Raw genomic sequence first — 104207 nt, 5'->3', positions numbered from 1 at the left:
CCCAGTAGGCACGATGTTCTAATTCCACAGGTAGATGGCACGGCTTTCCATACACTAGACGATAGGGGGACATGCCAATTGGTGTCTTATAAGCTGTTCTATAGGCCCACAAAGCATCATTCTTATGACCAATCTTTCCTGGACGGGTTGACCGTCTTCTCCAGAATGTGCTTAATTTCCCTATTAGACACTTCCACTTGTCCACGTCTGAGGGTGGTACGGAGTAGCAACCTTGTGAGTTATGCCATACTTGCGTACTAAAGACTCAAAGTACTTGTTACGAAAATGTGAACCGCCGTCACTGATGATAGCTCTAGGGGTACCAAAACGTGCAAATATGTTTTCCTTTAGAAATGAAAGTACCACCTTGTGGTCATTTGTTCTGGTTGCTATGGCTTCTACCCACTTAGAAACGTAATCAACTGCGACTAGGATGTACAACTTGCTGTCAGACATGGGAAATGGACCCATGAAGTCTATCCCCCAAACATCAAAAATCTCCACAATCAAAATGGGGTTCAATGGCATCATGTTTCTCCTCGAAATGCTTCCTAGCTTTTGACAGCGTTCACAAGCAACACAATAATCATGGCAATCCTTGAACAATGATGGCCAATAGAATCCACACTGCAAGATCTTTGCAGCGGTTTTCTTGGCACTGAAATGGCCTCCACATGCTTGGTCATGACAGAAAGATATCACATCTTTCTGTTCAGTGTTGGGGACACATCTCCTAATGATTTGGTCTGGGCAGTACTTAAACAAATATGGGTCATCCCAAAGGAAATGTTTGACTTCAGCCAGGAATTTAGAGCGGTCTTGTCTCGACCAACGTGAGGGCATCCTACCTGAGCGAGCGAGGTAGTTAACAATATCAGCAAACCAAGGAAGGTCTGAGATAGACATCAGCTGTTCATCTGGGAATGATTCTCTAATCAGCTCAATTCATCAATAGACTCTAAAGTTAATCTAGACAAATGATCAGCAACCACATTCTCACAACCTTTCTTATCACGGATTTCGAGATCGAATTCCTGTAATAAGAGTATCCATCGAATAAGGCGAGCTTTAGCATCCTTCTTGGAAAGAAGATACTTCAAAGCCGCATGGTCTGTGTATATGATGATCTTAGACCCTATCAGATAAGATCTAAACTTGTCTAATGCGAAAACGACGGCAAGCAATTCCTTCTCGGTAGTTGAATAATTGAGTTGGGCATCATTAAGGGTTTTGCTAGCATAGTATATCACATATGGTAGTCTATCAACTCGCTGTCCTAAAACAGCACCAACAGCATAATCAGAGGCATCACACATAAGTTCGAACGGAAGCTTCCAATCGGGTGGTCGGACTATAGGAGCGGTGGTGAGAAGGGTTTTTAATTCCTCCCATGCCTTCACACAAGCAGCATCGAAATTGAAGGCAACATCTTTGGAGAGAAGACTGCACAGAGGTCTGGAGATTTTGCTGAAATCTTTGATGAATCGCCGGTAAAAACCAGCATGACCTAGAAATGATCTGATCTCCTTCACAGAGAGGTTGTGGTAGATGTTGAATGAGGTCAACTTTAGCTTTATCCACTTCAATTCCTTTTTCTGAGATTGTGTCCTAGAACTATTCCTGAATTCACCATAAAATGGCATTTTTCCCAATTTAGAACAAGGTTCTTTTCTTTACATCTGGATATCACGAGGGCAAGATGCTTCAAACATTCGTCAAACGAGGAACCAAAAACAGAGAAATCATCCATAAAGATCTCGAGAAAACTATCTATCATGTCAGAAAAAATGCTCATCATGCAACGCTGAAAAGTAGCAGGTGCATTACACAACCCGAAGGGCATACGTCTATAAGCAAACGTCCCAAATGGACACGTGAATGTAGTTTTTTCCTGATCTTCTGGAGCAATGTGAATTTGGTTATAACCGGAAAAGCCATCTAGAAAACAGTAGTGACTGTGTCCAGACACACGTTCTAGCATTTGGTCAATGAAAGGGAGCGGGAAGTGATCCTTCCTTGTTACTGTGTTCAACTTCCTGTAGTCGATGCATACTCGCCATCCTGTGGTTGTACGAGTAGGGACTAATTCATTCTTGTCGTTCTGAACTACAGTAATGCCTGACTTCTTAGGCACAACTTGAATGGGACTAACCCATTTGCTATCGGGAATTGGGTATATGATACCCGCATCAAGTAGTTTCAGGATCTCTCCTTTGACTACATCTCTCATGTTAGGATTAAGTCTCCTTTGCATTTCCCTCGATGGTTTGGCATTCTCTTCAAGGTTAATGTGGTGCATGCAAATGGTGGGACTAATTCCTTTGAGATCTGAGATGGTCCATCCTAAGGCCTCTTTGTGTTCCTTAAGTACTTCTAAAAGCTTACTTTCCTGTTCCGTGTCTAAACATGATGAAATAATGACAGGTAAAGTATCAGAAGAACCTAGGAATGCGTACTTCAACGTACTAGGCAATGTTTTCAATTCAAGCTTGGGTGGCTCAACAATGGATGGAATAAGCTTGGAATCAGAGAGTAGGGGTGGTTCCACTTCATATTTCCTTTCAGTGACGTCCATTTGAGGTACAGATTCGAGCTAGAGATAGGACGTCACTACAGTATGCATCATCATAGGAATCAGGGTTAAAGTTCTCCATACATGCTTGAAAGGGGTCGACGGATAGAATGTTAGTCAACGAATCTTGCATTAATCCTTCAATCATATTAACTTCATGCACATCATCATCATCAAGATTCACAGGTTGTTGACTAATATCGAACACATTCAATTCTACCGTCATGTTACCAAAAGACAGTTTAACACTCCATTACGACATTAATGATCGCGTTGGACGTAGCCAAGAAAGGACGTCCTAAGATGACAGGAATGTGACAGTCTGGGTTTTGTACAGGTTGAGTGTCTAAGACAATGAAGTCTACGGGAAAATAGAATTTGTCAACCTTGATCAAAACGTCTTCGACCACTCCACGAGGAATCTTGACAGATCGGTCTGCCAGTTGTAGAGTGATAGATGTTGGTTTCAACTCCCCAAGACCTAACTGCTCATAAACAGAATATGGCAGTAGGTTAACACTTGCACCTAGGTCTAATAACGCTTTATTGACCGTGTGTTCTCCTATAGTGCAAGAAATTGTTGGACATCCTGGATCCCTAAACTTGGGTGGAGTTTTGTTCAGAATGATGGAACTCACCTGCTCAGCTAAGAAAGCACGTTTTTGCACATTGAGCTTGCGCTTTTGAGTACACAAGTCTTTGAGGAATTTGGCATAAGCAGGGATTTGCTTGATTGCTTCAAGAAAAGGAATGTTGATGTTGACTCTCTTGAACAGATCTAACATCTCATTGTAATGGGTACTTTTCTGTTGATAGATCAATCTTTGAGGAAATGGGGCAACAGGAGAATGAGTTGGCAAAGGGACATTCACAGTAGAATTGTCAGATTTTCCAACTTGCTCAGTTCTTTGGTTTTCTGGGGTTGTGGAGACAGCGTGGAATTTGTATCAGATTCATTAGGTTCGCCCACGTTGTTCTCGATGACTTTACCACTTCGGAGGGTGGTAATGGCATGGATTTGATCGGGTGAGGTTTCAGTGCAGGATGTTGTGCCTGTTTGAAATATCCTCTTTGGATTTTGTTGGGGTTGGCTCGGAAGTTTACCCTTTTCTCTCTCACACATTTGATCCATCTTTTGATCTAGATTTTTCTGACTTTGCATCAAACTCTGGAACATTTCCTCTAGGGTGGATAATCTCTTGTCGGTATTGTGTTGAGGATATGATTGTTGTTGAGAGTTTGATTGTTGTTGAGGGTTTCTCGGGTGTTGATAACCTTGATTGTTCTGATATCCCTGATTGTTTTGATAGCTCTGATTGGGTTGAGATGGTCCTCCCTGAGTGGGTCCTTTTGACCATGAAAAGTTAGGGTGGTTTCTCCATCCTGGATTGTAGGTCTGTGAATAAGGGTTATGCTCTGGTTTTTGAAACATGGCATGTGCCTGTTCAAGCCTAGATTCCTGGACTGCAAGCAAATCGGGACAATTTTGGAATTGATGGTTGGGGTCGTTACAAGCAGCACAAACAGACGAAGCGACATGTTCTCGGAGAGTAGTGGTGGAAGGTTTTGAATTTTTATGTAGTTCTAACTCTTCTAATCTCCTAACTATTGATGCCATGTTTGCTCTTCCCTCAAAATCCGCTTCAATCCTAAAAGCCTTTGCTTCGGATGTAGTCTTTCTGGTTTCACGGATGGATTCCCACTGTTGCGTCTTTTCAGCTACTTCAATCAAGAAGTCCCAAGACGCATCAGCAGTTTGTCTACGAATAGACCATTACACATCGACTCAACCGTTGTTCGGGTGGACACATCTAGACCTTCATACAAAATTTGCACAAGTCTCCATTTTTCAAAACCATGATGGGGACATTGGAGCAATAATTCATTGAATCTCTCCAGGTATCTAGCTAAGGTCTCACCTTCTAATTGCACAAAGCTATTCAGACTTTGACGAATTGTCGCAGTCTTGTGGTTCGGGAAAAACTTTTTGAAAAACTCCTTTATGAGGTCATCCCATGTCATGATGGATTGAGGCTGTAAAGCATAGAGCCAGGCCTTTGCCTTATCTTTCAGGGAGAAAGGAAAAAGCCTTAACTTCAGGGTTTCGTCGGACATTTGAGTGAAACGCAGAGTTCCACAAATTTCCTCGAATTCTCTCACGTGGTGGTACGGGTTTTCATTCTCAACACCTCTAAAAATAGGAAGCATCTGTATTGTGCTTGATTTCAGCTCATAATGGCCATTAGCCTCGGGTAGCACAATACAAGAAGGTTGACTGGCTCTAGTTGGGTACATATAATCCTTGAGGGTACGGGGTTCTCCCATTGTTTCTGGTTGATCTGGACTGTCTCCCTCAGAACTTAGAATTTCGATAGGTTCGTCTGGGTTAATTCTAACAAGTCTGTTTGTCTGGTCTCTGTAGGTCACAATCATGTCCTAGTAGGTACCTTAACTAACATGTTGGTCAGACAGAGCAATCGGAAACAATTTGGCCCACAAGGGTTATGAAGATTTGGTTTTGAATGGGTTGGCTAACAAGGGATTTTGTTTTTGGTTTAAAATTGGGCTTTGGAAAATTTTGAACTAAACCTAGCATAAATTAGCACAACTCATAAAAGAAAATAAAAACAATAATAATAATTAAGACAAGCCCATAAAAAAAAAGAAAAATAAAGAAAAAAAAAAAACAAAAAAAAAACAAAAAAAATAATTACAGTCCCAAATATAAAAAAAGAAAAGAAAAAGAAAATAAATAAAAATTATTACAATCCCAAATAAATAATTAAATTAATTATTACAAGCCCGAATTTGAATTTAAATGAGGCCCAAGTGGGTTAACTCATGGGTTAGGCTTACTTGTTTTTTGGAGGGAAGCCCAAAAATAGGCTTTTAGTCCCCTTTTAGTTGCACAACCCAGTTGGGCTTTAGGATCGTCCTAAGCAGCGCACGCTCAAGCCCAGCAGCAGAAGTTGCAAGCCCAGCGAGATTGAGGTTACTAAGCCCAGCTCAGTTGGTTCAAGCCCAGCAGCAAAGGTTGCACAAGCCCGGCAGCAACAGAAATAGGCGAGCCCAGTTGACAGCTTCAGTTGGCAGCCCAGTTGGCTTGGCAGCAGCAGCAGCAACAGCAGCAGCAGGCTTTGGCTTGGCAGCAACAGCACAGCACAGCTTGGCAGAGAAAACACCAGCAGCAGCAGCAACAGAGAAAGCACCAGCAGCAGCAACAGCAGCAGCAACAGCAGCAGCAGCAGCTCAGGTAACAGCAGATGGCATTGCCACTCCCCGGCAGCGGCGCCAAAAACTTGGTGTGCCAATGGAAAACACACAGAAACTTGCAAGTATACAAGGCCAAGTTTATAGAATAGAAGGAAAGCAGGGGAAAGTCCACAGGGAGTGGGAGCACTATAAGAGAAACCTAAGCTAACAATGAAGACAGTGAGCAAGACAAAGCAATATGGCATACAAAGTGGCAGAAGTAAAGAACCAAAGCAGCAAGGTAAAGCAAAGCAACAAAGAAAACAGCTAAGAACCAAGGCTTGGAAGCCAAGGGCAGAGGTGAGTTTGTGCACTGACTTCAGTGCACAATAGGCTTCAAAATGCAAGAACTAAGCAAAACAGTAAAGGAATGTAACTAAGCAGTGAATAAAAGCAGAGCAGGAATTGTAAATGACTGAAGAAAGAAATTGTGGCTAAGCTAAGGCTTAGATTCCACCTTGTGTCCTAATCAAATAGCATATTCCTAGGTTGAGTTGAGTCCTATGCATACAATAGAAAGGAAAGAAAAACAGCTTGCTAACAGAAATACCCCTAGTATTGACTGTCTTTTGACAGCACAATCAATCACAAGCAATCATAGCACTGCTTTCTTCCCAATGCACAAGAAAAACAAGCATATGGCATTCTATCCTAGCAATTTACCATTTGACAGTGCACCAAGGCTTCATCAAAGCCTTAGCTTGTTGCTAATTAGCTCATACTACACATGATAATAACAATAACATTCATAATATAAGATAAATTAAACACAATAATCAACATTCAAAATAAATCAAAACAAGCACAACTTTCACTGTTAACTGCATAGATGAACTGAAATTTGGAATTGCATGAATTTTGTTTCAAGTTTCTACTGGCTAGTCCAGAGAACATCCCCTCCTCACATACATCCCCTATTTATACATATAAGAAAAATCCCCAAAACAGGACCACATCAGTCCAATTAGGGGTTGGTAAAAATACAAAATAAATCAAAAAAAAGATCCTACCTAACTATGATAACAACCCTAATAGACTAACCCATGCTTCAATTAGACGTACAATCAATTTCCCCAAAAAGTTCCCAAATCAGAAAAATTAGGGTTTACCAAATATCCAAAATTGACTCACCTAATCTCTGACAACTGCTCCAAAGTGTCGACCCATGCCTCCAATCCTTCTCCTGATGCTTCTCTTGTTCTTCCCATGCCCTAATTGCTTTTCTAGCTCATCTATTTCATCAACCTCTAACCTAGGGTTCCTGTGAGAGGAAAAGATCGAGGAATTGATGTTATAGAAAGCTAGAGGAGTAGGGGAATTATGGCTCGAATGGTGTTGGATGAGTGATTTGGGGAGAAGATGGTGGAGTGATTTGGGGAGAAGATGGTGGTACTGTTGCAGAGAGGGGGGGAAGAGAAGATGGAGTCGATGGTTTTAGGGTTAAGGCATGTTTGGCTAATGGGTATAGAATGGGGTATTAGGGTGTTGAGCGGGTTCAGCGAGGTTTGATGATCTGCGACAAGGAGCGATGGATGGGAAGATGGTAGGTGGATCCAACGGCGATACGGAGGTAAGCGTGGAGCGACCGTCGGATGAAGGGATGTAGCAAAACGGACGACCCAAGATGGAGATGGGCGTTGTGATGTAAAGCGGGGGCTTCGGAGTTTGATGTGCGATGATGGAGCGACCGTAGGATGCTGAAATGCTTCGATCTGACGGCTGAAATCCGAGACGGGCTTGGATATAGAAAATGGGTTTGGGTAAGGGTTTTGGGCCTTGGGTATGCCAAGCCCATATCTTCTTTAAGAACAATTCTTCCTCTTCAAGCCCACTTCTAGCCTTTTGGTCTTGTGCGCACCATTCTTTGCGGCTTCCTTGCGTAATTCCTCCCGGCTTTTCACTACTTTTCTGCTCTATTCCGCTCCGCGATTCATCCAGACTTTATTTATTACCTAAAAATGCAAAATTAAGTAAGAAAAATATTTATTCTTGAAAACAATGAAAATACAGAATATGGGATAAAATGTAGAATTAATGCACAAAAGATGAGTTAAAATGCCAACAAAAAGGGATAAATATATACAATATTAGGCACTCATCAATCACTTGAAAACCCGGTTTTCAATGAATGTTGCATGTTCGTCTAACACTTTGGGTTGGAATTTTAACACATTTGTCATAAATTTTCATGGCATGTTGCTACCTCAAGCTTCAAAGTTCATTCCAATTGATCTTTCCACACAAGACCAACTTCTTTTAGTCTCCATACTAGTGAAACCCAAACAATTATTCACTGAATTTGACAAACAAACCAACTTGAGTAAAAGAGAGAAAAATCAAGAACTGTGTCCCCAAACACGGCTCTGATACCTGCTGTCACATGCCCATTTAATCACCTAAAATTTTCAAGGGACATGGCCGGCAATACTATGTGGTTCAGTGAATCAACTTCACCCACAAGTACTCAGCTTTGCATACTTGCATCAAAGTTGCCTTCACTCTTAAAGCTTTATGCAACGCAAGTCTTCATCTTCTCTCTCTCTCTCTAACTCTTTATGCTCCCATAAGCATAAGATGTTTGCCATGCATCAAACTAATTGATCAACTCACAAAATCAGCTACACAATAAACACAAAGACATGACACAATTAACCCGATTTATTGTATCAAAGGAAGATTACAAATTTCTGTCCAACCAATGGACTAAACAGGCCATCACCCTCTTGGTGATGCCTTATTCTATCAAGTATGAGACTACATGTCTACAAAACTCTCTCTATGTGAACCTACTGATTTTCTAATGTCTCTACACTATTTATACAGTGGTTACAAGGGCCAAAAACCGTGCACAACACTTGCACACACATGGAACAGCCATGTGTCCCATAGGGTAGTTTCCATAACCGCCAATCTGTTTTTCAACTGCCACCTTTTGTGTTGTCATGCAGATTGAAGCCACACTTGTCTTGAACGGTTAGGGACACTCTACTAAGGTTATAAACTCATTCCATAACTCTTCCAACTTGTCTCGCACCTTTGGCACGCTTGTTGTGACGGATCAGAAAATTTCCGCTCCCAACGGGTCGGGTTATGACTCGCTTGGCAAGCTCCAACCTCCCGATACGCCACTCGGAAAGAAAACATACTTCCAAATTTCGCTACCGTAAATGGTTTCATAATTCGGGTCACCGAAACCAACCAATGATCTTCATCATTTACTGTGAGGATACAATATCTCTTGCCAGAGTAGTCCGATACCAGCCACCGTTATCAAACAAACGGTCTTCCGGGTTGCCACCCGTAGATGGGGTGCCAATTAAGGCCTGACATGACGCGCCGTTATCAAACAAACAGTAATCAAATGCCAGGGTAGTCCGATACCAGCCACCGTTATCAAACAAACGGTCTTCCGGGTTGCCACCCGTAGATGGGGTGCCAATTAAGGCCTGACATGACGCGCCGTTATCAAACAAACAGTAATCAAATGCCAGGATAGTCCGATACCAGCCACCGTTACCAAACAAACGGTCTTCCGGGTTGCCACCCGTAGATGGGGTGCCAATTAAGGCCTGACATGACGCGCCGTTATCAAACAAACAGTAATCAAATGCCAGGGTAGTCCGATACCAGCCACCGTTATCAAACAAACGGTCTTCCGGGTTGCCACCCGTAGATGGGGTGCCATTTCTGGCCTGGCAATTCACTGTATTCTCTCAAGCTCAGCCGACTGTCTTTCTCAAATGATATGAACTTCTCAAAGAATTAGCAATCATCTCTAAGTCGATGGTATGAACTGTCATTATATGCAGCAACCATCCCTCTCATGTCATATGAGTTACCTCTCAGACAATAACCATTGCTTAACTCACAAGCCTAGACAGATGATATGAATTACCTCGACCAGTAATAATCATCTCTTGTCTTATAGGTTGTACAGTTATCAGATGGTATGAATTATCTCGGAGAGACAATTATCACCCCTTCACTAGGTAGTATGAACAACCAGCATTGTAACTACCTCTTACTAATGATGTATATATTGTCAAGTTCGCAATCATCTCTGAATGTATGGTATGAACTGCCAACAACAACCAACCCTTTCCAGATGATATGAACAACCTTGCAGAGATGTGCTGAACCGCATAGAGGCTGCCTACGTACCCTCTCCGTTGCTCAAAGGGATCAAGCACGACCGTAGTTCGTCATCTTTGTTTAGATAGTATGAACTACCTTCAATGATAGCAACTACCTCTCACAGTGGATAGGATAGTATGAATTGCATAGCAACAACTATCCCTATCTTGCCGCATCACCAAAGGTGTGATAATAGTTACTACTAATGGGAGATAATTACCAACACTGGCTAGAACTAGTACACGAAATACTGCATTTAAATGGTCACAAAGATTGTATTTTTTCACATTTAATTAAATACAGGAACATATATTCTAGCAAGTTTAAGTATATCTATGCATTAAGAAAGGACACATCCCACTGCTAAACTCCATCCATGAATCCCGAAATTAGAATGCTGCCAGCAAACTCAAGACTAACTAAAAGACTTCATGCATTCAAATGGAAGGAGCTGGACGTCCATCAGTATTTAACTTTCATAAACAAATCAACTGGCTGTTGGAAGTATCAGAAAAGGTTACAAACAACTACACTAGATTAGACATTCATTTCAATACTTAAACAGCCATCATCTCATTTAGCCATCATTCAACCAAGGATCTCAAAGAGACCAACTCTACCAACTAATTTGCAACAAAATAGAATAATTTAAATAATCGCCAAGTCTCAAGAAGTGGCCAACACTTGGTACAAACAGTGAGTGGGTAGAGTAACTTATACAAAAAGGAAAATGTAAGGTTACTAAGAACCAAGTGAAGTGGAGGGCCTGGGAAGGGAAATCAGAACCCAATAAATCTAACAAAACTAGTTGAATTAGATACTACAGTTTGAAAGCAAAACAAGTTCTCATAAAAATGTTTGCACACTTTGAAAGCTTAGTCTAGTGCACATACTAAATTTGGTTTAGTTCGTTCCAAAAGAATGACACAACTTAATATTATAAAAATATAAATCCAAAAGAGATTGGATTTATGAGAAACCTGCTGCAGTACACTTAAACGAGAACCATTCGAAGTCCATACCAGCCATCTACTGGCATACATAAATCAAGTCATCATGCAAAATGTCCAAACTCAAATTGCCTGTAAAGTTGCTACAGAGTTATTATTTCACTTTGTATACAGATAAAGACACCCAAAATGACTATCATTTTATATTACCCAAAGATAATAATTAAATGGACAGAAGACTCCATATATGTGTGAAATTGGTATGAAGTACCAAACGAAGATTTATGAACATGCTAACCATACCATGGTGGACTACACGACATGTTTGTCAAAGGTGCAAAACAGTACCCTTAGCCATACCATAAAGAAAAGCGCAATATATGTTGGTACTAGTCTTACCAGGCTCATGACAAATGATGACCTAATCATTTCATTCATTAGCCACAAGATAAATGAACCATAAACTCCAAATTTGAATTTCCACTATTTACCAAGTATGTACTATTATTAACTTCTTCTTGAGATTAATCTCTCAAGGACGATCCAAGAGCAAAGCATTTGTACATAGCGCTAATCAACACGACTACATTTTATCAATTTAACCTTGCATGAGAAATACTACAAGTGGAGCATATGCACTATGGGTATCAGCCCGCGCAAGAACGATGTGCATTCATATAAATTTATCAACTGTCAATTAAGAAAATAATCTAAAAATAAGTGTATCAAGATATAAATGATTGTAGAGAATGAGAGATGGTTATACACTCTTCCATGCATCAATAGGTACAACACAGCAGCTGCACATACCAAGGGTGACTAGATGGATATACATTCTCACTATCTGGTCCATACGGACTCTGCAAGCATCTAGCGGGAAATGAAATTAAAATTATCATCATCCTTTGTCATACATCTATTTCTAGCTACCTTAAATTTTGAACATCAAAATTTGGCCAAATCAGCTAATTTTTACCTGTCCGTATCGGACAGTAACGATTTCCTTTACCCTCTCCAGATACATGCAAACTGAAACACCCGAAAGGAATTATAATCATTAGCTACTAGTACCTAGTAAAACTGTAAACAAGCATGTATCCAAGAGAAAATCAAACACTTTCTACAGGTCACAAGGAATTACTCCAAACTCGTCAATGGTCTTTAGTCTGTACGTGGTAATTTCCTAAACCAAATTCTGAAATTTAATTATACAACCCATGCAAAGTACCGAGGAAAAATACCCATTTCATGGTTTGAAATACTCCAATATCCTCCTCATGCATAAAATCCAATCACATAATTATCAATTCGTTTAAACTTTTTCACAAACAGGTTGTAAGCTACAAATGAAAACAAATTTACACATTTTCACAAATAGGTTCTTTCTTCGACAAATTTACTTAAAAATCATTTTCAAGTGAACAAACTCATGAGAAGAAGTTTCCGTACCTCTATATCTAAACATCTCTACCAACATCATCTTGATGCAAAAACCCAAGCTCTCTGTCTTATTAACTCACTTGAGGTTCATCTCTTCTTTGCTTTAAGCAAATTCTTCAGCACATAATTCCAACAAGAACCCAAGCTTCCTAATCACATCCGGAATCTAATTAACCACCGGAAGTTGCTCAGTTTCCTCTATATATGTTGCTGATTTTTCCAACCCTAGCTTAACTAAAAACTCACCATAAATTATATTCCTTAAAGTTTGTATATATGATGAGTCATGGGTTAAATCTCTAGTTCAGATACAACAACTCCTCAAAGAATTACAAAAAAAATGAACACTCGATTTCAGAGTACCACAATTTCACCGGAGAAAATAAAAGAGAAAGGTAAAGAAGATGTACCCTATGTTCTTCTCTCTGTTCCTTTTAATTTGGTTTTTGGATAAAATTTACAAAGGTGCCCTTGACTGGATACTAATGCAACATGTGCACATCATGCATATAGGCCTATTAAGAAACTCAAAAGGTTCGAACTAGCGCTGAATTTTCTTTCTAGCATCAACGTTTATCATTGAGGCAACCTAAAATGTTAAAGAAAACACTCGAGTATTAGAGACGGGCACTCTTAGAGTAAAATTTAATTAACGGGTTTAGTTAAATTTGAGAGAAAAAAGTTTGACTCTCACACTTTGGAAGCCAATAACCAACTTATAACCGCCACTTGAACCGTATTGCATAACTGTTGCGCTTTACTGAATTCGGCCTTGATCCAATGCTCAGCCATCTTGGTCATGACTCTCGTAAACTGCAGTTAAAAATAGCTGTATAAAGTTCAAGTACTTTTATGAGTTTATCAGGCTATTCACATGAGCAGAACACTAGATAATTACTTCTTAGCCCACTAGGAAAAGAAATAACTGATAAAAGATCCTTATCTTTCTTAATGGCTCGATTTATCTTTAGGAGTTGTTTTTCTCCTTGATATTGTTGTATGCATTTTTTATCAGGAGTTGTTTTTCTTCTTAATATTGTTGTATGCATTTTTTAACTCTTTTTTGTATCTTCTGGTCATCTCATTTTGTCAGTTGCTAACTGCTTTTGTGATTCTCAGGCATATGAGAGATGCTTCCAGAATCTTCATTATGTAGAGCGACACGAGGAGCACACGATTACGCATGCAGTGCAAACCGAGTATAAGAAAACAAAGGTTCGCGTACAGGCGTATTTCTCCCCTCTCATTCTCTCTCTCCTCGCATTCCTAACTTCGAAATAACTTGTTTATTCACCCCTAATTTCCTAAAATGCTGGACTGGGACTTGTTTCTTTTCCTATATATATTTATGGCCCTCCCCTACCACAACAGGGAGTAAAGCTGGAAAAACTGATGAACTCGTCCTAAATCTAGCCTGTTTCAAAAATGTCAAGTCAAAGGTAAATAACCATCAAATAGAGGACCTTGTGCGACTCTTAACGCATCTTTTTTCACAATTTGGTGGTCATCCCTGATGTTCGATGTTTCGAGTAGGTTGTGGGATCAAGGAACTCCCATAACACAGTTAAAGCACTTTTTAATGCTCTAAATGCGGTAAGTGGTAGATTATAAGACAAGTTCATCAAAATAGTTAAATCACTGACAATTCTTTGACAAATTCATTTGCAATCTGTACTATGGAATATGATTTTTCTGTTAAACTTTCTTTGTTCATATTGAAACTCCCAAAGATGTTCAAGAAAAGTTTGGGCGAGCTGTTGTTGAGTCACATCTGCTATAAGAAGAGGTATTTTTACCATTTTCTTCTTTAGTTCCTCAGTAACTGGAAGAGATAACTCTGTCGAAAGTAGGAACTAGGAACAAGAAAGTTATTGAGTTACATAAAGAATTTGCACATTATTTTTGTTGTTCATTGTTTCTCGTTATGTTTTCTGTTGGCATGATGCATACTGTAATAAAGATATGCTTCATAAGTGAACTGGTTTCCAGATATCTTTTGTCGGTAATGAATGAGAAAATATACATGCATTGACGAGAAAGTGAAAAGAAGTGCCGGGGATTGTTGAAGTTTTCAATACTGTAATGATTTTTATTTCTTCTTGGTGAAATACTCTTTGCTGGGAACTGAATTAAAAAGGAAAGGGAAAGAACAAATTTCAGTTAAGTTGTTAGAGCTTTTATCATTTGGGTCCCAATGTTGTGTAGGTTTGGTTTTGGGGTTTGATGTTACAACTCGAGTACTGTCTCTCACCTTCAACTTTAAGGGTGTATATTGTTTTGTTCTTTTAAAATACTTGAATTTGTTTGGAGATAAAGTTTCACATGGTGATGCAGAGCTTGTGTTATTTTACTGTCTTACTTCAAAGAAACCCATTACATGGTGTTTGTTGTTGATGGAAGGTGTTTGGTAGTAGGTTGTCCTTATTTATGTGGAACTGAGCTCCACAAATCAGGGTTAAGCAGAGGGTAAGAAATAAGTTTGATAATCTACTCCACGAACGATACTCCGAGTTATCTTCATCTCATGAAAATATTATCATCCATATAAATGATTTTAGATTTCAGGATTCATCTCCATTAAGGTAATTGTGTGTGTATGCCTTTGTCTCGAGAATTTAAAGAGGTTGACTTCATAATACTAGCGTGTGTAGAGCGGAAAGTCCTATGCAACGAGTCTAAAGGGTTTTAGAAGTTTACATAAGATGTTAAGATTGCTTCTGGAAAAAGAATGTGTTTTAGTCTAGCTTTTGAGAAGCCACTTCTGCTACTCAGAGCAGTTTTCTGCTTCCTCTTTTTTATGTAGAAATACTTGAACATGATGTGTATACGGCACAATTTCACTCTCACTGGCACAGCTGACAAAATGAAATTTAAACTCACTGCCAATACCGAACTAGAGTTCTAGTGGGTAACAAAGACATACACTTCGCTTTCAAAACTTTTTCTTTGGGGATGCACTGGCACATGGACACTTATAGCAGGTATACTGGACGCGTGTACTGTGTTTTTGGACAAGAAATTATATACCGTGTACTTGCTTGGTGGTAGTTGTAGATGAAGAGCATTATCAGGGGAGCGAGAAGAGCAGTTAAATTAACCCGTCACCCGTTGGATTGATTTTACCAACGGTACGGGAGAAGTGCTCTCCCGTACCGTTTTGCAGGAGAGCTAAATAAGCAAGCACATTTGGAGCCGTTAGATTAACCCATCACCCGTTGGATTGATTTTATCTTTACTTTTCTAGTTGTATCCAGCTAGCGAACTTAGCAAATTACAGGGTGGTCAATATTTTCTTTTTCTTACAATTTTATTGTTCGAGTGTTGCTCTGTAAACCATTTTTAAAGTTAGAAGAAACCCTTTGCTGTGATTGCCATGCAGTGCTAATACGGAATATGTGCATGTAGTTTATGATGAGATTAGATGGGGCAAAGGATCTTTTCACTGTCAAGCTTAATTCAATTCAATGTTCCCTCAAATTTTTGGTTTTTAAAATATCCCCCTGCTAACCCTGGAATATTTTCATTTTCGCGATGTGAAATTCTTTGACTTGTAATCTGTCTTTTATAAGCAAAACCCTGTTAAAGCCGTTTTCTTGTTTTGGATCTGTAAAAAACTCGGCTCAAACAGTTAATTGTATTTAGAACAAAAAAAAAACAAGTACAGATTAGTTATTCAAGGCTATCAGATTAGTACAGCAGACAGTTCTTCAAGGCTATCGGATCTTTGTAAAAATGGTGATGGAGACGAACAGAATGCAGGAAACACAAAACCTTCGTATAACTCATTTAATATTATTCAGTTTCAGGTACAATTATACAAGGTGCTATCTCATTCTCTATATGAACTAGATATTACAGCTGACTTGCCGCGGGATAGTAGAGAATATCTACAAAAAATTGTGCTCGAGGAGAACACGGTATTAAACGAACCAGAGAAGGCTCCTCATCTAATAATTCCTAGTGTCCTGTACTCACAAACAGAGAAGGCTGTAGAAGACAAGTGGAATGAAGGCGTTATCGAGTTGTGCTGTGTACGCCTCTAATAACCCACTCGCAGTCACAGCTATGAGGAGGGAGATCCAGTGCTGCATTATTAGAACATTCAACAACGATTAGGGAAAACAAATGACTTGGTCGAAGTCCTAAATTCCACAAAAATTGAGGAAAATGATTGCTTTGTTTGTAAAGGTCCAGTAAGGCAAAAAAGTAATTGAATTACATACAGCGATGTTCACAGTAAGGCGTACTGTAATCATTTTCAGCCAGAAGTTTTTGATAGAAATGCATGATGTTAAGGGTCAAGGCACTAGTTTAACTGCTAATTATGATCAACGGGTTTCTATTTTCAAAGTTAAACCAAGTCTTGAGATTGATGTTCACAAGCTACTTGGATACAGACTTGTCCACTGAAGCATCATAATAACCTGTGTTCCTCAAAGTTGACTGTAGCTGGAATAACTAACATGCATATTTGATAATACCACCCAAATAAGATTCGATGTTTCATTACCTGGGAGATTATAAAACCAGTTGATGCTAGAAGTGGAAGGAGAACAGAGCAAGCTGCAAGAACAGATGTTATACCCGCTGCAGTACCTTCAATGGTTTTCTCTGACAAGAAAAAGAGCAGAATATCCTTATTACTATTAAGTAACACAAAATAGCAGGTCTAAACCGTCAATGCTGCTAATAGGTACCGATGACTGAACTTCAAAGATCACAAAGTTACTCACTGCCTGTTTTGCTACACCTGAGAACCCCATACTTGTATCCGACCATTGATGCCTGAAGACAAAACAAAAGCAAACCCAATAGAAACTAAATAACTTTGGAAGGGGAAATGTTCCATATATCTCAAGCTAGTTCCTATTTTAACTAGTTCCTATTTAATGCAAAGTAACGGTAACAGAGAAAGTAAATTCACCATTGTATCTCCAATTCCTAAGCTCAAGATTCCAGCGAAAGGGGCAAGCGGGCGATCGTTGAAATCAGTCGACAACCATTTAGGAAGTGCACATCCCAGCAAGAGTGAAAAATGGCTGCGGTAAGAAACTGACATAAGTAAGACCCAAAAATATTGAAAAACAACAATAACGCAGAATTAGACCACTCGCCATCTGAAGACAAATCTGTAATACCTGACAATAAGGAACTCAGAGTCGCGATGGTCTGTAAACGCATTCATGAACTGGTTAATATGCTTCCCCAAAGGCCATATTTTCCATACCTGCCTACACAAGTTGTGGTTATGCAAGGGTTCACCAAAGAACTGCAACAAAAGTGTAACAACAGTAAAATAGAAAGAAGTAGCTTATCAAACATTAAATCTCTTGAGAATACTTACTCGAACAATTTCTAATATCAAGAAAACAGCCAGAGCAGCACCAAATGCTAAATCAAGGAAACTGGACTGGAAAATGCAAACAAATTTAACCAATGAGAAATACTGCTATACATGGAGTTATGAACTAATGCAATATATAATTACAGAACAATCATCAATCTTTTCTTAAATCACCTGGAATATAAGAGCTGGTGAAAACATTAGAACAGCCACAAGATGGTAGTATTTCCGAAGAAGAATCCTCTCAATTTTGCTACTTTTTGAAATATTATAAAAGCGCAAAACTGATGCACATATCACAGAGACCCAATATATACATAGTGCAAGCCTTTTCAGTGGCTCTTCGAACACAAAATTCAATATCCTGCCAAAAACCAAGTATTTGCAAAATTAGTCATATTGACAGATACCCTAGTCTTCCCCACAAAGTGCAGAGCTGTTTGATTTAAACATCCAGTGCTAAAATTGAGCCAACTTAATTTCCTAAATCACCAAATTGACGAAAAACACCGAAAAGACTTTTTACCATAATAAAGGATGATGGTGAAACCCCTGAACAAACTGCATCCAGGCTGGGGCATTCATGACTAATGTCACTATCAAAGAAGCATAAAAAAGAAGAGACCTCTCAATCACTTTGGAATCTGTCTCTTCAGCTGCACGAGTTTGAGGACTAATCCAACCTGACAGCTGGTGATAAATTCGTAGAAAAAAACCATAGAACACAGGAAATACGAGAAGGCTGATCAGGAATCCCTGCAGGAAAGAACAATTAATGCCACAGTTACAGGAATTATACTCATCCAAATATTTCATCCAAATCCATTTCTTCGATAGAAAGTTACCTGAATAATGGTAATAATCTCACTTCTTTTAAAACCATACAGTTCAGAAAGTAACTCTCGCGAAATGAGAAATGTGTTGAGCTGTGAAAACAAGGAAACTTCCGATTAGGAATGAATTATACAGAGGAGTGAATATAAGTAAAATAAATATACTGACAAACCACAAACCTTGGCAAGAGTGTAAGCTGTCATGTCACCAAAATAGAGAACAAGGCCAGAAGTCACCAGAAGTGCTTCACCTATGAAGTCATACAAATTGTTAACTTAAGGTATACAAAACCAAGAACCATCTAGGTTCAAAAATAGTGACCAGTATTTTTCCAACTATAATTGTCTTTTTCATTTGTAGATCATCTTAATTCTGTCATTGCGAAGGACTTCAAAATGATTAGATATTTTAATTATCAATATTTCTAAATGGGTCATCTTGTTTGTTACCCAAGTCCCAACCAATCCCATTTTCCATTTAAGGATGAGATGCCTGCTCGATTCTATGTTTTTCAATCACCTAAACAAATTCTATGATCTACTCAAAAGAGTGTTCAATTAAAACTAGAACGTAGCCACTGTACTCCTGTAATATGCAACCTCGCAACAATGTGACTACTGAAGAAACTGACAAAAACCAATAAATACCTATGGAAGCGCATGATGGGAAAGCGTGAAGAAAATGCTGAATTAACTTCACAGCTGCTAATCCATGACAGAACACCCAAAATAATTTCATCGCTAAATGCGAACCTGCAAAGAAACAGGAACATAGTGTTGGCTAAGTCGTATCCAATCTATAGAACTTCAGAAACCGAAGGCAATTTACTTCAGCACTTAACTGGAACTGTCTATTTGAAGAAATTAAACAATTAGACATTCCACATAGATCTACAGCAAGTTTCATTCTTCTCGATCAAATCTCACCCATTAAGACATCAGTGTAATAAACTGGTTAGTGTTAACAGATGCAAACTTACCAAAATCAGATTGCCGTGCAAGAGAGAAACAGCAAACTGCCACATAAACAGACATGTACAATAAGCTAATCTCTGTGCCATGAGAGCTCCGAAACCTCAAAAGACTTGTTGCGTTGGTCGAATGTCGAATTAAGCAACAAAGGAAAAGAAGCACCCCGAAACAGGTTGCAGATACAGCCCAATATTGAACAATCAAATAATCGAGCTCTGTCCACCAAACAAAACAATATCATCAGACACAATAACACACAAATTGAAAAGCAACATCACGATTCAAATTCTACCTTGAGGTCCAATATCTTTCGATTCCACCGCTCTCGAGAGCTGTATCAACCGAGAAAGCATAACAGATGGTAAAGTAACTGCTCCCAGTAGTATCCCAGAAGAAGCACCTGGCCTAAACAACAACAACAACAACAAAAACCCAATTAAGGCAAAATTTTAAACACAAATCCCTAAATTCTTCTCATTTCATTAAATGCAATTAAAATTTCTAATTATTAATTATTTACAAACCTAGGTTTGAATTGATTCAAGGATGATGAATTTTCAGCGGAGATCTCAATAAACAAACCAGCAAAAGCTAATAAACATAGACCTAAACTTTCATAATAAAGAGATTTTGGTATACAGAAAAGAATACGAGTAAGGAATAGAACAACAACTGTTCTCTCCCCATTGAAGAGAGATACAGCAGAAGTCGCCATTAGAGAGAAGAAGAAGAAGAAGACGAGAAATCCAGGTGAGCGCCTAGACCCAGACTTGGAAATCAAGAGGCGCGCCGAGACTTGTTTTTTCTTGGGTCTTTGTTTTGAATAACGCGGGTTTGTTTGGTCACCTAATAATCATCATCAACAAGAATAATAATCAAACATGAATAACCTTAGCAGTAGATAAAGGGTTTCATCTTAACCCTAGCAAAAGAGATTAGAACATGATGAAGATGATTAAAACACAATGATATTAAACTTAAGAGTTGATCCATAAGAGTTGATCCAGGTAGAATTGGATGATTATAACACACCACAGCAAGCCCTATTTATACATAAAATTCTCTCAATCCACCTTCAATTCGACAACTAACAGTGACCCACTTACCCAATACGCGTTTTCTGACAATTTTTATCTTCAATTCTTCTCTGCAAATCCCTTAATTGGATGCTTTTCCATCTGTAATACATAACCCTAACTCTATCTCTCTCAAATAGGGCTGTTAATGGAACCTATCGAAACGGTAACTAGCTCATCCATTACCGTTACCGATATTTCCTACCGGAATTCCGATACCGATAATTTCCGGCGGAATTTTAAAAATCTAAACCACTACAGTTCCATTAAGTTACCGGATATCGGCAATTTTACCGATAAATACCGGTATGTGACAACATTATACATAACCTAATTCTCTGCCTGTGTGACATTATTTGCCTAATTTGAACAAAACAAATAATAACTGAATCAGAATCTTGCTGACATTAGTGGCCTAATCTTGCTGACAAGTAACAAGTGCACATAGGTACAATGAACTTCTAAATAACAGGGAAACAATAGCACTTAGTGCCCAAACTATTGGCCACAAACAGGCTAGTGGTAAACAATTCAATACTCCGACATTCCTAACAGCACCTAAAGCATTAAACAAAATCAAACATTATTGGCTAAATCCACATGTCAGCAACTTTAAGCGCAATTCATACATAATCTGGACTTAGGAGGTACAAATATGTCCGGGTTTGTATCAGCGGAATCTTGCAGGAAAAAAAGAAAAAAAAAAGTCCCAGCAATAGATATCATGAAACATCATATTCACCTTATCCAATGACCAAAAAAGGTTTAATGTGGCTCCATTCTAAAATCACGAAATGTTGCAGGCGAAAACAAATTACATATGTTTGACAAAAGCAGCAGAGAATAACAAAAAAAAGCATTCATATATGTCCCAGTGACTAAAATCATAAAGGTTCAGCAAACAAACACATACCAGGACAAGCATCTTTCCCCTAATTTAATTTCGATTTGGTAAAACAAACCCTAATTTTGAAATTCCCAATTTCAGATACTAAGAAACCCTGATTTCATAAGGCCTAATTTCAGAAACACTAATATAATGAATCAACCATACCAACCATGTCAAATTCAATTATAATGAACAACAAACTGACTGCAGGAATCGATTTTAACAAAAATAAACAAATTAGGGAAATCTTACTTGTTAGTTGAATGAAAACTAGGGAAATCTTCTCTCCAAATGAAAACTAGTTAGAATCTAACTCATGATTCACTGCTCATGATCTCTCTCTCGATCTCTTTCCCTCGATCTCTCTCTCTAGTTTATCAGTGAACTGAGTAGTTTTTCTTTTCCTTTTGTTTCGAATAGAAGAAGATTAGGAGAATAGTGAAGATAAGAGACAGGGCAATCCTAACACGTACAATATACACGTGTGACAATAGTTACCGTACCGATAATAAACGGAACGGTAAGTGTCTAAACCGATACCGTTCCGGTAAGGCAAAAATTACCGATAATTTTTCATTACCGATTTCCGATTGCCGTTAGAAATATTTCCTATAGGAACTCGGATTATCGATTACGGAATCCGGAACTCGATATTCTATTAACAGCCGGTCTAATTCATTAGACGGATAATTCCATAAATAATATACCATCACAAACCATCAAATTTATCAAGGACAAGATTAGTGCACACGTTGGTGTGATTCACTTGGGGCTTACTCCTGGCAGTAACCGCCATGATTTGGTCTCTTTTTTTGGACCAAAAAGCCTCTCCGTGTTTTCTTTCCTTAGCCTGCCTATCCGTCTGATTTTGGTAGATTCTGAAAACTCTAAGGGCAAATATGACTCGGTCGTTTTCCTCCCTCGCCAAAACCAGCGAAATACATTTAGCCTACATTTAGCCATCAAAGGTGATGACACCCAAAATGACTATCATTTTATATTACCCAAAGATAATAATTAAATGGACAGAAGACTCCATATATGTGTGAAATTGGTATGAGGTACCAAACGAAGATTTATGAACATGCTAACCATACCATGGTGGACTACACGACATGTTTGTCAAAGGTGCAAAACAGTACCCTTAGCCACACCATAAAGAGAAGCGTAATATATGTTGGTACTAGTCTTACCAGACTCATGACAAATGGTGACCTAATCATTTCATTCATTAGCCACAAGATAAATGAACCATAAACTCCAAATTTGAATTTCCACTATTTACCAAGTATGTACTAGGGCTGCACATGGGTCTGTTTGGGTCGGTTTTGGTCTCATCCACCACCCAACCCACTGATGGCGGGTAATAGAAGTTGTCATCCGCAATCAACCCAGCATTACAACGGGTCGGTTTTTACCCGACCCACACTACGGAGGGTTGGGTCGGGTGGGTAGCGGGTATACCCGTCCTAATTGTTCCTAAAGAAATTTGGCATGACTTTTTTAACTAACATTCAATCATCTTAAAATCTAAATTCAAACATTTAAAATTTTACAACAAATTCAAGTTTTAATACTGCAAGTATGCAACTGAAACTGAAATCCTGTAAGTTCTAACACTGCAAGTGTCTCCCATAATTGTAGCAACACCTTCACAAAAAAACTCATTTAATCTCCATCATCAGAATTAACAGCATCATCTCATCTCCTTGATTCCATAATCATTTCAACTCAGCTACTGCCTACTACCAATAATCAGCCATTAATTAAACCCTTGATTATCCTCCACCATTTCTCAAATCAACAACAACATCTACAATTTCTTCTTGTAACAACCGACATTTCATTCTCAGATGCAACGTTTCATCTTCAATTCCCATCTGCAATTGCCTCAATTCATTTATCACCAATTCTTCTCTGATTAAGAACCTTAATTTCACCATCTTATTACCAACAACATCAATCAACCACAGACACATCTTGTCTCGAATTCATCTTCTTCTTTCGCCAGAACTCATCTACACCCACAAATCATCATACATAAATACTGGAACCTAAAAAATCAACATACCCACAAATCAAAACCTAGAAAATCATCATACCCTGATAAAAAAATAATCCCAAATATAAAAAAAATCTACTTCCTTATCAACATATTAGTTATTTTCAACCTTTTAAAAGAAACAAATACAGAAAAAAAAAACATGCAAATGAATTAAAGAACAAATACAAACCCAATACATCAAATGAAAAACAAATTTCAATCAAAGTATCAAACAAAGAGATTCAAAACAAAAGAACATAAACTCTAATAATAAAACAATTCAAATCAAAGAACATCAACTCTAACATTCAATTGAATCATGTAATGAAATTACCTTTCTGGAATTTGACGGTGGTATCGAACTGAATTGGAGGTGATTTCGATTTAGTGGTGAAGAAGGAAGACTGCAGAAGAGAGGAAAGATAAAAAGAAACGGAGAGAAAAAGGCGGTTAGGGCTAGTTAGGTTAGATTTTTGACTTATATATGAGAATTGACGGCTAGGATTAATAGTTGGAAGATCTGGGGTTAAGGTAGGCGGGTGGGCGGGTTGGTTCGGGTGACATAAGCTGCTACTCACAACCGACCCAACATATGGTGGGTTCAGATGTTATCACCCATAGTCGAACCGCGTCTAGGTGGATTGGGTTGGGTGCTGGTATTTTTCGGCGAGTGTGGGTTGGGTCGGCGGATAGGGTCGGTTTTGTGCAGCCCTACTATGCACTATTATTAACTTCTTCTTGAGATTAATCTCTCAAGGACGATCCAAGAGCAAAGCATTTGTACATAGCGCTAATCAACACGACTACATTTTATCAATTTAACCTTGCATGAGAAATACTACAAGTGGAGCATATGCACCTGTCCGTATCGGACAGTAACAATTTCCTTTACCCTCTCCAGATACATGCAAACTGAAACACCCGAAAGGAATTATAATCATTAGCTACTAGTACCTAGTAAAACTGTAAACAAGCATGTATCCAAAAGAAAATCAAACACTTTCTACAGGTCACAAGGAATTACTCCAAACTCGTCAATGGTCTTTAGTCTGTACGTGGTAATTTCCTAAACCAAATTCTGAAATTTAATTATACAACCCATGCAAAGTACCGAGGAAAAATACCCATTTCATGGTTTGAAATACTCCAATATCCTCCTCATGCATAAAATCCAATCACATAATTATCAATTCGTTTAACATTTAGCCATCTTGCTGGCATTTCTCATGTTAACATTGTGACTTCACTTAGACATTTAGCCAGAAGATGCCAGCATTTGGTGATCGTTTACATACCATCGCGCCATTGGCACATGCCTCAACCTAGAGCAAAACCTTTAGCATTTGGTGCTGCTCTGCCAAAATGCCAGAACATGGCTGTTTTCTCATGTTCAAGTACTTCTACATAAAAAAGAGGAAGCAGAAAACTGTTATGAGTAGCAGAAGTGACTTCTCAAAAGCTAGACTAAAACGCATTCTTTTTCCAGAAGCAATCTTAACATCTTATGTAAACTTCTAAAACCCGCTAGACTTGTTGCATAAGAATTGCCGCTCTACACACGTTAGTATTATGAAGTCCATCTCTTTAAATTCTCGAGACAAAGGCACACACACACAATTAGTTTAATGGAGATGAATCCTAAAATCTAAAATCATTTATATGGATGATAATATTTTCATGAGATTAAGATAACTCGGAGTTTCGCTCGTGGAGTAGATTATCAAACTTATTTCTTATCCTCTGCTTAATCCTGATTTTTGGAGCTCAGTTCCATATAAATAAGGACGACATACTACCAAACACCTTCCATGAACAACAAACACCATGTAATGGTTTTCTTTGAAGTAAGACAGTAAAATAGCACAAGCTCTGCATCACCATGTGAAGCTTTATCTCCAAACAAACTCAAGTATTTTAAAAGAACAAAACAATGTAAACCCTTAAATTTGAAGGTGAGAGACAATACTCAAGTTGTAACATCAAACCCCAAACCAAACGTACACAACATTGGGACCCAAATGATAAAAGCTCTGACAGCTTAACTCAAATTTGTTCTTTCCTTTCCTTTTTTATTCAGTTTCCACCAAAGAGTATTTCACCAAGAAGAAATAAAAATCATTACAGTAATGAAAACTTCAACAATCCCTGACACTTCTTTTCACTTTCTCATCAATGTATGTATATTTTCTCATTCATTGCCGACAAAAGATATCTGGCAACCAGTTCACTTATGAAGCATATCTTTATTACGGTATGCATCATGCCAACAGAAAACATAACGAGAAACAATGACCAACAAAAATAATGTGCAAATTCTTTATGTTACTCAATAAATTTCTTTTTCCTAGTTCCTACTTTCGATACAATTATCTCTTCCAGTTCACTGAGGAAGTAAATAAGAAAATGGTAAAAATACCTCTTCTTACAACAAATGTGACTCAACAACAGCTCTCCCAAACTTTTCTTGAACATCTTTGGGAATTTCAATCTGAACAAAGAAAGTTTAACAGAAAAATCATATTCCATAGTACAGATTGCAAATTAATTTTTCAAAGAATTGTCAGTGATTTAACTCGTTTGATGCAACTTGTCTTATAGTTTACCACTTACCGCATTTAGAGCTTCAAAAAGTGCTTTAACTGTGTTATGGGGGTTCCTTGATCCCACAACCTACACGAAACATCGAACATCAGGGATGAACACCAAATTGTGAAAAAAGATGCATTAAGAGTCGGACAAGGTCATATATTTGATGGTTATTTACCTTTGACTTGACATTATTGAAACCTGCTAGATTTAGGACGAGTTCAACAGTTTTGCCAGCTTTAATCCCTGTCGTGGTAAGGGCGGGCCATAAATATATCTAGGAAAAGAAACAAGTCCCAGTCCAGCATTTTAGGAAATCAGGGGAGAATAAATAAGTTATTTCTAAGTTAGGAATGCGAGGAGAGGGAGAGGGGAGAAATACGCCTGTACGCGAACCTTTGTTTTCTTATACTCGGTTTGCACTGCATGTGTAATCGTGTGCTCCTCGTGTCGCTCTACATAATGAAGATTATGGAAGCATCTCTCATATGCCTGAGAATCACAAAAGCAGTTAGCAACTGACAAAATGAGATGACCAGAAGATATAAAAAAGAGTTAAAAAATGCATACAACAATATTAAGAAGAAAAACAACTCCTGATAAAAAATGCATACAACAATATCAAGGTGAAAAACAACTCCTAAAAATAAATCGAGCCATTAAGAAAGATAGGGATCTTTTATCAGTTATTTCTTTTCATAGAGGGTTAAGAAGTAATTATCTAGTGTTCTGCTCATGTGAATAACCTGATAAACTCATAAAAGTACCTGAACTTTATGCAACTATTTTTAACTGCAGTTTACGAGAGTAGTGTTCTGATAATGTGACATGTGTCTGTGTTAGAAGTTAAGCAGAAAGAGTAATAGGGCAGTACTTGTGCCATGAAAATGTCTAACCCTATATGAGATGGTGTTAGAGCATTGCTCGGTCGAACTCGCATGTGTTGCTATCTCAAGCATGTTTGTCAATGTTAGTGATTAAAACTATAAGTCTTGATTTCTAGTCTACTATAGCTAAGTCTTGGACTAGGATAGAAAGTGTAGTTGAGCTCAAGAACTCCATGGAAATCATCATACAAGACGAAGGACTACTCAAGGAACTGGTGGAACTTCATCGACTAAAAGGTATGTGGAGACTTGAACTTATCTATCACTCAAAAGTCTATCTACTTTATCTCCTATTTTGAGACAAAAGTCGTTTTGCTATATAGACTTTGATTATACACATTTGCTATTTCGAGCCGAGTTTATCTCGCCTATCTATTTCTCGAAATATGTGTTGGTAAGCTTTTGCTTTGGCCAAGTTCATCTTTACCCAGTGACGAAAGTCATGATACGTTTCAATCACTTTGAAAATTGCTTACTTTGACGAAATGTCCTCTAAGAATGTTTCAATGATTGAAATGAGAGTTTAGATTATATAACTAATGATGGATATAAGCATTGTGTGGCAACACATATATGTATAAGTCTTTTTTACCTGAATCGAAGTTTGCGAACTTTGTTGATCAAGAGAACCGTAACAAGAGCCGTGAACTCAGTCCGCGAACTGGCGGAAGTTCTCGACCCGATAAAATCTGCTGGAATTTGAGAACTCCTTCCGGGAACTTAAGTCCGCGAACTAAGTCTGCGAACTTAAGCTGGTTATATCTAAAGACGATTGTTTGTGAACTTATTTATATTAACTAAGGAATGCAAAATGCAAACCGTGGCTATATAGTTCATGAACCGATTCGAGTGAATCAAATCGTTTTTGCTTCGATTGTGTCTTGTGTAGTTACATAAGATTTCCTTGCAATTGAACAACTCTCTAACTAGTTCAATTGAGTCATTTGGACTAGTTATGGTGAAGAAGAATATGGTTGATATGAAAGTGCTCATATGGATAACCATTTGGTTAACTATTGTTGAACCAACAAATGTACATGTTTGGGTACGGTTACACAAAACTAAAATCGTGCATTTCATTTGTGTGTAACAAGATAAGTTTTCGATCCAACGGTTGAAAGATATTAGCTTGAATCTAATAAGGTTTTCATCTGACGGTGAATATTGAATGCTTTGTTACCAAGCTAACATTGATTGCAAACCCTGATTTGAAAGACTATATAAGGGAGAACTCTAGCAACTGGGAAACCTAATCCCCACACCTTCCGTGTGATACTAGTTGTATTAGATAGAGTCTATTCTCCTTTAACCTTAGGTTTCTTCTTGAAAACCAGGTTAACGACTTAAAGACTTCATTGGATTGTGAAGCCAGACTGATACTACTTTCTCGTAGTTGTGTGATCTGATCTTGCCGATTCTATCGTTTTGAGTGCAATCGTAACGATTGTCTTGAGATTTATATCTCCGATAGGCAAGATGGAAAAGTAGTCACAAACATCTTCGTCTCATCGTTTGTGATTCTACAATATCTTCCTTTTCCGCGTCGATTAAGATTATTGTGAGGTGATTGATAATACTAGGCCGTTCTTCGGGAATATAAGTCTGGTTACCAATTGGTTCTTGTTCACCTTGATTTATCAAAAGACGGAACAAAACTTGTAGGTTTTTCCGTGGGAGATAGACTTATCTATTCTTGTAGACTTTTCTGCGTGATACAGATTTGTTTATTAAAGTTTTCGACTTTGGGTCGTACCAACTCTTAGTGGTGGGTGAGATCAGCTAAGGGAATCAAGTGCGTAGTATCCTGTTGGGATCAGAGACGTAAGGAGCACAACTGTACCTTGAATCAGTGTGAGATTGATTTGGGTTCAACTACAGTTCAGACCGAAGTTAGTTTGTAGTAGGCTAGTGTTTGTAGCGGCTTAATACAATGTGGTGTTCAATCTGGACTAGGTCCCGGGGTTTTTCTGCATTTGCGGTTTTCTCGTTAACAAAATTCTGGTGTCTGTGTTATTTCTATTCCACATTATATTTGAAAAAGCGGGGGTCTAACAACACCACCCAATATTTCGCTTAGCAATCTGTATGGACAAACTCCAATATACTTTTTATGAGAATCAACTAGACAGTTAGACTCAATCAATAAAAAGATATATCAAAGAGTTTATATCTCAATCTCTCGATTTGATCTTTACTCAAGCAAATGGAAATCTGCGAGTCTTTATCAAAGAGAGATAACTTGGACGGTACCAAAGACCAATGTCCAAAGATCAATCAATATCAATCAACAACCAAAGGTTGGATTTCCAATTGATGATCTTTAACGCACAACCTGTATTATTTCAATTATATAAAAAATATAATGCGGAAAAGAAATAACACAGACACCAGAGTTTTATTAACGAGGAAACTGCAAATGCAGAAAAACCCCGGGAACTAGTCCAGATTGAATACACATTGTATTAAGCCGCTACAGACACTAGCCTACTCCAAGCTAACTTCGGACTGGACTATAATTGAACCCCAATCAGTCTCCCACTAATTCAAGGTACAGTTGTACTCCTACGCCTCTGATCCCAGCAGGATACTGCGCACTTGATTCCCTTAGCTGATCTCACCCACAACTAAGAGTTGTTGCAACCCAAAATCGCAGACTTGATAATAAACAAATCTGTCTCACACAGAAAAGTCTATCAAAGGATAAATCTGTCTCCCACAAAAAAATCCTAGGTTTTTGTTCTGTCTTAAGATATAAAATCAAGGTGAACATGAACCAATTGATAATCCGGTCTTATATTCCCGAAGAACAACCTAAATTAATCAATCACCTCTCAACAATCTTTCTTGACTACACAAGCGGTTTGTCGAGGAATCACAAACAGTGAGACGAAGATGTTTGTGCCTTCTTTATATTGTCTATCGGAGAACTCTCACGATATCAATCCAATCAATAGATTGTACTCGTACGGTAGAAGATGCAAGATCAGATCACACAACTACGATAAAAGTATTATCGGTCTGGCTTCACAATCCTAATGAAGTCTTTAAGTCGTTAACCTGGTTTTAGAGAAGAAAACCAAAGGTTAAAGGAGAGTCGACTTTAGCGAGTGCACTAGTATCACACAGACATATGGGGATTAGTTTTGCACAATGCTAGATGTCTCCTTTATATAGCCTTCAAATCAGGGTTTTGCCTTAGTTACAAAGCAATCCATATTCACCGTTATATGAAAAGATGATTTAGATTCAAGTTAATATTTCTCAACCGTTAGATCGAAAACTTAGCTTGTCACACACACTTGGGTAGACGTTTACTGGGTTTGTGAAAACCATGCCAAAACGTGTACGTGTATGTTGGTTCAACATAGTAACCCAAAAGGTTAACCATATGAGCAATTCATATTAACCTAGTTCTTCTCCACCATAACTAGTTCAATTGACTCAAATGAACTAGTTAGAGAGTTGTTAAATTGTTATGAGATCTTATGTAACTACACAAGACACAATTGAAACAAAGATGATTCGATTAGATGAATCGGCTCATGAACTTTATATCCATGGTTTGCATAAAGCATTCCTTATTAATTTAAGTTTCATGTTCAGAGCACATCTTTAGATCATAACCACTTAAGTTCACAAACAAGTTCGCGGACTTAAGGAAACCGGTAGAGTTTTCCAAACTCAACAAAAAATCTCGGCAAAGAGACTTCCGCCAGTTCGCGGACTAGGTTCGCGGAATGAGTTCGCGGACTAAACACGCAAACGAGTTTTTGGAAAATCCCAGCAGAAATTCTCGGCAAGAGAACTTCCGTCAGTTCGCGGACTTGGCAAAGCCAATTCCTCCGGTTTCTCTCAATCAACAAAGTTCGAAAACTTCTGATTAAGGAATACATGGTTATGTAATCTAAACTCTCATTCCAATCATTGAGACATTCTCAGAGGACGTTATATAGCCGTTATTCACAGACTGTTTCACGTCAGACCAATTCTCAAAGTAATTGAAACTTTTCATGACTTTCGTCACTAGGTGAAGATAAACTTGATCAAAGCGAAACGCTTTACCAACACTAGGTGAAGATAAACTTGATCAAATCTTTATTTCGAGAAAAAGATAAGTAGTGAATACTCAGCTCGAAATGTCAAATGTGTATGATCTAGTCTATATAGCATACGACTTTTTGTCTCATAAGAAGCAGGAGATAGAATAGATAGACTTTTGAGTGATAGATAAGTTCAAGTTTCCACATACCTTTTTGTTGATGAAGTTTCACGGTTTATTGAGTAGATCTTCGTCGTTGTATGATGAATCTCCATGAAGTCCTTGAGCTCAACTACACTTTTCTATCCTAGTACGAGACTTGGCTATAATAGAATAGAAATCAAGACTCATAGTTTTGATCACTAACATTGACAAACATGCTTGATATACCAACGCATGCGAGGTCGACCGAGATATGCTCTAATAATCTCCCCCTTTGTCAATTTTAGTGACAAAAACTATTAATACATATGGAATACAAAAAAGATAAACTTTAGTGGCTCCTATTCCATAGTCTAATCTTCAACGTTCCTTGAAATCTTCGTCCTTCCAAGTACTCCAATGATCCCAAAGGTTGTAAGTTTAGCACCACCGTTGTTGAAGATCCGTAGCTATAACAATGAGAGAAATCGATATTCTCGATCATTATTATACAGTGTCATAGTATCATTATGTAACATCAAAGTCCAATTGCATCACGACTTTAACAACAATATTATGGTGATATGTATCACTCCCCCTTAGTCAATACTCCATCTCGATCATGGAAACCACTCCCCCTTACACAATGATCCGAAAACCATATGTATTTGTAGTGTGAACTACATTATTTCTCCCCCTTTTTGTCTATAAAATTGGCAAAGGTAAAAGAACGGGATCATAATGAAATTTCCACAAGAGACATTTCATAGACTAAAAGAAAAAATACATACCAACTTAATTTAGATGCAATCATAAAGCCGAAGCTAAATGCATTCATCAAGGAGTTTTAAGATACAAGATAACCCCTATAAAATTCCACAGCCGCACACCCCGCAAGATATTACCATTAAGCACAAGTTCAAAAGAACTCTCCCCCATTTGATGTCATTCCCGAAAGAACAACAAGAGCGACCTTAATTTCGAAAGAAAATAAGGATTTTTTAATTGGACACCAAAAACCATGGAAATGATTTTTTTTATATCCAAAACTCAACCAAATTAATCACAAGTAAACCCATGATTAATTTAATCGGAATACGCAACTAAATCAAACCACAAAAGTGATCAATTTAATTGATTGTGTTCAACATAAGAAAACTTACGGAGCTACGACTAAGATAACTACACGAAGATGACTACCTTAATCGTTTAAATACTCAATATAAGGAAAACCTTACGGAATATACGACTACATCGACCAATAGAACATGATTAGTATAGCCGTTCATATACTCAACACAAGAATTTGTGGAATATATGAGAAACTCAACTAGATTAATTACAAGAAAACCTATAATAAATCTAATTGGAATACACAACCAAACTAATCACCGAAGCAATCAATTTAATTGTCAAAAGATTTTGCTCGACAAAAGAAGACTTTCGGAGCAAATAACTAAATAACCAATCAAGATGATTAATTTAGTTCAAGAATGCTCAACATATAACATCTCATGGAACAACCAACAAGGCCAATATTAATCGACATAGTTGTAAGGTGCTCAACATAAGATACACAATGGAGCCTTCACGGTAAAACATAACAAAATGGATCAATGAAGATCAATACCGTGGATAACATACAATGATCTATTCTATTTTCCATCACTATTTGCATAACGACATAATAGACTTTATCCTTGTCAAACAAAAGATTTCATCATATTTTCCATCAAATAAATGACTGCATAGGCATAACTTTTATAATTGTCAAAAGTCCATTCGTCCTTTCATCAATACGAATATCAATTTATGAACGACTTTACTTTTGACACAATATGAGACCTTCAAGTTCACGGACGCAAACAATACATATCCCATAAGAATATTGCAATACTTCAAAACAAATTAATACTGGAATAATATCATCCTCCAAATATTTTTAGAATTTAAAAACCAATTGTTTATGAGTGAAAATCGTTTATGCCGATTTTGGTAATTTCGGTAGGTGAGTGAGAAACAAATCTAAACCCTAAACAAATATACTGCACGGGAGTACTTTAGATTCGAGAGATAAATATGTACAACTCTGGCCTAAACCAAGAAATGGTCGTTCAGGATTTGCTTCGGTCACAAAGAGGAGGAGAAGGGCTGGTTTAGGGAGGGAAGCGAAGAGAGTGTTGAGACCAGAACAGTTCTGGAAGAGTAGTACTTGACTTGTATCAGAAGGTGAAAGCTTTGGGAAAGCTAGTAAAGTTTCCTTTCTGAGTGTTGTATTTCTCCTTGACCAAAAACTTGTCGTCTTGGTGGAAATAGGTAAGACCTATTTATACAAGTCTAAGTGAAACGTACTCTGGCCTCGTAAGAAAAAGAAACGGATGAGTTAAATGGGAAGAGGTGGTAACGCCTGGTATTGATGGAATTTGATGGAATTGATGTTCCATAATGAAAGAGCGTTTCACCATTACTTCCTGCATTTACTAACCGTTTTATTCTTAATACACTGTCTTGAAACGGGCATTTGTGTATGCCGCACGTTGTAAACCGCCAAACCAAAACCCTAAAGAGCATCCCCCAGTTTGTGACATGTATTGATGTCTCGAGTGTTTTCGTGGAAAACGTGTAGCATGTCGTTAGTGTTTGATAAGTTGAGCTTGAGAGATGTGCCGACTCATTGGCGACCTTCGACAGTCGAGATTTTGCATCTTGAGAGGAATCGTGGCCTTTGATGTAGGCGTGGCATGCCAAAGTGAAAGGGTTGCATGGCATGTGCCAATGGCTTGTGTGGAATGCCTTGGCTGTAGGTTGCGCATCGGGTGAAGGTGTTAATGCCAAAATGCAAGTGTTGCATGGCATGTGCCAATGGCGCGCGTAGCGGCTTTGGCCCTACGTTTGCACGACTTGGCATGCTAGGTTGCAAGGGTCGCTTGGCATGTGCCAATGGCGCGTGTGGCGGCTTGGCACTAGGTTTGCACGGCTTAGCATGCTAGGTTGCAAGCGTCGCTTAGCATGTGCCAATAGGGCGTGTGGAGGCTTGGCACTAGGTTTTCACGGCTTGGCATGCTAGGTTGCAAGCGTCGCTTGGCATGTGCCAATAGCGCGTGTGGCGGCTCGGCGTGCTAGGTCGCAAGCATCGCTTGGCATGTGCTAATGGCGCGTGTGGCGGCTTGGCCCTAGGTTTGCACGGCTTGGCATGCTAGGTCGCAAGCGTCGCTTGGCATGTGCCAATGGCGCGTGTGGCGGCTTGGCCCTAGGTTTGCACGGCTTGGCATGCTAGGTCGCAAGCGTCGCTTGGCATGTGCCAATGGCGCGTGTGGCAGCTTGGCCCTAGGTTCGCACGGCTTCGCATGCTAGGTCGCAAGCGTCGCTTGGCATGTGCCAATGGCGCGTGTGGCGGCTTGGCCCTAGGTTTGCACAGCTTGGCATGCTAGGTCGCAAGCGTCGCTTGGCATGTGCCAATGGCGCGTGTGGAGGCTTGGCCCTAGGTTTGCACGGCTTGGCATGCTAGGTCGCAAGCGTCGCTTGGCATGTGTCAATGGCGCGTGTGGCGCAATGATTGTGCAGCTCGAATTTGGCACGGTTGACGTGAAGCGCAATGATTGTGCGGCTTGGTTTTGGCATGGTTGACATGATGCGCAGCGATTGTGCGGCTTTGGTTTTGGCATAATTGCCATGATGCGCAGTGATTGTGCGGATTTGGTTTTGGCATAGTTGCCATGATGCGCAGCGATTGTGCGGCTTTGGTTTTGGCATAGTTGTCATGATGCGCAGCGATTGTGCGGCTTAGGGTTTTGTGTGTTGAAATCCTAGTTTAGCATTTGAAAAAAGATACCCTGATAATTTTTTACATAAGTGCATTAAATGTTCTAATAAATGTGTTTAGCATCACCGGTGACGTCATGCTATGCATAAGGTTTTACGATTTTACCCCTTGTCTAAAAACCACCATCAACATTAAGTCCCCTGCTTAGCTTGGAACAGGGGCCTTGTTGCAAGGTAAGCATAAGATGGTGACAGACGAGGATAGAACTGAGACAGGAAGTCGTGAAAGAGGGCTAAGGAGACTTGTCTGACCTTTTTCGAGACGTAAGTAGAATTCGCAATCCTTGCATCTGGTAGCTTTGCACAAATCCCAGTGTGACCAGGTGCCTTCGGGGCCTGGCTTTGGAACGCGAGGCGGAGATGCTAGCATGGACTTGGCATGAAGGGGACCCATTAGCACTGACGGGCATGGAACGGGTGTGGGCCGCTCTGTAAAGCGCTTGGCAAGGCATGACGCTGGTAAGGGAAGCGCTTGCAAGGGAAGCGCTTGCGGTTTAGGGTTTGACACGCCGAAACCCTAATTAGCTCCCTTTACCAGAATCTCTGTAGAATCCGCGTACGGACTCGGATTTTGACGGTCTGCACCTTCATCGGACACGAAACAGAATTATCTATCTCCCCACTTGGGAATATTTAGGTTTCGAACTCGCTTAGGAGGTTAAAACGGCCCGACAGTGAAAATCAGGAGGGATGTTGCGGGGCCGGGGTGGCATAGTCGCGCGCCAGTCACCTGTTCCCGTTCATGGAGCAAGAAGGAATCTTCATTCTGTTCAAGCTCTAAAAACTCTATCCGCATGAAAAGAGGTATCGACCCTCTTATGTTTTTCTGTTGTTCGTCTGGATCCGTGTTTCCGTCTTCAGTGTCTCTCCAGTGGATTCCAAAAGTTTACCAAAACTCCGCTGTATTCTTGGGACGGATGGATGAAATATATGCTCGGAAACGATCACGTCAGGGATAATCTTGGAGATTGTAGTTGCGTCATCGGTCCATCCTCGACCTTAGGTTGTTCAGTGGACCTTTTGATCGTGATGATGATGTGTTGTGAATGCTTGCATGGTCGAAAACTTCTGGTGCCACTGGATGAAATAGGGAGACGTTCCGTTGCTGATGTGCTGCTATCAAGTCTCCCGGGACTTTGTTCCAAGCTACATCCTTCGAACCATCTTCTGAATCTTGGATTATCATACGGAATGGGATGCGGTGAGAAGTCCCCAGTTATACTTCGGTTTGATATGATGGCATGGATGAATATGTTAATGTAACCTTCTATCATGCTTTTGGAGTCTTCGGTGCACATGTACGACTTCATGTTGAGAAATTCCCGCGGCTCGTAAAACCTCTACAGTGATGATGTTGAAATCAGTAATAACCTGGTTAAGAGGAGTGAAAGCATCTCATGCTGGTAGTCCCCATGCGTAACCTACTTTCACTACATCGCCTTGAATCCCCGTCCACGGGATTCGATATAAGCCTATCGTACTCTTCTGGATGTGACACTGGAATGCTCAGAAATTACATGATGAAATATTCTGGATAGTGCAGGCTTGGGATCCTCCGTGGCCTCGTAAAGTGTTGAAGTCGTCTTCTAGACAGAGAGGTGATGATATTCTTACGTTGCACCCTTGAAGAGTAGATGACCTTGTTGTGGGTACGGCTTTTGATTGACTGTGTCTTCTGAGCTTTGACAGTGAAGGGATTCCGTGTATATCCTCAGTCCTCAAGTATGGTTTACATGTTTCCATCTTTGTAGTAATTGCTGCAGTGGTGAAGCTCTGGCTGGTATCAACGAATGAGTGACAACGGTTCTTGGTAGGAGATGTAATCAGAAAAGACTACATTGTCGTGGTAACAAAGTAAGTTGGCTGGAATTGTATGGGCTTCCGTGGAAGTAAAAGGATTGGCTGGTTGTGACCATGATCCTTGACATGGGGAGCGTGGTGGTACGACCCTTTGCAGGAAGAAGCGGCGTTGAAGCAGCTTTGGCTCTTAAAGAGGAAATCGAAACTTAAGAAGCCAAACGCTAAATCTTCGGCTTCGGATCCTAGAGCAGCTTATGGAGAGAACGCCGAAGCGGAGCGGCTGTTGGAGCGAGCGTTGAAGCGAAGCAGCTGTCGGGTGAACGTTGAAGCGGAACGGCTGCATTAATCAGTGGGTTGTCAAGTTCGACACCCTTCAGGCGAACAATGGTGGAGTCCCCAGTTCCATCTATCAATCGTGCTTTCCAGGAGAGGTTGGGGTTTGGGAACGACTTCTCTGGTTGGAAACGGCTGCTTCCCTGGTGCGGTGCGATTGAGGGCTGCGAATATGTCTTGACGTTGTGCCTTGGGGAAACATAGAATCTCACATAAATGTTTCATCATGGACTGCACGGTTTTGTGGGGCGAAGTCCCCAGAAATCATGCGTCTCTTGACAAGAAGAGAATCTTCGTGAACCCAGGGGGTTTGCTGATTTTCCTTGCTTCGATTTTGGAGAAGTCGTTCCTGATCTTTACGTGTGATGAAATCGGATTGCTGATTCCCTACGAGGCGTTCAAATGCAACGCTAGAAGGATGCAAGCTGCCAGCGCTGGGAGGATACAAGTTGTTGTAAAGATGCAAGCCGTTGTAAAGATGCAAGCTGTCGGCGTTGGAAAGATGTAAGTTGCCGGTATTGGAAGGACGCAAGCTGTCAGCGCTGGAAGACGCAAGTTGCCGGTGCTGAAAGGACGTAAGCTGTCGGCGTGCTGGAAAAGATGCAAGCTGCCGGTATCGGAAGGACGCAAGCTGTCAGCATTGGAAGACGCAAGTTTCCGGTGCTGGAAGGACGCAAGCTGTCGGCGCGTTGGAAAAGATGCAAGCTGCCGGTATCGGAAGGACGCAAGCTGTCAGCGCTGGATCTTGTTGGAACGAGCGATGGCTTGGCGTGGGCGATGGTTCAGGCGTGGGCGCTGTCTTGGCGTGGCGTGATAGCAGTAAAGTGGGCCAGCATATTCCAGGTATGTACTCCAGTGTTTCTTGTGTTGGTGCAAACCCTAGCCATAGGTATTCCTTCCATAAATCTGTAGAAATATTGTTCTTCTCTTCGAATATTACCGTGGTAGCGTCAGCTACCTCATGAATAGTGACTGGTAATCGTTATGATGCAAGGTAGGTACACATGGGCATGCAACTGATTCCACGAAGACTGGGCGTTAGGGTTTCTCTGAGATACAAGGTTGCAGGCCAAGGTAACCGAAAGTCCTTCTGCAGACGTGGTCAAACAACAAGTGGCGGAGGTTGGAAGGCTGTACAAAGATTTGGATCTGAAACAGGCGGTCCTCCAAATGACGAAGGACGTTTTCTTCGAGAAGGGAAAACCACCGTTGAATGGCTTCCTTTGGATGCAATTATGTCTTCTGAAATTCTTCTGTGTTTTTTTCGAAAGGCAAATGAAACACCTGGCTTATGGTTTTGATTTTCTGGATTTCTGGGTTGATAGACAAGTGTTACTTATGAGGGTTTTGGGTTATTATTCGGGGTGAACCGTTTTAGGATGATGTCATTTTTTGGTTATGATTGTAAGTGATATGATCATCCCAGGGAAGATATGGAATCGTGAATGTTGCGTGTTGGTAGATGACATGGGATGAAACATAACATGGCTATCGGTTTTATCATTCCCGTGAAAACTTTAAATTGTAAACCATATATTCTGTTTAGGAAAGACTTACTCGGTTTCCGGGATCTCCTGATGAAAAAGGGATCCTCCGTGTGTTAGATCGAGTTTTGTGGGAAGCACCGCCGCGATTGTGGAAACTCCCCAGTCGCTTTGGAGCTTCCTGTGAAGTCCCCAACCATCTCTTTGCGGATCACGGCTGGTAACCAGGTTGTCTGGTAATCGAGTTATAGATCCCAGAACAAATCGCTTGTTTTCGCCGTCCTGAGGTCTGGATCGAAGTATGAGATCGAGGATTGAAAACTGGCATTGTAACCGAAAGATCAATCTCCCACCGTGGTCGCCAATTGTTTATGGGTGAAAATCGTTTCTGCCGATTTTGGTCATTTCGGTAGGTGAGTGAGAAACAAATCTAAACCCTAAACAAATGTACTGCACGGGAGTACTTTAGATTCGAGAGATCAATCTGTACAACTCCGGCCTAAACCAAGAAATTTTCGTTCCGGATTTGCTTCGGTCACAAAGAGGAGGAGAAGGGCTGGTTTTGGGAGGGAAGCGAAGAGAGTGTTGAGACCAGAACAGTTCTGGAAGAGTAGTACTTGACTTGTATCAGAAGGTGAAAGCTTTGGGAAAGCTAGCAAAGTTGCCTTTATGAGTGTTGTATTTCTCCTTGACCAAAAACTTGTCGTCTTGGTGGGAATAGGTAAGACCTATTTATACAAGTCTAAGTGAAACGTACTCTGGCCTCGTAAGAAAAAGAAATAGATGAGTTAAATGGGAAGAGGTGGTAACGCCTGGTATTGATGGAATTGATGTTCCATAATGAAAGAGCGTTTCACCATTACTTCCTGCATTTACTAACCGTTTTATTCTTAATACACTGTCTTGAAACGGGCATTTGTGTATGTCGCACGTTGTAAACCGCCAAACCAAAACCCTAAAGAGCATCCCCCAGTTTGTGACATGTATTGATGTATCGAGTGTTTTCGTGGAAAACGTGTAGCATGTCGCTGGTGTTTGATAAGTTGAGCTTGAGAGATGTGTCGGCTCAGTGGCGACCTTCGACAGTCGAGATTTTGCATCTTGAGAGGAATTGTGGCCTTTGATGTAGGCGCGACATGCCAAAGTGCAATGGGTGCATGGCATGTGCCAATGGCTTGTGTGGAATTCCTTGGTTGTAGGTTGCGCATCGGGTGCAGGTGGTAATGCCAAAACGCAAGTGTTGCATGGCATGTGCCAATGGCGCGCGTAGCGGCTTTGGCCCTAGGTTTGCACGGCTTGGCATGCTAGGTTGCAAGGGTCGCTTGGCATGTGCCAATGGCGCGTGTGCCGGCTTGGCACTAGGTTTGCACGGCTTGGCATGCTAAGTTGCAAGCGTCGCTTAACATGTGCCAATAGCGCGTGTGGCGGCTTGGCACTAGGTTTGCACGACTCGGCATGCTAGGTTGCAATCGTCGCTTGGCATGTGCTAATATCGCGTGTGGGGTCTTGGCCCTAGGTTTGCACGGCTTAGCATGCTAGGTCGCAAGCGTCGCTTGGCATGTGCCAATGGCGCATGTGGCGGCTTGGCCCTAGGTTTGCACGACTTGGCATGCTAGGTCGCAAGCGTCGCTTGGCATGTGCCAATGGCGCGTGTGGAGGCTTGGCCCTAGGTTTGCACGGCTTGGCATGCTAGGTCGTAAGCGTCGCTTGGCATGTGCCAATGGCGCGTGTGGCGGATTGGCCCTAGGTTTGAACGGCTTGGCATGCTAGGTCGCAAGCGTCGCTTGGCATGTGCCAATGGCGCGTGTGGCGGCTTAGCCCTAGGTTTGCACGACTTGGAATGCTAGGTCGCAAGCGTCGCTTGGCATTGGCGCAATGATTGTGCATCTCGAATTTTGCACAGTTGCCGTGAAGCGCAATGATTGTGCGGCTTGGTTTTGGCATGGTTGTCTTGATGCGCAGCGATTGTGCGGCTTTGGTTTTGGCATAGTTACCATGATGCGCAGTGATTGTGCGGCTTTGGTTTTGGCATAGTTGCCATGATGCGCAACGATTGTGTGGCTTTGGTTTTGGCATAGTTACCATGATGCGCAGCGATTGTGCGGCTTTGGTTTTGGCATAGTTGCCATGATGCGCAGCGATTGTGCGGCTTAGGGTTTTGTTTGTCGAAACCCTAGTTTAGCATCTGAAAAAAGATACCATGGTAATTTTTTACATAAGTTCATTAAATGTTCTAATAAATGTGTTTAGCGTCACCGGTGACGTTATGCTATGCGTAAGGTTTTACGATTTTACCCCTTGTCTAAAAACCACCATCAACACCAATAAACCTAAAAAATAACATAAGAAGATGAAAACAAAAATAGCTATGTGTAGTCACAATCTTCGCTATTCAAAACGCTAGTTATTCTTTCAACTAATCCAAAAAGAAGACATACTAGGCAACAAAAAGACAAGTTAGATAGAGTTAGACTCCATCGTTTCCCTGACAGCGAATAGGGATATGGGCAGTACAGGATCCTCACAAGACATGGAGTCTTCAGGCTTGTGAACGCCAGCCTTCTCTGATTCATCAGAGAGATGATTCTCTTTACGAAGATCATTGATTTGAGATTTTATGAGACCAGGGTCAGACACAACCTTTTCCAACTCAGTTTTCACCTTATCAAGACCTTTTAAAGTATCAACAAGTTGTTGTTTTGCTTCCCCAAACTACTTAAGAAACTCATGAACAACTTTAGCAGAGATCATATCATCCTTCTCAACATCTTCATGAGAATAATCAAAGAAGCATGAAGCATTGGGATGATCTTCATCTACAAGTGTTCTCTTCCTCCTGGAATCAACCTCAACACTTTTGTCAAGAAATCCTTTTCCGAAACCACCATAGCAAGAAGAGGAGGAAGACATCCTTTGAAAATCCAAAAACCACTAGAGGTACACGTACGTGACTTTTAGCCCTAAGAGTTTGGATATTTTATCCTTGGGGACAATAATTTAGGGTTTCAAATAAACTGTTGACTCGGGCCAGAACGGAATCCGTTCGAGTACAACAAATACCCATTGAAAATAAAGTATTTAAGGCATTTGAAAACATGACCTAAACACAAATTTTAAGACTCTATGCAACAAAATCTTTTGACTTAATCAATACTTATTCTTGGCGGATCTGTCAACATAAGTTTTGCTATGGACGATAAGAAAATAGCCTAACTTATCAGATACAAGCAACAAGTATACTTGTTTTTAACACAAACTTACTCAACATGTTTTTTTTTATGAGTAAGCTCTCGAACCTTGTGATTAATTAACACAAGTACGAGCCATAGGCTCATTAAGAGTTTTGTGTTTTTGGTTAAGTTTGTTTTTCCTCTTAGTCTTAGAGAGGGATCCTGTCTGACATGAGAAATTATCATAAAATTTACTGTCATCAAAATAAGAGACATAGTTAGAATTCTTACCAGAAGTGTCTTGACATGAGGAAGAATATAATCTGTTGACAAGCTCTTTGTATCTTACAATTATCTCTTTAATGTCTTTTCTCATCTTATCGATTTTCCTTTCTTCTGGGATGACTTTCTCAACAGGAACAAGGTTGCTTTTAGAGACAGGGCGTTGAACCTCCTTAGGACGATGTTTATTAAGACGTCTATTTTTCCCTTGAACATTAGAGGAACTCACTATACTGACTTTCCGAGTAGCATACAAAGGATATGTACGAAAGCCAATTGGCTCAATCATACGGATGTCAGTCACACCTTTGAGAATCAAATCTAGGGTGTGTTGCAGTTGAACTAAGGAGCCTTTCTTCAACTTAGAGTTTCTCTTTTGTCTAACAGAACTCTTGGTCTCACAGACCAGACACACCTTTTGATCATAAGAATGATTTGAGGATGTTGTCTTAATATTATCATCAGAAGATTTGTCTCTTTTACAGAATGTCCCAAGTTTGGCGGTAACATTAGGAACACCTGTTTTTACTTCCGATAGTAAAGCATCATAAGTTCTTGATATGTTAGATTGCTTTGAACACCCTTGAACAGAGAGTTTATTCAAACGACGTTCAATATCCAAGGCATATTTTTCGAGGCAAGCCTCAAGAATTAAGCATGAAGATTGATCTTCAGCATCGCCATGGACTTTGCAATTTCTTACAATACCAAGGAGAACATTGACATGGTGTTTTAACTGATCCAATCTGACAGCTTGAATTCTAACAAGGTTTAGAATCAAATTACTCTCTTCAGTTGTATCCCATTCATTAGAAGAGAAGGTCTCTTTCGAAGGGAGATCAAAAACACACATGCCATTGTTTATCTGTCTCGTCGAACCACAAGGTTTTTCTATATTCGAGATTGAATAGCTTTTCTCTTTAATAGAATTAGACGAGAGAGAACCTTTATTACTGGTGACGCGTTTATCAGAGATAGTACTCTTGTCCATAGAGTCAGATTGCTACAAACACAGACTGATGAGGTCTTTAATGCGTTTGCCTGCTCTGATACCAATTGAAAAAGCGGGGGTCTAACAACACCACCCAATATTTCGCTTAACAATCTGTATGGACAAACTCCAATATACTTTTTATGATAATCAACTAGACAGTTAGACTCAATCAATAAAAATATATCTCAAAGAGTTTATATCTCAATATCTCGATTTGATCTTTACAAATGGAAATCTGCGAGTCTTTATCAAAGAGAGATAACTTGGACGGTACCAAAGACCAGTGTCCAAGGATCAATCAATATCAATCAACAACCAAAGGGTGGATTTCCAATTGATGATCATTAACGCACAACCTGTATTATTTCAATTATATAAAAAATATAATGCGGAAAAGAAATAACACAGACACCAGAAGTTTTGTTAACGAGGAAACCGCAAATGCAGAAAAACCCCAGGACCTAGTCCAGATTGAATACACACTATATTAAGCCGCTACAGACACTAGTCTACTCCAAGCTAACTTCGGACTGGACTATAGTTGAACCCCAATCAGTCTCCCATTAATTCAAGGTACAGTTGTACTCCTACGCCTCTGATCCCAGCAGGATACTGCGCACTTGATTCCCTTAGCTGATCTCACCCACAACTAAGAGTTGCTGCAACCCAAAATCGCAGACTTGATAATAAACATATCTGTCTCACACAGAAAAGTCTATCAAAGGAAAAATCTCTCCCCCACAAAAAAACCCTAGGTTTTTGTTCCGTCTTCAGATATAAAATCAAGGTGAACATGAACCAATTGATAATCCGGTCTTATATTCCTGAAGAACAGCCTAGATTAATCAATCACCTCTCAAAAATCCTTCTTGACTACACAAGCGGTTTGTCGAGGAATCACAAACAGTGAGGCAAAGATGTTTGTGACTTCTTTATCTTGCCTATCGGATAACTCTCATGATCTCAAGCCAATCAATAGATTGTACTCGGACGATGGAAGATGGAAGATCAGATCACACAACTACGATAAAAGTAGTATCGGTCTGTCTTCACAATCCCAATGAAGTCTTTAAGTCGTTAACCTGGTTTTAGAGAAGAAAACCAAAGGTTAAAGGAGAATCGACTCTAGCGAGCGCACTAGTATCACACAGACGTGTGGGGATTAGTTTTGCACAATGCTAGATGTCTCCTTTATATAGCCTTCAAATCAGGGTTTTGCCTTAGTTACAAAGCAATCCATATTCACCGTTAGATGAAAACCTGATTTAGATTCAAGCTAATATTTCTCAACCGTTAGATCGAAAACTTAGCTTGTCACACACACTTGGGTAGACGTTTACTGGGTTTGTGAAAACCATGCCCAAACGTGTACGTGTATGTTGGTTCAACATAGTAACCCAAAAGGTTTACCATATGAGCAATTCATATTAACCTAGTTCTTCTCCACCATAACTAGTTTAATTGACTCAAATGAAATAGTTAGAGAGTTGTTCAATTGCTATGAGATCTTATGTAACTACACAAGACACAATTGAAACAAAGATGATTCGATTCGATGAATCGCCTCATGAACTTTATAGCCACGGTTTGCATAAAGCATTCCTTAGTAATTTAAGTTTCATGTTCAGAGCACATCTTTATATCATAACCACTTAAGCTCACAAACAAGTCGCGGACTTAAGGCAACCGGCAGAGTTTTCCAAACTCAGCAGAAAATCTCGGCAAAGAGACTTCCGCCAGTTCGAGAACTAAACGCGCAAACGAGTTTTTGGAAAATCCCAGCAGAAATTCTCGGCAAGAGAACTTCCGTCAGTTCGCGGACTTGGCAAAGCCAATTCCTCCGGTTTCTCTCAATCAACAAAGTACGAGAACTTCGGATTAAGGAATACATGGTTATGTAATCTAAACTCTCATTCCAATCATTGAGACATTCTCAGAGGACGTTATATAGCCGTTATTCACAGACAGTTTCACGTCAGATCAATTCTCAAAGTAATTGAAACTTTTCATGACTTTCGTCACTAGGAGAAGATAACCTTGATCAAAGCGAAACGATTTACCAACACATGATTTCGAGAAAAAGATAAATAGTGAATACTCAGCTCGAAATGTCAAATGTGTATGATCCAGTCTATATAGCATACGACTTTTTGTCTTATAAGAAGTAGGATATAGAATAGATAGACTTTTGAGTGATAGATAAGTTCAAGTCTCCACATACCTTTTTGTTGATGAAGTTCCACGGTTCCTTGAGTAGATCTTCGTCATTGTATGATGAATCGCCATGAAGTCCTTGAGCTCAACTACACTTTTCTATCCTAGTCCGAGACTTAGCTATAATAGACTAGAAATCAAGACTCATAATTTTGATCACTGACATTGACAAACATGCTTGATTTAGAAACGCATGCGAGGTCGACCGAGCTATGCTCTAACAATATTTTGTTATATAATTGAAATATCAGAAGTTGTGTGTTTGAATCTATCAATTGGAAATCCGACCTTTAATTTGGTTGTTGATTGAAATTGATTGATCCTTGAACATTGGTCTTTAGTACCGTTCAAGTGTTTTCTCTTGTATTCAATTAGACTCGCAGATTTCTACTTGCTTGAGAAAGAATTGAATCAAGAAAGAGGGATATAACTCTTTGATATACTTTATTAAGATTGAGTCTAGTTGATTCTCTTGAAAGTATATTGGAGTTTGTCCATACAGATTGCTAATCGAAATATTGGGTGACGTTGTTGTACCCCCGCTTTTTCAGATGGTATCGACCCTACTTGAGGTACCGAAACGAATTTAAAGAAGCTTGTTAGAGCATTTCTCGGTCGAACTCGCATGCGTTGCTATCTCAAGCATGTTTTTCAATGTTAGTGATCAAAACTATATGTCTTGATTTCTAGTATACTTATGACTAAGTCTCGGTCTAGGATTGTTAGGAATAGTTGAGCTCCAGACTCCATGGTGATTATCTTGCAAAGACGAAGAACTACTTAAGGAACCGGTGAAACTTCATCCGACCAAAAGGTATGTGGAGACTTGAACTCATCTTGTCACTTAAAAGTATATCTACTATATCTCCTAATCTTGAGACAAAAATCGTATAAGTATGATAGTTTTCATACATACACATTTGCTATTCGAGCCGAGTTTACTCGCCTATCTGTTTCATGAAATACGTGTTGGTAAGATTTTGCTTTAACCATCTTCATCTTTACCCGTGACGAAAGTCATGATGACGTTTCAATCTTGAAAATAGCTTTGATGACGATAGTCGAATCTTTATGTCTAACGACTGCTATAACATTATAGAAGAATGTTTCAATGATTGAAATGTAGAGTTGACAATACGTAACCACCTATGGATGTAAGCGTATAGTGTGTTCGCACATTAGTGTATAAATCCATGTGTCGGAAACCAAGTGCGTGCATATGTGTGCATGCGGTATTGGCGAAGGAGACAGGTTGGGTATGCGTACCCGTACGCGTACTGGCGGAAATTCACGTCCGTAAAATTCTGCTGAGTTTGAAGTTTACGAACTCAAAAACCAGTCACCTTAGGTACGCGTACCCGTACGCGTACTGGCGGAACTTTTTCACCCGAAAAAGTCTGCTGAGTTTGGAAACTAAAACCAACTCAAAATCCGGTAGCTAAGGTACACATACCCGTACGTGTACCCAAGCTAGTTATTTCTCAAATCGGTAGTTCATGGACTTAAAAAAATAAGTTTTAAGGAATGCAATCTTTGCAAACCGTGGGTATATTGTTCATGAATTGATTCAAATGAATCAAACCGATTTTGTTTCAATTGTGTCTATGTATAAAGACCTAAGCAATTGAACAACTCTTGAACTAGTTCTTATGAGTCATTTGAACTAGTTATGAGAAAGATAAATACGATTAATATGAAAACACTCATATGGCTAACCATTGGTCAACGATTTGTGAACCAACCAATGTACACGTTTAGGTACAATTACTCAAACATAAATTAATAGATTTCATTTGTGTGTGACAAGCTAAGTTTCGATCTAACGGTTGAAAGATATTAGCTTGGATAAATCAGGTTTTTAATCTAACAGTGAATATTAAATGCTTTGTTACCAAGGTAACTTAGATTGCAAACCCTGATTTGAAAACTATATAAGGAGGCGTCTAGCAACTGTGCAAAACTAATCCCCACACCTCCTGTGTGATACTAGTTGGTTTGCTAGAGTCGATTCTCCTTTAATCGTAGGTTTCTTCTCGAGACCCTGTCGATTAACGACTTAAAGACTTCTTTGAGATTGTGAAGCCATACGAAACTACTTCTCTTGTAGTTGAGCGATCTGATCTTGCCATTTTTTATCGTACGAGTTCAATTGAATAATTGACTTGAGATTATATCTCTGATAGGGCAAGATAAAAAGAAATCACAAACATATTCGTCTCATCGTTTGTGATTCCACAATATCTAGTTTCGGTACCATACGATTTAGATTATTATGAGGTAATTGATAATACTAGGCTGTTCTTCGGGAATATAAGTCTGGTTTATCAATTGGTTCTTATTCATCTTGATTTTTATCAAAAGACAGAACAAAACTTTTAGGTTTATCTGTGGGAGACGGATTTATCTATCCTTGTAGACTTTTCTGTGTGATACAGATTTGTTTACTAAAGTCTTCGAATTTGGGTCGTAGCAACTCTTGGTTGTGGGTGAGATCAGCTAAGGGAATCAAGTGCGTAGTATCCTGCTGGGATCAGAGACGTAAGGAGCGCAACTATACCTTGAATCAGTGTGAGACTGATTAGGGTTCAACTACAGTCCAGATCGAAGTTAGTTTGTAGTAGGCTAGTGTCTATAACGGCTTAATACAGTGTGGTGTTCAATCTGGACTAGGTCCCGGGGTTTTTCTGCATTTGCGGTTTCCTCGTTAACAAAACTTCTGGTGTCTGTGTTATTTTTATTCTGCATTATATTTTGTTATATAATTGAAATATCACAGGTTGTGCGTTGTATCGATCAATAGTGAAATCCAACCTTTGGTTGTTGATTGGATAATTGATTGATCCTTGGATATTGGTCTTTGGTACCATCCAAGTTTATCTCTCTTGTATTTAATCGAGACTCCAAATTGTTTGAGTAAGATTTAAATTAAGAGATAGAGATATTAACTCGTTGATATACTTTTTATTAAGATTGATTCTGACTGTCTAGTTGATTCTCTTAAAAGTATATTAGAGTTAGTCCATACAGATTGTTAATCGAAATATTGGGTGAGGTTGTTAGCCCCCGCATTTTCAATTAGTATCAGAGCAGGCAAACACGTTCAAGACCTCAAAAGTCTGTGTTTGTAGCGATCTGTCTCTATGGAAAGTTGTGATATCTCTGACCTCGCAAAACCAGAACATGATCCTCTTGATGATATTCAGAGTTCTGAGACCTCAAAGAAATCTATCATTACTTCCCCTCTCTCTGAGACTGATACCAGCTGGGAAACTCGTCTAGAAGATCAACTAGATGAACTTTCAGATTAAAGTGACTCAGAAGAGGAACCAAGTATTGATGAAGAAGTCTCACAGTACATTATACTCTTTGACGATATCATAAGGAAAAAAGGATCAACTGCCTACCTGGCAAAATATCTGTTTCCTCTCTGTCGTGAAAATAAGAAACTTAAAAAACTCTTTAAAGGATATGACAGTGGTTACAAACTTTTACAATCTATCCTTAAAGATCGTGATGAAGAAGTCCATTCAAAGATTGCTGAATGTGAAAACCTTCAGAAGAATTTATGTGTGTTGAAAGAAAGACTTGCTGAATCTGAGGCAATGTATGACTCTCAACATAAATACTATAATGACAGAGAATGACTTTTTCTTTCCAAAGAAAAGCAATTGAAGAATGATCTATCTACAGCTGTCAACAAGGCAAAATCGCTAGAAGAGAATCTGAGAAGATTCAACACTAGCTCTACAAAATTATCTTCCATGTTAGGAGCATGTAAAGAACATCGTGATACACGTGGTCTGGGCTATAAAGGAATAGACGCTCCAAACACTGGGAAGATCAATTTTGTCTGTCCTAAGAACAACTTGCAATGTGAAGAAATACCTGTCACAACTGATGTTCCGGTTAACAAAGATTTCCATTCTTCAAAGACAAGGTTTGGGAGAGCCGTTAAAAACACTACCTTCAACTGTTACTATTGTGGAAACAAAGGTCATGTTGAACGGAAATGTTGTTTTCGGATTAAGAATGAAAAACTTCATAACATTCTCATCTGGATGTCAAAGGAAGTAATCAAACATGTTTCTCCCTGGGAAAATAACATTACAACCTCAAATCCCAAAGAGTATTGTGATAAGTACCTCTCTATTTGTACATACGATACTAACTCCTTCTATAATCATAGGGCAAAGAATGTTAAATGGACAACTAAGACATCTGATGCTCTAGTAAAGAGAAAAAGATGTCGAAAAGGGAAGGATCCTTCAGATAAGAAATGAATATCACCAAATGGCAAGGATCATACTGTATCCAGAGTATTAAACTTTGATCACATTCACATCAACAATCGTGCTTCAGAATTAAGAACCAATATAAATAATCTCAAGCGGAAAATAAAAATATTAAGGAAGAAAGCATCTTCAGGTATGCCTTGTTCTCCCTGTAGTAATTCTTTTGAGATTAATGCCAATTCTTTATGTAATTCAGAGAAGGAAAACGATGATGAGCTACATGCTCTGTCTACAACTTGACCAGTTTTCACCGTGCATTCTCGTTCCAATCTTATGAGGATGCACATAAAATTCAAGATGCAACTCCTCTTGACAAAAATGGTTGTTGTATTTGTCCGTTGGTTCCTTAAAAAAATAAAAATAATTCCTTTTAAGTAGAATTCTACTATAGCTTTCTCTTCATAATAAAGCTTTGTTGATACATAAGAACTCTTGAGAAAACCATGACTTGTTAAGACACTGAACCCTTCATTGCTCCTTCTTCTGATCTAAATATCCGTGTCAAAGTCTTTCATAAGACCCCCTTTGCCTAGACGGTCCGTGAACCTGGTTCATACCCATGATTGTTTGCGTACATGGCCCATTACCGACTTTTGTTCGTGAACTCTTAGGGTTTTCCTATGTGTATATATATTATGAAGTTTTTCTTGGTATGTATTAGTTCAGTAATGAAAATAGTCTCTAGTGATAATGGTGCAAACTATGGAAGGGTGCAAGAATGAAGTTCAGATCGAAAGAAACAAGTTTGCTTAGTTTTATGAGAACCATGTTCTTATAAATTGCTATCATGCAATTGATCACGTAGACAAGCAACCAGTTCAATTGTCACAACAACTGGTTGGAAATCTTCTCCAAGATTTTAAGGTCCTAAAAGGTCAGTTCGTGATTGCTAAAAAGAATCTCGAGTTCGTGAGGATCAAGCTGAAAGAATCCAATGAGGAACTTGTCTGTGTTCGAAATCTTATAGCACGACTTGGATAGTTGTTTCTTGTCTATCTAGAAAACTTCTTATTTTTTCTGTTTTATTTAAGAAGGATTACTAGAGTTTGGAATAACCATTATTGTGAGTACACATAGTTATGTCCATCGTTTTTTCATCTTTATATTTTAGGTTTATTTATTTAAATTCTAAAAATTGTTTGGAAGATGATTTTTTAGTATTAATCTTTATGGTTTTATATATTGCAAAATGTTATGGGATATGTATGTTTGCGTCCGTGAACTATTATTGTCCCATATGATGTCAAAAGTTATCTCTTTTATATGTCGATATGCAAGTATTGATACAAGATCGATGAACTTTTGACAAACAAAAGTTAAGCCTATTATGTCAATTATTGATGGAAGATAGGTTAAAATCTTTTGTTTACAAGGATTATGTCTATTGTATGTCATTGTGCAAATAGTGATGGAAAATAAAATGAATCCTTGTATATGCCGCAGTATTGATCATTCCCTGATCCATATTTTATGTGTATACTGCAATGCTCCATAAGTTTTTCTTGTGATTGAGCATAAGAAGATTGAGTTAATCATTCTTTTATGATGAACTTAGTCGTAGCTCCGTAAGCTCTCTTATGTCGAGCATTTCCAACTAGATTAATCATAGATTCGTTTGTGGTTATTTTGGTTGTGTATTCCGATTAAATTAATCATGGGTTCTCTTGTGGTTAGTTTAATTGAGAATTTTGGATATAGAAAATCATTTCTTTATGGTTTTTGGTGTCCAATAAAATCCTTATTTTCTTGTAAAAGTAAGGTCGCTCTTGTTGTTCTCTTGGGAATGACATCGAATGGGGGAGAGTTCTTTTGAACTTGCGCTTAATTTCCATATATTTGTGGGGAATGCCGTTGTGGAATTATTTAGGGGTTATCTTGTATCTTTATAAACTCCTTGATGAATGCATTTATCTTCGGCTTTATGATTGCATCTAAACAAGTTGATATGTACTTTTCTTTGGTCTTGAAGCGTCTTCGTGAAAATTTCATTAGGATACCGTTTTCGTACCTTTGCCAATTTTATTGACAAAAAGGGGGAGAATTAATGTGTAGTTCACACTATAAATATATATGATTTACGTGCTTTACGGGTCGTTATGTAAGGGGGAGTGGTTTTCATGTTGAGACGAAAGTATTGACTAAGGGGGAGTGATACATATCACCATAGTATTGTTGTCGAAGTTGTGATATGAGAACTTTGATGATGTGTAATAATACTATGACACTGTATAACAATGATCGAGAACTTTTGTTTTCTCATTGTTATGGCTACGGAATTTCAACAACTATGATGCTGAATTGAACATCTATGGAATCATGGGAGTACTTGGAAAAGACGAAGTTTTCAAGTAACGTTGAAGCACCAAGGAGATCAAGCATGTGGACGAGAAGCTACAAAGTGTTATTTATTTTGTAATCCATGATAGTTTTTTCACTAACATTGACAAAGGGGGAGATTGTTACAGCATTTCTCGGTCGAACTCGCATGCGTTGCTATCTCAAGCATGTTTGTCAATGTTAATGATCAAAACTATATGTCTTGATTTCTAGTATACTTATGACTAAGTCTCGGTCTAGGATAGTTAGGAATAGTTGAGCTCCAGACTCCATGGAGATTATCTTGCAAAGACGAAGAACTACTCAAGGAACCGGTGGAACTTCATCCGACCAAAAGGTATGTGGAGACTTGAACTCATCTTGTCACTCAAAAGTGTATCTACTCTATTTCCTACTCTTGAGACAAAAATCGTATAAGTATGAAAGTTTTCATACATACACATTTGCTATTTCGAGCTGAGTTTACTCGCTTATCTTTTTCTCGAAATACGTGTTGGTAAGCTTTTGCTTTAACCATCTTCATCTTTACCCGTGACGAAAGTCATGATGACGTTTCAATCTTGAAAATAGCTTTGATGACGATAGTCGATTCTTTATGTCTAACAACTGTTATAACATTATAGAAGAATGTTTCAATGATTGAAATGTAGAGTTGACAATACGTAACCACCTACGGATGTAAGCATATAGTGTGTTCAAACATTAATGTATAAATCTATGTGCCGGAAACCAAGTGCGTGCATATGTGTGCATGCGGTATTGGTGAAGGAGACAGGTTCGGTATGCGTACCCATACGCGTACTGGCGGAACTTCACGTCCGTGAAATTCTGCTGAGTTTGAAGTTTACGAACTCAAAAACCAGTCACCTTAGGTGCGGGTACCCGTACGCGTACTGGCGGAACTTTTTCACCCGAAAAAGTCTGCTGAGTTTGGAAACTAAAACCAACTCAAAATTCGGTAGCTAAGGTACACATACCCGTACGCGTACCGAAGCTAGTTATTTCTCAAATCGGTAGTTCATGGACTTAAAACAATAAATTATAAGGAATGCAATCTTTGCAAACCGTGGGTATATTGTTCATGAATTGATTCAAATGAATCAAACCGATTTTGTTTCAATTGTGTCTATGTATAAAGACCTAAGCAATTGAATAACTCTTGAACTAGTTATTATGAGTCATTTGAACTAGTTATGAGAAAGATGAATACGGTTAATATGAAAACACTCATATGGCTAACCATTGATCAACCATTTGTGAACCAACCAATGTACACGTTTAGGTACGGTTACTCAAACCTAAATGAATACATTTCATTTGTGTGTGACAAGCTAAGTTTCGATCTAACGGTTGAAAGATATTAGCTTGGATAAATCAGGTTTTTCATCTAACGATGAATATTGAATGCTTTGTTACCAAGGTAACTTAGATTGCAAACCATGATTTGAAAACTATATAAGGAGACGTCTAGCAACTGTGCAAAACTAATCCCCAAACTTCCTGTGTGATACTAGTTGGTTTGCTAGAGTCGATTCTCCTTTAATCGTAGGTTTCTCCTTTAATACCTTTTGAAGTGCAATGGGAGCCGCTGGACCTTTTCCCTTTGCAAAACCAATGACTCCATTGTAGTTCCCACGAACAAAAATAGGTGTGTACATGAAAATTTGTCCACCCTAGAACACAGAGGACGACAGAACAATTATCGGTAAAATAACCAATACAAAACGCGAATAATTTGACAAAATATAGCTTTCATACCTTAGTTACTTTACATGTTCGGTTCATATCAACTAATCGCGTATCAAGACCCTGACATAATAGAAAAACATTAGCAGGGAAGAAATACAGATAGACATCAAGAAATTGGGAATGCAGTATCAAGCGTTGCAAAATGTATATGCATAAAGTTCCCATTACAGGTTTCAGAAAGAAAAACGTAATTATGATAACAACAGTGACACAATATCGGCTAGGCAGACTTCCGTCAAATGCCATATAGACTTTATCGATAAAAAAAGGCACATATATGCAGCATTAGACCAGAAAAATTCAATTTAAGCTTTGCGAGCCTAAACTTGAACCAAAGCAGAATGCCAAAATACTTCCAAAAGACAACCAATGACTAGAAGTAAGATAGCCAGGACCATAAATCAAAATGAAACGAATATGTTTCAGACTCTTGATTTCTTGAGAAAAACCTACAGAACCTACCATTGTTTAGCTTCAATTCCAGAAATGGTAATTGACTCTAACTAACTTATTAATTCTTATGGTTGCATGTCTAGCGTATACATATGCAACTTCGATATAATAATCAAATAAAATGGATGAAATGTGCAAGGGAAAGGCTAGGTGCATCATTTTCCATCCTACGGTCGAATGAAAATATCTGCATACTTGCCGGTGCAACAAACGATTGCACAACGGAATTCGGAAATGAGTTAACCCCTATTAACCATTGGATATTAGAGCATTCTTTATCTAATTCTAATAATCATTATCAGATTTTTTGAATGGAATTTAAAAGTGACCTTATATGAATACATACAGAGACATACAAACATACTTTTCTGTAAAGTAACCTTCTTTTCTCCTCAGTTAAACAATTTCTCTCCTCTGCGAGTTCTTTAATCTCCTCCTCCAAAACCCTCCCCTTCTTTCCAAACGTATGATCCAGTGCTGCTAACTTTTCTTCAAGCTTGCTGTCAATGGCATTGATCTTCTCCATCAATATATCATCCTTATCATCAATGAAATCTTGATCCTCATCATCATCCCCAAACCCTTTAATCAATTTCCTTTCTTTGTCAAATCCTCCTGAATGCTCTACAGAAACATCCGCATTGCCTCTTCCTTTATCGTGCTGAATAAATTCAGAATTCTTAGGATTATTAGGATCATAAGTCTCTTTCCACTGTACCATTCTCATGGCTCTATTCAGTTTCTAAAGAATGATAAACCTCTCCTTCCCAGTCGTGTCTTTCAAACGGTTCATCGGCTCTCCTATAACCATATACTCGGATGGAAGCTGCAGATGCTTTTGCTCAAAGTGGTCAATTTTATGCATCCAGTTGTGAGCTTCGTCAAGGGTGTCTGAAAAGAAAATAAAAGGCATAAATGATTGATAATGAAGCACTTCACATACTGATACTCCCAACACCATAGATATACTAGAAACTCAATTATTTGAACCATTCAGTTTCTTCCAAAACAAACCAAAATGTGTTAAAAGATATTCAACTGTAACCCATGAATACGTGAAGCCGCCAAGTTCAGCTGGAAGGAAAGTGGAGTGCATCCCCCTTGCCATGCCTCTCCACCGAGGAGTTGGTTCACACCTTCTCCTCAAGCCGAAAAACGAACACAAAGAATGCCATTTTAATCAGGTCATAAACATTCGACTAATAAAATTCTCAAGCTCTCTAATATAACAAAACAATCCAAATGTACCTCATCTAAAGAAATATCTTATAACATATGACTAAGTAACTAGAAAAGAGACAAATTTTACCAGAATGAGCAAAGTTGGTGAGTAACTCAGCATGACAGTTACATTTCTTTTCAAATTCATCGGATCGTTTCTGAACAGCATCAGGTTCCCATCTCTCATCAACTTCACTTTTTGAATCAGTTGGTTCTTCATGTTGCCCAAGTGGCCCTTTCTCTTTAGTATTTTGCATTTCAAGTTTCTCAATCATTGGACCAACGCTCATATAATCTTCTTCTTCTTCTTCTGCATCATCATTATCATCAAGCAAACCAACTTTTCTTTTCTCATCTTTCTCTTTTTGTTGCGCCGCCTCCGCCTCCTCTAGAAGTTTTTGGATTACTCTATCGCTAGAAGGGGCAAAAGATGAACTGAATCTGTAATGAGATAATGATAGATTTGATTTAGACATTCGGAAATGATGAATTTGGGGGCTAGAATTTGAGATTTTTCTGCATAGATTTTTGTGAGAGCTAGGGTTTTTTGAGGATGATAAATTTAGGAGTATCCGTGACCATGTTCCTCTCGATTTGCTTATTGATGAGTCCATTTTTGTGTCGAGGAGATGTCTCACTGCACCATTTGACTGAGAAGGAAAGAAACAGAAGTATAAATCTCGTAAAACCCTTGAGAGGAGAAAATTGAGGGTCTAACTCGGTGTCAAATTTGCAACTCAGACAAAGAATACACAACTCTTGCAAACTCTCCATTATAGGGATAGAAACGGGGCGGGTATGGGGCGGGACCGTAAAATATTTGTGGTTTCCTTTTTCCTCTACATCTATTATCCCGCGGCAAGTCAGCTGTAATATGTAGTTCATATAGAGAATGAGATAGCACCTTGTATAATTGTACCTGAAACTGAATAATATTAAATGAGTTATACGAAGGTTTTGTGTTTCCTGCATTCTGTTCGTCTCCATCACCATTTTTACAAAGATATGATAGCCTTGAATAATTGTTTGTTGTACTAATCTGATAGCCTTGAATAACTGGTTGTTGTACTAATCTGATAGCCTTGAATAACTAATCTGTACTTGTTTTTTTTTGTTCAAAATACAATTAACTGTTTGAGCCGAGCTTTCTACAGATCCAAAAAAAGAAAACTGTTTGAACAGGGTTTTGCATATAAAACCTAGATTACAAGTCAAAGAATTTCACATCGTGAAAATGAAAATATTCTAGGGTTAGAAGAGGGGATATTTTAGAAACCAAAAATTTGAGGGAACATTGAATTGAATTAATATTGACAGTGAAAACATCCTTTGCCCCATCTAATCTCATCATAAACTACATGCACATATTCCGTATTAGCACTGCATGGCAATCACAGCAAAGGGTTTCCTCGAACTTTAAGAATGGTTTACAGAGCAACACTCGAACAATAAAATTGTAAGAAAAGGAAAATATTGACCACCCTGTAATTTGCTAAGTTCGCCATATGGATACAACGAGAAAATTAAAGGTAAAATCAATCCAACGGGTTATGGGTTAATCTAACGGCCCCAAATGTGCTTGCTTATTTAGCTCTCCCGCAAAACGGTGCGGGAGAGCACTGCTCTTCTCGCTCCCCTGATAATACTCTTCATCTACAAATACCACCAAGCAAGTACACGGTATTTAATTTCTTGTCCAAAAACACAGTACACGCGTCCAGTATACCTGTTATAAGTGTCCATGTGCCAGTGCATCCCCAAAGCAAAAGTTTTGAAAGCGAAGTGTATGTCTTTGTTACCCACTAGATCTCTAGTTTGGTATTGGCAGTGAGTTTAAATTTCATTTTGTTAGTTGTGCCAATGAGAGTGAAATTATTTCGTATACACACCATGTTCAAGTACTTCTACATAAAAAAGAGGAAGCAGAAAACTGCTCTGAGTAGCAGAAGTGGCTTCTCAAAAGCTAGACAAAAACACATTCAAAATTTCCAAAAGCAATATTAACATCTTATGTAAACTTCTAAAACCCGTTAGACTCGTTGCATAGGACTTGCCGCTCTACACACGCTAGTATTATGAAGTCCATCTCCTTAAATTCTCGAGACAAAGGCATACACACACAATTACCTTAATGGAGATGAATCCTGAAATCTAAAATCATTTATATGGATGATAATATTTTCATGAGATTAAAATAACTCGGAGTATCGTTCGTGGAGTAGATTATCAAACTTATTTCTTACCCTCTGCTTAACCCTGATTTGTGGAGCTCAGTTCCACATAAATAAGGACATCATACTACCAAACACCTTCCATCAACAACAAACACCATGTAATGGGTTCCTTTGAAGTAAGACAGTAAAATAACACAAGCTTTGCATCACCATGTGAAGCTTTATCTCCAAACAAATTCAAGTATTTTAAAAGAACAAAACAATATAAACCCTTAAAGTTGAAGGTGAGAGACAATACTCGAGTTGTAACATCAAACCCCAAAACCAAACCTACACAACATTGGGACCCAAATGATAAAAGCTCTAACAGCTTAACTCAAATTTGTTCTTTCCTTTCCTTTTTTATTCAGTTTCCAGCAAAGAGTATTTCACCAAGAAGAAATAAAAATCATTACAGTAATGAAAACTTCAACAATCCTTAGCACTTCTTTCCACTTTCTCATCAATGTATGTATATTTTTTCATTCATTGCCGATAAAAGATATCTGGCAACCAGTTCACTTATGAAGCATATCTTTATTACGGTATGCATCGTGCCAACAGAAAACATAACGAGAAACAATGACCAACAAAAATAATGTGCAAATTCTTTATGTAACTCAATAACTTTTTTGTTCCTAGTTCCTACTTTCGACACAGTTATCTCTTCCAGTTCACTGAGGAAGTAAAGAAGAAAATGGTAAAAATATCTCTTCTTACAACAAATGTGACTCAACAACAGCTCGCCCAAACTTTTCTTGAATATCTTTGGGAGTCAATCTGAACAAAGAAAGTTTAACAGAAAAATCATATTCCATAGTACAGATTGCAAATGAATTTGTCAAAGAATTGTCAGTGATTTAACTCGTTTGATGCAACTTGTCTTATAGTCTACCACTTACCTCATTTAGAGCTTTAAAAAGTGCTTTAACTGTGTTATGGGGGTTCCTTGATCCCACAACCTACACGAAACATCGAACATCAGGGATGAACACCAAATTGTGAAAAAAGATGCGTTAAGAGTCGCACAAGGTCATCTATTTGATGGTTATTTACCTTTGACTTGACATTTTTGAAACCGGCTAGATTTAGGGCGAGTTCAACAGTTTTGCCAGCTTTAATCCCTGTTGTGGTAGGGGCGGGCCATAGATATATCTAGGTAAAAAAACAAGTCCCGATCCAGCATTTTAGGAAATCAAGGGAGAATAAGTAAGTTATTTCTAAGTTAGGAATGCGAGGAGAGGGAGAGTGGAAAAATACACCTATACGCGAACCTTTGTTTTCTTATACTCGGTTTGCACTACATGTGTAATCGTGTGCTCCTCGTGTCGCTCTACATAATGAAGATTCTGGAAGCATCTCTCATATGCTTGAGAATCACAAAAGCAGTTAGCAACTGACAAAATGATAAGACCAGAAGATATAAAAAAGAGTTAAAAAATGCATACAACAATATTAAGAAGATAAACAACTCCTGATAAAAAATGCATACAACAATGTCAAGGATAAAAACAACTCCTAAAGATAAATCGATCCATTAAGAAAGATACAGATCTTTTATCAGTTATTTATTTTCCTAGTGGGCTAAGAAGTAATTATCTAGTGTTCTGCTCATGTGAATAACCTGATAAACTCATAAAAGTACCTGAACTTTATACAACTATTTTTAACTGCAGTTTACGAGAGTAGTGTTCTGATTATGTGACAAGTGTGTATTAGAAGTTAAGCAGAAAGAGTAATAGGGCAGTACTTGTGCCATGAAAATGTCTAACCCTATCTCAGATGGTATCGACCCTACTTGAGGTACGGAAACGAATATAAAGCAGTTGTATTACTAGACTGGAGAACTTATACTATAACAAACTGTGGAATTTGTGACACTATATTTTCAACACCTAAAAATGTGTTGCTAATATTATTCATATGTGACATTTTCTGCGTCGCAAATATATAGTGTTAGCGAAGTACAAAAACAGTGTTGACACATTAATTTGTGATGCCAGATTGACGTCGTAAATAAAATCTGTAATATAAAAATAAAAAAAATAAAAAAATGTCTTTTCTAACGTTTTTAATTGTGGAAGAATATATTTAAATAAGCTAAATTAATTATTTTTCTCCTATAACCGTCTTAACTTGCCACAAGGTAACGTGTAGCCTATTAACTCACTAAATAAAATATCTTTTCATAAAACCCATTAACTACTCACCGACGTGTAATCATCTTAAATTTGGTAGGTTACGTGTTAAGCATATTCTTTTCAAAGTCCTATTCTTAATATTTGGTCAACAAAAATCCAACGCTCGTTTATTTAGAGTAACCCTAATTAAAAATTATCTTCTTCCCTTTGACCCTAGAATGCTTCAAAAAAAAAAAAACTTCTTCTGTTTTTCTTTCTTCTTTCCTTCTTCTAATCCTCATCGATATGTAATCAGCCACTACTTCTAGCACCACCAAACGTTGTTTAACGCCACCAATTAATTTAGATCCGAAACATATATACATCGCATAATAGGAATCGATTCCTATCTGCTAATTATTAATTTTTTTGGTTGATTTTTTTTTGTAAGAGTTTTATTATTCTTACTATGAAAGTAAAATACTCTGATGGACAAATTGGACAAAATCATATATCTAACAGGATAAGTTATTGATATAATCACTGCTCGAACTTTTTAACTTAGATGAGTTTTATTTTTTTTGATATTGGTTTCTCTGCTAATCGAGTCTTTAGATTTTGAGATTTTTGTAGATTTTTTTTTGTATCTGATTGGTGTTCAAGTAGGTTTCCCTTCTATCAACCTATCAAAATTATTACTTATTTGTATGGGGTTTTGTTTTCTTTTATTTTCTGTAGGTGGAATTTCTTATACTGGCAAGCAAGGCTACTAATCCTATTCCAAGAGAAAAGAAGAATTTATTTGAGTGCAATATAACTTCTATAAAATAATAGGCTTGGGACCAAGAAAAAATATTATTTTAAAGAAATATTATATTATTTATCATATAATAAATTATTATTTTATATAAATAATATATAATTATTTTAAAAAGTAATTCCTAGCTTGGAGGTTAAATAATACTTGTAGGTTAAGTAAAATATCGACTAATTTTGTAAAAGTATTATATTATTGACTAATCGCAATACAAATACAAGCACTCCAAGTATTAATGACACTTCAAAATTACTTCTTGTTGCAATATAACAACGTGGCCCTGGGTACGTTGATTGCATTACAAAATATTAGAGATGAAATACAACTTGATTTGAATTTTAAAGAAAAACAAACTAATATTAAATCATATTATGGGAAAATTTAATATGTATGAAATTAATTTTTTATTTTTCTAGTAGTATTATTATTTTATATTTTATTTGGGACCTAATAATCATTAAAGGGAACTTTTGAAATGTATTATTTTATGATTTTATTGAATTTATTATTTTAGCACTAAGGACCCGAGTCAGGACCGGGAAATTTTATTATTTTAACGAAAATATTATATTATCGAGTATTACTTTAAAGAAGTTATAATGTATCATTGTCCAAGAGAAGAATTGATTCCATATTCAGAGCAATAACAACTAGTACGAGGATTGAGATCAAAATAATATGAGGATTGAGATCAAAATTTTGATTTTCCAAAGCTAATATGCTTTAATTATTAAGAAATCACTATATCTAAAATGTATGAATGTTTAGTTCAAGAACATTTGGATGTATTTGGTATTCCTTGCGCAAAGTTTTTTTTTTCCGACGAGATTGTACAAAGTCTACTGCTTTGTTGTAAACTTGTAATGGTTAATTTGCATTTATTTTACTGGAATTTGATCTCTTATTTTTGAACATATAGTGTCTGCTCATGACCTATGACCTTTAATTATTGGAGCAAAAAGAATTTGTCCATAAAAATAATTATTGCAATTTTTTTGATTATTTTAAGTAGGAATTAACACGGTCCATTTAATATTTTAAATAAAATACTATTACAAAGCTTAGTTTGGCAACCTAGCAACAAGCTGGGCGCCAACCCCTTTTTGGATAGCAATACCTAGCCTATGAAAAATAAAATTACCAAAACCATTACTAGCATCGTTGCTAACTAAACAATTCTTCAAACGCTTGAAAAATATAAAGTATCTTCATCGAGTTTCCCTAGAGTAGAAAAAGCAAGAACACCCAGACCATATCCATGTGCGACATATTTGTCCAAGTATTTAGTACGTTTTCGTGAAACAACACTAGAGATAGCTTTGCATGGAACGAAAGAGCGAGTACCTTCACCCGTGAAGGGAGAGACACCTGTAACATCCATACACACATCTTGACCATTTTCCCAGTTAATAACAAGGATATCAGCAGGCCGTAAGCTCTTGTCATCATCTGAAAGCCCAAGAGAAACTTCCTTACGGGCAGGCACACCAGCTTTGTAACAAATGTATGCAACGATGTCACGAACAAAGTCATGTAGAAACTTAATCCCAACATCCTTAGCACAATGGAGGGCGTGTTCCCCAAAGATATCCATAGATTTGTTACAACTTGAGCATAAACCATTCTCAAGAAACAATGGGATACCAAGGCGGTAACAAAGGACAGCTCTGAACTGTCTAGGCCCGAGGTATTGGTTAAGCCCACTAATAGGTAAGGCTAATAAATAATCTTGTGCATGCTTAACTTGGTTACACTGCCACAAAATGGAATCTCTTACATACATAGGAAATTGGTCTAGGATTTGCTTCTTAACTGCATCAAAATAAGTGACTGCCAGGGAATGCATGGAAGGGGGGAAGAATCATCGACGCAATAAGAAGAAGGTAGTCCACAAACCTGGATAAAGTTCTGAAGAGCCAACTCATAAGCAGAGCATTTGTTTGTTGAGAATAAGTTACCAAGAATCACCTTTTGCACCGAAGTAGTCCGGCTCTGAGAAGCTAGATAACAATAAGTATGGGTGTCTTCCATGGTATAAATATCCAAGCCACCGTCTTTGATGGGCAAGGTAGCCAATTTCTGCTGTAAAGGACCAAAACCAGGACTGTCACCAGTGATAAGGAGTCTCAGGTACTTGAGCAAATGATCATCGAAAAGCTCAGTGGCTTGATGAAGGGTTGCAGGGTTGGTAGTATGCACTGAAAAAATGGGGGTACAACAACCACACCCAATATTTCGCTTAGCAATCTGTATGGACAAAATCCAATATACTTTCTCGAGAATCAACTAGACAGTCAGACTTAATCTAGATAAAAAGTATATCAATGAGTTTATATCTCAATCTCTCGATTTGATATATACTCAAGCAAATAGAAATCTGCGAGTCTTTATCAAATACTAGAGAGATAACTTGGATGGTACCAAAGACCAATATCCAAGTGTCAATCAATTTAAATCAACAACCAAAAGGTCGGATATTCTAATTGATTGAACAACACACAACCTGTGATATTTCAATTATATAACAAAATATAATGCGGAAAAGAAATAACACAGACACCAGAATTTTGTTAACGAAGAAACTGCAAATGCATAAAAACCCTGGGACCTAGTCCAGATTGAACACACACTGTATTAAGCCGCTACAGACACTAGCCTACTCCAAATTAACTTCTGTCTGGACTGTAGTTGAACCCCACTCAATCTCACACTGATCCAAGTACGGTTATGCTCCTACATCTCTGATCCCAGCAGGATACTACGTACTTGATTCCCTTAGCTGATCTCACCCACAACTAAGATTTGCTACGACCCAAAGTCGAAGACTTTAATAAACAAATCTGTATCACACAGAAGAGTCTACGATAATAGATAAATACGTCTCCCACTAATATACCTACGAGTTTTGTTTTTTCTTTTGATAAATCAAGGTGAACAGGAACCAATTGATAAACCGGACTTATATTCCCGAAGAAAAGCTTAGTATTATCAATCACCTTACAATAATCCTAATCTACGCAGCGAAAAAAGATATTTTGGAATCACAAACTCCAGCAGAAATTCTCGGAACAAGAACTTCCGCCAGTTCGCAGACTGAGTTCGCGGACTTGGCTTACGCCACCATGTCGGTTCTCTTGATCAACAAAGTTCGCAAACTTCGGTTCAAGGAATAAGGAGTTATACATATATGTGTTTCCACAACAATGCTTATATCCTCCAATGGTTATATAATATAAACTTTCATTTCTATCATTGGAACATTCTTAGAGGACGTTGATATTCTATAGTTATTATTCATAAACTATTTTTCGTCAAAGTAAGCAATTTTCAAAGTGATTGAAACTTTTCATGACTTTCGTCACTAGGTAAAGATGAACTTGGCTAAAGCGAAAGCTTACCAACACATATTTCGAGAAATTGATAAGCGAGATAAACTCGGCTTGAAATAGAAAATGTGTATAATCTAAGTCTATATACCAAAACGACTTTTGTCTCAAGATAGGAGATAAATAGACTTTTGAGTGATAGATAAGTTCAAGTCTCCACATACCTTTTACTCGATGAAGATCCACCGGTTCCTTGAGTAGTCCTTCGTCTTGTATGATGATTGTCATGGAGTTCTTGAGCTCAACTACACTTTCTATCCTAGTCCGAGACCTTAGCTATAGTAGACTAGAAATCAAGACTTATAGTTTTGATCACTAACATTGACAAACATGCTTGACATAGCAACGCATGCGAGTTCGACCGATCAATGCTCTAACACGCACTGCAAAATATAACCTGGATATACCGACACAATTGCGAAGTAATAGCATCTCACTCTGAGGATCCTTGAGTTTCTTAATGGCATACATTAGTTGAACAGTCTTGTTCACCCTGCTCATCATCATATCACTAATAAAGCTCAAGTCCAGACTCACTGGACCACCCAAAAGTTTAACACCATTAGAAGGTATACCAATATCAGGAGGAAAAACACCATCAACAGTACTTCTGGGATCAATCGAAGGCCAAAAGACTTTCGTTTTCTTTATATTGAGATGTAAGCCTCTTCCTGGTCCTTCAGTTTCAATCAAGCGTAAGGCCTTGGCAACCTCAAGTGTATCACCAATAATCATACCATCATCAAGGTACCAAGCATGTAGATCGAGCTTGCAGCTTGAAGCAATAGTCTTTACTATAGGGTGAAGTGTCAAGGAAAATAGCAAGGGACCGAGAGGGTCACCTTGTTGGACTCCGAGAGCAGAAGATAAAATATATTGGTCATAATAGAGTTTAGCGGGTCGCAAGTAGCAAAATTCTACCCAATGAGAAATACCTGGACAATGAAGACGAACCTCTTTAATGAGCTGAGATCTTCTCACCATGTTAAACGCGTTCGAAAAGTCAATGAGTAACATTGACATCGTGTCCGAGTGACCTTTCAACTCCAATAAGCCATTTACAGCATGTAAAATACTTTCCCCCCCAACAGGCACACCAACACCGAATTGGTAATCACCTAAATAGGAAGTCATGTCCTTGCCGATAGAGAAAGCCGCTACTTTGGAGACCAATCTACGCCAAACCGTGCCAACTACTATGGGCCTAAGACCACCTCCAGGCTTAAGTAACGGTGTTAAGGGTGCACTAGCAATGAACTCGCCTAAATATTCGGGGCATTTACCAACCAACCAAAGGTTGACAACACCTGTAATAGAAGCGAGTAAATCGTCTGCAACAGCAGCTGCAGCCCCACTCATCACATCAACCAAATTCTGAGCCCGAAGTCCATCTCGACCACATGATGTACCCTTAGGGAAGCTCTTAATATCTCCCAAAACTGCTCGGCTATCCGCTGTAATTGGGTCCGCTATAATATCATCACAAGGTACATATGGAGGAGGTGTTGTTGGGTGTTTATCTAGCAATTCAGAGTAGTTTTGTTCATTACATGGAGCAACCCCACTTGAAGAAAGCACTCGAATTGCAGCAACATATTGACCACAACCCATTTTCTTTCGGCAAGCTGACATGTTAGCCAACCCATGCTTCTTATAATGATGTTGCTTAGACCCATTACGAACAGGGAGCTGCAATATCTTGTCAACCAGTACAAAGCAACCATTCGGCTCTTTCCAAACTGATAAGGCTTGGTTAATAGCAGCGACTTGTAAACGCTTTCGTTTGCCTGATTTCGCATCCGCTGAACTTCTTGGCCTGTAAAGAGCTAACGTGCAAATGGGAAGCAAAATTAGCTGCAGCCAAGCAGTCTCATTAGTTGGATTAATGATGACCTTGTCGAGGCAGGCTTTCAAAGATCTCGAAAATGATAAACGACACTGATGGAGAATGCATGTTACAGTCGTAAACTGCCTCTGGAAAACAATATTGAGCAGGTCTGTAGAGAGAGTACCAGGCGACTCTATAACAGCAGCACCACCATCCCCTTCCAAGACATCACAAAATGCAACACTCAAAGTTCCCAAACAGGAATCACTTACCTTGACAGACTGCGCCAAGCCATGAAAAAGAAAATCTGCTCCTTCTCCGTTGAATGGCCCTGCAACCACGTCTCCATGAATCACCCCTTCCTTTCCTTTGCACGACATCTTCCATGCATGTATATGCATACACCTACAGCATAACCACATCCGTAGACAACTAAGAACCTTCTCCCAAGCATTGCGAATATGCTGATTTCTGGCAATCAACTCTCTGCAAGATGCTTTCTTCACATCAGAAGCAAGGTGTCTGTCGTATAAATGCTGCAAGATCGAACCTTTGGCATAACCCCTGCTATTGACCCCGTCGCGACACCTATCAAAGCTCTTCAATGGGCAATGACAGAGCTCGCTATCAGAAGCTGCCTCTTCTGTGAAGGGAGGTGATGAAGATGGTGATACGGGCACCAAAGAAGAGGGTGTAGAAGAAAACCGATTACGGGTAGAAGACTTGGTCGAACTAGCCATGAAAAAATAAATACGAACCCTAAAACGAGAGAGAAAAATATAAACCCTAAACCAAAAGAACAACACGCAAAAGTGGAAAGAAATCTGCGAAAACTGACGAGACGTGGTAAAGGAAATCGAAAGGAGGACGAAGAAGCAAACGAAACGATGAAAAACCGAGCTGAAACGATGAAAAATCACGATGAATCAAAGAAAAACCCTACCGGAAAACACTGGCTTTCAGTCGCCAGAGACATCGCCGGAGAGAGAAAAAAGAAATCAATTATTTTCGTAGGAATAAAAAAAATTATTTTTTTAATCCATAATCATTACGAAAATATCATATAAATAGTATATTAATAATTCGAAAAATAAGTGAATAATATATTAATAAAAAAGAATTATTAATAAATGGAAAAAAAATTTGAGGAATAAATTATTTGTGACGAAAGAAAATATAACTGTGATAAAAAATTATGCTACAAAAGCTCCACATTATAAGTGACGCTTTTAGCGTCGCTCGGATTATAACACCTGTTTTTGTAACGCATTGACCGACAGACGGTAAATGTCAGAAAAATATATTTGTGACACAAAATCAAATACTTGTGACGTTATTTTTCATTGGAAAAACCTTGCTTTGTTGTAGTGTTAATACCTTTTGAAGTGCAATGGGAGTCGCTGGACCTTTTCCCTTTGCAAAACCAATGACTCCATTGTAGTTCCCACAAACTAACATAGCTATGTACTTGAAAATTTGTCCACCCTAGAACACAGAGGACGACATAACAATTATCGGCAAAATAACCAATACAGAATGCGAGTAATTTGACAAAATATAGCTTTCATACCTTAGTTACTTTACATGTTCGGTTCATATCAACTAATCGCATATCAAAATCCTGACATAATAGAAAAATATTAGCAGGGAGGAAATACTGATAGACATCGAGAAATTGGGAATGCAGTATTAAGCGCTGCAAAATGTATATGCATAAAGTTCCCATTACAGGTTTCAGAAAGAAAAACGTAATTATGTTAACAACAATGACACAATATCAGCTAGGTAGACTTCCGTCAAATGCCATATAGACTTTATCGATAAAAAAAAGGCACATATATGCAGCATTAGACCAGAAACATTCAGTTTAAGCTTTGCGAGCCTAAACATGAACCAAAGCATAATGCCAAAATACTTCCAAAAGATAACCAATGACTAGAAGTAAGATAGCCAGGACCATAAATCAAAATGAAACAGATATGTTTCAAACTCTTGACTTCTTGAGAAAAATCTACCGAACCTACCATTGTTTAGCTTCAATTCCAGAAATGGTAATTGACTCTAACTAACTTATTAATTCTCATGGTTGCATGTCTAGCGTATACATATGCAAATTGGATATAATAATCAAATAAAATGGATGAAATGTGCAAGGGAAAGGCTAGGTGCATCCTTTTCCATCCTACGGTCAAATAAAAATATCTGCATACTTGCCGATGCAACAAATGATTGCACAACGGAATTCGGAAATAAGTTAACCCCTTTTAAAGGTATGTACTAGAAAAGTAAAGGTAAAATCAATCCAACGGGTGATGGGTTAATCTAACGACTCCAAATGTGCTGACTTATTTAGCTCTCCCGCAAAACGGTGCGGGAGGGCACTGCTCTTCTCGCTCCCCTGATAATACTCTTCATCTACAACTACCACCAAGCAAGTACACGGTATCTAATTTCTTTTCCAAAAACACGGTACACGCGTCTAGTATACCTGCTATAAGTGTCCATGTGCCAGTGCATCCCCAAAGCAAAAGTTTTGAAAGCGAAGTGTTTGTCTTTGTTACCCACTAGATCTCTAGTTTGGTATTGGCAGTGAGTTTAAATTTCATTTTGTCAGTTGTGTCAGTAAAAGTGAAATTGTGCCGTATACACATCATGTTCAAGTACTTCTACATAAAAAAGAGGAAGCAGAAAACTGCTCTGAGTAGCATAAGTGGCTTCTCAAAAGCTAGACTAAAACACATTCTTTTTCCAGAAGCAATATTAACATCTTATGTAAACTTCTAAAACCCGTTAGACTCGTTGGATAGGACTTACCGCTCTACACACGCTAGTATTATGAAGTCCATCTCTTTAAATTCTCGAGACAAAGGCATACCTACACAATTACCTTAATGGAGATGATTCCTGAAATCTAAAATCATTTATATGGATGATAATATTTTCATGAGATTAAGATAACTCGGAGTATCGTTCGTGGAGTAGATTATCAAACTTATTTCTTACCCTCTGTTTAACCCTGATTTGTGGAGCTCAGTTCCACATAAATAAGGACAACATACTACCAAACACCTTGCATCAACAACAAACACCATGTAATGAGTTTCTTTGAAGTAAGACAGTAAAATAACACAAGCTCTGCATCACCACGTGAAGCTTTATCTCCAAACAAATTCAAGTATTTTAAAAGAACAAAAAAATATAAACCCTTAAAGTTGAAGGTGAGAGACAATACTCGAGTTGCAACATAAAACCCCAAAACCAACCTACACAACATTGAGACCCAAATGATAAAAGCTCTAACAGCTTAATTAAAATTTGTTCTTTCCTTTCCTTTTTTATTCAGTTTCCAGCAAAGAGTATTTCACCAAGAAGAAATAAAAATCATTACAGTAATGAAAACTTCAACAATCCCTGGCACTTCTTTTCACTTTCTCATCAATGTATGTATATTTTCTCATTCATTGCCGACAAAAGATATCTGGCAACCAATTCACTTATGAAGCATATCTTTATTACGGTATGCATCATTCCAACAGAAAACATAACGAGAAACAATGACCAACAAAAACAATGTGTAAATTCTTTATGTAACTCAATAACTTTCTTGTTCCTAGTTCCAACTTTCGACATAGTTATCTCTTCCAGTTCACTAAGGAAGTAAAGAAGAAAATGGTAAAAATACCTCTTCTTATAGCAGATGTGACTCAACAACAGCTCGCCCAAACTTTTCTTGAACATTTTGGGAGTTTCAATCTGAACAAAGAAAATTTAACAGAAAAATCATATTCCATAGTACAGATTGCAAATGAATTTGTCAAAGAATTGTCAGTGATTTAACTCGTTTGATGCAACTTGTCTTATAGTCTACCACTTACCGCATTTAGAGCTTTAAAAAGTGCTTTAATTGTGTTATGGGGGTTCCTTGATCCCACAACCCACACGAATCATCGAACATCAGGGATGGACACCAAATTTTGAAAAAAGATGCGTTAAGAGTCGTACAAGATCATCTATTTGATGGTTATTTACCTTTGACTTGACATTTTTGAAACCGGCTAGATTTAGGACGAGTCCAACAGTTTTGCCAACTTTAATCCTTGTTGTGGTAGGGGCGGGCCATAGATATATCTAGGAAAAGAAACAAGTCCCAGTCCAGTATTTTAGGAAATCAGGGGAGAATAAACAAGTTATTTCTAAGTTAGGAATGCGAGGAGAGGGAGAGTGGAGAAATACGCCTGTACGCGAACCTTTGTTTTCTTATACTCGGTTTGCACTGCATGTGTAATCGTGTGCTCCTCGTGTCGCTCTACATAATGAAGATCCTGGAAGCATCTCTCATATGCCTGAGAATCACAAAAGCAGTTAGCAACTGACAAAATGAGATGACCACAAGATATAAAAAAGAGTTAAAAAATGCATACAACAATATTAAGAAGAAAAAAAACTCCTGATAAAAAATGCATACAACAATGTCAAGGAGAAAAACAACTCCTAAAGATAAATCGATCCATTAAGAAAGATATGGATCTTCTATCAGTTATTTTTTTTCCTAGTGGGCTAAGAAGTAATTATCTAGTGTTCTGCTCATGTGAATAACCTGATAAACTCATAAAAGTACTTGAACTTTATACAACTATTTTTAACTGCAGTTTACGAGAGTAGTGTTCTGATTATGTGACAGGTGTCTGTGTTAGAAGTTAAGCAGAAAGAGTAATAGGGCAGTACTTGTGCCATGAAAATGTCTAACCCTATCTGAGATGGTATCGACCCTACTTGAGGTACGGAAACGAATATAAAGCAGTTGTATTACTAGACTGGAGAACTTACACTACAACAAACTGTGGAGTTTGTGACACTATATTTTCAACACCTAAAAATGCGTTGCTAATATTATTCATATGTGACATTTTCTGTGTCGCAAATATATATTTTTAGCGAAGTACAAAAACAGTGTTGACACATTAATTTGTGATGCCAAATTGACGTCGTAAATAAAATCTGTAATATAAAAATAAAAAAAAATAAAAAAATGACTTTTCTAACGTTTTTAATTTTGGAAGAATATATTTAAATAAGCTAAATTAATTATTTTTCTCCTATAACCGTCTTAACTTGCCACAAGGTAACGTGTAGCCTATTAATTCACCAAATAAAATATCTTTTCATAAAACCCATTAACTACGTGTAATCATCTTAAATTTGGTAGGTTACGTGTTACCCGTATTTTTTTCAAAGTCCTATTCTTAATATTTGGTCAACAAAAATACAATGCTCGTTTATTTAGAGTAACCCTAATTAAAAATTATCTTCTTCCCTTTGATCCTAGAATGCTTCAAAAAAAAACTTCTTCTGTTTTTCTTTCTTCTTTCCTTCTTCTATTCCTCATCGATATGTAATCAGCCGCTACTTCTAGCACCACCAAACGTTGTTTAACGCCACCAATTGATTTAGATCCGAAACATACATCACATAATAGGAATCGATTCATATATGCTAATTATTAATTTTTTGGTTGATTTTATATTTTTTTCTAAGAGTTTTAATAAATCAGGACTATAAATTAAAATGAAACGGATATGTTGCAGACTCTTGACTTCTTGAGAAAAACCTACAGAACCTACCATTGTTTAGCTTCAATTCCAAAAATGGAAATGAACTCTAACTAACTTATTAATTCTTATGGTTGCATGTCTAGCGTATACATATGCAACTCCGATATAATAATCAAATAAAATGGATGAAATGTGCAAGAGAAAGGCTAGGTGCATCCTGTTAGAGCATTTCTCGGTCGAACTCGCATGTGTTGCTATCTCAAGCATGTTTGTCAATGTTAGTTATAAAAACTATAAGTCTTAATTTCTAGTCTAATATACCTAAGTATCGGACTAGGATAGAAAGTGTAGTTGAGCTCAAGAACTTCATGGCAATCATCATACAAGACGAAGAACTACTCAAGGAACTGGTGGAACTTCATCGACAAAAAGTTATGTGGAGACTTGAACTTATCTATCACTCAAAAGTATATTTATTCTATCTCTTATCTTGAGACAAAAGTTGTTTTGCTATATACAATTTGATTATACACATTTGGTATTTCGACCGAGTTTATCTCGCCTATCTATTTCTCGAAATATGTGTTGGTAAGCTTTTCGCTTTGGCCAAGTCCATCTTTACCTAGTGACGGAAGTCATGTTATGTTCCAATCACTTTGAAAATTGCTTTGACGAAAAATGGTTTATGAATAACAACTATATAACGTCCTCTAAGAATGTTTCAATGATTGAAATGAGAGTTTAGATCATATAACCATTGTTGGATATAAGCATTGTGTGGTAACACATATATGTATAAGTCTTTATTCCTTGAACCGAAGTTTGCGAACTTTGTTGATCAAGAGAACCGGAACAAGAGCGGTGAACTCAGTCCGCAAACTCAGTCCGTGAACCCAGTCCACGAACTGGCGAAAGTTCTCGACCCGAGAATATCTGCTGGAGTTTGAGAACTCCTTCCGGGAAATTAATTCCGCGAACCCAGTCCGCGAACTTGAGTTGGTTATATCTAAAGACAATTGTTTGTGAACATATATTTATATAAACTAATGAATGAAAATTGCAAACCGTGGTTATAAAGTTCATGAACCGATTCGAGTGAATCAAATCGTTTTTGCTTCGATTTTGTCTTGTGTAGTTACATAAGATTTTCTTGCAATTGAAAAACTCTCTAACTAGTTCATTTGAGTCATTTGAACTAGTTATGGTGAAGAGGAATATGGTTAATATGAAAGTGCTCACATGGCTAACCATTTGGTTAACCACTGTTGAACCAATAAATGTACATGTTTGGGTACGGTTACACAAACCTAGAAACGTGCATTTCATTTGTGTGTAACAAGCTAGGTTTTCGATCTAACGGTTGAAAGATATTAGCTTGAATCTAATCAGGTTTTCATCTAACGGTGAATATTGAATACTTTTTTACTAAGCTAACATTGATTGCAAACCCTGATTTGAAAGACTATATAAGGGAGAACTCTAGCAACTGGGAAACCTAATCCCCAACACCTTCCGTGTGATACTAGTTGTGTAAGCTAGAGTCGATTCTCCGTTAACCTTTGGTTTCTTCTTAAAAACCATGTTAACGACTTAAAGACTTCATTGGGATTGTGAAGTCAGACCGATACTACTTTCTCGTAGTTGTGTGATCTGATCTTGTTGATTCTATCGTACGAGTACAATCACAAAGATTGGCTTGAGATTGATATCTCCGATAGGAAAGATATAAAATTAATCACAAACATCTTCGTCTCATCGTTTGTGATTCCACAATATCTTCTTTCTCCGTGTCGATTAAGATTATTGTGAGGTGATTGATAATACTAGGTTGTTCTTCGGAAATATAAGTCTGGATTATCAATTGGTTCATATTTACCTTGATTTATCAAAAGATGGAACAAAAATTGTAGGTATTTCTGTGGGAGACGGATTTATATATTACCATAGACTTTTCTGTGTGATACAGATTTTTTTATTTCAAGTCTTCGACTTTGGGTCGTAGCAACTCTTAGTTGTGGGTGAGATCAACTAAGGAAATCAAGTGTGTAGTATCCTGCTGGGATCAGAGACGTAAGGAGCGCAACTGTACCTTGGATCAGTGTGAGATTGATTGGGGTTCAACTACAACCCAGACCGAAGTTAGTTTGTAGTAGGCTAGTGTCTGTAGCGGCTTAATACAGTGTGTGTTCAATCTGGACTAAGTCCCGGGGTTTTCTGCATTTTCGGTTTCTTCACTAACAAAATTCTGGTGTGTGTTATTTCTATTCCGCATTATATTTTGTTATATAATGGAAATATCACAGGTTGTGCGTTAGTTCAATCAATTAGAATATCCGACCTCTGGTTGTTGATTTACATTGATTGACACTTGGATATTGGTCTTTGGTACCATCCAAGTTATCTCTCTAGTATTTGATAAAAACTCGCAGATTTCTATTTGCTTGAGTTGTAGTTGCAGGAAATCCTACACCACACCCCTCATATGATTTCATTGTTGATCAGCTCATTTTTAGGTCTAAACTCTTAATTTTATTGATTAATTTTTGAATATTCTTACAAAAAAGATAAAAAAAGTCAAGAATGAACTCTGCTCTGAACTTTCTCTCTCCTATTTACTTGTTTCTTTCTCAAAAAAGATCTCTCTCTCCTTTACAACTCGAATGACTATTTATAAGGAAATACATAGTGGATGACAGCTAATATGTCCTTTATTTTCGCATATGGTTTGCGACATTCTCGCAACCTTACAAATGTTAACTTCGCAATCTCTCTAATTTTCGCAAGACTATCACATCTTTCTCATGATCCTTGCTGACGTCGTTTCTGAAACTGTTCTGCGACGCTATTGTGCAATACTGTTGATAATTTCGCTGAGGCATAATTGTTGCGAGATTCTGATCCTACATCTTGCCTCTTCTCATATCTTCTATGCAAAGTAGAGAATGATGTGAGAAATGCCGCAACTGCTCATCTTTTCATATTCTACATTTATCACACGTACTCTCTCTTCCATTTATTTCTTTACACGTCTTCTGTAACCGCTACTTTTCAACCGCTCACGTCTCTTCGTCTTAATGGTGTTTATTTCTTCGAGATGTAAATTTTCTTTATATACTCTTCTCCCCCCTCTTTCCACTTTTCTTTTTACTTTCTCTTCTATTTTTATTCTCTCATCTCTGCAACTCTGTCATTCTTCTGCAAATTCTGCTGCTGTAATTTTTTCTTCCTTCAATTCTTTTACTTTCCATACATTCCCATACTCTATATTCAAACATGGCTCCAAGTGGTCATAGATATGATAAGAATCTACAAGATGTCCAAAAAGATCTTGCTAATAAAGGTCTTACACTCTCCCCCATTCCTGGTGTGAATGCCAAATCAATTCTTTCTGTCAAACTTTTCTCCAATTAAAATTGTGATGATCAATCAATCATAATTTCGCTAGGTCAAATTCTCGCAGGTCTCCCTATTCCTCTTTATAACCCAGACATTCCTTTATTTTATGAAATTATCGCTCATCCAAGATTTTCGCGAGCCATTTTCCAACTAAGTGGGGACTGCATCCGTCTGATGCTAGAGTTCGCTAATCGTGGTGCTGGTAGAGGATCTCTTTACTACACAGAACTTAGGGATCCAAAATTCGCAGACCTAGAGATAGTCGCTGAGAAATATACAGTGGCGAATTTCTTTGAAAACTATGAACTTATCTCCATGAAGAAAGAGAATACTCGCTGGGGTATTCGATTAAGAAGGAAAGATAACATTGATGAAGCCAAAATTCTTATGAAAGATATTGACTGGCATTCTGGTAAAAATACAACTCCTCGTCAATCCAAAGATGACAAATGGTGTGTGTTTCCTTTAATGCTAAAGGGTCCTTACATTGCTGGATCAAACGTTCTTCCTGCGAATCTCGCTGCATATCAACCTTGGGTTTTCTCTTGGCCCGAGAAGGAGAAAGATGTGTACTTCTCCCCTTTAACTCATTTTATACTTATTTATTGATTTTTACTATTCTGTTCGCTAACTCTTGCGATATTCCGCAGATCCAAAAGCTAAAAGATAGTTATAACAGGACTGGGAAATCTAGCACTCTGTTAGCTCTTCGCTCATACACAGATGAGGTAAGAAATTTTCTTTTATGACTTTAAATAGTACTGTTACTTCCATGCTTCCATTTCTTATTTCTATCTGTGTGTGAAGATTATTGCTGAAGTAGAAGAATCTGTTGATGCTGCGAAGATTGGTGATAAAGGTAAAGGTTCTCTTCGCAGGGAAAAATCAACTGGTCCTCCTCCAAATAAAAGAAAAGTTCGTTCTCCTTCTCCTTCAAATTTTCTTCCTAACGAAAGTTCTGAAAGTGATAAGGGTGATGAAGATAACGATGATCTTGCTGCAACTGAAGATTCTCCACCTGAATCTTCTATGGCTAAACTTTCTGGCCTCTTTTCTGATTCTCTATAAGGGATGGGAGATAGCCAATTCTCAAATACCTGCAAAGCTCTCGCTACCCTTTGTGATGTCCCTTTACTGGATGGTGATAACTCTCTTCGCGGAGTTTCTAGATCAGTGACTCCCGACTTCTTGCATTCTCTCAATAGTCTGGTATACTTTTATCTTTTTACTTTTTTACTGTTATAACTCAAAATCTCTTTCTATATTAATATTTTTTATTTATTTTCGCAGGCTGGAAAAGCTTCTTTTGCTGTTGCCTCAGATCTGGAGAGAAGACGCGAAAATCTTGAAAAGAAGAATCTTCAATTTCGCAAAAAGAATGAAGAATTGGAAGCTGAAGTTAAAAGTCTTCGCGAGAAAAATAGACAATTAGAAATTGATTCTTCCTCGTATAAGAATAAAATTTCTAGTCTTCAACAAGCTAATAATCAGCTTTACGGTATGTTACTTTTCTCTTTTCTCTTTATTCGTGCATCCTGTTGTTTTATCTTATTTAAATAATCCTTTTTGCAGACATCTATGGTCTTTCTGATGAAGCCACCCTTCTTCGCTCATTTCCTAATGCCTTGGATAATGATACCCTTCTTGAACGTCTTAACAATTTCTTAAATAGATTTTCAAATGATAGAATTTCATCTCTTTCTCTAAATGAACTTAGATCGAAATTTCGCCTCTTAGAAATTGATCATAGATCCAGTTTAGGCTTAGCCAACAGATTTAAGCATCTCCTTATTGATTCCAAAGAGAAAACCAATGAATTAAGAACCAAAATTAGCGGTCTCATAGATGATAAGGATCGTATCTCTGATCAAGATGCCAAGGCTTTAGCGAAATTCCAAGAGGCTCTCCTTGAAGTTCAACTTGAGCGAGATGAAGCTAACCGCAAGAATATTGAACTCTGCGAAAGGGAAAATCAAATTCGTTCTCGTCTTCTCATAACTAGTGAGGAATAATTTGTCTGGGCTGCGAAAATTTTAGATGATGCTAGAAAAGATTTAGGCGTAAATGTTAGTCTCCAAGTTGAACATACAACCTTGATTAGAGACATGATTTCTGACAGAGAAGGTTGCTAATTGCTCTTCTTTACTAATCTTTTGCTTCTTATGAATTTTCATCAAGTTAATAATTGTTGCCTTTTGCTCGCAGATTCTGAAAATAAATATCGTGAAAAGATTGAAGAACTTGAAGCTGAAAAGAAGGAACTCGCAAAGAATCTTTCTTCTCGCAACGACAAGTATTCTAGATTGAAGAATCAAATCATAATCACTGTTGAGAATTTTAAGAATGACGCTATGCACTTTCGCAATCAAACCATCCAGATGGTTTGTGATGATCATAATATCCCCCATTCTGATTATCCTTGTCTTTTAGAAGAAATCCCACAGAATACTCCCAGTTTGATTATCTCTGATAGCAAAGCTGACGATGAAGAGTCTGATAGTGATGGAAGTTCTGATGGTGATAAAGATTCTGACGCAGATGAAGAAGAAAGCAAGTCTGGTGAAGATAATGAGGATTAACCAAGAAATAATCTTTACTTTTTTCTTTGATTCTTTGTAATACTTGTACACTTATATCTTATTTCTGTATATTTGTGTTTCTTTCATTTTGACCTGCGCAAATGAAAACAATTCTTCTTTGCAATATAATTAATCAATATAATTATTAATTCTTTATTTTTTGAGTAAATCTCTCATATGGAGACAAATAACATCCTCTAATTTCAAACATTCCCATACTTGCCTCTGTTATTTGAATCCAAATGAGAGATGTCATAAAACTTTTCTTATTGTATAATTTCACAACTTTTTGCGAAGTGGATTTTGTTTCTTTTCAAAATCTCATTCCTGTGTGGTCTTATTTTTCCTTCCTAATTAAAGGTCTTATTATGCCACCTCTTGTCATTGCGACAAAATCGCAGGACGTCCTTGCATTTTCATACAAAAACCCATTGATCTTGTCTTAACTTTTTCTTTTGTATTATAGCCTCTTCAAGAATGTTGCGAAAATATGACAGGCCTAAATATTCTTGCGAAAATAAAGCCCCATGACATTGCCGTCTTGCGAAGAAATCGCAGGACGTCTTCGCACTTTCATGCGAAAACCCATTGATCTCGTCTTATCCTTTTCTTTTGTATTATTTCCTCTTCAGGATTATTGCACAAATATGACAAGCCTTAATATCCTTGCGAATAAAAAGCCTCATGACATTTGCGTCTTAAGACACTTATCAGCTCCCTAATGGAGGGTGACGCCCTTATCTCCCCCTGGTTTCCCCTTCAAGGAGGCGTACTTCTACCATACAAGGTTAGCTCCTCCCATCCACTCTTAACAACAACCAGTTGTTTTCGCAGCCTCTTATCCTTTTTACCTATAGGGTTTATGGTTATGAGACTGCACCCTAAGTGGGGTTTTCTTCGGGCCGAGTGCAGTATAAGCCAAGACTTGTCAAGAATGGCAAGGTACGCTCCAGACGCCCCTGGCACTCTTGACTCAACCGTGTACATCGGCGCCTTGATCAGATTCTGCACTCCTTGGGAGAGTCCTTATTACCTTGCAACATCTCTTCTCCTTTCTTTTCGATTGTATCCACCATCAACTTCTCACTTCTTTGTACATCCTTGATTTTGTGTCGCCAGTTTTCCTTCTTATTTGCTCTTCCTTCGCAAGATTCTATCTCAGTTTCGTAACACTTCTTTCCTTCAACCCAATCTCCCTTTATGACTCCTACACCATTGGGGTTAAGGAATTTGATGCATTGATGGAAAGTTGAAGCCACACCTAGAATCCAATGTAGCCAAGGTCGACCAATTAATGCATTGTAGGGTGATTCTACATCAACGACACTGAATGAGATTTCAGAAGATATCCTCTTCAATGGAATTTGCATAGTAACCTCCCCTTTAGGCTTGTTAGCAGTACCATTAAAACCATATATCTTATATGTTGAAGGTATAAGATCATCATCTCTTCCACCCATGGTTTTATAAGTATGATAAAATAAGATGTTCACAGAGCTTCCAGTATCGACTAGGATTCTATTGATTGCCCATGAATCTTCAGCTTCATCATCCTCATCTTCTTTTGGTTTTGGATTAATTTCTAATTTTATTACCAATGGATTGTCGTGCACCTATTCTCCTTCGGGAATTTCTTCTGCGGTAAAAGAAATGATATGTTTCTGCCATTCCTCTAGTGCGAAATTTTGGCAATATTCATAACTTCTCTTCCATTATTATCTCTTGCGAACACTCTACTTAAAACATTATCATGAAAATCTTCAATTGTCTTATATGAATGTACGATAGAGTGACAGAATAGATTTTTTGCTTTTGCACCAACTTCTATGAAGAATGTTTCTTTCTTTTTCATCGTATTCACTTTGTGATGTTCTGGCGGTGGTGGTAATGGTTGAGATTGCGGATGCCCTACTAGAAAGTCGTTTAGTTTTCCTTGATCTATCATTCTCAAAATAATTCTCTTTACATTTCTGCAATCGTTTGTGGTATGTCCATGAAAATGATGATAAGAACAAAATTCATGACTTCTGTGATTTGGGGGCGGTTCCGTTCCCATGTTCCATGGTGTTGGTATATTCTCCATCAAAATTATAGCTTCCCATATCTTCTCTACACTTGCCTTTAGAGGTGGCATCTTGATTTCTTCCCATATTACTTTGTGACCTCCTTGCCCTCTATTAAAGTTTGGTCTTTGACCTCCATAAGTTTCTTGTGGTTGATCGAGTATTTGAATCTTGTTATTTCCTCCACGACTGTAGAAATTTCTTTCTCTTTCATACTCTTCTTGATCTCGGCTCCCCATAGCTACCAATTTCTGCTGATTGTTACTTGTCTCCTTTTCTTGTTGTACTTGCGAAGTATTCACCACTGTGTTTATTAGCTTTGGTAATAAGCTTGCATTCGCTGTTTGTGAGCTGGTGTTCGCAACTGGATATGATTCCATTTCATTTTGTTTTTCCTATAAAGCAATGTATTCTTCTTGAAGTTCTCGCAATTCAGTCATTGTAATCGTATTCTTGACTCTGAATATTTGAACATACAACAGGTTTGTTGCAAACATAGCATTGATAAATGATAATATGAGATATCTCTCATCTACACGGCCATCCATTTCGCTACACATAGTTCTCCATCTTTTAGTCAAGTGTTTCAAACTTTCGCTAATCCTTTGTTTTAATCAAAATACATCTTTTATACCAGGTCGTGAGGAATTATTACTTATATATGCTCCCAAGAATGTGGTCTGCAAATGATTGAAGGAGGTTATTGTATTATTTGGTAAACCTTCAAACCATTTTAACGCTTCTCCTGTTAAGCTGGATGCGAAATATTTTCACAATACTGCATCATGATTTTCCCATTGTAACATGCACCTCACATAAGCTTTAATGTGTTGAATTGCACAAGTTGTTCCATCGAAAATGCTGGTTAATGCGGGCAAATTGCATTTCGGTGGTATTCCTCCTAATTGTACTTCCCTTGTAAATGGAGTTTTCGCAGCTTCTTCTATTGCTTCATCCAATTGTCTTCTGCCTACCTCTCCTCTGTTATTTAACATTCCTCTCATTTCTTCTAATTCTTTCAAGATTTGTTTATTTACACCTGAATCTTGGCCCATTGGTCTCTTTAATTTTGCTTCTCTTCTTCTGCGTTCACGTCTATCTTCTCTTGCGAAATTTCGTATCTCTTCTTCATTATCCTCATCTCGTCTTCTTCTGCGATTCTCTTCCTCATCCCTATCTTGAATTCGCAAATGATGATGTCGTTCATTTTCCCCTCCATAATTTTGTTCATTTCTTATCAATTCAATTCGCTGTCTTTTAGCCATTCTCTTCACTCTATCATACTCCTCATTGAGATTATCATAATTCCGGTTTTGCATACGCCTTCTTTCTCGATTGTCATGATTGTTCTGGCGAATTGTCTCCTGAAGCTCTTGCTCTTCCATTTCCGCTCTCAACCTTTCACGTTCGCAGATTAAACGTGTTTGTTCAGCATTATGTCTTTCAATTTCTTCTTCAATTGTCTGTTGATTTCTTTGATTTTCTCTCACATCTAAAATTCTTCTTCCCTCCTCTTGATTTCCTTCGCCATCTTGGTTATTTTGTCTCTGAATTTGACCGTTCTCTTGATTTTCTTCAATTTGCCCATCATCAAAAGTTTCATTTTGTGGAATGTAACGATCATCAGTTCTTTCTCTATTTTCGCGATATTCTTCATTAGGATTTGATATTTCTTCTTGAATATTGTTTCCAGCATTGATCGTGGGTGAATTTTCCTCATTTCTCTTCTAGTCGATCTGGAATATGATTTTGTAATACTTCTCGATCTTCTATTCTGCAATCTGATATTTTCCATCCTTAATTCGTGATTTTGCCTTGTTAAATTCGCACGTTCCTCTGCCTCGGCTCTTCTTTCTTCATGTATTCTTCGTCTCAATGTTTCTAACGTTCCAATTTCCTCATTTCCATAAATTATTCCTTCATCTGCTTCTTGATTTCTCTCTTCCTGTCTATAATTTCTGTTTTGTTGCTCTTCTTCTATTTCTTCTGCTGAATTTGATCGCCAAGTGTGTACGTTCACTCTATCATAATCTGTATTCCTCTCTTGAACTAACGTTTGTTGAATTAATGATTGAATTAGATTTTCTCTGTTATTTCTCATTCTAGTAGATTCTCCAGTTTCACTTCTTTCTCTTCCAGCAATTCTCTTGCTTCTTCTAATAGTAGTCGGTTGTTCGGATGTATTTCTTCTTCTAGCCATTTCTTCAATGCCAACAGTATTGCAAGAAATTATGAAAAATTCTTAATGAATCACTTTAAATTTTCACAAATCTCAATATCAATCTTTAGCTTTCTCTAGAATAATCTTCAACTCGTCCCTGTTTCTAGCGCCATTATGCAGTTGCAGGAAATCCTACACCACACCCCTCGTATGATTTCATTGTTGATCAGCTCATTTTTAGGTCTAAACTCTTAATTTTATTGATTAATTTTTGAATGTTCTTACAAGAAAGACAAAGAAGTCAAGAATGAACTCTGCTCTGAACTTTCTCTCTCCTATTTACTTGTTTCTTACTCAAAAAAGATCTCTCGCTCCTTTACAACTCGAATGACTATTTATAAGGAAATACATAGTGGATGACAGCTAATCAGTCCTTTATTTTCGGATATGGTTTGCGACATTCTCGCAACCTTACAAATGTTAACTTCGCAAGCTCTCTAATTTTCTCAAGACTATCACATCTTTCTCATGAACCTTGCCGACGCCGTTTCTGAAACTGTTTTGCGACGCTATTGTGCAATACCGTTGATAATTTCGCTGAGACATACTTGTTGCGAGATTCTGATCCTATATGAGTATAGATCAAATCGAGAGATTGAGATATTAACTCTTTGATATACGTTTTAAGATTGAGTCTTATTGATTCTCTTAAAAGTATATTAGAGTTTGTCCATACAGATTGCTAAGCGAAATATTGGGTGTGGTTGTTGTACCCCTGCTTTTTCACCTGAATTTTACAGAGATATGACATTTATCGACAATTATCATCAGATCTTGAGGTACTTCCTGCACAATTCCAAAGTCTAAATTGACATGTTCAGGGATGGCAGAGTAACAAGAGGGGATTCCATAGGTGACAGGATATTTAATGGACAAAATGTCCAAAAGAATTTGAGATGCACATAAATTTAAACCTATGTTGGGAACTGTCAATAACATGAATTTAGCACGCCATAGGTCAGAAGCAAGACCAGAATTATATGACATAGGCAGAAAAACAGGCGCGTCTAAGTTGTGTGCATGTTCAGGTTCAAAAACGTCACAACGCAGTTCAGTTTTTCCCAAGTCAGAAACAATAATAGAAGTGTCATGCTCACAATCACAGTCATGGAACAAATCATGAAACCCCAATTTAGTATCATCATCATCCAAAACTTCAGTATCATACATAGGAAATTCAGAAGAAACATCACACTGTGACCTAGGAAGGGAATCAGACATATCGAAATCATTTTCATGCATAGAATTATTAATATCTACAGAAAATTCAACCTTTCCTAAGTCATGCTCATCTTCACAGAATAACTGCACAGGCTCCAGATCAATAACCTCATCACTCAAAAATTCAGTGTCACGAATATGAAAATCAGAAGAAGCGTTAACAGAAGCTACTGTCTCAGAAATAGAGGATTCCATAAGAACATTTTCAGAGTAAACATGCTCTTCTAATATTAAATAATTATCATCGTCATTATCGTAACAAAGATACACCAAAACGATAGTGTCTCCAGTCGACTCGTTTGCCTCTAGATTAGGTTCATATTCAATATCAGTTGCATGAGTAGGAACAAACACACTATTTTCAAAGGTTAATTCATTCTCAGTATTTTTCCATCCTGGAGTGAAAGTATGTGAGTTGGTGTCTTGTGTTTCATAGAGAGCATTAACATGACGTGTTCTAGATTGCCTCAGGACATGCAGTTCAGGGCAGTTTTCAATCAAATGTTCCGAGCTATCACATGACATACAAACATTAAGTCCAGTTTGGGTACATGACTTAGGGACAATGACATTTGCATTTCTACAATTTTCTAGAGATTCGACTCTCCTAGTCATGCAAATCATGTTTGTATTAGAGTCAAAATTAGGTTCAAACTCAGGGGGGCTACCCATATCATGTGATAGTTTCCTGGTTTCCCTAATGGATTCCCATTGATGGGTTTTCTCTGCAACCTCAGCTAAAAACTTCCATGCATCATCCACAGTTTTATCAATAAATTCACCATTACACATAGATTCAACCATGGATCGAGAATTAAAGTCTAGTCCCTCATAGAGGATAACGACCAGTCTCCACTTCTCAAAGCCATGGTGCGGGCATTCAATCAACAAATCATTAAATCGTTCAAAATAATGAAAAAGAATCTCTCCATTCATCTGGACAAAACAATTAATACTTTGACGAATAACGATGGTCCTATGACGTGGAAATTTTTTTCTTAAAAATTGATTTGTGAGTTGTTCCCAAGTGGTAATTTACTGTGGTCTCAAACTGTAAAACCATGTTTTAGCCCTTTCCTTTAAAGAGAACGTAAACAAATACAATTTCAGAGAGTCTTAGGACATATAGTCAGATTGCATAGTCTGACAAATCTGTTCAAACTCTCTTACATGATGATAGGGGTTTTCAGAATCAACCCCTCGATATATCGGAAGTATTTGTATCATGCTCGCATTTATTTCAAAAAGTGAGGTAAGACAATACATGATGACAGACTTATTCTTTTGGGATACATGTACTCCTGGAGAGTAGGGGGTTTATTCATCACGACAGCCATCATTTCTACTTGGATAGGTAGATCAACAACTAAATTTTTTGATGGGCAACTTATCAGTCCTAAACATGGATCCAAGTTTTAATGATAAGATGCTTTGAAGCTTAACAACATACGATAAACCTTCCTAGTCAGAAACAAGTGAGAAGACCATCAACCAGGACAACTACCGACTGCAGGAGTAATTGAAAATACGAGGGTACCCAAATACACAACAATCCTTTTATGTGATCATAACCTATCCAATATCTACCGTGTAGAAGCCTCTTGAAGCAACAATCACTAAACAAATATTTTAACACGGTGTCCACTTGAAACAGGGTTAGTCCGGACATGCCTAACAATGTGAGAATATCAAAGTCAAGTGGAGAAATCCAATACGCTTTGTGTGATCGTCTATGGATAAAAAATCAAGACAATACAACAACAAAGTGTTCACTTGATTATATGATCAATATCAAGTGCCTAGTTAACATTCAAGTGCATTTACCTCAAATTATAATAAAGACAATTATAATTGCGGAAATAATAAAGTAAATAACGCGATAAGATTTTGTTACCGAGGAAACCACAAATGTAGAAAAACCCCGGGACCTAATCTAGTTTTGAATACTCTCAGAATTAAGCCACAATACAAAATCTAATACCAACTTCGTATAGTTGAGACCAAGTAGACTACCCCTAGCTACATAGTTCCCTCAGTATACCCGCGCCTTCGACTTCTAGAGTCACGCACGTGAATAAAAGGTCATTTGGATCGTATTCCAAACAGCAAAGGAAGAATTTGTTTGGCAACCACTCTAAACAATCTTGCTAGAAGATAAGATGAGTTGTTTACAAAGGCTCTTCCGTTAAATCTAATAAACTCCTTTGTCTGGTTAGATCAATCTATCCAATAACTACCGAAATATTTAAGTATAGATTCGCACCCAATCGATATAGATCTCAAAGATAAATTTAAAGAATTCCGATCTCACGCAACTAATAATCATATTTATCAAAGATAAACTGATTCTAGTTGAATCCCAGACTATCAAGTTTTGTACACTAAATCCACAAGATACTAAAACTAATAATAATTATTCTTCGTCTTCAAATACCTGCACAATACCACTTAAATCTTCTTGTGATCAATCACATACAGAACAGAGTCTGTTAAAATGGATTATCACAAGATGTCTTTAAATCTAACAACAGTTCTAAAGATCTCGTCGATACTTTGATTTAGTCTGACTGAATCTTATATCAGAAGAGAAGATTCTCAAGAATAAACAAACTAGGTACAATCAAAGTTTCAGAAACCTTTAGCCAATCAAATTAAATCGACAACTAATAACACTGCAATTATATAGTTTTCCTCCAACGGTTTTCGTAGAGCTTCTTGATCCCACATAAGTCTTTAAACGAGCGGTCGTTAGAGATTTCACATAATTAGGATACTTTCCTCTCTGAATAGACGGCTCCACCAGAAACAACAAATAATGAAGTTTTTCCCGGCTCTTAAGATAGTTTGCCAGAAATGCAAACTTAGGTATTTATAGACCAAGGATGTTTGGACACCAAGGAATTTCCAAAAACAAAAATATTCTCAATATATGCAATGAATATCCAAATTCGGTTTTCCTAATTCCAATAAATGTTGGTCCAATATTTCCTAAATCTCTCATAGAAAATCTCCAATTAGTAAATGCACATTACTAATTTTTATTCTCTAGAGCTATGCATTAATTGCTGGTAATTAAAGCATATAAAACCAAAAACCTTAATTAAAATATTCTTAATTTATTTCGGCACGGGATCACCTTGAGTACCAAGGAACATCGTTAAAAAATAAATGATAAGAGTTACTGTTTGTGTTCAAAGTATGTTGACATCTTTACTCAACAAATATTTATTCTAAATATATATGGATTTGCATCTTAGAATCGGTTCTACCACACTTTCAAACAAGTTTAGAATTAGTTCTACCAGACTTCCAAGACTATTATGTGATCGGTCATACCAAGTCACAATGGTTAGTTGTTGAAAATAAGAGGGTACCCAAATATACCACAATCTTTTATTTATCAACCTATAAGTCCTCTACCGAATGTGATCGTCTATGGACAAAGTCGAAACAATCCGACAATTCGGTTCACACTTCGTGCGATCATATATGTATACGAGATCGAGACAATACACCAACAAGATAACTTGTGTGATTGACTATGGATACAAGATTGAGACAATACAACAACAAAGTGTGTTACTTGATAACAGGTTCGGTAATAGCCAAACTCTATAGGGTCACTATCACGTATTACAGAATTAATGTTTACTTAATTATAATAACAATTATAATACGGATAACAGTTATAAAGATCCCGTCGATACTTGATCTAGTCTGAGTGAATCTTATATCAGAAGAGAATATTCTCAAGCATAAACAAACTAGGTTCAATCAAAGTTTCAACAATCGTTAGTCAATCAAATCAAATCGAAAACTAATAACACTGCAACTATCTAGTTTCACACCAATGGTACTCGTAGAATTTTTTGATCCCACATAAGTCTTTAAACGAGTGGTCGTAAGAGATTTCACCTAATTAGGATACTTTCCTCTCCGAATAGACGGCTCCACCGGAAACAACAAGAAATTAAGTTTGCATAGATCTTAGGATAGTTTGCCAGAAATGCAAACTTAGGTATTTATAGACCAAGGATGTTCGGACACCAAGGAATTTCAAAAACCGAAAATATTCTCAAGATATGCAATGAATGCTCAAATTCGATTTTCATAATTCCAATAAATGTTGTTCCAATATTTTCCGAAATCTCTCAATAGAAAATCTCCAATTAGTAAATGCACATTACTAATATTTGTTTTCTAGAGTTATGCATTAATTGCTGGCAATTAAACCATATAAAATCAAAAACCTTAACTAAAAGATTCTTAATTTATTTCGGCACAGGATCACCTTGAGTACCAAAGAATATCTTTGAACAATAAATGATAAGAGTTACTGCTCGTGTTCAAAGTATGTTCACATCTTTTCACTACAAATCCTTATTTCATATTTACATGGATTTGCTTCTTGGAATCGGCTATACCACACTTCCAAACAAGTATTCTAAGACTAGTATGTGAATGCCCATACCAAATCACAATGGTTCGTTCCGATCGGTCCTACCAAGTCACACACATGGGTTCGGATCGGTTATACCAATCACTAGGATCGGTTCTACCTAAACATGGTACCTACTTGTGGGTCACACCAGTCACTAGGACCGGTCACACCAATTACAAGGATCGGTTCCATCTACATATGGTATATACTTGTGATCGGTCACGCCAGTCACTAGGATTGGTCATACCAATTACAAGGATCAGTCACACAACTCTTATGATCGGTCACACCAATTATATGGATCGATCATGTTAGAGCACTGCTCTGCCGAACTCGCAAGCGCTGCTATCTCAAGCTTGTTTGTCAAATTTAGGTGATCAAAACTATGTGTCTTGAGTCTACTTATAATTATGTCTCGGATTAGGATATAATGTATAGTTGAACTTTAGACTTCACGGCGTTCATCGATTGAAGACGAAGATTTACTGAGGGGAGCTTGGAGGAAATTCATCAACAAAAGGTATGTGGAGACTAAAACTTATATATCACTCAGAAGTTTATTTTATTCTATCTCCTTATGAGACTAAGTCGTATAGATATATAGACTTTTATATTATACACATTTTAAATTTCGAGCCGAGTTTATCTCGCTTATCTATTTCTCAAAATATGTGTTGGAAGATTTTTGCTTTAGCTATGTTCATCATTATTCTTGACGAGTTTAGATGGAAATAATTTATTTGTTGGAAACTAAATAATAAGTCAAAATATGACCATGTGGAAATTGCCTTGAAACATCTTACAAGGTTTGTGTGAGACAATCATTTGATGTCGACTCATAAAGTTTCGTATTGATCATTCGATCATTTGAAAATTACTTATAAGTTAATGGTTTGTAAGAGACAACCATTGTCGTCTTTTAAGGATGTTTCAATGATTGAAATGAGAGTTTAGAACAAAAATCTTTATCTGGATACAACACAGTATACATACCTAGTATGCAAACTGTTTTGGTATGATTCAGGTCTGGGAACCTTGTTTGCATACCTAGTATGCGAACAGTTTTCGCTGTTAAGTCCGGGAACCAAGTTCGCATACCAGTATGCGAACGGTTCTAACTGAGTTAGGTCCGAGACTGCAGTTTGTATACCCGTTTGCAAAAGGGCTAGACAAGTCCAAAATCTTGATGCTATAGTTTGCGTACTAGTTTGCATATACTTAGTGGTTGAAGTTCTAAAATCGGTTAAGTATGTTTTTCATACTCATGAGCAAATACATTTATAAATTAAGGAATGCAATCTTTGCAAACCGTGGCTTAATTTTCATGAATTGATTCTCATGAATCAAATCCGATTTTTCTTCAATTGTTTCTTTTATACTTCTATGAGATATAAACAATTGAACAACTTTATGAGTAACACAATTAGATTCATTTGATTATCTTTCATGTTTGATTGATCACCATATTTGATCTAGAAGTGTTAGATGAATGTGGTTAATACAAAAGTGTTCATATGGCTAACTTCGGTTAACTGTTATTGAGCCAACTCAATATACACCTCTAGGTACGGTTGCCCATATCTAAATGAAGATATGTTTCATTTGTGTGTAACAAGCTAAGACCATCTAACGGTGGAGAGATATTTCTTTAGTTTTAAGCAAACTTAGCTTGAATCTTAAATCAGGTTTTCATCTAATGGTGAATATTGATTGCTTTGTTTCTAAGCTATCAAACCCTGATTTAAAGACTATTTAAGGGAGAACTCTAGCAACTGGAAAACCTAATCCCGACACTTTCATGTGTCCTAGTTGCGACTAGAGTCGATTCTCCTTTAACCTAGCTTTCTCCAAAACCATTATAGGTTAATGGCATGAAGACTTCATTTGGGATTCGTGAAGCCAGACCCAACTATTTTCTCTGTAGTTTCGTGTTCTGATCTTACTTGGTATATTGTATTGAGTGCTATCTCTCTAAGATTTACTCAAGATTTATCTCCCATAGGTAAGATATAGAAAGTAATCATAAAGCTCTTCGTCTCATTCTTCGTGATTCCACAATAACTTCTTCTACTACCATGTAGTTAAGTTATTGTGAGGTGATTGATATTTCTAGGTTGTTCTTAGGGAACATAAGACCGGATTATCAATCGGTTCCTGTTCACCTTGATTTATCAAAAGACGGAACAAAACTTCGTAGGTACTTCTGTGGTAGACAAATTTATCTATCAGAATAGACTTTTCTATGGGAGACAAATTTGTTTATAAGTCTTCGATTTGGGTCATAACAACTTTTAATTGTGGGTGTGATAAGCTAAGGGAATCAAGTGCATAGAATCCTGTTGGGATTCAGAGACGTAAGGAACGCGACTGTACCTTAATCGGTGTGAGACTTGGTTAGGGCTCAACTACATTCCAGTCCAAAGTTAACTTATAGTAGGCTAGTTTCTGTAGCGGCTTAATACAGTGTGGTGTTCTAAACTGGACTAGGTCCCGGGTTTTTTCTGCATTTGCGATTTCCTCGTTAACAAAACTTATGGTGTATGTGTTATTTATTTTTCGCATTATATATTTTTTATATAATTGAAATATCACAGGTTGTGCGTAGTTCAATTAATTGGTAAATCCAACCTTTTGGTTGTTGATATAGATTAATTGACACTTGGGAATTTGTATTTGGTACCGTCCAAGTTATTTCTCATATCAATCAGGATCACAAATCTCTATCTGTTCGACTGCGGATTGTATTGAGAAAAAGAGATATAACTCTTGGATATATTTCTTTGATTGAGTCTGACTGTCTAGTTGATTCTCTTGGAATTATATTGGAGTTAATCCATGCATATTTCCGAACGAAATATTGGGTGTGGTTGTTAGACCCCCGCTTTTTCAGATCATACCATCTCATGGTGATTACTTAGGATCGGCTACACCAATTACCAGAACCGGTCATACCAAATCATAAATTTAGGATTGTGATGGTTATACCAAGATACATAACCTAAGTTAAGAACGGTTCTACCAACTCACACATATTGGTCATCCAAAGAATATGCGATGAATAGCTGGACCAATAACCTATTGATTTCCCTTTCGATTCCTGAATCAAGTTCATAAATGTATTTCCTTAAACAAATGTAAAACATTGTTTCCTGTGATGAAAATCTTCACCATTAGCCCATACACATAATCATAAAACTATATTAAAGATTATGTCGATATCATATCTACGAAGTTCAAAAGATACGCGTTATACTTCGTAATATAATTCCTTAATACTATGACCATACTATTATGATCATTTCTATCCACTAGAGTATTATATACAATATGTACAGTGTATATATATATATATACAACTTCACATGTTATGTTTTCAATATGGCACGACCTGAAAGATACGTTAGGGATGAAACAAGTTCAAGTCAATATTACTAACCTCAAGTGGAAGGATGATGTAGTCGTTACTTCTTCTCATTCTTCGGGTCTTCGGAGTAATACTTGTATGTCTCAACATTCCTAGACTTTCTAGTCTAACCTAAACGAAGTTGACTCTAGTATTTAATTAAGCGACTCTAAATGAGTTTTGATACTAAAATATGACAACCAAACTTGACAAACCAACGCTAGGTGATAAAAAAAAAAACCGAGGCACCCATAAGATAAGATATAAACACCCAGAAAATAAAATATAGAGTGATAGAGGTGCCCTGATAAAAAATCTCGGTTTCCTTAGCTTTATATGAAAAATAACCATTTCACCATCCATGCTAATTGGATGATTTCTCCTTCATCCGATATCCAAATGATGTGTTCGAGTACCACATCTCGCGTAAGTTTTTGGGATCTAACAACGGTACTATTTTCATAACCAAATTATTGTCGAATAAATTTCTATTAATTATTGTTCATAATTAGTTAATCGAGTCATTAGCGTCTAAAACATCTCTTGGCCGGTCGAATAACGTTAACGAGCTTGCAAATCCTTACAGAAATGCATGCAGGCTTGGAAGAGATCCAACATGAAAACCCGAGGGATTAACCACAAATACAAATTTCATCGTACCAACTCAGTGGAGCAAGCTAGTGGATCAATCAAAAGAGAAAATGAAGCTGATCATTCCAACGATATAAAAAAAAGGCGCGATGATCATTGAATAAATGACCCAAAGTTTGAAGACCATGTCTTTACGAAGTTAAATACCAGTTACGTTCGGATTTTACGTACGATCAAAGAAAGAAAGAACTTCTAATGGTCATGGTCAATGGGCAGACAAGCTCCAAGGTCAAAAAAATACATAGACTATTGCGAGTATCACTGCTTGAATGGATATCAAACTGATAAGTGCAAAAATCTCAAGGTGATGATCTAGAAGTCGATTGATGCAGGGAAATTTCAAGAATTCACTAGAAAGGAACAACCGTTAGAAAGCAGTTCATTACCCGAAAACGACAAGATTATCAATACCATCCCGCTTTTCAAGCATTTAGGCCATTCGTCACAGGTGAAATCAACAAGATACTAAGGAAACGTATTGAATACCAAGAGTTGTTCAAGATCGATAGAAGAGAAGTCGAAGAATGAGAAGATTGGATGAACTTGCCATTAACATTTTCTGTCGTTGATGTAGATAGGATATGGAAGATCATAAAGACCCGTTAGTCCCCACTCTACCATTCTCGGTATGGAATATAAAGAATATTCTTATTAATGGTGAAACTCCATCAGCGTCGTGTTTTACAATACATTCCAACAGATGAAGCTGAAAGATGAGCAGCTCATGACTTCTTATTACACCATCCAGGGTTCAACGGTGAAGTGTCCAAGCCTATGGGAGATATCATCTTAGAAGTCAAGGCAAGACCCATGAAAGTGAGTACCAAATTTAGTGTGGTCAATGCTTCATCGCCATACAATCCCATCATTGGGAGACTATGGGTTCATCGTATTAAAGGAGTTGCAACAATGTACCACCACTGTCTCAGGTTCCCAACCCCCGCTGGAGGGATGAAGATCAAAGGTGACCAGGTCACTGCCAGAATATGCCAAATCCAGGAATCCCAGCTGAACACGAAGCGTGAAAAAGAGCGACGTGCGCCATAAAGGGAAAGAGGAAAGAAGAAGTCAAGAAAAAATCTAGCTAGCAATATTTTATAGATACCGAAGGAAAAAGTGTCCCTTCCATCCATCTCGACGGTACCAAAGATATGAATACCGAAGCCTGCACCTCAGGGACGAAAGGTGATGTCCAACCCACTAAATAGCAATTAAAGAAGGTTCCACATTTAGACACTCCCAAGCTCACATTTTCCTTAGTAGAGGCCACCAAGGAGATCAGGCACTAAAGAGACTCCAAGAATGATAAAAAATTGGAGCATTATTAGATGCGGGTCGAGAAAAGGCCCTGCATACCCCACTCAAATAATATGTAGATATCTTCATATGAAATTTGGATGACATACCCGGGATTGATCTAAACATCGTCAAGCATGACCTTTGTATCCAACTAAGGAAAACACCATTTCTTCAGCGATTATGCAAACTAGCACCGGAGTATCACAACGCAATGAAGCAAGAACTCAAGAAACTTTTGGATGCAAGATTCGTCAAAGAAGTGAAATACCCGACATGGTCATCGTACCAAAGAAGAATGGCGGAGTAAGGATATGCATCGATTTCACCAACCTAAACAAAGCCTACCCGAAGAATAGTTATCCTCTCTCGAGCGCTGACCAACTGGATGCAATCGAAGGCCACGAAGAATTATCTTTCATGGATGGTTACTCAGGGTACAATCAAATTTCACTCGCCGAATAAGATCAGGAGCACATTGCCTTCTTCACTCCACATGGACTTTATTGCTACACGCGCATGCCCTTCGACTGAGGAATCCAGGGGAGACGTACCAGAGGCTTGTAGACGCAATCATCAAGAAATGGATAGGTCGCACGCTCAAAGTTTTATTGACGATATGATTGTCAAAAGCAAGTTACAAAAAGATCATTTGCAAGACCTGAGAGAAATTTTCGAAGCAATGAGAAAATACAACATGAAGGTTAATCCAGAGATGTGTACTTTCGGGGTCACGTCTGACAAATTTCTTGGGTACTTGGTAACACAAAGGAGCATCGAAGTCGACCCAACTAAAATTCAATCTATTGTTGATATGCCTTCACCAAGGAACATGAAAGAAGTACAAAAGTTGAACGGATGCCTAGCAGTTGTGGAAAAATTCATGGCACGGTCATCCAAAAAATATAAGCTATTCTTTGACATGTTGAAGAAAAAGAGTAAGTTCGTCTGGACTGGCGAATGTGAGCAAGAATTCAAAAGATCAAAGAGTATCTGGCCACCATACCAATCTTACAGAAACTCGAACCCGCAGAAGTCCTCGTATTGTATATATATGTAACCGAAGATGCGGTAAGTGCCATGTGGTGCGAACAAATACAAAGGTGGAGCAACCGATCTATATCAGCAAGACTCTCAATGAAACAGAGAGGGATTACACTAAGATCGAACAACTTATTTTGGCGCTCGTGTTTATAACTAAAAGCTACAAACCTATTTCCCAACATACTGCGTTCGTGTCCCAAACAAGGCCCTATTAGAATTAGTGCTCAAAAGTGCAGGAAAAGTTGGGAGAGTAGCTAAGTGGAATGCACAAATGGAACAATTCATATCATCCATGAAATCCAAACCGCACAGAAATCCCAGGTATTGGTGGATTTCCTAGCTTAATATAGGAGGTGTTCGTGGACGGATCAAGAAATAAAGAGGGTGCAGAAATAGGGATCGTCAACACAACCCCAACAAGAGATTGTATGGTGCACGCATTAAGGCTCGAATTTGAAGAACACGCCAACAATGTGGTATAATATGAAGCTTGTTAGATCACTGCTCGGTCGAACTCGCAAGCGTTGGTATCTCAAGTTTGTTTTTCAAGTTTAGTTGATCAAAACTATAAGTCTTGATGTCTAGTCTACTTTATATATATTTATGTCTCCGATTAGAAGAGAATGTGTAGTTGAGCTTTAGACTTGACGATGTTCATCGATTGAAGACGAAGATTTACTGAGGAGAGATTGGAGGAACTTCATCAACAAAAGGTATGTGAAGACTAAAAGTTATCTATCACTCAGAAGTCTATTTTATTATATCTCTTAACGAGACTAGCTATATAGACTTTTATATTATACACATTTGATATTTCGAGCCGAGTTTATCTCGCTTATCTATTTCTCAAAATATGTGCTGGAAGCTTTTTTCTTTACCTACGTTCATCATTATTCTTGACGAGTTTAGTTGGAAACAATTTATTTGTTGGAAACTAAATAATAAGTCAAAATATGATCATGTGGAAATTGCCTTGAAACATCTTACATGATTTGTGTGAGACAATCATTTGATGTCGACTCGGAAAGTTTGGTATTGATCATTCAATCACTTGAAACTTACTTATGAGCTAATTAATGGTTTATGTGAGACAGTCATTCTCGTCTTCTAAGGATGTTTCAATGATTGAAATGAGAGTTTAGAACAAAAAACTTTGTATGGATACAACACAGTATGCGTACCTAGTATGCAAACTATTTTGGTATGATCAGGTCCGGGAGCCTTGTTTGCAGTACCTAGTATGCGAACAGTTTTAACTGTTAAGTCCGGGAACCAAGTTTGCATACCAGTATGCAAACGGTTCTACCTGAGTTAGGTCTAGGACTACAGTTTGTATACCCGTTTGCAAAACGGCTGGATAAGACCAAAGTCCTGATGCTATTGTTTGCGTACCAGTTTGCATACTTAGTGGTTGAAGTTCTAAAATTGGTTAAGTATATTTTTCATACTCATGAACAAATACATTTATGAATTAAGGAATGCAATCTTTGCAAACCATGGCTTAATGTTCATGAATTGATTCTTATATAAGTAATTTGTATAATTACAAATCAATCTAATTTTGTTTCAATTGGTTTATAAATATTTCTGTGAGATAGTGAACAATTGAACAACTCTATTTGAAACAGAATTAGATTTATTTGATTATCTTTCATGATTGATTGATCATCGTATTTGATCTAGAAGTGATGAATATGGTTAAGAAAAAAGTGTTCATATGGCTAACTTCGGTTAACTATTATTGAGCAAACTCAATATACACATTTAGGTACGGTTACTCATATCTAAATGAAGGTATATTTCATCTGTGTGTAACAAGCTAAGACCATCTAACGATAAAGAGATATTTCTTTGATTTTAAACAAACTTTGCTTGAATCTTAAATCAGGATTTCATCTAACGGTGAATATTGAATGCTTTGTTACTAAGCTATCTAAGCTTTGATTGAAAGCAAACCCTGATTTGAAAGAATATATAATGGAGAAATCTAGCAATTGGAAAACCTAATACCGAAACTTTCATGTGTCCTAGTTGCGACTAGAGTCGATTCTCCTTTAACCTAGGTTTTTCCAAAACCATTATAGATTAACGACTTGAAGATTTCATTTGGGATTCATGAAGCCAGAGCCATTCATTTTCTCTTTAGTTGCGTATTTTGATCTTACTTGTTCTATGGTATTGAGTACTATCTTCTCTAGAATTTGCTCGAGATTTATCTCCGTTAGATAAGATATAAAAAGTAATCACAAAGCTTTTCGTCTCATTCTTTGTGATTCCACGATAACTTCTTCTACCACCATATAGTTAAGTTATTGTGAGGTGATTGATATTTCTAGGATGCTCTTCGGGATTATAAGACCGTATTATCAATTGGATCCTATTCACCTTGATTTATTAAAAGAAGGAACAAAACTTCATAGGTACTTCTGTGGGAGACAGATTTATCTATCAGAATAGACTTAACTGTGGAAAACAGATTTGTTTATAAGTCTTAGACTTTGGGTCGTAGAAACTCTTAGTTGTGGGTTAGGTCAGCTAAGCGAATCAAATGTGTAGAATCCAGCGTGGTTCTTGAGTCGTAAGGAACGCGACTGTACCTTAATCGGTGTGAGACTTGGTTAGGGCTCAACTACATTGCAGTCCGAAGTTCACTTGTAGTAGGCTACTGTCTGTAGCGGGTTAATACAATGTGGTGTTCAAATCTGGACTAGGTCCCGGGGGTTTTCTTTATTTGCGGTTTCCTCGTTAACAAAACTTCTGGTATCTGTGTTATTTCTTTTCCGCATTATATTTGTTTATATAATTGAAATATCACAGGTTGTGCGTAGTTCAATCAATTGGTAAATCCAACCTTTGGTTGTTGGATATAAATTGATTGACACTTGAGCATTAGTATTTGGTACAGTCTAAGTTATTTCTCATATCAATCAGGCTCACAGATTTCTATCTGTTCGATTACAGATTATATTGAGAAATTGAGATATAACTCTTTGATATCTTTCTTGGTTGAGCTGGTGCTCTCAGAATTATATTGGATTTTGTCCATACAGATTGCTGAAACGAATTATTGGTTGTTATGCCCCCGCTTTTTCAAAGTTGTATTCCACCTCATTATCGAGTTAGTAATAACATATGTTCGTCTTACGAGTGATTCCCAACTAGTCATTCGATAGATAGAACTCAAATATAATACCCATGATGAAGTCTTATTGGAATATATGACTCTAGCTCAGAACACGACATCTCAAATCATTAATATCACATTCAGACATTTGTGCCGAAAGGATAACCGTCACGCAGATACCCTTGCATACGTTTTGTCGATGATAATGGATGAAAAGACGACAGCCATAAAGATATGACGTGTCTATGAACCTTTGATCATCACCTAGGTGCTACATTTTAGGCCCATATTTATATTAGTTAAGACTCAATATTTTGACTAATAACACTATTTTAGTGCTTTTATAGAAAGTACAAGAGAATTCAATCACCCAGAGAATAAATGATTAACTTGGAAGAATTACGGCGTTTGCGGCAAAAATCACCAGAATAGCTCACGAGATCAAAATGAGAATGGTCTTATTTGGATGCTACTTGATTCACTGGCACCTTTCATGGACCAGAAGTTAAAATGGTACAACAAAGAGACGTGGAGCCTCACCAAAAGTCAAGGGAGTTCAATGGAAGACGTGGCCAACTCTCTGGCTTGCTTGTGGCATGTTCAATGGGAGCCTCATCAAAACAACTTCAGTTGTTCTTTATAACAAAAAGTATATCTGAATATCTAAAGTATTTGAACTACAATTTTCTGAAATGGGGATTTTATGTGAACCGAAATTGGGGGTTGGCTGTGATTTGGAACCGGATTTGTCTTGGGATAATTGATGCTGCTGAAATTGTCGTTAGTGGTCTTGATGCCGAGAACTAAATTAGTGATTCTCGAGTTCTTTACAGCGGCAATGATGGATTTCTGGAGTGAGATGAAGATTACTTGAATTGATTAATGGGTTCATCTGAATCGGCTACATGGGATATCGAGTTGTGTTATGGAGTCAGAAAATGGATTGGGTTTTGCCGGAGCTGGTACAACCGGTGGAAGAAGATGGAGAGACACGGTTGAAGAAGGAATTAAATAAATGGGTTTGTTTTGGGCGTTTAGTGTCATCTGAAAGTTAGGTTTACAAACGTCTCAATTGAGAGAATCGTTGCAAGGGGTTTGTGTGAGCTGATTGAGATGAGTTATGATGGCTGGTTTTGTTAGAGCATAGCTCGGTCGACCTCGCATGCGTTGCTATCTCAAGCATGTTTGTCAATGTTAGTGATCAAAACTATGAGTCTTGATTTCTAGCCTACATAGCTAAGTCTCGTACTAGGATAGAAAAGTGTAGTTGAGATCAAGGACTTCATGGAAATTCATCATACAACGACGAAAATCTATACAAGGAACCGTGGAACTTCATCAACAAAAAGGTATGTCGGGACTTGAACTTATCTATCACTCGAAAGTCTATCTATTCTATCTCCTACTTCTTATGAGACAAAAGTCGTATGCTATATAGATTAGATCATACACATTTGACATTTCCAGCTGAGCATTCATTGCTTATCTTTTATGTCGAAATCGTGTGTTGGTAAAGCGTTTCGCTTTGATCAAGTTTATCTTCCTATAGTGACGAAGTCAGGAAAAGTTTCAATCACTTTGAGAATTGCTCTGACGTAAATCGGTTTGTGAATAACGACTACATAGCGTCCTCTGAGAATGTCTCAATGATTGAAATGAGAGTTTAGATTACATAACCATGTATTCCTTGAACCGAAGTTTTCGAACTTTGTTGATCAAGAGAAATCGGGAGGATTGTGGAATTGGCTTGCCAAGTCCGCGAATTGTCGGAAGTTCTCGACCGAGAATTTATACTGGATTTTCCAAAACTCGTTTTTGTGCTAAGTCCGCGAACTGGCGGAAGTTCTCTTTCCGAGAATTTCTGCTGACTTTGGAAAACTCAACCGATTAACTTAAGTCCGCGAACTTGTTTGTGAACTTAAGAGGTTATGATCTAAAGACGTGCTCTGAACATGAAACACTAAATTACTAAGGAATGCTTTATGCAAACCATGACTATAATGTTCATGAGCCGATTCAATCGAATCGAATCATCTTTGTTTCAATTGTGTCTTGTGTAGTTACATAAGATCTCATAGCAATTGAACAACTCTTTAACTAGTTCATTTGAGTCAATTGAACTAGTTATGGTGAAGAAGAACAAGGTTAATATGAAATGCTCATATGGTTAACCTTTTGGGTTACTATATTGAACCAACATACACGTACACGTTTGGGCATGGTTTTCACAAACCCAGTAAACGTCTACCCAAGTGTGTGTGACAAGCTAAGTTTTCGATCTAACGGCTTAAAAATATTAGCTTGAATCTAAATCAGGTTTTCATCTAACGGTAAATAAGGATTGCTTTGTACCTACGGCAAAACTCTGATTTGAAGGCTATATAAAAGAGACATCTAGCATTGTGCAAAACTAATCCCCACATGTATGTGTGATACTAGTGTGCTCGCTAGAGTCGATTCTCCTTTAACCTTTGGTTTTCTTCTCTAAAACCAGGTTAACGACTTAAAGACTTCATTGGGATTGTGAAGCCAGACCGATACTACTTTTATCGTACTTGTGTGATCTGATCTTGCATCTTCTATCGTACGAGTACAATCGATTGATTGGCTTGAGATCGTGAGAGTTATCCGATAGGCAAGATAAAGAAGTCACAAACATCTTCGTCTCAATGTTTGTGATTCCTCGACAAACCGCCTGTGTAGTCAGGAAGGATTGTAGAGAGGTGATTGATTAATCTAGGCTGTTCTTCGGGAATATAAGACCGGATTATCAATTGGTTCCCGTTCACCTTGATTTTATATCTTAAGACGGAACAAAACCTAGGGTTTATCTGTGAGAGACAGATTTATCCTTTGATTGACTATTCTGTGTGAGACAAATCTGTTTATTATCAAGTCTGTGATTTTGGTTTGCAGCAGCCCTTGGTTGTGGGTGAGATCAGCTAAGGGAATCAAGTGTGTAGTATCCTGCTGGGATCAGTGGCATAGGAGTACAACTGTACCTTGGATCGGTGGGAGACTGATTGGGGTTCAATTATAGTCCAGTCCGAAGTTATCTTGGAGTAAGCTAGTGTCTGTAGCGGCTTAATATAGTGTATATTCAATCTGGACTAGGTCCCGGGGTTTTTCTGCATTTGCGGTTTCCTCTTTAACAAAATTTCTGGTGTCTGTGTTATTTCTTTTCCGTATTATATTTTATATAATTGAAATAATACAGGTTGTGTGTTCGTGATCATCAATTGGAAATCCAACCTTTGGTTATTGATTGATATTGATTGATCCTTGGACATTGGTCTTTGGTACCTTCCAAGTTATTCTTTGTATTTGATAAAGACTCGTTATTGTTTTAAGCTTGAGTAAAAATAAAATCCAGAGAGAGATATTAACTCCTTGAGATACTTTAATCTATATTGAGTCTGACTGTCTAGTTGATTCTCTAGCAAAGTATTTCGGAGTTAGTCCATACAGATTGCTAAGAAAAATATCTGGTGTTGTTGTTAGACCCCCGCCTTTTCAATTGGTATCATAGCTGGCAAACACGTTAAAGACCTTATAAGTTTGTGTTTGTAGCGATCTGATTATGGACGAATCTATCTCTAATAACGTACCAGTTCAAAAATTACCAGATGATTCTAAAAGCTTGGATTCACCTGAGAGAACTGTCACATCTAAGTCAATATCCAAACATTCTCTTGATGTAAAAACTGTTGATTGGGAAACTCTCCTAGATGAACAGTTGGATGAACTTTCTGATGAAGGTGATTCAGATATTGATAGAGATGTTTATGAGGAAATCTCAGAGTATGTTAAGTTTTTGAATTCGTGGAATATGAAGAAGATTACAACTTCCCATGTCCCACCTGTTCTGACTCCTCTCTGTCGAGAAAACAAGAAATTGAGAAGATGCTACGCAGGTGTTTATTTTTCGAATTGTTCTACCGAATCGATCCTCAAGGATTCTGAGGAAAACCTACGTATGAAGTCACTTGAATGTGATAATCTTTGTCAAAAGTACTTTTTGTTGGAAGAAAAACTTGCAGAATCTGAAGCAAGGTTTAACTCCCAGCAAACAAGTTTTGACGACAAAGAAAGCGCTTATCTCACTCGAGAAAAATGCTTTGAGGCTGATTTAGCTGCTGCTCTTGATAAAATCAAGATGTTGTAAGATGACTTGAAAAAGTTCAATACTATTTCAAGCAAATTAACCACTATGCTAGGAGGAAGTAAAAATCATCGTGATACACGAGGATTGGGCTATAAGGGAATAAATGCTCCAAGTACTAGCAAAGAGGTAAAATTTGTCAAGGCTAGTGATTCTTCTCAACAAAAGGTTTCCACTGATGCCAAAAGTGAAATACCTTCTCCGGCAGTTAAGGTTCAAAAAACCAAAGTTTATCAACCTCCAAAGTTAGCACACACGGATCGAGGTAAGAACAATCCTTATGTTTGTCACTATTGCGGAAATAAAGGTCACCTGGAAAGGAGATGTCGTTTCCGTATAAGGAATGAGAAACTTCATGATGTTCATGTTTGGGCATCACAAGAAGTTGTGAAACCAAGATCATACGTTAAGACTGATCCTCTTAACGTTACAGGTTGTAATTGTCCAACCTTTAGGCAAAGGAATCAGTGTTATGATAGACCTAGATTTTCCTATAAACGTCGTACGAATCCTTTTCATAATCGTAATGGTCATCAAAAGGATAACTTCGTAAAGACGAAGACAAGATCCGATGCTCCCAATTGGAGAAAGACTAACTTGCAAAAGAATAGTCAATCCAATTCTCTTCTAAGAATTCTAGAAGAGAGTGATGGGAAGAAGGTTCCGACTGTTCCTAAACGCACTCAAAAGTGGATACCGAAGAAAGACAATGATGTTTTGAGTGTGAAAAGGAATGATCTTCCAGAAAACTCCATGACTATGGAAAAGGAAGTATCCATGATGTTGGAACTTAACAAGTTTTTTGGAAAAATGGAATTGGATGTGAAAGGTTCTAAAAGTGATCTCTTTCATGATAATCCAAAGGTCACTTGTGGTGAGCAAGACTTTGTTCACCCCAACACAACTTGATTGTGTTGGAAGTGCATCCTCACCAAGGAATGCTCTGCTTTGTATACGGTGAGGGAAGCACAAGAATTGGGGCACACAGATTATGTTCGGTAAGGCGATAGAATTCGATTGGATTCATCTAAAAAGGTATGTCTATAAACTTGAGCAAGATTTGTACTTTTATTTGCTTAGAATACTTATAATAATCTTGCTTATCGTTCATTTCTATCTAACTTGATCTGTGTTTAAGGTTCTTAAATGTTTAGGTTTGAAAATAATAGTTCAGGATGTTTGGACTACATGGTACACATACCAAGTACGCATAACAACATTTAAAATCAAAATCCGGGGTTTAAGTTCGCAAACCCGTATGCATACTTGACGTCGATATTCGGTAAACTTATTTTGGCCGTAACTTCTTCGTCCGAACTCGGATTTACCTTATTCTTTTTGCATTCTCTTCCTTATTGAATTCCCTTCAAAATGGAGATGAGAATTATTGAATTTGGATGAGTTAATATTGGTCTATGTCGTGTCTCTTGTTTTTTGGTGTTTGCTCCGTTTCGTTGCACTTGTTCTATTCTCTTGAAATTTGGCACTGGGATTCTTGGAGAAATCCTATCTAAGCTATTTTGTGGTTGTTACAAGAGTGATGTTGGTGAATCACAAAGAAGGAAGTTCTAGAATGGGTAGTAGTTCACATTGTTATATATTCTTGAGTGTTCACAATCATCTCATGTGAACTATGGTGCATAATCGTCAATGAATTTGTATGTTCTTCTTTGCTAAGGAAATCTTTTTATACGCTTTTGGTAACCACTCTTGGTATAAATCCGTGCGAAAAAAGTTTGATTCTACCTTCTAAGGGCAAAGATTGTTATTGCAGTATTAATCTGTTTGATTTTGAAGTATTGCAATATTTTTATGGGATATGTATTATTTGCGTCCGTGAACTTGAAGGTCCCATATGCTGTCAACAGTAAAGTCGTTCATGAATTGGTATCCGTATTAATGAAAGGACGAATGGACTTTTGACAATTACAAAAGTTATGCTTATGCAGTCATGTATTTGATGGAAAATAGGATAAAATCTTTTGTTTGACAAGGATAAAGTCTATTATATCGTTATGATGGAAAATATAATAGATCCTTATATGTTATCCACGGTATTGGTCTTCATTGATCCATCTTGATATGTTTCACCGTGAAGGCTCCATTGTGTGTCTTATGTTGAGCACGATACAACTAAGTCGATTTTTCTTATTGGCTTGTTGGTTGTTCCATAAGATGCTATATGTCGAGCATTAGGAACTAAATTAATCAACCAGTTTGGTTATTTAGTGTGTACTCCATAAGTTTTCTTTCTTATGTCGAGTACATGTACGGTTAAGGTTGTCATATTCTATGATGAACTTAGTCGGGGTTCCATAAGTTCTCTTATGTTGAGCCCAAAATAGTTAAATTGATTACTTCGGTGATTAGTTTGGTTGTTTGTATTCCAATTAGATTAATTATAGGTTCTCTTGTAATTAATCTAGTTGAGTTTTCATATATTCCACAAATTCTTGTATTGAGTATATGATCGTCTATGCTAATCATGTTATATTGGTTAAGTAGTCGTATATTCCGTAAGGTTTTCCTTATGTTGAATATGTGAACGATTAAGTTAGTCATCTCCGTATGATTACCTTAGTCGTAGCTCCGTAAGTTTACTTATGTTGAGCACTTTCAATTAAATTGATCACTTTTGTGGTTTGATTTAGTTGCGTTTTCAATTGAATTAATCATGGGTTTACTTGTGATTAATTTGGTTGAGCTTTGGATATAGAAAATCATTCCTATGGTTTTTGGTGTCCAATTAAAAAATCCTTCTTTTCTTTCGAAATTAAGGTCGCTCTTGTTGTTCTTTCGGGAATGACATCAAATGGGGGGGAGTTCTTTTGAACTTGTGCTTAATGGTAATATCTTGCGGGGTGTGCGGCTGTGGAATCTTATAGGGGTTATCTTGTATCTTAAAACTCCTTGATGAATGCATTTAGCTTCGGATTTATGATTGCATCTAAATTAAGTTGGTGTGTATTTTTCTTTTAGTCTATGGAATGTCTCTTGTGGAAATTTCATTTATGATCCCGTTCTTGTACCTTTGCCAATTTTTATTGACAAAAGGGGGGAGAAATAATGTAGTTCACACTACAATTACATATGGTTTTCGGATGATTGTGTAAGGGGGAGTGGTTTCCATAATCGAGATGGAGTATTGATTAAGGGGGAGTGATACATATCACCGTAGTATTATTGTTAAAGTCGTGATATAATTGGACTTTGATATTACATAATAATACTATGACATTGTATAATAATGATCGAGAATCTCGACTTCTCTCATTGTTATAGCTACGGATCTTCAACAACGGTGATGCTAAACTTACAACCTTTGGGATCATTGGAGTACTTGGAAGGACGAAGATTTCAGGGAACGTTGAAGATTAGAC

General features: G+C 37.7%; 1 protein-coding gene and 1 pseudogene across 3 annotated transcripts; both read right to left on the bottom strand.

The window, feature by feature from the left end:
• Positions 1 to 16102: 16102 nt before the first annotated feature.
• LOC113313122 (dolichol kinase EVAN-like) lies at positions 16103 to 21884 on the bottom strand. 3 transcript variants are annotated; one of them, XM_026561841.1, is made up of 15 exons: positions 21715 to 21884; positions 20022 to 20343; positions 19790 to 19902; positions 19506 to 19712; positions 19174 to 19278; positions 18706 to 18776; positions 18538 to 18618; positions 18219 to 18448; positions 17867 to 18056; positions 17693 to 17758; positions 17487 to 17617; positions 17273 to 17387; positions 17082 to 17133; positions 16859 to 16959; positions 16103 to 16433 (listed from the first exon to the last, which is right to left on the bottom strand). In XM_026561841.1, the coding sequence occupies exons 2-15, from the start codon at positions 20210 to 20212 to the stop codon at positions 16320 to 16322; spliced, it is 1767 nt and encodes a 588-aa protein (XP_026417626.1). In that variant the 5' UTR covers positions 20213 to 20343; positions 21715 to 21884; the 3' UTR covers positions 16103 to 16319. The 3 variants fall into 3 exon arrangements, with proteins under 3 accessions (XP_026417626.1, XP_026417627.1, XP_026417628.1); XM_026561842.1 differs by having other exon boundaries at positions 17487 to 17575; positions 21715 to 21883; XM_026561843.1 differs by lacking the exon at positions 20022 to 20343 and having other exon boundaries at positions 21715 to 21883.
• A 4044-nt stretch (positions 21885 to 25928) lies between these two features.
• On the bottom strand, positions 25929 to 62054 carry LOC113312371 (annotated as a pseudogene).
• Positions 62055 to 104207: the final 42153 nt, after the last annotated feature.

Source organism: Papaver somniferum, chromosome 9 (assembly GCF_003573695.1).
Source record: "Papaver somniferum cultivar HN1 chromosome 9, ASM357369v1, whole genome shotgun sequence".
Lineage (NCBI taxonomy): Eukaryota > Viridiplantae > Streptophyta > Magnoliopsida > Ranunculales > Papaveraceae > Papaver > Papaver somniferum.
This window is presented reverse-complemented; position numbering and strand designations above follow the sequence as displayed.

What these genes read in the sequence shown, in the direction of transcription:
- LOC113313122 (XM_026561841.1), bottom strand. Translation starts at nt 20,212, where the DNA reads ATGGCGACTTCTGCTGTATCTCTCTTCAATGGGGAGAGAACAGTTGTT. An exon ending in AGATTATTACCATTATTCAG is followed by an intron (nt 18,449 to 18,537) that starts GTAACTTTCTAT and finishes TCTTTCCTGCAG; the next exon opens with GGATTCCTGATCAGCCTTCT. An exon ending in CACCAGCTCTTATATTCCAG is followed by an intron (nt 17,759 to 17,866) that starts GTGATTTAAGAA and finishes TGCATTTTCCAG; the next exon opens with TCCAGTTTCCTTGATTTAGC.